The sequence below is a fragment of the Pseudophryne corroboree genome, chromosome 5 (genome assembly GCF_028390025.1).
Source record: "Pseudophryne corroboree isolate aPseCor3 chromosome 5, aPseCor3.hap2, whole genome shotgun sequence".
Classification (NCBI taxonomy): domain Eukaryota; kingdom Metazoa; phylum Chordata; class Amphibia; order Anura; family Myobatrachidae; genus Pseudophryne; species Pseudophryne corroboree.
Genome location: NC_086448.1, coordinates 769,036,525 through 769,180,703, shown reverse-complemented (window position 1 = coordinate 769,180,703; position 144,179 = coordinate 769,036,525). Strand labels below are relative to the sequence as shown.

The 144,179-nt window shown below is 48.7% G+C and overlaps 2 protein-coding genes across 3 annotated transcripts; one reads left to right on the top strand and one right to left on the bottom strand.

The window, feature by feature from the left end:
- Positions 1–32,738: 32,738 nt before the first annotated feature.
- DCAF13 (DDB1 and CUL4 associated factor 13) lies at positions 32,739–111,116 on the bottom strand. Of its 2 annotated transcripts, none has more exons than XM_063924245.1 (11): positions 110,857–111,116; positions 109,423–109,622; positions 96,429–96,536; positions 95,779–95,868; positions 62,263–62,418; positions 61,843–61,920; positions 58,675–58,757; positions 44,183–44,347; positions 43,718–43,853; positions 35,086–35,249; positions 32,739–33,081 (listed from the first exon to the last, which is right to left on the bottom strand). In XM_063924245.1, the coding sequence occupies exons 1-11, from the start codon at positions 110,924–110,926 to the stop codon at positions 32,994–32,996; spliced, it is 1,338 nt and encodes a 445-aa protein (XP_063780315.1). In that variant the 5' UTR covers positions 110,927–111,116; the 3' UTR covers positions 32,739–32,993. The 2 variants fall into 2 exon arrangements, with proteins under 2 accessions (XP_063780315.1, XP_063780317.1); XM_063924247.1 differs by having other exon boundaries at positions 110,975–111,115.
- Positions 111,117–111,155: 39 nt separating this feature from the next.
- On the top strand, positions 111,156–125,258 carry SLC25A32 (solute carrier family 25 member 32). Its single transcript, XM_063924248.1, has 7 exons — positions 111,156–111,531; positions 112,580–112,730; positions 113,538–113,623; positions 114,823–114,983; positions 115,281–115,394; positions 117,667–117,812; positions 124,780–125,258. The coding sequence occupies exons 1-7, from the start codon at positions 111,363–111,365 to the stop codon at positions 124,916–124,918; spliced, it is 966 nt and encodes a 321-aa protein (XP_063780318.1). The 5' UTR covers positions 111,156–111,362; the 3' UTR covers positions 124,919–125,258.
- The last annotated feature ends 18,921 nt before the right edge of the window (positions 125,259–144,179 follow it).

Here is a 144,179-nt window from a genome sequence, read left to right as displayed (position 1 = left end):
TGACTTGCCAGTCTCTTTTTGGGGGATACCTTTTTGTTTCCCCTGCGTGTGGCTCATAACTCCATCTCTGCGGTCCTTGATCCCAATTTCGTGTGTCATGTCGTTGTCTAGGGAGTTGATATGATTTTTGTGCATTTTTCGATCTACAGTCTCGTGCAAAATGTCCCTCTTTATGACAGTAATAACAAGTTACCACATTTGACTTACCCACAGGGGTCGGAGATTTATACTGAGGTGGCCTTGTGGTCAGGGCCTGTATACTTACGGCCATTAACTTATCACTTTGTGACTCCCTGTGTCTGGTGATATTCCGATCATGATCAATAGTGGACTCTCTCAAAGTAGCCACCGACAGACCTCGCCAACATGGTTGATTGGTCTGTACCCTCGTCCTCAATACTTCCTTTAAACCATCCATTAACACAGATACTGCTACTTCTCTATGATTCACATTTGTCTTAATGTCTTCTATGCCTGTATACTTAGCCATATCCTGTAGTGCCCGATGAAAATAATCAGCAGCTGTTTCTCCCTCTTTTTGTTTGATGGAGAAAATTTTGTTCCATTTGGCAACAGCTGGAAAATACTCTTTTAACTGTAAATTTATTCTCTTTACATTATCTTGGTTGTACACATCCGTAAGGGGTACCTCTTCATCTAATTTACAGTCAGCTATAAATCTCGCTGAGTCGACATTGGAGGGTAAACATGCCCTCAGCAGTATCTGCCAGTCTTTGTTATTGGGCTCCACAGTATTTCCTAGCTCTCTAATGTATTCCTGGCTTGCAACTAGATCTTTCCTAGGATCAGGGAATTCAGACACCATTGATCTTAATTCCATTCGGGAAAAGGGGCAGTGCATGGCGATGTGTCTGACAGGAGTGAGTCCTGAAGTGTCAGTTTTCCCATTTGGCACTGCAATTACCCTAACGGGATTAAGTTCAATAACATCATTCTGAGTAGATTCTACAACATGTGGTGAAATGGTTTCAGCATAGTGTATGGTGCCGTACTTACCAGTTGATACGACCTCACCTGTCCCTCCACTAGGGGCCTTTGATACTGCTCTTACTGGTTGGGACGTGCCCACTGTTGTTTCTGCTATGGTGGCTGCTAGAGAGAGTGCCGATATTGTTGTTGGCTCATCCTCTTGGTCACAATCCTGGGGAAAGTTTAAAACAGGGTACAGCTTGCACGGGTTAATATTAGCATCAACAATCTTGGTTACATTATTCTTAACATTTATACAGTTACTAAGTGCACGTTTATCATTCACCAGTGTGCCATTCTCTGTAACCACCTTCTCTCCCGTTATGTATGGTGGTGGTGGCGCGGTGGCTATCAGTTTTCTGATAGGGTTAGATCCAGCCGCTTGAGCCAATCCTCTTTGTATTTCACCTTCCTGTTGCCATAACTGTAAATAATCATAATGTTTGATCCGTCTCTTTGCAGATTTAATGAGACATATCCTTCTCCTTAGATTTTGTAACACCTCGGGACTAAAACTGCCTACCCGTGGGAACTTTTCCCCATCATGCACAGTCATTCTTTCCCATTCATCGCACAATACCTCTGTGTGTGAACCGTATTTCTCACACATGACATACCTTGCCGACCCGATTGGTCGGTTTACTAAGTCAACCCGAACCGAGGTTGATCGCCCCCTACCTGAACAACTGGCCCCCATTGTTAGGCGCCGGGGTCCGCTCGTCGGTGCGGCCCGGCGCCTAGCAACCAGGGACGCCGTGTGCGTACAGCCGCCGGCTCCCTGGCAACGCTAGACGCCGGGCGCACGGAGCCGCACGGACCCTAGCAACGGGGACGCCACTGGCGGACCGCGTTCCCCGTTGCTGGGTCCATTTAAATTAGTAAGGGCACCTGTTTCCTGGCCGTGCAGCAAGGCAGCTGCACGGCATTCATGCAATCAGCACTGGCAGCAGTTGATTGGAGGGCTTCGGTTTTTATGCTCTTGCAGTGCCTCACACAGACGCCGGTAATAGCTTCCTGCAGCTGTATCTGTTTGCTGAGAGTGTTTCCAGTCCTGCGGTATCCGGTCGTTCCTGTCCTCAGTTGTCCTGCACTCGGAAGTCGTCATCTGTTCCTAGAGTCCTGACTGAGCACCGTTAAACATCCAGTGGTGATCGTGAGTCGCGGCGTAGCCGTGTGTTGCGGCTTGGCCGCTTTATTACTTATTATTTATTATTTGTGTTTCGGAGCTTTTGCGGAGGATTCCGCTCCCACAGATCCACTCTGGTATCCAGCGGTGCTGGGTAGGAGTAATGGACTAGTGGATTTTGGTTGTCCTTTTATCTGGCGGTTTTTCCGCGCATACTTCAAGTTTGGTTAGTTAGCTTGTTGCCCTTGGCCTGTTGTAGTCAGAGGTCCTCTTGTCATCATCCTGCCTCGGATTTCCCTTTGTCTCTCACTAAGACCGGGGGGCACCGGAGTTGGGCAGACATAATCCGCCTTTCAAACGTGGCTGCCAGGGGCTCAAGAAACCATAGTCTCGCAAGGGATTTCCGATAGCACGGGTGAGACAATAGAGTTAGGGCGCCAGGGGCAACTAGTCTTTCCTGCTCCCGTAACCAGCATTCCCTTCCAGTACTCTGGCCATTGTCATAAGATCTCCTCCGGTCAGGAGTACTGGAATCATAACATTATTACCGGCCAAACCAAAACTTAAAATTAAACAGGGTTTGATTTTTTCCTTATTCAGTCTTGTAAGAGTTATCGGCCTCATGAATCCCACAGGTTTAGGGCCAAATCCTGGTCAGCTCCTAGTCAGCCAGATTCAAGAACTTACTCAGATGGTTCAGGATCTTTCCCTGCGGGTGAAGTCGCAGGAAGATCTTTTACGAACTTCCCCGAGGGTAGTCCATGAACCAAAAATGCACTTGCCTGACCGTTTTTCTGGTGATAGGAAGGAGTTTTTTAATTTTAAAGAATCCTGTAAACTTTATTTTCGTTTAAGACCGATCTCCTCAGGTACTGAATCTCAGCGGGTTGGAATCATTATTTCTTTGCTCCAGGGGGATCCTCAGACCTGGGCATTTGGTTTAAAAGCAGAGGATCCAGCATTGTTGTCAGTCGACGCTTTTTTGGGGTCTTTAGGGCTTTTGTATGATGACCCTGATAGAGAGGCATCCGCTGAGAGTCAGTTACGCGCTCTCAGACAGGGTAGAAATCCTGCAGAGGTTTATTGTACAGAGTTTCGCCGTTGGTCGAACGACTGTGGCTGGAATGACCCAGCCCTGCGCAGTCAGTTTCGCCTCGGCTTATCTGAGTCTATAAAAGACAGTCTCCTTCAGTATCCCGCTCCTGAGACTCTCGATAAACTCATGGAGCTTTCTATTAAGATTGATCGACGTCTCAGAGAGCGGAGGGCTGAAAAAGGAGCACCAGTCAGGACTACTCCATGTGTATTTTCCATTCCTGAGGACGTAGAGGAGCCCATGCAGATGGGTCTCTCCCGTCTGTCTCCAGAAGAAAGAGCCAGAAGGCAAAACTCTGGTCTTTGTTTGTACTGTGGGGGTAAGGGACATTTTGCCCGTAATTGTCCGAACAAGTCGGGAAACGCCTCGACCAAGTGAATTGTGAGGGGGTTCACTTTGGTCTGCAGCTTATCTCCTCGAATAACTCCCTTTTAGTCCCAGCTAAAGTTTCCTTTGGCAGCCTCAGTTCTTCGGTGTCGGCTTTTGTCGATTGTGGAGCTGCAGGGAACTTTATGGACTTAACTTGGGCCAAGGCCTTAGGTATTCCTCAGTTAGCCTTGGGTAGGTGTATCACCATGCATGGTTTAGATGGGAGTCCCTTGTCCAATGGGGTTATTTCCCTCTGTACACCTCCTGTACTACTTACGGTAGGAGCTCTTCATTCCGAAAAGATCGAGTTCTTCCTTACCCATTGCCCAGCAGTTCCAGTGGTTCTGGGTCACCCTTGGCTGGCCTTTCATAATCCCACCATTGATTGGCAGTCGGGGGCGATTTCACAATGGGGTACCATCTGTAATAAGGAATGTATTACGTTTCCCGTTAGAATAGCTGCTGCCATTCCCGAACTCATTCCCGTGGAATACCAGGACTTTGTTGATGTGTTTTCCAAGGGCAATGCGGACATTCTGCCTCCCCATCGGCCTTATGATTGTGCTATTGAGCTAATTCCCGGTGCCACATTGCCAAAGGGAAGGTTATATGCTTTATCCGGGCCAGAAACTGCGGCCATGAATGAGTATGTTAAGGAGAGTCTAGGGAAAGGATTTATCAGGCCATCTAAATCCCCTTTAAGTGCAGGCTTCTTCTTTGTAGAGAAAAAAGATGGATCACTCAGACCTTGCATTGACTTTAGAGCCCTGAATAAGATCTCAGTTAAAAATACTTATCCTCTGCCGCTGATTTCTGTCCTCTTTGATCAGCTGCGTTCGGCTGTGATTTTTTCTAAAATTGACCTGAGGGGAGCATATAACCTCATCCGAATCAAGTCTGGAGATGAGTGGAAGACGGCTTTCAGTACTCAGTCGGGTCACTACGAGTATCTGGTGATGCCGTTCGGCTTGTCTAACGCTCCGGCAGTTTTCCAGGATCTCATTAACGATGTGCTCCGTGACTTTCTAGGAAGATTCGTGGTCGTTTACTTAGACATCCTGATCTATTCTGACTCAATTGAACAACATGTTACCCAGGTGCGTCAGGTTCTTCAAAAATTACGTGAAAATTATCTATATGCCAAGCTGGAGAAGTGTGAGTTTCATGTCGTGGAGGTATCCTTTTTAGGGTACATTATTTCCCCTCGGGGATTCTGCCTGGAACCTAAGAAGCTCCAAGCCATCCTTAGTTGGGCGCAACCCATCAACTTAAAAGCAATTCAGCGCTTTTTAGGGTTTGCGAATTATTATAGAACATTTATTCATTCTTTTTCCGACCTGGTTGCTCCCATGGTGGCACTGACTAAGAAGGGAGCGGATCCTACCAACTGGTCACGTGAAGCTGAGTTATCCTTTCAGGCCTTGAAACAAGCTTTTGTCTCAGCTCCAGTCCTCAGACATCCCAACCCAGAATTGCCCTTCATTGTTGAGGTTGATGCCTCGGAGGTTGGAGTGGGGGCTATCCTATCTCAAAAGGATCCGGAGTCTCTGGAACTACATCCTTGTGCCTTCATGTCCAGGAAATTCTCATCCGCTGAATCCAACTACGATGTTGGTAACCGGGAGTTACTGGCTATTAAATGGGCTTTCGAGGAGTGGAGACATTGGCTTGAGGGAGCAACACATACCATTTCAGTATTGACTGACCACAAAAATCTTCAGTACATCGAATCAGCTAAGCGGCTGAATGCCCGGCAAGCTCGTTGGGCTTTATTTATTACTCGTTTCAAGTTTATTATCACCTTTAGGCCAGGTTCCAAGAATACAAAGGCGGATGCCCTGTCACGCAGTTTTCTTCCAGTTCATAATAACAGTCTTGTTACTCCCATACTTCCGTCTTCAGTCATTTGGGCAGGCCTCACACAAGATTTATTTACCCAGTTAAAGCAGCTTCAACATCAAGCTCCTGGAAATACTCCTGCTGGTCGTCTTTACGTCCCTGAGTTTTTGAGAGCTACTGTTTTGACTGAATTTCATGATAGCAAAGTTGCCGGGCATCCGGGGATCTCTAAGACTTTGGAATTAGTCTTCCGCTCAGTATGGTGGCCTGGTCTTTCTAAAGACATTAAGGAGTTTGTTTTTTCTTGTCAGGTCTGTGCACAGCATAAGGTTCCCCGTTCCTTGCCTATCGGGCAACTTATGCCCTTAAATGTTCCTCTCAGGCCATGGTCTCATATTTCCATGGATTTTGTGGTAGACCTCCCTCTGTCAGCCGGATTCCGAGTCATATGGGTGGTAGTGGACCGTTTTAGCAAGATGGCTCATTTCATTGCTCTTCCCCGACTGCCATCTGCCCAGGGATTGGTTGTTTTGTTTCTCCGCCATGTTTTCAGACTTCATGGGTTGCCCACTGATATTGTTTCTGATCGGGGTCCACAATTCATTGCACAATTCTGGAAGTCCTTTTGTGCCTCATTAAAGATGAAATTGTCTTTAACATCCGGTTACCATCCCCAATCCAACGGGCAGACCGAGCGAGTTAATCAATCATTAAAACAGTATTTGCGTTTGTACTCAGCCAAACTCCAGAATGATTGGTCCGAGTTTCTTCCTTTGGCGGAGTTTGCTTACAATAATTCTTGTCATTCCTCCACTAATGTGTCTCCATTCTTTTCAGTTTTTGGTTTTCACCCCAGAGCTAATTCTTTTTTTCAACATTCTTCTGTTTCCTCGCTAACCTTAACCTCTCATCTCAGAGTCATTTGGAAAAAAGTGCACCTTGCCCTCAGAAAAGCGGCATTTCGAGAGAAAATTTTTTCGGACAGGCTCCGACGTCCTTGCACTTTTAAGGTGGGAGACAGGGTATGGTTGTCGACTCGTAACATTAGACTTCGACAAACCTCAGCTAGATTGGGCCCCAAATTTATTGGACCATTTCATATTATTAAAAAAATCAACCCAGTTGCTTTCCGGTTACGTTTACCAAGAGCTCTACGGATCGGAAATACGTTCCATTGCTCCCTGTTGAAACCATACGTTTCTTCCAGTAGATTTCCTCGGAAGATCTCTCAGGGGAAATCACCAGTAGATGTACAGGGACAACAGGAGTTCTTGGTGGAGAAGGTTCTCGATTCCAAATTGTCCCGGGGTCGGCTTTATTTTCTGGTGCACTGGAGAGGCTATGGTCCAGAGGAAAGGTCTTGGGTCCTGGATAAGGATCTCCATGCCCCGAGGCTCAAGAGGGCATTTTTTCGGGAATTTCCTCGGAAACCTGGCTTTAGGGGTTCCTTGACCCCTCCTCAAGGGGGGGGTACTGTTAGGCGCCGGGGTCCGCTCGTCGGTGCGGCCCGGCGCCTAGCAACCAGGGACGCCGTGCGCGTACAGCCGCCGGCTCCCTGGCAACGCTAGACGCCGGGCGCACGGAGCCGCACGGACCCTAGCAACGGGGACGCCACTGGCGGACCGCGTTCCCCGTTGCTGGGTCCATTTAAATTAGTAAGGGCACCTGTTTCCTGGCCGTGCAGCAAGGCAGCTGCACGGCATTCATGCAATCAGCACTGGCAGCAGTTGATTGGAGGGCTTCGGTTTTTATGCTCTTGCAGTGCCTCACACAGACGCCGGTAATAGCTTCCTGCATGCTGTATCTGTTTGCTGAGAGTGTTTCCAGTCCTGCGGTATCCGGTCGTTCCTGTCCTCAGTTGTCCTGCACTCGGAAGTCGTCATCTGTTCCTAGAGTCCTGACTGAGCACCGTTAAACATCCAGTGGTGTTCGTGAGTCGCGGCGTAGCCGTGTGTTGCGGCTTGGCCGCTTTATTACTTATTATTTATTATTTGTGTTTCGGAGCATTTGCGGAGGATTCCGCTCCCATAGATCCACTCTGGTATCCAGCGGTGCTGGGTAGGAGTAATGGACTAGTGGATTTTGGTTGTCCTTTTATCTGGCGGTTTTTCCGCGCATACTTCAAGTTTGGTTAGTTAGCTTGTTGCCCTTGGCCTGTTGTAGTCAGAGGTCCTCTTGTCATCATCCTGCCTCGGATTTCCCTTTGTCTCTCACTAAGACCGGGGGGCACCGGAGTTGGGCAGACATAATCCGCCTTTCAAACGTGGCTGCCAGGGGCTCAAGAAACCATAGTCTCGCAAGGGATTTCCGATAGCACGGGTGAGACAATAGAGTTAGGGCGCCAGGGGCAACTAGTCTTTCCTGCTCCCGTAACCAGCATTCCCTTCCAGTACTCTGGCCATTGTCATAAGATCTCCTCCGGTCAGGAGTACTGGAATCATAACACCCATCTTTGCAGGTGTTGCTTTCACTACCTTTGACCTTCAAATCAGGGTCTTCAGCGAACCCTTACAAAAACCAAGATGTCCGGGGTAGGCCGGCGGCGGAAGTTTACCGAGTACCTCCACTCACTCGCCCACGTCGACCAATACGCCCACACACTGCCTTAGCGCTGGCGTACTCAACCTAGGGCCCCTGCGACCTGAACCTCTATTTACTGGAACATGTGGGAGTGATCCGAAGAGCACTTAACCCTTCCCAGTAACTATTGGTTGTTAGAGAATTCCCGAGTGACCAGCAAACCTCCCTTAAAATAAAAAAAATTACACAAATCACGTTAGAATGTACAAATAGCGTTTATGACCCCTCTAGCATACGCAAATGGTACTGGGTCAAGTTACTAACTAATGCACACAATTACGTGCGGTACAATCGTTCTGCACATAAGCAACTAATCTTATGTGCGGAGCGACTAGTGGAATCGAAAATTATTGCTATGAATTCCTTCAGCCAGAGCTTAATGGCCTATATGGGTACCGCACCGACCCTTCCTGGTGTTGTGCTCCTTTACTCTTTATCTATAGCGGACGACTTAGTCTGCTGTACCTAGACCTCCTGGTCTGTCTGGACCTCCTGGTCTGTGCTACAGTAGACCTCCTGGTCTGCTATACTCTAATGCTCTTATTAATATGTTTAACAAGGGATGCCTCCCAAGCCACCGTGCCGTCACTTACACGTATGTACCTCACGAGAACTCGATGATTTCCTGTGGTTCAACCCCAAAATTTTAGAAACTTATATATATATACACACTCTTTCACCTCATATACTCTTTACTTTCGTTTCTGCGCAGAAATCCCTTTCATTCAGTATCGCAGGCTAATCCCGAGGAGTTGCAACTAGAGAAGGATCTATTAGCTTAAAATTTTGGACACTGAGATTGATTTGCGCTATTATCGCGTTGCCTCCTTATCGCCTAACTAAAACAATACTATCGTGTTATTTGTATTATGTGGGCGTACCCAGACGCTCCGTTGCGTATTATACGCTCCGTGTGTCGGCCCTTGCGTCGCATACGCTAGTCCCGCCCTTTGTTAGAGACACATGTACGCAAGCCAGGTATATCCACAGAAATACAATTAACACGTTTATATTAATGTAGATGATCTTTAACTGTAATCATTTACTGAACACCACACCGAACTTCCTTGTATCTTAGGCAAGCCGTGCGCGTATTTTACAAATTACTCCTTAACGTATTAATATTACTTTTAACTACCAATAGCAACAAATCTTTCTCAGCACGTTATCAATTGTGAAATGGCAAACAGGAAAGTGAGGTGTGAAAATACACAAATGAAAAGAGATACAGGTGTGTGCGTGCGTGCGTGTGTGCGTACGCAAAACAGAAATAAACAGTTTTAAAAGACAATAGCGTACTGTTCTTACCTTCCGGTTCCGGATTCCACCAGCACTCCTACAACGTAGCGAAACAGACGCTTATCTAGCCAGCACTACTGTATCCCGATACGAAGGGATACGGCCTTCCCGCCCTTGCTGACAGATAAAGTCTGTGTTCGCTGGTGCTGATATGTGGAGGACGGACGAGCCGCCAATTGATAAAGCTAACTATTTATCTTATTACATTCACTATAAAATGGGTAAGAGACTCAGTACGCAATTGGCGTATGGGGTACCGTAAGGGTACGCACTTAGCGTAGCAGACGCTTAGCCGTGGTCGAGACGCACATGCGACACGCTCGCTCACAACTTAACGCGTGGTGTCGAGCACGCTATAGGCGGCCGACTACCGTAATGCTACGCTGCTAGCGTAGCGTACGCTCATGACCACGAGGAGAACACGAGCGGCGCAGACGCTCACGGGATGACACTCAGTAAACCTTGTATGCAACACAGTGAAAGATTGAGTTTGTACTGTAAACCTTGGTTTTGTAATGTGAGCACAATGCAATGCTAATTAACCTCTATTGTATAAAAGCCTCTTGAGCGATTAAGACACTCTGAATACTCTCAGCAATGTAATAAACACACAATACCTTGCTAAGGTTCCAACACCTTTACTAACAATATCTAGCTATGTAAAAAAAGAAATAAACAGTTAACAGTTCATACACTACAGGCTAACATCAATATCTAAGCAGAATAACTACACATAAATATACAATATCGTCACAATCTTATACAATAACAGAGAGAGAGAATATGGCAAATACAGTCAGAGATTTAGAATGGTCACAGAGAATAACTTACACACACTGGGGAATGATCGCTGCGCAGTCCTGGTACCAGCTCCGAGTTAGTCAAGATGAAAACCGTTTGTGGAGAGAAGACTGAGCTGGCCAGGCTGGCTGTCCTTATATACACTGCGTACAGTATACTACAAAGGGACCTACAATCTCATTGTTCATTGGACACAGGAATGTCTCCTCGCATCATAACAAAAGGTCATAGGTTAGTTTGAACAGGTGGGCTGTGACTATATCAAACTGCTCAGGTGGGAGGGAATCTGAGAATTCCCGCCGCATGGATAATGAACCGCAAATATAGTAAATGTCCAGAAACTACTAATAGACATAACTATACGCAGGAGCGATTAATCTTTACCTAACCAGCACCGGATTGTTTCTAATAAAATGTTCTTTAGTTAGGTACCAAACACCACTGCTCAAACTCTGTCTGACCCTTCGTACCATGCAAAGAGGAATTCCTCTGTCCAGCGACCAGTTACATTAAACAAACTTACAGTCATCATTAAGGGGAACATTATCTATAAAACATACTATTTGGTTTTATTATTTAACGTTTGAGTCGCCCGCTAGACGCACACAAACTCTACCGTAAATGCACATACCACGCGCTCGAGCGCATGGCCGAGGAGGCGCCATCACGCAGCTGTGAGTATCCGCACGCACGGGAGAGAATGTGCACGTGCAGCGGGCAAGCGCATGAGGTGAATATATGGCAATGTGTAGCATGATATTTTTCCGACTTTGACACCTAGATTCAACAACTTAAGGATGGGCCCTAGGCGCTAAGGGACAGATTCTGAGTCACACATGTTTGAATGCAACTCCAACTGGTTTTAGCAAACTGCACAGCAAACATAAGCACTTTAGTGTATCTCCACGAGATTCTGAATGGACAAATCTTCTCTCCATCTGTGAAATGGGCGTTACTGGGCGTCAGCTGGATGGCAACTTTGCATATACTCTTAAGAGAACTGGCTCATGTTGGCATGTTGCCAGAGTCACACCATGTCCTGAGTTGTGTGTATACCGGGGCGCGCCTATTGCAGTTGTATCTCTTGCACCTAGAATAGGGTAGGTGTAAGCTAGTGGACAGGGGGCTGTGCAGTCACAGGTATCTGTGCCATTCATAATACGGGCAGATACTTGCATTAGGCTCCCAATTGTAACTGTTATACGGAACTTGCATGTGACTTAGAATCATGTGGGCAGTATGAACGGTGTAATGGTTAGCATTACTGCCTCACAGCACTCATGTCATGGGTTCGATTCCCACCATGGCCCTAACTGTGTGGAGTTTGTATATTTTCCCAGTACTTGCGTGGTTTTCCTCTGGGTACTCCGGTTTCCTCCCACAATCCAAAAATATACTGGTAGGTTAATTGGCTCCCAACAAAATTAACCCTAGCGTGAATGTGTGTGTACATGTGGTAGGGAATATAGATTGTAAGCTCCACTGGGGCAGGGACTGATGTGAATGGGCAAATATTCTCTGTAAAGCGCTGCAGAATGTGTGCGCGCTACATAAATAACTGGTAATAAATAAATACCGTATATACTCGAGTATAAGTCGACCCGAATATAAGCCGAGCCACCTAATTTTACCACAAAAACCTGGGAAAACTTATTGACTCGAGTATAAGCCTAGGGTGGGAAATGCAGCTCTACCCGTACACAGACCTCATAGTGCCAGATGTGCCCCACAGTGCCAGATGTGCCAGGTGTGCCCCACAGTGCCAGGTGTGCCAGATATGCCCCACAGTGCCAGATACTTACCCTCCGTCGCTCCCGCACTGTCTGAAGGAGGGACACGGAGAGCGCAGCGCGCGGCTCTCCTGTGTCCCTCTTGCGTCTCCGGCGGCAGCAGCGTGTGTTAAAGGAAGTGCCGGTTCGTGTACTTCCTTTACCACACAGACGCTGCTGCCGCCGAAGATGCAGGAGGAATACAGGAGAGCCGCGCGCTGCGCTCTCCGTGTCCCTCCTTCAGACGACAGCGCGGGAGCGACGGAGGGTAAGTATCTAGCACTGTGGGGCATATCTGGCACATCTGGCACTGTGGGGCATATCTGGCACACATGGTACTGTGGGGCATATAACGCTGACTCGAGTATAAGCCGAGGTGGCTTTTTCAGCACAAAAAAAAGTGCTGAAAAAGTCGGCTTATACTCGAGTATATACGGTAAATAAATAATGCTATAAGCCTGTGTTTCACTATCCATTTCTTTCTAGCAGGTCGCGTCTTGAACTAATCAAACGCATACTTACCGACATTCTGGCTGCTCTCTGCGGGAGAGAGCAGCTAGATCGGCTCAGCAGGGGGGCAGGAGAGGGCTGTGACGTGAGAAGGTGGTGGACCGGAGACGGGATGGGGGTGGAACAGGGTGGGATGGAGGCGGGGTTACGGCGGCACCTCCTTTAAGCCACGCCCCCACTCTATAATGCCGCGATCACCGGCATTACACTGCAGGTGGCATGGCTATGATGACTCGATTCAGCAAGAATCGCGTCATCGACTGCCCGGACTGCCCACTTTACACACTAAGTGGGTGCACGGGCAGGGGGGACCCCTATAATCGGGAGACTTGCCTGCTCTTCTGGGGGGCCGGGAGGGTCTCCCGATTTTCGGGAGCCTCCCGGCCATTTCGGGAGAGTAGGCAAGTATGATCAAATGCAATACACTGCACAGGTAAAGGACTTTTTCAATACCTGTTTATATTTCCGGGCTAGTGCAAATCCCAGGTAACCAGGGGCAGACTGAGTATCTGGCACTTGTGACAAATGCCAGAAGGGCAGATGACCTGAAAGCCTGGCCAGGCTGTGCCATCTACAGGAGCTCTGCTGTACCTCTTTCATTTATGATACCCCTTAACCCCTTGTGGGACACCAGTGCCCACTCCCTACTACTAGTCCTGTACCATGGCCCGTCTTTTTTGTCTCTTTTTCTATAATCAGTTTAACCCATACTCACCTCAAACCTAAATTCCTTCTCATTAAAAATGTGGTCATATATATTTTTACTTTGGACCTCTATGAATGTTCTCATTATACATTATTATATCTGTCTGTGTTATACGTTCCTCTATTTTGTTCAATTGTACTAATAGATAAAATCATCTTGACAAACCAAAATAAAAGAATTATAAAATATTGTGGTCATCCTAGAGAGCCTTCCTAAAGTAAGCCGATCCACGGTTCCTCAGTAAGCCGATCCATGGTTTATAGGTTGTGCTCAGAGATTTAACTGAAGGAATTGGAGGGAATTTTAAAGCTACAGAAATCTGGCAAAGCCCCTGGGCGTCTCATTAGCTAACTACAAAAAGTTAATATCCTTATTATTGCCTCATCTCTATAGACTTTTTATTAGTCACCTCCTACCTTAGAGAAGCCCTGATAAATTTGATCCATAAGCAGGGGAAGGACACTAATGTCTGTTCCAGGGCTGGATTAACAATGGGGAGTTTGGAGCTGCAGCTCCAGGACCCCCATTGAAAATAGGCCCACAGGATCCGCTGCAGTAAAGACAGTGTTGACAGGGGAAAAAAACATTCTCCTGTCAACACCAACAGCATTCCACTCATTTGTCTCCTGGTCGGCCAATGGTCTGCATGTCCCCTCTTGGCCTCCGGCAGCTGTGCAGCCTCCCTCCCCCGTCTCTAGTGTTGCCAGAAACTCAGCACCAGGCTGTGCTAAGGTTCACCTCCAGGCCGTGATAAGCTTCGCCCATATGCAACCAAAGTTTCTCTTACGTCCTAGAGGATACTGGGGTCCACATTAGTACCATGGGGGTATAGACGGGTCCACTAGGAGCCATGGGCACTTTAAGAAATTGATAGTGTGGGCTGGCTCCTCCCTCTATGCCCCTCCTACCAGACTCAGTTTAAAAAAATGTGCCCGGAGCAGCTAGTAACGCTTGGGAAGCTCCTGAAGAGTTTTCTGCATTTATTTTCCTTTTTATTGTTTTCAGGCAGGAATGGCTGGCACCAGACTGCCTGCTTCGTGGGACTTAGGGGAAGAAATGGCCCAACCTCCCTAGGGTTAATGGTCCCGTTCCTTGCTGACAGGACACTGAGCTCCTGAGGGTCCTATTCGCAAGCCCCACCACATCGAGCGTACAGACCCACAGCACACCGGCTCCCCTAACAAAGCCAGAAGTAAGAAGAGTGGTAAGTGGCCGGCGTCCCAGTTAACGGGTCGCCGGCTGTAATGGTGGCACAAGGGGTTGGAGCGCGGTGCTGACAAGCAGGCTGCGGCTCCAGGCTGCAGAGGCATACAGGGTGCTGTGTGTTCCGCTGTGAGGGGCGAACTGAAGCCACAACACACAATACCCACACTGGCAGCAATTCTACAGGGATCTTACCCACTGTAGAACAGAAATGACCTCACCCAGTATAAAAAAAACGGGAAGACCGTGCGCCATTAAGGGGACGGGGCTTCACTATGAGCGGATCCAGCAGCTCACCAGCGCCATTTCCCCTCTGCAGCTACAGTATACACAGACAGACTGGCAGGGAAGTGCAGTTCCTCCGCAAGGACTCCAGAGCACCTCAGTGGTACCAGGGAGTCATAGCAAGGTGGGGGTGGGAGCAATATTTGGTATACTAAACCCAATTTAGGGTACTTAGTTTGTGACACAGCTAAACTTGTACTTTAGCTATAGGGGCGCAGTGTGGCTGGCTCCATTATACTCTGTGTCTCCCTAGAGGGCTCTGTGTGGGTTAACTGTGTTTTACCCTATTTTCTTGTGTGTGTGTATTCTTTCACATTTACTATGTCAAAGGAGTGTGTATCATGCACAGCAGTGTTTTTCTCAATCTGGGGGCTCTCTGCCGTGTACTCAGGATAGTACATATTCTCAGGCTAGTGGATCTGAACCAGAATGGTTAGATTCATTAAAAGGGATGATTTCGAATATTTTGAATAAATTATCCCAAAATTAAACAGAGACGCAATACTTAAGGCAATCTGTTGATGACCTGTTGAATAGAGATTCAGTGGTTATTCTAGCATCTCAGACCCCTACCATTTGTCCACAGAAGTGTACTCTGGCCTAAATCATGCAGGCTGATACTGATGATGATGATGTATGAGACCCGGAGGAGGGTGAGGTGGACTCGGGAAGGGGGTATGCAGCTTTGTCACAGGGTATACAGGCCCTGATAGAAGCTATTAGAGATGTCCTGCACATCCCTGATAAGGTATCAGAGGACGAGGAGGAATCTTATTTTAATGTGAAAAGAAAATCCTCAACTACTTTCCCTGCATCTAAGGAATTAAATTCCCTATTTGAAGCATCTTGGGTAAATCCTGACATGAAGTTTCAGGTCCCAAAACGGTTACTCACATCCTTCCCGTCTCCTCAGGATGACAGAAAAAAATGGGAAAACCCACCGATAATTGACGCATCGGTTTCTAGGCTGTCACGTAAGATAATTTTACCTGTCCCTGGGGCAGCTTCCTTGAAGGATGCTGCAGACCGCAAGATTGAGAGCACTCTCAAATCTCTGTACGCAGCTGCGGGGGTGGCCCAGAGACCCACTATAGCTTGTGCATGGATCTCTAGGGCCATTGCTAAATGGTCAGGTAATCTAATTGACAGGTTAGATTCCTTAACCAGGGGGAAGATCATTTTACTCCTACAGCATATACAGGATTCTGCTAACTTTATGGTGGAGGCCTTAAAGGAAATTGGTGTACTCAATGCACGCACCACTGCCATGGCAGTGTCAGCACGCAGGGGCTTGTGGCTACACCAGGTAAGGCGTAGAAAGCCTACCTTTCAGAGGTAACAAGGATTCTCCTCTGGGCAGAAAGACACGCGTGGCGTTGTCTGCGATCTACATTCCAGGAGTAGACAACTGGGAAGCAGACTTCCTCAGCCAACACGACCTCCACCCAGGAGAGTGGGGCCTTCATCCGGAGGTGTTCGGGTGCTTGGCATGTCAGTGGGGAATGCCACAAATCGACATGATGGCCTCTCGTCTCAACAAGAAGCTCAAGTGGTATTGTTCCAGGTCGAGGGACCCGCAAGCAGTGGCGGTGGACGCTCTTGTGACTCCATGGGTCTACCAGATAGTGTACGTGTTTCCACCACTCCCATTGATCCCAAAGTTTCTCAAAAGAATAAAAAGGGAAAAGGTTCAAGCAATTCTCATTGCTCCGGACTGGCCAAGAAGCCTGGTATGCGGATCTACTGGAGATGCTCCTAGAGGATCCGTGGCCTCTACCTCTTCGCAAGGACCTTCTTCAACAGGGGCCGTTTGTCTATCAAGACTTACCATGGCTACGTTTGACGGCATGAAGGTTGAGCGTCAAATTCTAGCCCGGAAAGGGATCCCGGATAGGGTTATTCCAACCCTGATCCAATCCAGAAAGGGGGTAACGTCTACACATTACCACCGTATTTGAAAAAAAAATGTCTCTTGGTGTTAGTACAGGAAATTTCCGGCGGTGGAATTTCAGCTTGGACGTTTTCTCCTTTTTCTGCAGTCAGGTGTGGATGTAGGCCTACATTTGGGCACATAAAAGTTCAGATTTCGGCCTTATCCATTTTCTTCCAGAAACAATTGGCTTCTCTCCCTGAGGTTCAGACATTTTTGAAGGGGGTTCTGCACATCCAACCGCCCTTTGTGCCTCCTACGGCACCTTGGGATCTCAACTTGGTGTTGCAGTTCCTGCAGTAGGAATGGTTTGAGCCTTTACTGGTCGTTGACATCAAGTTTCTTACGTGGAAGGCCGTCACGCTGTTGGCCTTGGCTCTTGCGAGGCGTGTGAGAGCTGGGGGCGTTGTCTCACAAAAGTCCCTATTTGATTTTTCATGAAAATAGGGCTGAACTCAGAACTCGTCAGCAATTTCTTCCAAAGGTGGTGTCTGCGTTTCATATCAACCAACCTATTATGGTTCCTTCTGGTGGTTACCGACACCTCTGCTACGTCAAAGTCCTTGGATGTTGTGAGGGCTTTGAAGATCTATGTGAAGCGGACATCTCGTCTCAGAAAATCTGACTCGCTGTTTGTTCTCTATAATCCCAATAAAATTGTGATGTCCTGCTTCAAAGCAGACAATTGCACGCTGGATCAGGCTTACTATCCAGCATGCTTAATCCACGGCAGGTGTCCAAAATCTGTACAGGCCCACTCTACTAGATTGGTGGGTTCTTCCTGGGCGGCTGCCCGGAGTGTCTCGGCTTTACAGCTCTGCCGAGCAGCTACTTGGTCAGGTTCGTACACGTTTGCTAAGTTCTACAAGTTCGATACTTTGGCCTCTGAGGACCTTCAGTTTGGTCAATCAGTTCTGCAGGAACCTCAGCACTCTCCCACCCGGTTTGGGAGCTTTGGTACATCCCAGTGGTACTAATGTGGACCCCAGTATCCTCTAGGACATAAGAGAAAATAGGATTTTAATTACCTATTGATAAATCCTTTTCTCGTAGTCCATAGAGGATACTTTGCGCCCGCCCAGTGCTTCGTTTCTTCCTACACTGTTATTTGGTTAAATATTGTTGGTTTAGCGGTTGCTGTTCCTAGTTTAAAGTTTGGTTAGCTTGGCTTTCCTCTAGTTTGTGTGTGCTGGTTCGGACTCTCACCGCTATCCTTATCTCTCCTTCTCTCAAAGTATGTCCGTCTCATCGGCACAGTTTTCTAGACTGAGTCTGGTAGGAGGGGCATAGAGGGAGGAGCCATTCCACACTATCAATTTCTTGCCCATGGCTCCTAGTGGACCCGTCTATACCCCCATGGTACTAATGTGGACCCCAGTATCCTCTACGGACTACGAGAAAAGGATTTACCGGTAGGTAATTAAAATCCTATTTTTTGGTGTTTTATAAATTACCCTAGCAAGTAATATAGAGAGAGCTCTTTATGTCAGAGAGAACACTGCTCATTTGTATCCCTATGCATTTACATTATAAATCTGCCAGAAGCATTTTGTTGGTTTATCACATTCCAGGTGCTAAACATAAGTGTGTGGCTGTGATGTTCTGTGTATTTTGTAGTAGATGTTGAGGTCCTCTGTATTGCAATGCTCTCTGTATTATATGACAGTCACTCTGTATTGCAATGCTCTCTGTATTATATGACAGTCACTGTAATGCTCTCTGTATTATATGACAGTCACTGCGATGCTCTCTGTATTATTTGTATTACACTTTACATTTAATCGAAGGTTAAAAAATTAAGAACATTTTCAGAGCTTGATTTCAAGGTACAAGGGGTTGATTTTTCAAAGGCATAGTTTTGCTTTGCCATAAACATAAAAGGTAATAGACAAACATGTTTTAGCTATCTCCAGTAATAGTAATAAAATAAATAATATACCCAAAAATCCCCTAAAATTGTGGCTACTAGGTCAGGGTCCTCCCTCAGTTTGTTCATAAGGGTCAGCTGGGCTCCATCCCAGGCCGACAAGCTAGAGATAATACTAGAAGTACAATAGATCTCATTCATATAATCAACAAACATACAGGTGAAACTCAGAAAATTACAATATTGTGCAAAAGCTCATTTATTTCAATAATTCAACTTTAAAGGTGAAACTAATATATTATATAGACTCATTACATGTCTTACAGCTTAAGATAACCCCAAATCCAAAATCTCAGAAAATTAGAATAAAACTAGGTGGTTCATCGTCGTAAGGGGCTACACCCCCTTAACCCTTGCGGCGTGCAATATTTGTATTATATGGAGTATTACCTCCAATCATAATTGTGTGAGTGGTTAAATATTGCATGGACAAAGGGCGTGCGATGGTTAAGGGGTCGTAGCCCCTTGCAACGGCATGGACAGCGCATGCAGGGCCTGATGAATCGCCTAGTAGGTGCTGTGGTGGATGCGGTGGCTACGCGGATGGGGGAGGGTGTCCGGGGATGCCACGGGTGGGGGAGGGGCTGGTGTGGTGGTGTCATGGGTGTGGGAGGGGCTGGTGTGGTGGTGTCACGGGTGGGGGGTCTGGAGCCACTGTAGGTGGTGGAGGAGCGGTTGCGAGGGTGCCGCAGGTGGGGAAGGGGCGGGTGCGGTGGTGCCGCGAGTTGGGGAGGGGTGGGTCCGGGTGTGCTGTGGGTGGGGGAGGGGGTCCGGAGCCACAGCGGGTGGTGGAGGGGTGTGTGGCGGTGCCGCGGATGGGGCCGGCAGTACTGCAAGTGGTGGAGGGGCAGGTAATGCTTCTCCTCCTGGAAGCAGCTAAGCTGCTGTCCTCCCTTTGGCAGTGCCTCTCCCGGAGACTCGCACAGCAGCCAAGGAGCCAGTCACTATTGTTAGCGCCGATGTCCCAACGCGGCGCATTACAGGGAAGAAGATGCACTCAAAAAACTACAGCTCCCAGCAGGCCTTAGCGCCGGAATGCTTCGGCACTAAGTGCTGCTGGGAGCTGTAGTTTATTTACTGCATATACTTCCCTGTAATGCGGCACGTTGGGACACCGGCGCTAACAATTGTGACTGGCTGGCAGAACTGACTGACTTGCTGAATCAATGTAAAAGGTGAGAGTGCTGTGCAGTGTTAGGGACACTGCACACCCACTGCATTGCACAGCACTTTACATTGATTCAGCGTCCAGACATTACCCTCCGCGATATCACCCGCTCTATCCATTAGCCATCTCGAGGCTTCCAGGCAGGCAGCCCAGGTGCTGTATTGAGGAGTCAGGGCCTCTGGGGATCTAGGCGCAGCTGTGGCAGGGAGGCACTTCTGTGACATCACATGCAGAGAAGGCTCCAGGGCTTAGAGAGTATGCAGCGCAGGGAGGGTTATGAAAGCCTTCCGCTGCGCCGCTTTCATACATATCTATGCCGGTGGCCGCAGCAGCTTTTGTTCCACCTAGGGAGTGGGGATTGTTGATGCCGGAGGGGGCAGGCGGACTGGTAGCAAGACATAGGAAGAAAAAAAAAATCCTTTTACTGTAGCGTCCTATCTACAGCGCAGATGCAGTGGCATACCCTCCAACTGTACTCTTTTGGCAGGTACGGTACCTTTTTTTATGGTCTGTACCGATTTTTGGCTCTCCAAACTTCCATTGAAACTATAGGAAAAGGGGCGTGACCACACCACTTTGTCCACTCCCCCTTTTCGAATTTGTACCGATTTTTGTGTGTAAATTGTTGGAGGGTATGTTGCTGCAGATGCAGTGGGCCTATTTTGTGGTGTGGACCTGGAGCTGCAGCTCCATCAGCCCCATTGTTAATCCTGTTCTAGGAACACACAGCAACCAAAGGGGCAGAGAATCCCATAGGCTGTAACTTGTGTGGGAGGGTGTTTCTCGCCCAATCAGCTGTGGACTGGGTGTGATAGACCTGCCGCTAACCCAATGAGAGCTTCCAGCCACGCACAGCGTTATACACACAGTCACTCTGGGCTATTATATAGGAGATCAATAAAAAAAGGATTTTAAATACAGAAATGTCAGCCCCCTGAAAAGTATAATCTGGCACAGGTATTCAGTACTTGGTTTGTGCCCCTTTTGAATGAATTACTACCTCAATGCGGCAAGGCATGGATTCTATCAGCCTATGGCACTGCTGAGGTGTTATGGAAGACCAGGATGCTTCAATAGCAGCCTTCAGCTTTTCTGCATTGTTCGTTCTCATATCTCATCTTTCTATTGGCAATGCCCAATAGATTCTCTATGGCAGAGGTTCTCAAACTCGGTCCTCGGGGGCCCACACAGTGCATGTTTTGCAGGTCTCCTCACAGAATCGCAAGTGAAATAATTAGCTCCACCTGTGGACCTTTTAAAATGTGTCAGTGAGTAATTAGTACACCTGTGCACCTGCTGGGTAACCTGCAAAACATGCACTGTGTGGGCCCCCGAGGACCGAGTTTGAGAACCTCTGCTCTATGGGGTTCAGGTCAGGCGAGTTTGCTGGCCAATCCAGCACAGTAATCCCACGGTCATTGAACCAGGTTTTGGTACTTTTGGCAGTGTGGGCAGGTGCCAAGTCCTGCTGGAAAATGAAGTCAGCATCTCCATAAAGCTCGTCTGCTGAAGGAAGCATGAAGTGCTCTAAAATGTCCTGGTAGACAGCTGCATTGACTCTGGACTTAATAAAGCACAGTGGACCAACACCAGCAGATGACATGGCTCCCCAAATCAACACAGACTGTGGAAACTTCACACTGGACTTTAAGCATCTTGGATTGTGTGTCTCTCCATTCTTCATCCATACTCTGGGACCTCGGTTTCCAAATGAGGTGCAAAATTTGCTCTCATCAGAAAAGAGGACTTTTAACCACTAAACAACAGACCAGTTCTTTTTCTCTTTAGCCCAGGTCCAGGATCCATCTGTGTGTGGTGGCTCTTGATGCACTAACTCTAGCCTCAGTCCACTCCTTGTGAAGCTCCCCCACACTTTTGAATGGCCTTTTCCTGACAGTCCTCTCCAGGTTGCGGTCATCCCTGCTGCTTGTGCACCTTTTTCTTCCACTCTTTTCACTTCCACTTAACTTTCTATTAATGTGCTTTGATACAGCACTTTGAGAACATCCAACTTCTTTTGCAATTTCCTTTTGAGGCTTTTCCTCCTTGTGGAGGGTGTCAATGATGGTTTTCTGCACAACTGTCCGGTCAGCAGTCTTCCCCATGATTGTGAATTGTACTGAAACAGACTGAGAGACCATTTAAAGCAGGGGTGGGGAACCTTTTTCTACCAAGGGCCATTTGGATATTTATAAAATCCTTCGAGGGCCATACAAAAATTATCAACTTAAAAATTACCCTGCCCCCCAGTAGTTATGTCCCTTAGAGGTGCTGAGTGCACTTCAGAAAATGGGAGTAACACGCCCCCATTTTACCCAAAGCTGGCTCCCTCTGCACCTCACCACGAACGCTTCTGCATGTCACTTTTTTTTTTTTTGCGTGCCTTCAATAACTCTGCTTAGGATCTGGCATGAGCAGCCAGAGTGGTAAGAAGTATGCCACAATAAGTGGACAGTCATCGCTGAAGTTGCTTATGCCGGTCTTAACACTTCTGCAGTTTAAGGGGTATCTGTTGTTAAAATAGACTGCTATCATTACAAGTGGTGCTATTAACTCCCTTTAATAATGTGACAGAGTTGCCATAACCCATCATTACATGTGCAGTTTTACAAAGAAAAAACAAACAAAACAAAACGTACGAGACACGTATACAGACACAAATAGAAAATTATACAATGTACAAATATTTTCTTAAATGAGTAAACAGTGAAGGGGAGACAAGACAGGGAGGGAACATTGTCGATTGGTATTGTATATTTTACTGCACGTTATGCTTCAATTTAAAAAAGCAAAACAAAAAAAACAAACCCCATTGAGCTTAGACTTTTGTAAAAAGATTTGCTCTGTTATGGAGGCAGGGCTGTTTCCAGCCAATTTGGCTGCCAGTGCGAGATTTAAAAATGCGCCCCCCCATGACATAAAAAAAATGTGCCCCCCCACCTAGATAAAAAAAAAACTTGTGCCCCCCACCTCATAATCCAGTTTTTGACCCTGCTCCAACAGATCACGACCACCACAGGAACATTTTTTTATACCATATTAAGCCCCACACAGTAATGCCCCCTGCACCATATTATACCACACACTGCAATGCCCTTGATACATTAAATCCCCACACTACGGCAGGCAAGAGTCCCCATTTCACACATTACGGCAGGTGTCCCCATTTTACACATTGAGAGAGAGAATACCTACAGAGGCGATTACCGCTCTTCGGCCCGCCTCACAAGTCGCTCCTAACTTGGATCCCCCTCTGTACTCCGCTCGGGTATGGGGGGAGTTTCGCGGAGTGACGGGGTTGCGTCGTGACGTAACGACGCAACCGCGTCATTCCGTGAAACTCCGCCCCCCGAGCGGGTTACTCGTGGAGAAATAGGAGGGGGAAGCAGGGAGCCACAGTTAATGCTGCGGCGGGCGCCCAGTGCGGTTGCACTGCTCGCCTGCCAAAGAAACGGCCCTGTATGGAGGTACAGCATAAGTAAATTAATAGCGCTGGAAGAGGTCAGTGCTAGAAACAGGTGTTATAAGGTGCAGACGTAGTGGGAAAACAATGCTTATCGAAACACAGACGCACTGCTCTTACACACTTAATTCAGGTGTAAGCTTTTGGGTATAGCAATAGGAGACTGCCATACTTCCCATAGGGTGTAGTCGATGAAATGCAGTTTTGAAAGGGAGCGCCGTTACTGGAGACAACTCAAAACTTTGTGTCTGAAATAAGGATTGTATAACAGTCAGCGAGTGGATGAGTACACCTTCACAGTGAGTCATATGACACCAGCGACACCACTACCCTCCATATATAAGCAAAGATCTGACAAGATACTGGATGACTGAGCAGTTGTATAAGTATAAGATGACTGTGCAATTGTTACCGCTATGACAGTAAAGGTTTATTTAACTCTCTACACTAGCGATGTATTTAATCAGCTGCTTGCCACTCTAGGTGGTAAATGTACTAACCTGCGGTTTGATAAAGTCGCTGGTTCTTAGCAGCTTTAAACGATGAATTGAAGGATGCAAGAAAAATAAATTCTAAACCAAGCTTTATTCCTGCTGCACTGTAAATCTATCAGAAAAGAGAAGTAGACACGACATGGCGCCCTGGGACTCCCTGAAGCTTAATAACCTTGTCAGTTATAAATGACAGCCAAAATCAACAATTTACAGATGTGTCCTCATACGAGGGGTGTGCAGTTAGTTTCTGGATGCGCAGAAAGTATATTTACAAACAACGGGAACATTTACATTTTTTCAAAGTATTTGCCAGAAAAGTCTATGCAAAGTTGCATGTGGTCAAACCACTTGGTGAAGCAGCTGGACCAGTCCGAAGCAGGTACGTCTTCTACATAGTGGATGAAAGTCTCCACTTCAACTTCTGGTGACTCAAAACGAAACCCACGCATCTTATGCTAGATTTGTGGGAACACGAAGAAGTCGCTGGGGACCAGGTCTTGCCTGTACAAGGAATGACCCAGCTCCTGGATGTGTTCATGGGCCATAAAATCCACCACTTTCCTGGACTTGTGGGCAGGTGCATTGTGATGGAGAAGGACACCACGAGTTGGAGTTCTTGGAAATTGCTTCCAGCACTTGTGGAAGGCATTGGTTCCCGTACCAGCACCCAGTGATGGTGCACTGCTACATGAGTGGTATGGTAGCTACATGACTAGTCTTGGTTACAAAAACTTCCACCATCTGCTTGGCAATGATGTGCGTATGTTGGAACTTCTGTGGAGGTGCACCTCCAGCTGGGGTCCACTAGGCTGTTTGGTTTCAGGGTCAAAACTGTAGATCCAGGATTCATCACCACTGATAATCTCCCAGAAAGTGTTTGAGCAACAGCCAGCAAATCTGGCCAGCATGTTGTTGAACCAAGTCACCCGAGCCTTCTTCTGCTCTCGAGTCAGCTGATGAGGCACCCAGCTTGCAGAAACCGTGCTCAGGCCAAGCTTTTCGTGGAGTATCAAGCGGATGGATCCTGATGAGATGCCTATCTCCTTCTCTAACTGAGCCACCGTCACCCTGGTGTCCACCTCAACTATGGCCCGCATGGCAGCAACGTTGTACTCTGTGATGGTGGACATAGGATGGCCGCATCGCTCGTCTTCCAGGGACTGTCTCCCGCATCAAAATCCTGCAAACCACTCAAACAAACACAGTGGTTCGTGGTAGTGCTTCCTCCCAAAAAGCAGCTTGCAGACGCTCAAAATCCTCCTGCTGTCACAGACCACTCTTGTAGTCGTAGAAGATTATGGGGTATATGCAATTGCGGTCGAATTGCCGCAAATGTCAAAAAACGGGACACAAAAAAAAAATTCGACAATGCAATACAGTACTTTTCGACAAAAAAACGGACGTTTCAGATTCGACTTTTTGAAATTCGACATGTCTGCAATAGTAAAAATGCGGCTTTTCGACAAAAGAATATTCAATTGAAGAATGTCGATTCGACAACAGTGCTTTTCGACAGTAATTTCGTCAATTTCATTCGCCTCACTTTGCTGGCGGAATCTAATAACAAATTTTAAAAACATGTTTTTTTGTGTGTTTTTTTTTATTGCTAATAACATATCTATTTATATTAGAAGGGATTATGTACTTGGTTTGTCTATTAGGAGACAAGTATTATTTATATATTTTGTAAAAGAATATTTTTTTTTTTAACTGACTAAAATAGAGCATGGTTTTCAGTGGGAAGGGGTGGGAATGGGTTAAAATCAAGAAAAAAAAATGCGTGGGGTCCACCCTCCTAAGCATAACCAGCCTCGGGCTCTTTGAGCCGGTCCTGGTTGTAAAAATACGGGGGGGGGGAAATGACAGGGGATCCCCCCGTATTTTCACAACCAGCACCGGGCTCTGCGTCCGGTCCTGGTGCCAAAAATACGGGGGACAAAAAGCGTAGGGGTCCCCCGTATTTTTCACACCAGCACCGGGCTCCACTAGTCAGAGAGATAATGCCACAGCCAGGGGACACTTTTTTGCACCAGGACCGGACGCAGAGCCCGGTGCTGGTTGTAAAAATACGGGGGATCCCCTGTCAATTTTCCCCCCGTATTTTTACAACCAGGACCGGCTCAAAGAGCCCGAGGCTGGCTATGCTTAGGAGGGGGGACCCCACGCAATTTTTTTCTGGGTTTTTTAAACATTTTTGTGCCGTCCAAAAAGTCGAATCCAGGACGCACACTATCCGTCAATTGGTCCGTTTTTCGACAGCGGGACTGTCGAATCCGTTTTTTATTGAATATGTCGAATTCCGGTCCCGGTGGCCGGGATTCGACTGTCGAATTGTGTCGAATTTAAAAACGGTCGAATTCCAATTGCATATACCCCTATGGCTTTCTAGGGCAGTGATTCCCAACCTCGGTCCTCAAGGCACACTAACAGTCCTGGTATTAGTGATATCCAGGCTTGAACACAGGTGACTTAATTAGTACCTCCGTTATTTTGATTTAACCATCTGTGCTGAAGCCTGGATATCACTAAAAATAAGATTTTAAACCTACCGGTAAATCTTTTTCTCGTAGTCCGTAGAGCAGGCATGTCCAAACTGCGGCCCTCCAGCTGTTGTGAAACTACATATCCCAGCATGCCCTGACACAGTTTTGCTGTCAGAGAATGCTAAAGCTGTGTCAGGGCATGCTGGGATGTGTAGTTTCTCAACAGCTGGAGGGCCGCAGTTTGGACATGCCTGCCGTAGAGGATGCTGGGGACTCCGTAAGGACCATGGGGATAGACGGGCTCCGCAGGAGACATGGGCACTTTAAGAAAGACTTTAGGATTTGGGTGTGCACTGGCTCCTCCCTATATGCCCCTCCTCCAGACCTTAGTTAGAGAAACTGTGCCCAGAGGAGACGGGTAGTACAAGGAAAGGATTTTTGTTAAACCAAGGGCAAGATTCATACCAGCCCACACCAATCACACCGTATAACTTGTGATAAACTAACCAGTTAACAGTATGAAATTCAACATAGCATCAGTCGGAAACTGAAAGCAACCATAACATAACCCTTATGTAAGCAAAACTATATCCAAGTCTTGCAGAAGTAGTCCGCACTTGGGATGGGCGCCCAGCATCCTCTACGGAGTACGAGAAAAAGATTTACCGGTAGGTTTAAAATCTTATTTTCTCTTACGTCCTAGAGGATGCTGGGGACTCCGTAAGGACCATGGGGATTATACCAAAGCTCCCAAACGGGCGGGAGAGTGCGGATGACTCTGCAGCACCGATTGAGCAAACAGGAGGTCCTCCTCAGCCAGGGTATCAAATTTGTAGGATTTCGCAAACGTGTTTTCCCCTGACCAAGTAGCCGCTCGGCACAGCTGTAGTGTCGAGACCCCTCGGGCAGCCGCCCAAGAAGAGCCCACTTTCCTAGTGGAATGGGCCTTGACTGATTTAGGTAACGGCAATCCAGCCGTCGTATGCGCCTGCTGAATCGTGGTACAGATCCAGCGAGCAATAGTCTGCTTTGAAGCAGGAGCGCCAACCTTGTTGGCTGCATACAGGATAAACAGCGCTTCAGTTTTTCTGACTTTGGCCGTCCTGGCCACGTAAATTTTCAAAGCCCTGACTATATCCAGATACTCGGAATCCTCCAAGTCTCGTGTAGCCACCGGCACCACAACAGGTTGGTTCATATGAAAGGATGACACCACCTTAGGCAAGAATTGAGGACGGGTCCGCAATTCCGCCCTATCCATATGGAAAACTAGATAGGGGCTTTTGTGAGACAAAGCCGCCAATTCTGACACCCGCCTAGCCGAAGCTAAGGCCAACAACATGACCACCTTCCAAGTGAGATATTTTAACTCTACTGTCTGAAGTGGTTCAAACCAGTGCGACTTAAGGAAACTCAAAACCACGTTAAGGTCCCAAGGTGCCACCGGAGGTACAAAAGGAGGCTGAATATGAAGCACTCCCTTTACAAAAGTTTGTATTTCTGGAAGCGAAGCCAATTTTTTTTGAAAGAAAATGGATAATGCCGAAATCTGAACCTTAATGTAGCCTAATTTTAGGCCCAAATTCACTCCAGTTTGTAGAAAGTGAAGGAAACGGCCCCGATGGAATTCTTCCGTAGGAGCATTCCTGGCCTCACACCAAGCAACATATTTACGCCATATACGGTGATAATGTTTAGCTGTCACATCCTTCCTAGCCTTTATCAGAGTAGGAATGACCTCCTCCGGAATGCCCTTTTCCGCTAGGATCCGGCGTTCAGCCGTCAAACGCAGCCGCGGTAAGTCTTGGAACAGACAGGGCCCCTGTTGCAACAGGTCCTGTCTTAGAGGAAGAGGCCACGGATCTTCTGTGAGCATCTCCTGCAATTCCGGGTACCAGGCCCTTTGTGGCCAATCTGGAACAATGAGAATTGTCCGAACTCCTCCTTTTCTTATTATTCTCAACACCTTTGGGATGAGAGGAAGAGGAGGAAACACATATACTGAGTGGAACACCCACGGTGTCACTAGTGCGTCCACCGCTACTGCCTGAGGGTCTCTTGACCTGGCGCAATACCTTTGCAGTTTTTTGTTTAGGCGGGACGTCATCATGTCTATCTGGGGCAGGCCCCACTGGCTTGTAATCTGTGTGAAGACTTCCTGATGAAGTCCCCACTCTCCCGGATGCAGGTCGTACCTGCTGATGAAGTCTGCTTCCCAGTTATCCACTCCCGGAATGAACACTGCTGATAGTGCGCTTACATGGTTTTCCGCCCAGCGCAGAATCCTTGTGGCTTCCGCCATTGCCACTCTGCTCCTTGTGCCGCCCTGGCGGTTAACATGAGCTACTGCGGTGATGTTGTCTGACTGGATCAGAACTGGTAAGTCGCGAAGCAAAGTCTCCGCTTGACGAAGGGCGTTGAATATGGCCCTTAGCTCCAGGACGTTGATGTGAAGACAAGTCTCCTGACTTGACCAAAGACCCTGGAAGTTCCCTCCTTGTGTGACTGCACCCCAACCTCGGAGGCTCGCGTCCGTGGTCACCAGGACCCAGTCCTGAATGCCGAATCTGCGGCCCTCTAGAAGGTGAGCACTCTGCAGCCACCACAGGAGAGATACCCTGGCCCTGGGGGACAGGATGATCAACCGATGCAATTGTAGATGCGACCCGGACCATTTGTCCAGTAGGTCCCATTGGAAGGTCCGTGCATGGAACCTGCCGAATGGAATGGCCTCGTAAGATGCCACCATCTTTCCCAGGACTCGCGTGCAGTGATGCACTGACACCTGTTTTGGTTTCAATAGGTTCCTGACCAAAGTCACGAGTTCTTGAGCCTTTTCTATCGGCAGATACACCCTTTTCTGGTCCGTATCCAGAATCATGCCCAAGAAGGGTAGATGAGTCATAGGAACCAGCTGCGACTTCGGGATATTGAGAATCCAGCCGTGTTGCTGTAACACCTTCAGTGAAAGTGACACGCTGTTCAGTAATTGTTCTCTTGATCTCGCTTTTATGAGGAGATCGTCCAAGTACGGGATAATTGTGACACCTTGCTTGCGCAGGAGCACCATCATTTCCGCCATTACCTTGGTGAAAATTCTCGGGGCCGTGGAAAGCCCAAACGGCAACGTCTGAAATTGGTAATGACAATCCTGTACCGCAAATCTCAGGTACGCCTGATGAGGTGGATATATGGGAACATGAAGGTATACATCCTTTATGTCCAGAGATACCATAAAATCTCCCCCTTCCAGGCTGGCGATGACCGCCCTGAGCGATTCCATTTTGAATTTGAACCTTTTCAAGTATAAGTTCAGGGATTTAAAATTTAAAATGGGTCTGACCGAACCGTCCGGTTTCGGGACCACAAACAGGGTTGAGTAATATCCCCTGCCCTGTTGAAGCGGGGGAACCTTGACCACCACCTGTTGAAGATACAATTTGTCGATTGCATTTAACACTATCTCCCGTTCTTGGGGAGACGTTGGCAGAGCAGATTTGAAAAACCGGCGAGGAGGCACCTCTTCGAATTCCAGTTTGTTACCTAGGGAAACAATTTCTATTGCCCAGGGATCCACCTGTGAGTGGGCCCAGATGTGGCTGAAAATTCGAAGACGTGCCCCCACTGGGGCGGACTCCCTTAGTGGAGCCCCAGCGTCATGCGGTGGATTTTGCAGAGGCCGGGGAGGACTTCTGTTCCTGGGAACTAGCTGTGTTGTGCAGCTTTTTCCCTCTGCCCTTACCTCTGGCAAGAAAGGACGATCCACGGCCTTTCTTGTTTCTATTTGATCGAAAGGACTGCATTTGATAATGCGGTGCTTTTTTAGGTTGTGAGGGAATATAAGGTAAAAAATTAGATTTGCCTGCCGTAGCAGTGGAGACCAGGTCCGAGAGACCTTCCCCAAACAATTCCTCACCCCTGTAAGGTAAAACCTCCATATGCCTTTTTGAGTCGGCATCACCTGTCCATTGTCGGGTCCAAAGGACTCTTCTAGCCGAGATCGACATAGCGTTGATTCTCGAACCCAAAAGACCAATGTATCTTTGTGCATCTCTCATATATAAGACAGCATCTTTTATATGTCCTAGGGTCAATAGGATGGTATCCTTATCCAGGGTATCAATTTCCGCTGACAAGGTATCTGTCCATGCTGCTACAGCACTACACACCCATGCCGACGCAATAGCCGGTCTGAGTAAGGTACCCGAATGTGTATAAATGGACTTCAGGGTAACCTCCTGCTTGCGATCAGCAGGATCCCTGAGGGTAGCCGTATCTTGGGAAGGCAGCGCTACCTTTTTGGATAAACGTGTCAAAGCTTTGTCCACCCTAGGGGATGATTCCCACTGTATCCTGTCCGTTGGCGGGAAAGGATACGCCATAAGAATCCTTTTGGGAATCTGCAGTTTCTTGTCTGGAGATTCACAAGCTTTCTCACATAACTCGTTCAGCTCATGTGAGGGGGGAAAATTTATCTCAGTCTTCTTTCCCTTATACATGTGTACCCGCGTGTCAGGGACAGGGGGTTCCTCTGTGATATGCAAAACATCTTTGATTGCAATAATCATATATCGAATACATTTAGCCACCTTTGGCTGTAATTTTGCATCATCATATTCAACACTGGAGTCAGAATCCGTGTCGGTATCCGTGTCAACTATTTGGGATAGTGGGCGCTTTTGGGACCCCGAAGGTCCCTGCGACATAGGTACAGGCATGGGTTGACTCCCTGACTGTTCCCTAGCTTCAGCTTTAGCCAATCTTTTGTGCAATAAATTTACATTGGCACTTAAAACATTCCACATATCCATCCAGTCAGGTGTCGGCGCCGTCGACACCACATTAATTTGCTCCTCCTCCTCCCTCGAAAAGCCTTCTACCTCAGACATGTCGACACACGTACCGACACACCACACACTCAGGGAATCCTTCGTATCTGAGGACAGTTCCCCCACACGTCCCTTAGGAGAGACAGAGAGAGAGTATGCCAGCACACACCCAGCGCTATAATAACCCAGGACAAAAACACAATATTTATGTTTACCCAGATAGCGCTTTTATACTCAATGCGCCAATTATGTGCCCCCCTCTACTTTAAAACCCTCTTGTCACTGTGATCTAAGCAGGGGAGACTCCGGGGAGCTTCCTCTCAGCGGTGCTGTGGAGAAAAAATGGCGCTGATGAGTGCTGAGGGAGAAGCCCCGCCCCCTCGGCGGCGGGCTTCTGTCCCGCTCTAAAATACAAAACTTTGGCGGGGGCTCGTAGGTATATACAGTGGCCAGCTGTATATACCCATCTTTTGCCAGGAGAGGTTTATTTGCTAACCCGCGCCCTGCAGCCCCCCCCCCCGCGCCCTTACAGTGACACAGTATGTGAGGTGAATGGGAGCAATGGCGCACAGCTGCAGTGCTGTGCGTTACCTCAGTGAAGAACAGTGAAGTCTTCTGCCGCCTCTGATGTCTTCTAACTTCTCAAACTCACGTGGCTTCTACCTTCAGGCTCTGTGAGGAGGACGGCGGCGCGGCTCCGGGACGGACGGCGAGGATGAGACCTGCGTACCGATCCCTCTGGAGCTAATGGTGTCCAGTAGCCTAAGAAGCAGAGCCTTTTAACTCACAGAAGTAGGTCTGCTTCTCTCCCCTCAGTCCCACGATGCAGGGAGTCTGTTGCCAGCAGGCTCCCTGAAAATAAAAAAAACAAAATACTTTCTGTCAGAAACTCAGGAGAGCTCTCTGAAAAGCACCCAGTCTCCTCTGGGCACAGTAATCAACTGAGGTCTGGAGGAGGGTCATAGAGGGAGGAGCCAGTGCACACCCAAATCCTAAAGTCTTTCTTAAAGTGCCCATGTCTCCTGCGGAGCCAGTCTATCCCCATGGTCCTTACGGAGTCCCCAGCATCCTCTAGGACGTAAGAGAAACCTGCACTGTTGGTGTGCCTTGAGGACCGCGGTTGGGAATGCCTGCTCTAGGGCATCTGATGCGCTCCACGAGACGTTGCTTACTCTACCCATGTACTGCATACCCATCGTACATCATTGCTGTAGTTGCGCCAAATAGCCCCTCTCAGCGTGCCAGCTCCCGTGAGACTCTGCTAGTGTCGGGCGACACTAGTATGTGTGTGTGTGACTGATTCTCTGAGTCTATGGGGTAAATTTACTAAGATGGGAGTTCTATTTAAGATGGTATCACATATCAAATTAAATCAGCAGTCTCCTGGTGCGTCCTCGTCAACCTGTGCTGTGACTAAGACATTTAGGGGGAAAAAAAAAAAAAAAGACATCCAATGCTAGCGAAGTTGCCCAGAACCTGGCGGCTCACTCGCGTCAGGATCTCCCGCTGAGTGGTGTACTGAGGCTAGATATGAGGACACATCTGTAGTATAATAAGTTTTGTAAAAGCCAGAATTCCATGAGAAGGTTTGGATGAGCTTAAGTTTATAAAAGGGCTCTGTTCATTGGGAACACGCTTGGATCAATGTAAAAGATCTGTTTTTGGCTTATACTGTATAATGTTAACTTGCGAAAACAACTTTACAAAAAAATTCTTTATGCAATCTTATTTTTATTGAGCTGCAGCAAAGATCGTCCTTAGTGGTGTCTACTCATTGCACAGGTCTCTCTGAATGAGTCCGTACACCAGAACCTACAACTGTAGACACCCGAGTCCATTGTAAAGTAACACACAGATCACAGTACACAACATACTTAAATAGTTCATTTTTATTTCCTGGAAGTGTTCTTAATAACCATAAAAACATATACACTTTACATAATATTGCGTATAACCGAAGGGGTCATCGCCACAGTAAACTCCTCTAGTCTCTCATGGATACAACAAATAGATATCTTTGTATCCCACTAGAGATCTCACGATTAGAGAAGGAAAAAAAATAAAAAAATGAGGGACACTGTACAACCTATCAACATAATGACGCACTTGTGCGCCTGCACACAACTTTACTCCACCACAGCAATAACAGATTTCTTCTTCTCCGGCACGACTGGCACTGCGCCCTTTTTGCTGTGTTTGCGTCGATTCAACTCCCTGGAAAGGAGATTGTAAGTTAGAATGAGAGAAGACTCATGGGAAGTTACATGCATCTATCTCTTGGTGTTAGATCTCTGCATAATGGATTCTGAAAAATGATGTATGAAAGCCACCACTAGGGCTCAATTACAGAAGCGTGCTTTTATATTGCATTCTGGATGTAAGGACACTAAAGCTGGGTACACACCTAGCGATGTGTAGCCAGCCTGATATCGCTGCCGACGGGACCCGGCGTGCGCCAACTGCACACACACTTGCCGATGCAGAGTCCGACAGGGAAGGGGCTACGACATCCCCCAGTCGGCCCTACAGCACGGCTTGCGGGGGATATTGCTAGCTACCCATGGGAGAGCGCATATCATTGGTACACACCAGATGATGTACCCGATCTGTCGCCCCGATCCTTAGGATCAGGCGACATATTGTCTAGTTCACAGGTGCTCAAACTCGGTCCTCAGGACCCCACACGGTTCATGTTTTGCAGGTCACCTGCAGATTTTTAAAATGTGACAGTTGGTGACACACAGTGCAGTTGCTGGGTGACATGGAAAACGTGAACCGTGTGGGGTCCTAAGGACAGAGTTTGAGAACCACTGGTCTAGTGTGTACCAAGCTTCAGACTAAAGGGGGGAAAAAAAGAAAAGGAAAAAAAAAAACAACAACCCAGATCAGAAGGCAGAAGAATATTCGGCATGGCAGGTTTCCTTTGAGTATTGTAACTAGTCAGTGTATTCTAGCTTAGGGCATAGGGGGTCATTCCGAGTTGATCGCACCAAGCAACTTTTTGCTGCTGGTGCGATCAACTAATCTCCGCCTAGGGGGGAGTGTATTTTAGCATAGCAGGGCTGTGTTTTCTTGTGCAGCCCTGCTATGCTAAAAAAGTTTCACTCAAAACAAGACCAGCCCTGGACATACTTACCCTGTGCGGGATCCAGCGATGATGGGGCCGGCTTTGACGTCACACCTTCGCCCACCGTTCGCCTGGACACGCGTGCGTTTTACTTACCACTCCCCGAAAACTGCAGCAAACGGTAAGTTGACGCCCCGGAACGCCCTCTTGCTGTCCATATTCTTGTGGTCGCCGCTGCGACCGCTTTCTTCTCTGTCAGCGTCGCCGGGCAACGATGCGCGTGCGCACCGCGCTTTCCAGACCCGTTCGAACCGCAGCGAAGAACCGCTGCGTGCGAACGGGTCAGAATGACCCCCATAGCCCAAATTCAAACAATCAGCTTTGCAAGACCTCAGATACAAGATGTTAATCAGCATTCATGCAATATAAATGCAAACACTACTTAAAAATATTACAAATAGATCCAAACTTGCAGTAAAACTGTAGTATCTATCACGTTTGCTTTCACTGTAGTACTTGATGTAGACAAACATTAATTGCTGATTGGTTGCCACAGTTTAAATGCAAATAGGAGAAAGGTTGTAACAAAAATAGTGAATTATTATCTTAAACAGCACATAATGAAGGTGATAATTATATTGAGAACACAATCAATGCTTTCACTGAAAGTGTTCCTTGACTACTAGTGCAGTGAACAGCTGTGCTCTTATGAATACTGGCTCCGCCCACAAAATGGCAGCCACCACTAAGTGTAGATGACCGTGACACTGTAATGGGGTCTACACATCAAGGCCTTCATTAAATTACGTTAGTGGTTTCTATGGTTATTCTTCAAAGGGGAAAGAGGTCTACAAAAACTGCTTTAATACCAATCTGACTGCAAAATCTCAAATTTCAGGACTAAAAAAAGGAGAATCACACAGAGTAAGAGCAAGCATATAGACATTTCCCTGGGAAAGCAATATCTGGAACAAAACAATTGCACTGGACTTTAATAGTCTCAGAAGCAGTACTGTTTCTGAGGAAACGGATCCCGTTAATTCAAACACAAAACCGTGCCACAACTGGCCAAAGTGAATGAACGTCTCCGCAAGCCCCGTAAAATCACTGTGTATCCAAGGTTTGGAATGTGCGTGAAGAGATGTACTTACTTCTTACGGCGAGAATCCCTCATTTCGCGCTGTTCCTTTATCTGGCTGTATATGGCTTTGGGGAGGTGTCTGTGTTGTGCAATTCTCTTGACCTGTGGATGATGCTGGAATTTCTCCTTTAGCTTCTGGTTGTAGTTCTGTGCGGCCCTCTCTCGTGGAGATAACTAAAAGAAATAAGCAAACATTTTAGCTTAACGATTTCCCTTGAAGCTCCCAGAGTCCAGAACCAACGATATGGACTATTCACACGCTGAACGATTTTGGCTATGGGAGATTTTGACTATACAGGAGGCTGGAATGTCTGGGGGAGGGGGTGAGTGGGACTTTTGGAGGAGATAATCATTATTGTAGGCTTATATAGTTAGTACCGTAGACACACACAAACGATATGCACTAAGCCAAAATAGACTGTGCATCGTTCATCGTTGTTCTATACACACAGTACGATATGCGCTAGTTTTATAATGATATAGACTATTAGCTAGAATCATACCACGCGTATGCGGCTTTAGGGTTCTCGATATTGGGCCTGTACCAGAGTCTCACAGGAACCTGCCATTACTTCTACTTTCAAGTTCCACCTAACATTAATATATCAACTTCTGAAAGTTCAACAAATCATTAGCACAAAGAATATATTTGTCCTGGTGATAGGAAGCTCTTTGTCTGGTGTCGTCCCTTGGCCGGACAGTGCAACCCGTCTCATTTACAACAGAGTGAATGAGAACCTGATAAATGGGTTATCCTTTGTGTAATAATGAGAAGATCACAATACCTTGTATCAGGGGTAGACATAATTACACAAATAGCTGCCTACAATGCCATTTGTTTTCTTTCTGCTGTGCAAGACAACTGAAAAATGTGCATTTTCCCAAAAGGTTTAACGATAGCTCTTCTTTATTACTCGGTACATACATTAAAGTGAACTTGCCTCTGTAAATCAAAATGTTTTGAGCCAACGCAACATATATATCACGTCATGTTAGCTACTTGCTATGCTTATTTTATGATTTCCCCTTTTATCTTCCTACTCCCCAGGGCTGTACTTTACATACAGAGCTGGAAGAAGACTCTGGTCTCTGGCAGGAGAGAGATGACTTTATTTTAATCATATAGAGAAACAGATCAGAAGAGAGATTGTTCATCCAATGTTAGGTTAGCTAAACGGTTTTCCTCTGTGAAGTCGCAATGATGTCATGTCGTCTCCGGCTACATTTTTGTTTAGTGCAATCTAGCGTTTGGGAACCAATTCAAGAAGTTTACACTCTTAGGGGGTAGATTTACTAAGGTATTTGCATTGATCATTTTAAAACGGCAATAGGATTAAATGCTAAACCAGGCTTGTGAAGCATCGACTGACATTTTGAATCCAAACCACACTTTAGTAAATCTACCCCTGAAAGTGTAGAAGTATACCACTGCTATTGTATAGTTAGATGAATGACAAAAACTATATTAACAGATATTTTTGTTTTCAGATTTGGAGACACTACAAAACGCAGGACCCCCTCCCACAAATAGCAAAAGATACTGACACAGTTGTCTGGACAGGTTTTTTTTTTTTTTTAAAAAGGACGGACTAAATAATTCAAATCATTAACACTTCTGGTACACAAAGATCTGCATCAATTCACATAATAGAAATGACTTGCAAAAATGTAAAAAATCTTCAGTAAAAAACATTTTTTAAAAATTGTTTTTTTAAATCCTGCTGGTTCAACTCGTTTGATCAAGCGACTGCATAAGCTTCTTGCCTTGGGCAATATCACAACAGAACCCCTCAAGAATACTGTGGGACTGTCGGATAAATGAATGAGACTCTAAAATAAAGCCAAAGTGTGTTTTGATTGGGTAGCGAACAAACTGGCCAATGGCCACATGGTAACTTGCCAACATCACACCTACTGGCCAGGAGTCCCGTCATTCTGCAAGTGGTCAGGTTTATCGGTGTATGCTTGGCCAGGTGACTCAGCTGCTTACCGGTCGCCATTCAGATGAGACGACCACTGACATTTATTCCTATTTCATTACCGAACCAGACAAACGTCACTACAGTTATTGGTCCAATTATTTATAGGACTCCAGAATAAAAAAAACCCTCACTGAAAACAGCAAAACACTCGTCTATTTTTAAATTAGCCTCCGATCTCGGTAAACAACATCGCAGCCCCCATCATGTAAGCGCTGCGGAATAGGTGTGCCCTATATAAATAGCTGATAATAAATAATGTCATTTTGCCCGTTTTCCTGAGCCAGCCTAAACAGAACGCACAATATTTTTTTCCCCATTGTGCAGCAAATTGTCAACAGCCTCCAAGTGAGAGGGCTTTTATTCTAATTAAAAGCAATGATTTTCTTTAATTTAATTGAGAAAGAGCAAAGTGCTGCTGCTGATTTAGTACAAACTAAACAGTTTTGTAGAGCAAAAGCTCTGTGCGGAGAGACAACACAATTAACCATTTCATCACCCCAAGCTTTACCTGGGAAAGGATCATTTCTCTGGGGTTCTGTTGTATCAAGAGACTGTATTTCTATACAACTCATCTTACACTTTATTCCATGAGCAGTTATATTATTTACTGTCCCTCTTTTTCTTCCAGACCCATTAACTCACAATACGTCAGGTCACTGGGTTTTATTACGGGTCTAATCATACATCAAAATGAGCTTGGTAAAAGTTTCATAGTGATGCAGAGAACAAAGCAGGTGTTCACCACACACATACTACATACTAGGGCATGCCTCTTCAACCTGTGGCCCTCCAGCTGCTGTGGAACTACACATCCCAGCATGCCCGGTCTCCGTTTTAGCATGCCTTAATGGCAAAAGTGTGGCAGGGCATGCTGGGATGTGTAGTTCCACAGCAACTGGAGGGCCGCAGGTTGAAGACCCATGAATTAGGGCAGGCTTGGCCAACTTGTGGCTCTCCAGATGTTGTGAAACTACACATCCCAGCATGCCCTGCCACAGTTTTAGCATTCCCTAATAGCAAAACTGTGGCAAAGCATGATAGGACTTGTAGTTTTACAACCGCTAGAGAGCCACATGTTGGCCAGGCCTGTATTAGGGGATGTAGTCAGAACGTTGAATTGTTCACAATGACGAGGCCTCTGCAGGGACCGGAGGGTTAGGGACTAGATATACACTCACTGCTACGATGCTGCAGGAGCCACAGAAGCTAATAGGACATCACATCGCTGGAGTCACTATACCATCTAAGTCACCACTAGTCCCCTAGGAACGTTTGGTAGATATTCTAGTCATGTCAACATTTCATCAGTGTTGGCCTGATGAATGCCAAAGTGGCTAATGTTAATAAAATATACAACTGCGTGGGGATTCCTTATTTAACACCCACGTATTAGCCTTAGCTGTCTTATCCAATCCTTACATCCTTCACAAATGAAGAGTCTTGGCGCGCCAATAACAGACCAGTTTTGACATCTATGGAGTAAATTTGTAGTAACCACACTAACTTAATATATAAATCTTTACACTCTAAAGACTAATAGGTTTTATTGATTACATTTTGTATATTACACGTGTAAATTACCAGCATTTTATGCCGTTTTCATCTTTATTTACTAACTTCGCTTTGTTGGGACTGCTCTTGCCTAAAACTGCTGCCCCAGTGAAGACTTTTGTGGCATGCGCTCTCTATTTAAATTTACTATTTTTTAAAGTAAAACCACCTATCACTTCAATCTTAAAGAATCAGAACAGGTCATGTTTTCAGGATTTCTTTAATCATGCACTGGTGTTTTCATCTAGGCGTTTGTATGTAGCACTTTGTTCCTGCCACATTTAGTGGGCCACTCACACAGAGCCATTGTCTATCTACAGCCGGCCACCTATGCCTACAGCCAATCGTCACTGGGTTCCGCTGAGCGGTGCAGATTACATTTCCTGCTGTTTAAATCCAATGGTGCACTGGAGGAGGCCATACAAGGACTCAGTGTGGCCAGGCCACTGATGAAGGCAGCAGATTCCCCCACATTCCCCGTATTATACAGAAGAGCATTACAGATAGCTGGCGTTCCCCTTTATAAGTAAAGGATGTGAGGTGTATTCTCTTTACCAATGTGACTGGTAATATGAATAGAGAACATGAATCATGCACAAAGGGACAATGCACTAAAGCAAGGGTTGTGTTCAGTGTCCCAGCTGTCGGGATGCCTGTAGTCATGTGACACACGTTGGAATTCGGACACCGCCGGATCACAGATAGCTGACATCCCGAAGGTGAGTATTGGGGTTCAGACTTAGGGCCTGATGGTAGGGGGAGAGTTAGGGTTATGCAATAGGGGGGGTTAGGTACTGGGGTAGGGGGGGTTTAGTCCTAGCCGCCACCTCCGAGGGTTAGGGTAGGGGACGAGGGGAGGTAGCACTTACCCCGTCCGATATCGGCATCTTCGGTGTTGGGATGCCACAGTCGGTCACATGACAGACGGCATCCCCACCAAAGGAAAAATGATGAAAAGGTCACTACCAAGTAATAATGTATAAAGAAAACAAAGTGAAAAAAAAATAAGCTGAACATACAAATATTACTGTGTTGCCCCTTTAAACAGGGCACCCTGGCAAAAGCTTAAATGCTTTATTCAGTAAACAAAGCCCCGTACGGGAAAGCGATTGCATTATGCAAGACGTGGCATGCAAATGTGAAAACTGTTAGACGACTGTTAATATTTGCAATAACATCCTGTTAAGAAGGTAAATGCCCTGACTGATGGAGCCTGCGATGTAAAGAGGTCACCGTCAACATTAAAGTTCTACTCTCCCCTGAACTGTAAGCGAAGACAATAAACCCCCATCCTGGACCCCTGCAGATGGCCTCAGTCATTAAATGGCTACAAAGTAGCACCTTCTCGGGGATTTGCATTGGACTCATGCTAGGAGGAAAACAAATTAGGATTCAATTAATTCTGTTTCCTGGTAAAGCGTTGAGCAATGACCTGAACAGTGCAAATTACGGGAGTCCTACTGTCACCTGGTGGAAAGCTGGATAGCGCCACCATCTGGTCAGAAAACAGATGCATTACCTTATAACGATCAAGAACTGGGTACAGAACATTCTGAACACTGTATTCTCTATTCATTGCTTTGATGTACAGTGCTCTTGCTTGCTTTCGTGGATTGTCAAGCTTGGAGCAAACCTCTGTATACGGATTTACATCGGGTTTATGGCTGCCATAATGTGCTACAGAAAGTCAACAAATAAAGGAATTGTACTCAGTTTGTCTACAAAAGAACACGGACAACGAGGAAAGAGACACTGAAAACAAGGCCAACTGGGGGCTTACGCTCCAGCAAATTATTTATAGCTTTATGGTTTTCTTTCCATTTAAACCCAATAAAAGGCAGTGGAGCCACAATACCCCGCCAGTCATTTCAGCTGAAATGCGTGTAAAGAGACCCGTTTGGGCGCCCAAACGGGTCTTTTTACGATCGTGCCCATTAGTTTAGTCGGGTTTAGGTGCTTCGCGTGCCTAAACCCGACTTTCCTGGACGCGATAGGGGGACGATAATTAAATGTCCCCCGTTTTCGCCCCTATCTCCCGTCACTTTAGGCGGGAGACGGGGGGCGCTTTAACATTTCAATCTGGCCTTCTATGTCAATTAAGTCACAATGCAGATTCATCACTATAGGAACAATGCAAGGACGTGCTGTAATGACAGGAATGAGGGACCCAACCCCCATTTTTAAATGACAAAATGTCGAGTCTCATGAAATACGGTAACCTATAGGGAGGAAGTAGACTCTCAATGATCAGTGATAGGGTTCAACCTCAATAAATAAATGGGAATCGAGGGGAGGCATAGTTGTGACTGAAACAGGTATTTTCAGAACTTAGGGCCTAATTCAGACCTGATCACTAGCAGGTGATTTTTGCACTGCTGCGATCCAATAGTCGCCGCCTACAGTGTGTGAACGCATGTGTGGCAGAGCTGTACAAACAGATTTTGTGCAGTGTCAGCAGAGCCCAGGACTTACTCAGCTGCTGCGATTGCTTCAGCCTGTTCATGACCAGAAATGACGTCAGGCACCCGCCCTGCAAACGCTTGGACACGCCTGCGTTTTTCCAAACACTCCCAGATAACGGTCAGTTGCCACCTACAAACACCCTCTTCCTGTGGATCCTTCGCACAAACCCATCGCTGAGCGGCGATCCGCTTTCAGTGATCGCGCTGAGCCCAAAGAAAAGTGGGTCCCAGCGACCCCTCACTTTTAAAAATTGGGGTCCTACCGGTCTTTTTCTGGGTCCCATCGCAATGAAGGTTCGTATTAATCTTAATATTGTTTGGACAGTACAAAAGTGTTGCAAGGTGGGGGGATGGGTGACAGTGCTGCTGGGCTGTGTAGCATGCAGGACACCCTGCACTAGACATTCTGGTGCCCTTAGGCAGAAAGTGAATTGGTGTTCCACTTCCCAGACTGGAAAGCATAGACGGTGCGCGCCGCAGGCGCGTTGCAAAATTTTAGGGGCGTGGCTTCATGGGGACCGGGTGTGACCACTTAATAGTGCCAATTCACATTACACCACACAGTAGTGCCACTTATACACATTGCACCAGGTAGAACCTCCTATACACACTGCGCCAGGTACAGCACGTTATACACTTTGCTCCAGGTACAGCACGTTATACACTTTGCTCCAGGTAGAGGACTTTATACACATTGCGCCAGTTAGAGCACGTTATACACTTTGTGCCAGGCAGAGCACGTTATACACATTGCGCCAGGTAGAGCACGTTATACACAATGCACCAGGCAGAGCACGTTATACACATTGCACCAGGCAGAGCACGTTATACACATTGCACCAGGTAGAGCACGTTATACACATTGCGCCAGGCAGAGCACGTTCTACACATTGCGCCAGGCAGAGCACGTTCTACACATTGCGTCAGGCAGAGCACGTTATACACATTGCGCCAGGCAGAACACGTTATACACATTGCGCCAGGCAGAGCACATTATACACATTGCATCAGGCAGAGCACGTTATACACATTGCACCAGGCAGAGCACGTTATACACATTGCACCAGGCAGAGCACGTTATACACATTGCACCAGGCAGAGCACGTTATACACATTGCATCAGGCAGAGCACATTATATACTTTGCTCCAGGTAGAGGACTTTATACACATTGCGCCAGTGAGAGCACGTTATACACTTTGTGCCAGGCAGAGCACGTTATACACATTGCGCCAGGTAGAGCACGTTAATTGCGCCAGGTAGAGCACGTTAATTGCACCAGGCAGAGCACGTTATACACATTGCGCCAGGTAGAGCACGTTAATTGCACCAGGCAGAGCACGTTATACACATTGCACCAGATAGAGCACGTTATACACATTGTGCCAGGTAGAGCACGTTATACACATTGCGCCAGGCAGAGCACATTATACACATTGCACCAGGCAGAGCGCGTTATACACATTGCGTCAGGCAGAGCACGTTATACACACTGCGCCAGGTAGAGCACATTATACACATTGCGCTAGGCAGCGCACGTTATACACATTGCGCCAGATAGAGCACGAGTGTGGTACTACCCTGCCAGCCCAAGTGTCATTATGCCATTGTGCACATACAGACACACACTTATTATAAGTACACAGACATCGACACACGTATATATACACAAGCTGCCCATCCCTGTTACCGGGTTGCTGGGTGCTGAGAATAGCCGGTAACAGAGCTCTCTCCACTCCGCGTCTCCTGCTGCCCGCCCCCAGGCCCGAGCTCCATAGACACTGTGCCTGACAAGCTGTCTCCTCTCTCTCCCCCCCCCCCCCGGTCATCACTGTCCCCATTATAGCCGCAGCCCTCTCTGCTGTGTTGGGCCGGCTGTGAGTGAGGGGAAGCGGCAGCAATGTCTATCAGTGTCCGGGGGGGGGGGAGCTCACGGCAGCGCAGCACCAATTGTAAGGGGACGGGGAGGCGGCACCAACCATGCTCCGCCCTCCCTGTCTATCAGTGACCGGGGGTGGGCGGCGGCTCACGGCAGCACAGCATCAATTGGAAGGGGACCGGGTGGCAGCATGAGAATTCACTTCTCGCAGTGTGCAGCCATCATCACAGCGCGTCCTGTGTGACGCGCTGATTTTTGAAAACCGGGTCCCTTAATGCTTATAGCGCGTAAAATACGCGCTATAGCGAGTATTTGCGATCACTGGCTTTGTACCCATGCGACGCGCCTGCGCTTTGCGGTGCATGCGCAGTTTAGACCAGATCGCCCACTGTATGAAAACGCAGCCTAGCGATCAGGTCTGAATTACCCCCTTATTGCAGATACATTTACCCTGATGAATAGGAACATAATAGCACACCCCTTTCCCTTACACGTCCTCAGCTTACGGCTTCCCCTATCCTGCAGTAGTCCTATGGATTTCCAGGCACTTTATAATCACAAACGTAACAAGTCACCTTGCATCAAAGCTTCAGATAGACGATGACGAGCAGTCTAGGGGCTGCGGTATGACTTGAGGATTTAGTGCTGTACGGTATGAGTCACAGAGCAGATCTATAATGGAGCACTAGGATCTGGCTATAGGTGCACTGCAGTCACTCTGCAGCTGCAATTAACGTATTGCTTTGTTGGACACTACAAGCACTCTTACCAGGCCAAGTTTCTCAGAAGCGTTGGCTTTCCATATACGGATGTTCATTTCGTCCGACCCGCACAGGATGTACTTGTTGTCGGCCGACCACCTGACACAGGTGACGTGCTGCATCCTCTTTGTGTGATAAACTTCCCTGTTTGAAAATCAGGAGCTTAGAGTCAGGTTACTTTGTTCCTTTAGAAGACGACTATTCCCCAGTGTGGAGCATTCACACAGTACCTGCTGTGTGCAAGGCTTGTTCCTACGCATGAAAGCATCTAAACAGCATTAGACACAGATTCCTCCTGAACTCGCACTTTGCCAAGTAGATTTAATAGAAATCAACTTTGTAATTGACTTACAAATGCGCTAATCATTACACGCAGTGAAGGTAGCAGCCATCTTGCTGACTGAACCGAGATTCACGTTTACGCTGGCAATTAGCTAGGACGCGTTGATCTTATGCTCTATCATTAGTCTCACCTGCTGTGCCCACTTTCCACTGGGTAGATACGAACGGATTTATCAAAGCTGGCAGTCACAAATTCCTTCCCGGTGGGGGAGTAATCCACGTCCAGGACAGCGGATACATGGTCCATGTGCACCTTAATAGGAGTGTCCATGTGCCGCATGTCATAGGTGTACAATCTGCAGGGAAATACATTTAGACTTTATTTTGTACGGTACAGTGATGACATCAAAACAAGAAGAAAAAGTGGACGATTTATCAAACAGTCTACAGAGAACAAGTGGAGATGTAGCCTATAGCAACCAGATTCTAGCCATTTATCTAGTACTAGGTGATTCATCGCGCCCTACGGGCGCTCTTTACACTGTCGTAAGGGGCTACGCCCCCTTAACCCTTGCGGCGTGCAATATTTTTATTATATGGGAGTATTACCTCCAATCATAATTGTGTGAGTGGTTAAATATTGCACGGACAAAGGGCGTGCAATGGTTAAAGGGTCAAAGCTCCTTGCAATGGCGTGAACAGCGCACGCAGGGCCTGATGTATCTCTTAGTAGGTGCTTTGGTTGGGGGAGTGGCGGGTGCGGGGGAGACGCGGATGGGATCCAGGGGTGAGGCAGGAGGTGGAGGGGCGGTTGCGGTGGTGCCGCAGGTTGGGGAGGGGCTGGTGCGGTGGTGCCACAGGTGGGGGTCCGGAGCCACCGCGGGTGGGGGAGGAGCAGTTGCGGGGGTGCCATGGGTGGGGGAGGGGCGAATGCGGTGGTGCAGCGGGAGCGGGGTTGCTGCGGGTGGGGGTCCAGAGCTACCGCCGGTATTGGAAGGGGTGTGGGGGTGCTGCGGATGGGGCCTGGAGGTACTGTGAGTGGGGGAGGGGCGGGTAATGCTTATCCTGCTTCTCCTGTCAGCAGCTAAGCTGCTGTCCTCCCTTTGGCAGTGGCTCTCCCGGAGACTCGCACAGCAGCCAGTCACTATTGTTAGCGCCAGTGTCTCAACGCGCTGTATTACAGGGAAGAAGATGCACTCAATAAACTACAGCTCCCAGCAGCCCTACGGGCCAGAATGCTTCGACGCTAAGGGCTGCTGGGAGCTGTAGTTTATTTAGTGCATCTACTTCCCTGTAATGCGGCGCATTGGGAAAATAAGATTTTACTTACCGATAAATCTATTTCTCGTAGTCCGTAGTGGATGCTGGGACTCCGTAAGGACCATGGGGAATAGCGGCTCCGCAGGAGACAGGGCACAAAATAAAAGCTTGAGATATCAGGTGGTGTGCACTGGCTCCTCCCCCTATGACCCTCCTCCAAGCCAGTTAGGATACTGTGCCCGGACGAGCGTACATAATAAGGAAGGATATTGAATCCCGGGTAAGACTCATACCAGCCACACCAATCACACCGTACAACTCGTGATCTGAACCCAGTTAACAGTATGATAAATTTAAAGGAGCCTCTGAAAAGATGGCTCAACAATAATAACCCGAATTTTTTGTAACAATAACTATATACAAGTATTGCAGACAATCCGCACTAGGGATGGGCGCCCAGCATCCACTACGGACTACGAGAAATAGATTTATCGGTAAGTAAAATCTTATTTTCTCTAACGTCCTAAGTGGATGCTGGGACTCCGTAAGGACCATGGGGATTATACCAAAGCTCCCAAACGGGCGGGAGAGTGCGGATGACTCTGCAGCACCGAATGAGAGAACTCCAGGTCCTCCTCAGCCAGGGTATCAAATTTGTAGAATTTAGCAAACGTGTTTGCCCCTGACCAAGTAGCTGCTCGGCAAAGTTGTAAAGCCGAGACCCCTCGGGCAGCCGCCCAAGATGAGCCCACTTTCCTTGTGGAATGGGCTTTTACTGATTTTGGCTGTGGCAATCCTGCCACGGAATGTGCAAGCTGAATTGTACTACAAATCCAACGAGCAATCGTCTGCTTTGAAGCAGGAGCACCCAGCTTGTTGGGTGCATACAGGATAAACAGCGAGTCAGTTTTCCTGACTCCAGCCGTCCTGGAAACATATATTTTCAAGGCCCTGACAACGTCCAGCAACTTAGAGTCCTCTAAGTCCCTAGTAGCCGCAGGTACCACAATAGGTTGGTTCATGTGAAATGCAGAAACCACCTTAGGTAGAAATTGAGGACGAGTCCTCAATTCCGCCCTGTCAGAATGAAAATTTAGGTAAGGGCTTTTACATGATAAAGCCGCCAATTCTGACACACGCCTAGCTGAAGCCAAGGCCAACAGCATCGACACCTTCCACGTGAGATATTTTAAATCTACCGTAGACAATGGTTCAAACCAGTGTGATTTTAGAAATCTCAACACAACATTGAGATCCCAAGGTGCCACTGGAGGCACAAAAGGAGGCTGTATGTGCAGCACCCCTTTCACAAATGTCTGAACTTCAGGTACTGAAGCCAGTTCTTTCTGGAAGAATATCGACAAGGCCGAAATTTGAACCTTAATGGACCCCAATTTTAGGCCCATAGACAGTCCTGTTTGCAGGAAATGCAAGAAACGACCCAGTTGAAATTCCTGTGTAGGGGCCTTCTTGGCCTCACACCACGCAACATATTTACGCCAAATGCGGTGATAATGTTTTGCGGTTACTTCCTTTCTGGCTTTTACCAGAGTAGGGACGACTTCTTCTGGAATGCCCTTGTCCTTCAGGATCCGGCGTTCAACCGCCATGCCGTCAAACGCAGCCGCGGTAAGTCTTGGAACAGACAGGGTCCTTGCTGGAGCAGGTCCCTTCTTAGAGGTAGAGGCCACGGTTCGTCCGTGAGCATCTCTTGAAGTTCCGGGTACCAAGACCTTCTTGGCCAATCCGGAACCACGAGTATAGTTCTTACTCCTCTCCTTCTTATGATTCTCAATACTTTCGGTATGAGGGGCAGAGGAGGGAATACATACACTGACTGGTACACCCACGGCGTTACCAGAGCGTCCACTGCTATTGCCTGAGGGTCCCTTGACCTGGCGCAATATCTGTCCAGTTTTTTGTTTAGACGTGACGCCATCATGTCCACCTTTGGTCTTTCCCAACGGTTTACAATTTGGTGGAAGACTTCTGGGTGAAGTCCCCACTCTCCCGGGTGAAGGTCGTGTCTGCTGAGGAAGTCTGCTTCCCAGTTGTCCACTCCCGGAATGAACACTGCTGACAGTGCTATCACATGATTTTCCGCCCAGCGAAGAATCCTTGCAGTTTCTGCCATTGCCCTCCTGCTTCTCGTGCCGCCCTGTCTGTTTATGTGGGCGACTGACGTGATGTTGTCCGACTGGATCAACACCGCCTGACCCTGAAGCAGAGGTTTTGCTTGAATTAAGGCATTGTAAATGGCCCTTAGTTCTAGAATGTTTATATGAAGAGATGTTTCCATGCTTGACCACAAGCCCTGGAAATTCCTTCCCTGTGTGACTGCTCCCCAGCCTCTCAGGCTGGCATCCGTGGTTACCAGGATCCAATCCTGAATGCCAAATCTGCGGCCCTCTAGTAGATGAGCCTTCTGAAGCCACCACAGGAGAGACACCCTTGTCCTTGGCGACAGGGTTATCCGTTGATGCATCTGAAGATGCGATCCGGACCATTTTCCCAGTAGATCCCACTGAAAAGTTCTTGCATGGAATCTTCCGAATGGAATCGCTTCGTAAGAAGCCACCATTTTTCCCAGGACCCTTGTGCACTGATGCACTGAGACCTGTCCTGGTTTTAGGAGGTTCCTGACTAGCTCGGATAACTCCCTGGCCTTCTCCTCCGGGAGAAACACCTTCTTCTGGACTGTGTCCAGAATCATTCCTAAGAACAGTAGACGTGTCGTTGGAATCAGCTACGATTTTGGAATATTTAGAATCCATCCGTGCTGACTTAGCACTACCTGAGATAGTGCCACTCCGACTTCTAACTGTTCCTTGGTTCTTGCCCTTATCAGGAGATCGTCCAAGTAAGGGATAATTAAGATGCCTTTTCTTCGTAGAAGAATCATCATTTCGGCCATTACCTTGGTAAAGACCCGAGGCGCCGTGGACAATCCAAACGGCAGCGTCTGAAACTGATGACAGTTTTGTACTACAAACCTGAGGTACCCTTGGTGAGAAGGATACATTGGGACGTGGAGATAAGCATCCTTGATGTCCAGCGACACCATATAGTCCCCCTCTTCCAGGTTCGCTATCACCGCTCTGAGTGACTCCATCTTGAATTTGAACCTTTTTATGTAAGTGTTCAAAGATTTTAGATTTAATATTGGTCTCACCGAGCCGTCCGGCTTCGGTACCACAAATAGTGTGGAATAATACCCCTTCCCCTGTTGTAAGAGGGGTACCTTGATTATCACCTGCTGGGAGTACAGCTTGTGAATGGCTTCCAGAACTGCCTCCCTGTCGGAGGGAGACTTTGGTAAAGCAGACTTCAGGAACCGATGAGGAGGAAACGCCTCGAATTCCAGTTTGTACCCCTGTGATACTACCTGTAGAATCCAGGGATCCACTTGCGAGTGAGCCCACTGCGCGTTGAAATTCTTGAGACGGGCCCCCACCGTGTCTGAGTCTGCTTGTAAAGCCCCAGCGTCATGCTGAAGACTTGGCAGAAGCAGGGGAGGGCTTCTGCTCCTGGGAAGCGGCTGCATGGTGCTGCCTTTTTCCTCTTCCTCTGCCCTTGGGCAGAAAAGAGTGACCTTTTGCTCGCTTGTACTTATGGGAACGAAAGGACTGAGTTTGAAAAGACTGTGTCTTTTTCTGTTGATGTGAAGTAACCTGGGGTAAAAAGGTGGATTTTCCAGCCGTTGCCGTGGCCACCAGGTCTGTTAGACCAGCCCCAAATAACTCCTCCCCCTTATACGGCAATACTTCCATGTGCCGTTTGGAATCTGCGTCTCCTGACCACTGTCTGGTCCATAATGCTCTTCTGGCAGAGATGGACATTGCGCTTACTCTTGATGCCAGGGTACAAATATCCCTCTGCGCATCACGCATATATAGCAATGCATCCTTTAAATGTTCTATAGTTAACAGAATATTGTCCCTATCCAGGGTATCAATATTCTCAGTCAGGGAATCCGCCCATGCGACTCCAGCACTGCACATCCAGGCTGATGCGATTGCTGGTCGCAGTATAACACCAGTATGTGTGTATATACTTTTTAGGATATTTTCCAGCCTCCTATCAGCTGGTTCTTTGAGGGTGGCCGTATCAGGGGACGGTAACGCTACTTGTTTAGATAAACGTGTGAGCGCCTTATCTACCCTAGGGGGTGTTTCCCACCGTGCCCTAACCTCTGGCGGGAAAGGGTATAGTGCTAATAACTTATTAGAAATTAGCTGTTTTTTATCGGGGGAAACCCACGCTTTATCACACACCTCATTTATTTCCTCAGACTCAGGAAAAACTATTGGCAGTTTTTTCACACCCCACATAATACCCGCCTTTGAGGTATTTGTAGTGTCAGAAAGGTTCAATGCCTCTTTCATTGCCGTGATCATGTAACGTGTGGCCCTACTGGACATTACGTTTGTCTCGTCACCGTCGACACTAGATTCAGTATCTGTATCTGGATCCGTGTCGACCCACTGAGGTAGCGGCCGTTTTAGGGCCCCTGAGGGTGTCTGAGACGCCTGAACAGGCACTAATTGATTTGCCGGCTTTCTCATGTCGTCAACAGTTTTTTGTAAATTGCTGACATTATCACTTAATTGCTTAAACACAATCATCCAGTCAGGTGTCGACTCCCTAGGGGGTGACATCACTAACACAGGCAACTGCTCCGCCTCCACCTCATTTTCCTCCTCATACATGTCGACACACGCGTACCGACACACAGCACACACACCGGGAATGCTCTGATAGAGGACAGGACCCTACTTAGCCCTTTGGAGAGACAGAGGGAGAGTCTGCCAGCACACACCCAGCGCTATATATATATACAGGGATAACCTTATATAAGTGTTAATCCCTTATAGCTGCTGTTAATCTAGTTATTTGCTGCCAAAATGCCCCCCCTTCTCTTTTTTACCCTGAATCAGATGCAGTACTGCAGGGGAGAATCAGGGAGCCGTCCTTCCAGCGGAGCTGTGAGGGAATAATGGCGCCAGTGTGCTGAGGAGATAGGCCCCGCCCCTTCACGACGTCCTTAACTCCCGCTTTTTTGTGTAAAATGGCAGGGGAAAAAATACATCCATATAGCCCTGGAGCTATATGTGATGTATTCCTTTTGCCAGCTAAGGTATATGTGTGTTATATTGCGTCTCAGGGCGCTCCCCCCCAGCGCCCTGCACCCTCAGTGACCGGAGTGTGAAGTGTGCTGAGAGCAATGGCGCACAGCTGCGGTGCTGTGCGCTACCTTAGTCTTGAAGACAGGATGTCTTCTGCCGCCGCTTTCACCGGACCTTCGTCTCTTCTGGCTCTGTAAGGGGGACGGCGGCGCGGCTCCGGTGACCCATCCAGGCTGAACCTGTGATCGTCCCTCTGGAGCTAACGTCCAGTAGCCTAAGAAGCCCAATCCACTCTGCACTCAGGTGAGTTCGCTTCTTCTCCCCTTAGTCCCACGATGCAGTGAGCCTGTTGCCAGCAGGACTCACTGAAAATAAAAAAAACCTAACTAAACTTTTATTCTAAGCAGCTCTGGAGAGCTACCTAGTTTGCACCCTTCTCGGCCGGGCACAAAAATCTAACTGGCTTGGAGGAGGGTCATAGGGGGAGGAGCCAGTGCACACCACCTGATATCTCAAGCTTTTATTTTGTGCCCTGTCTCCTGCGGAGCCGCTATTCCCCATGGTCCTTACGGAGTCCCAGCATCCACTTAGGACGTTAGAGAAACTGGTGATAACAATAGTGACTGGCTGGCAGAACTGAGTGACTGGCTGAATCAATGTAAAAGGTGAGAGTGCTGTGCAGTGTCAGCGACACTGCACACAGGCCAGTTGCTAGCCGCTCAGGAAAGGGATGCAGTGCAGGGAGGCACCAGGAAGGAGAGGCGCTCTCCTTGCTCTGCATCGCTGTGCTGAGCTGCTATCCCTGCTGCCGGCTGCTGTCACACATGCAGCGGCGCCAGCAGCACAAAACCTCCTCTCCCCTCGGCCCCGGCAGCACAAAACCTCCTCTCCCCTCGGCGCCGGCAGCACAAAGCCACCTCTCCCCCCCCCCCCGCTCCCTTGTGTGACATTCAGTGGCCGGGGAGCCAAAGGGGCGAAGCTAGATGGGAATAAGGGGTGGAGCTAGACTGGACCGTGTTGCAGTAGGAGGATGAGCTGCTACAGCTTCAGCTAGCCAGACTTCATTAGGTAAGTGTCTGGAAAGAGAGTGAGTGTGTGTCTGTATATAGTGTCTGTATATATGTGTGACTGTGTATGTGTGTAATGTATGTACAGTATGTATGTGTTTGTATATATATATATAATAAGAATTTACTTACCGATAATTCTATTTCTCGGAGTCCGTAGTGGATGCTGGGGTTCCTGAAAGGACCATGGGGAATAGCGGCTCCGCAGGAGACAGGGCACAAAAAGTAAAGCTTTATGATCAGGTGGTGTGTACTGGCTCCTCCCCCTATGACCCTCCTCCAAGCCTCAGTTAGGATACTGTGCCCGGACGAGCGTACACAATAAGGAAGGATTTTGAATCCCGGGTAAGACTCATACCAGCCACACCAATCATACTGTACAACCTGTGATCTGAACCCAGTTAACAGTATGAGAACAGAGGAGCCTCTGAAAGATGGCTCACTACAACAATAACCCGATTTAGTTAACAATAACTATGTACAAGTATTGCAGATAATCCGCACTTGGGATGGGCGCCCAGCATCCACTACGGACTCCGAGAAATAGAATTATCGGTAAGTAAATTCTTATTTTCTCTATCGTCCTAGTGGATGCTGGGGTTCCTGAAAGGACCATGGGGATTATACCAAAGCTCCCAAACGGGCGGGAGAGTGCGGATGACTCTGCAGCACCGAATGAGAGAACTCCAGGTCCTCCTTAGCCAGGGTATCAAATTTGTAGGATTTTACAAACGTGTTCTCCCCCGACCACGTAGCCGCTCGGCAAAGTTGTAAAGCCGAGACCCCTCGGGCAGCCGCCCAAGATGAGCCCACCTTCCTTGTGGAATGGGCATTTACATATTTTTGGCTGTGGCAAGCCTGCCACAGAATGTGCAAGCTGAATTGTACTACAAATCCAACGAGCAATAGTCTGCTTAGAAGCAGGGGCACCCAGCTTGTTGGGTGCATACAGGATAAAACAGCAAGTCAGATTTCCTGACTCCAGCCGACCTGGAAAACTATATTTTCAGGGCCCTGACAACATCCAGCAACTTGGAGTCCTCCAAGTCCCTAGTAGCCGCAGGTACCACAATAAGCTGGTTCAGGTGAAACGCTGACACCACCTTAGAGATAAACTGGGGACGAGTCCGCAGCTTTGCTCTGTCCGAATGGACAATCAGATATGGCTTTGTGAGACAAAGCCGCCAATTTTGACACTCGCCTGGCCGAGGCCAGGACCAACCGCATGTTCACTTTTCATGTGAGATATATCAAATCCACAGATTTGAGTGGTTTAAACCAATGTGATTTTTGGAATCCCCAAAACTACGTTGAGATCCCCCAGTGCCACTGGAGACATCAAAAGGGGTTGTATATGCAGTACTCCCTTGACAAACTTCTGGACTTCAGGAACTGAAGCCAATTCTTTCTGGAAGAAAATCGACAGGCCGAAATTTGAACCTTAATGGACCCCAATTTGAGGCCCATAGACACTCCTGTTTGCAGGAAATATAGGAATTAACCTAGTTGAAATTCTTCCGTGGAGCCTTCCTGGCCTCACACCATGGAACATATTTTCACCTAAACTGTGATAATGTTGTGCGGTCACCTCCTTCCTGGCTCTGACCAGGGTAGGGATGACCTCTTCCGGAATGCCTTTTTCCCTTAGGATCCGGCGTTCACCCGCCCCTGCGTCAACGCAGCTGCGGTAAGTCTTGGAACAGACATGATTCTTGCTGAATCAAGACCCTTCTTATCTCTTGAAGTTCCGGTTACCAAGTCTTTCTTGGCCAAACCGGAGCCACGAGTATAATTCTTACTCCTCTCCTTCCTATAATTCTCAATACCCTGGGTATGAGAGGCAGAGGAGGGAACACATACCCGACTGGTACACCCACGGTGTTACCAGAGCGACCCAGCTATTGCCTGAGGGTCTCTTGACCTGGCGCTTCAGGTGGGACGCCATCTTATGACCACCTTTGGTCTTTCCCAACGGTTTACAATTATGTGGAAACTTCCAGATGAAGTTCCCACTTTTCCGAGTGGAATTCATTCCTGCTGAGGAAATTCAGTTTTCCACTCCCGGAATGAACACTGCTGACAGTGTTATCACATGATTTTTCGCTCAACGAAAAGTTCTTGCTGTCATTGCCCTCCTGCTTCTTGTGCCGCCCCGTCTGTTTACGTGGGCGACTGCCATGATGATGTCCGACCAGATCAGCACCGACTGACTTTGAAGCAGAGGTCTTCCTAGGCTCAGAGCATTGTAAATTGCTCTTAGCTCCAGTATATTCATGTGGAGAAAAATCTCCAGACTTGACCACACTCCTTGGAAATTTCTTCCCTGTGTGACTGCTTCCCAGCCTCTCAGGCTGGCATCCGTGGTCACCAGAACACAGTCCTGAATGCTGAATGTGCTGTCCTCTAGAAGATGAGCACTCTGCAGCCCCCACATAAGAGACACCCTTGTCCTTGGAGACAGGATTATCTGCTGATGCATCTGAAGATGCGATCCGGACCATTCGTTTGCGTGAGATCTGCCGAATGGAATTGCTTCGTAAGAAGCCACCATTTTTCCCAAGACTCCTGTGCATTGATGCACTGATACTTGGCCTGGTTTTAGGAGGTTTCAGACTAGTTCGGATAGCTCCTTGGCTTTCTCCTCCAGGAGAAACACCTTTTTCTGGACTATGCCCAGAATCATTCCTAGGAACAGCAGACGTATCGTCGGAAAAACGCTGCGATTTTTGGAATATTAGAATCCACTCGTGCTGTCGTAGAACTACTTTAGATAGTGCTATTCCGACCTCCAACTGTTCTCTGGACCTTTCCCTTTTCAGGATATCGTCCAAGTAAGGGATAATTAAGATGCCCTTTTCTTTGAAGAGAATCATCCTTTCGGCCATTACCTTGGTAAAGGCCCGGGGTGCCGTGGATAATTCAACGGCAGCGTCAGAAACTGATATTGACAGTTCTGTACCACGAACCATAGGTACCCTTGTTGAGAAGGGCAAATTTGGACATGGAGGTAATCCTTGATGTCCAGGGACACCATATAGTCCCCTTTTTTCCGGTTCGCTATCACTGTTCTGAGTGACTCCATCTTGATTTGAACCTTTGTATGTAAGTGTTCAAAGATTTCAGATTTAGAATATGTCTCACCAAGCCGTCTGGCTTCAGTAACACAATATAGTGTGGAAGACTAATACCCTTTTCCTTGATTGTAGAAGGGGTACTTTGATTATCACCTGCTGGAAATACAGCTTGTGAATTTTTTCCAATACTGCCTCCCTGTCGGAGGGAGCCTTTGGTAAAGCAGACTTCAGGAACCTGCGAGGAAAAGATGTCTCGAATCTCCAAACTGTACCCCTGGGATAATACTTTGTACGATCTAGGGGTCAACTTGCGAGTGATCCCACTGCACGCTGAGACTCTTGAGACGACCCCCCACCTCACCTGAGTCAGCTTGCACGGCCCCAGCGTCCTGCTGAGGACTTGGCAGACTCGGTGGAGGGCTTCTGTTCCTGGAAAGGGGCTGCCTTCTGCAGTCTACTTCCCTTTCCTCTATGTCTGGGCAGATATGACTGGCCTTTTGCCCGCATGCCCTTATGGGAACGGAAGGATTGAGGCTGAAAAGACAGTGTCTCTTTCTGCTGAGATGTGACTTGGGGTAAGAAGGTTGGATTTCCCAGCTGTTGCCGTGGCCCCCAGGTCCGATGGACCGACCCCAAGTACCTCCTCTCCTTTATGCGACCATACTTTCATGTGCCGTATGGGATCTGCATCACCTGACCACTGTCGTGTCCATAACATCTTCTGGCAGATATGGACAACGCACTTATCTTGATGCCAGAGTGCAAATATCCCTCTGTGCATCTCGCATATATATATATATATATATATATATATATATATATATATATATATATATATATATATATATATATATATATAGACTGCATCCTATTAAATGCTCTATATCACTAAAATATTTTCAGTCAGGGAATCCGACCAAGCCAACCCAGCACTGCATTTCCAGGCTGATGCGATCGCTGGTCGCAGTATAACCACCGTATGTGTGTATATACTTTTTAGGATATTACTCCAGCTTCATATCAGCTGGCTCCTTGAGGGCGGCCGTATCTGAAGACGGTAACGCCACATGATAAGCGTGTGAGCGCCTTATCCACCCTAAGAGGTGTTTCCCAACTCGCCCTAACTTGTGGCGGGAAAAGGTATAACGCCAATATTTGCTATCGGGGTAAACCCACGCCTCTTCACACACTTCATTTTATTTTATCTGATTTAGGAAAAACTACGGTAGTTTTTTCACTCCCACATAATACCCATCTTTGTGGTACTTGTAGTATCAGAAATATGTAACACCTCCTTCATTGCCCTTAACGTGTGGCCCTAATGAGGAATACGTTTGTTTATTCACCGTCGACACTGGATTCAGTGTCCGTGTCAGTGTCTGTGTCGACCGACTAAGGTAAACGGGCGTTTTAAACCCCTGACGGTGTTCTTGAGACGTCTGGACCGGTACTAATTGTTTGTCGGCCGTCTCATGTCGTCAACCGACCTTGCAGCGTGTTGACATTATCACGTAATTCCCTAAATAAGCCATCCATTCCGGTGTCGACTCCCTAGAGAGTGACATCACCATTACAGGCAATTTGCTCCGCCTCCTCACCAACATCGTCCTCATACATGTCGACACACACGTACCGACACACCAGCACACACACAGGGAATGCTCTGATAGAGGACAGGACCCACTAGCCCTTTGGAGAGACAGAGGGAGAGTTTGCCAGCACACACCAAAAACGCTATAATTATATAGGGACAACCTTATATAAGTGTTTTCCCTTATAGCATCTTTATATATATTTCTAACGCCAAATTAGTGCCCCCCCTCTCTGTTTTAACCCTGTTTCTGTAGTGCAGTGCAGGGGAGAGCCCGGGAGCCTTCCCTCCAGCCTTTCTGTGAGGGAAAATGGCGCTGTGTGCTGAGGAGATAGGCCCCGCCCCTTTTTCGGCGGGCTCGTCTCCCGCTCTTCAACGGATTCTGGCAGGGGTTAAATATCTCCATATAGCCCCCGGAGGCTATATGTGAGGTATTTTTTGCCAAATAACAGGTTTCTATTGCTGCCCAGGGCGCCCCCCCCCAGCGCCCTGCACCCTCAGTGACTGCCGTGTGAAGTGTGCTGAGAGCAATGGCGCACAGCTGCAGTGCTGTGCGCTACCTTAAGAAGACTGAGGAGTCTTCTGCCGCCGATTCTGGACCTTCTTCTCTTTTCAGCATCTGCAAGGGGGCCGGCGGCGAGGCTCCGGTGACCCATCCAGGCTGTACCTGTGATCGTCCCTCTGGAGCTAATGTCCAGTAGCCAAAGAAGCCAATCCATCCTGCACGCAGGTGAGTTCACTTCTTCTCCCCTAAGTCCCTCGATGCAGTGATCCTGTTGCCAGCAGGACTCACTGTAAAATAAAAAACCTAAGCTAAACTTTTCTAAGCAGCTCTTTAGGAGAGCCACCTAGATTGCACCCTTCTCGGCCGGGCACAAAAACCTAACTGAGGCTTGGAGGAGGGTCATAGGGGGAGGAGCCAGTACACACCACCTGATCATAAAGCTTTACTTTTTGTGCCCTGTCTCCTGCGGAGCCGCTATTCCCCATGGTCCTTTCAGGAACCCCAGCATCCACTAGGACGATAGAGAAATATATATATATATATATATATATATATATATATATATATATATATATATATATATATGTCTGTTGTGTGTGTGTGTATGTGTGACTGCGGCATAATGTGTGTAAGCGTCACTGGTACAGTAGGCGTTACGTGTGTAAGCGGCACTGGTACAGGGGGCATTACAAGTGTAAGCGGCACTGGTACAGGGGGCATTACGTGTGTAAGCGGCACTGGTACAGGGGGCATTACGTGTGTAAGCGGCACTGGTACAGGGGGCATTACGTGTGTAAGCGGCACTGGTACAGGGGGCATTACGTGTGTAAGCGGCACTGGTACAGGGGGCGTTACGTGTGTAAGCAGCACTGGTACAGGGGGCATTACGTGTGTAAGCGGCACTGGTACAGGGGGCATTACGTGTGTAAGCAGCACTGGTACAGGGGGCATTACGTGTGTAAGCGGCATTGCTACAGGGGGCATTCCGTGTGTAAGCGGCACTGCTACAGGGGGCATTCCGTGTGTAAGCGGCACTGGTACAGGGGGCATTCCGTGTGTAAGCGGCACTGGTACAGGGGGCGTTACGTGTGTAAGCATCACTGGTACAGGGGCATTACGTGTCTAAGCGGCACAGATACAGGGGCGTTACGTGTCTAAGCGTCACTGGTACAGAGGGCATTACGTGTCTAAGCGGCACTGGTACAGAGGGCGTTACGTGTGTAAGCGTCACTGCTACGGGGGATGTTACGTGTGTAAGCGTCACTGCTACAGGGGGCGTTACGTGTGTAAGCGTCACTGCTACAGGGGGCGTTACGTGTGTAAGCGTCACTGCTACAGGGGGCGTTACGTGTGTAAGCGTCACTGGTACAGGGGGCGTTACGTGTGTACGCGTCACTGGTACAGGGGGCGTTACGTGTGTAAGCGTCACTGGTACAGGGGGCGTTACGTGTGTAAGCGTCACTGGTACAGGGGGCGTTACGTGTGTAAGCGTCACTGGTACAGGGGGCGTTACGTGTGTAAGCGTCACTGGTACAGGGGGCGTTACGTGTGTAAGCGTCACTGGTACAGGGGGCGTTACGTGTGTAAGCGTCACTGGTACAGGGGGCGTTACGTGTGTAAGCGTCACTGGTACAGGGGGCGTTACGTGTGTAAGTGTCTCTACTACAGGGGGTATTATGTGCGCTGTGTCTTTGTAAAGTATGCGAGGGTGCAAATTTATAGTTTGCAGGGGGGCGCCGAACACCCTAGGACCGGCCCAGACTGCACCCCCACTGCACTGCACAGCACTGTCACCTTTTACATTGATTCAGCGTCCAGACATTACCCTCCACAATATCACCCACTCTATCCGTTACATTAGCCATCTCGGGGCTTCCAGGCTGGCAAAGGGCAGAGCCTCCCATTGGATATAACCTGTGTGGGAGGGCGTTTCTTGCCCAATCAGCTGTGGACTGGGTGTGATAGACCTGCCACTAACCCAATGAGAGATGCGTTATACACACAGGCACAAAGTCACAGATCTGGGCTATTATATATGAGATACTTTATAGAATACTTACTTGTAGTTCTCATTAGCGGCTGTAAATATGAAAGCTTCCATAGGGTTCCAGCAAATCGCATTTGTTCTCATTTCTAGAATAATCTGGAACAAAAAGAAAAGAAGTGCGATGATGGCACAGAATTAGCCAATCACTGCACTAGAACGTCCGTTTTGCTTTAAAAAGCGCTAAATTGTATGTTATGAAAAATGATGATAGGTTCTGTACCGCCGGCAACTGGCGACATGCATTTATCGCCCAGTTACGGTACGGGGATATTATTTACATCTGTCTGCGAGCAGAATCAGCCTTCCATCACATAGTACCATTCCACAGATAATTGAATTTGACCCAAAGCTGCCAATTCATTTCAGAATCCTTCACCATTATCAAATGAAATAGAGAAAGTTCAATTACCTGGGTTCCTCCCATCCTTCAGGTGCCATGAGGCCATCCCTCCTGCTCAGGAAGACCTTTCTTCGAACTGCTGCCTCTGAGGCAAAGGAGCCCCAGTTTGGGAATGCAGAAGAGAGAGGACCTCCTGCTGGGACTGTTAGGGTGATCATGAGACCCCACAGATCGGAGGAACGCAGGTAAGAAGGTTTTTGATATTTAAATATACTTTCCTGTTTAGGGCAGAGTCATCCAATTGAGAAGGAACCCTACTAGATACAAAATTCCCCATAAAAACACAGATCATCTAATATTATATAAAGACATACAGAGTATAGAACATGGCTAATAAGAACATGTTCAACTGTAGTCTAAGGCACAATATGTTCTGGTTGGCTGTGTAGCACGGCCAACCAAAAGATGTGGCATGTGACCCGCGGGAGTGCGCAATCGGACGTACACACTGTACGACCCGGCCAGAAACAACATATTGTACTGACATCATTCAGGTGTGTATCCACCCTAAGGATTGGGAAAGATATACACAGGGGATGTAGTTATGTGACAGATGGTCACAATAACTCCACCTGCATTCCGGCCACTCATGCCGACTTCAAGGGACTATTCCCACTCGTGGGTGTCAACGACAGTCATAGAGTGGGAATAGAACCAGAGCCTGCAAGGGGCTTCGTTCTACTCGCCCCCCGCCGGCATTCTGCGTCGGTATGCTGGCTGCTGGGATCCCGCCCACCGGTAACGTGGCCCCAACCCATACACAGTGATATTTTTGACACACAGATGTTGTTTCTCACCTTTCTATACATGACTAAAATACATATATAGCCCAGTCATTAACCCAATACATAGTCAGTATTATCTTTATTAATTATTTTTTAAAGGACCACTCAACTATTTATTTTATTTTTTATTAAAATCAACAGGATTTTCTCTTATGACAAAATTAATCCAGCTGGGTTGCCTTCTGCCAAACTTCAACCAGCCACGCACGCTGCGATATTGGCGTAACCACACAATACTTATGAGTATAACCCCAAAATGATCTTGATGTCAGATAGTTTTCTTATGGAGACTGATAGGACCATTATTGGGTCAGTCAGAAAATAAGGCTTTAACAGTCAATAATTTTGCATGCTAGTTGCTTGACTTGAGAAGAACAGCTGGACCTTATATAATCTGGCCACCATGGCGTCACCAAACAGCAGTACCAGGCCACCTCCAGAAATCAAAAAGTTGAACATGAAATGGCTGAAGTGTTTTATACTTGTGAGGACCAATCAGGACACAGATGTGGGAGGAGCTTCCCCTGTCTATTAGTGGAATGTCAGATTAAAAAAACGTAACAACGCATTTTACCATCATGGCCCATATACAGAAGATTCTATTTTGGGGTCTAAAGACCCTCTAATCTTAGTGAATACAGAAAACGGATGTCAAATCAGCTTCTTGCAATATACAAAAATAAATTAAAAAAATCAGCACTGACACAGCAAACGAGATACAAAAATAAATTAAATATGAGTACTCTTGACATTTAATACAATTACAAACTGGAAAAGATTTAACTCCCCCTTTTGGGCGCCAAAAAAACCTTATAACTACCTGGTGCTAGGTATCAAAAGATGATGAAATAAGTATATAAAAAATATTTTTAATAAAAGTAACACTGGTTAAAATATATTAACATGAAATGCAAATTATGCAACAATGCAGACAGGAAAAAGTCATGCCAGTAGGGGTGTGTGGAGCCACAGGTGTTAAGGTGAAACAGAGTATCCCGGGAAAATACCCTGTTTTTGGCTCCAAGGATTTTTCCCACCGACCGTGATGAAGGGTTTAAACGTCCGTGGATGATGAAGGCACAGCAGGGCAACGCCGACGCGTTTCGGGACTATCCTGTCCCTTTTTTGGATCTGCCTTGAAAAAGGGACAGGATAGTCCCGAAATGCGTCGGCGTTGCCCTGCTGTGCCTTCATCATCCACAGACGTTTAAACCCTTCATCACGGTCGGTGGGAAAAATCCTTGGAGCCAAAAACAGGGTATTTTCCCGGGATACTCTGTTTCACCTTAACACCTGTGGCTCCACACACCCCTACCGGTATGACTTTTTCCTGTCTGCATTGTTGCATAATTTGCATTTCATGTTAATATATTTTAACCAGTGTTACTTTTATTAAAAATATTTTTTATATACTTATTTCATCATCTTTTGACACCTAGCACTAGGTAGTTATAAGGTTTTTTTGGCACCCAAAAGGGGGAGTTAAATCTTTTCCAGTTTGCATTTTCATTTGGAGTCAAATAGGGGACTCAAACCCCCCCCCCAGGCCAGCCTACCAAAAACCTATACAGCGCCCCACTACTCCCACCCTTCTCCTTTATTTAATACAATTAAAATATGTCAAATGTAGACCTATTGCCTACACCAGGGGTATTCAACAGGTGGTCCTCCAACTGTTGTGAAACTACACATCCCAGCATGCCCTGCACAGATTTAGCATGCAATAATAGCAAAAATGTGTCAGGGCATGCTGGAATGTGTAGTCCCACAACAGCTTTAAGACCGCATTCTAAATACCCTTGGGAATCAATATTCATGAGAAAGCAGCCTGTCCGTTCATTGCAACGTTGTCTGACTCCACGGTGTGTAATCCTACAACTAGTGTCTCCTGCCTCAGCGTCTCCAATGAAGAGATCAGTACCTTCCTGCACACGCCACCCTGGGAGACGAGAGTGTGGCACAGATACTAGACGTACACAGGGAAAGCGCTACTTACCTTTTTCAATGGTGTAGGTTTCCGCATATCATACAGGACAATGCTTCTGTCAGCAGCACAGCTTCCTAGAATGTGTGTCTAAAAAACCCCAAAACAAATATATGGAATTTCTGGTAATGCAGCAGGACAGACATACAGCCAATACACTAATCTTATCTGGTCAATGCTTGGTTGTATAGAACTTCCCTTACAGATGGGAAATCTTTCTTATTTCTAGTAATAATATATATTATTCTAATCTAAACCAGCGTCTTATCTATCATTACAGGCTTGATTCTGTTGGTCTCAGTCCTTAAAGCCAATCTGGAAACGGAAATGAATACAGCTGGGAAATCCTACTAATCGGCTGTTATCTACTATAGAGGCTGCAAGGCCCTGTGGCCATCATTGAATGCGAAGACTAAAGCACAGCGGTGTTACCTCAATGGGGTTAAACCGGATGCTGGAAATGCTGTCTACTCCCCAGGAATAGGATCTGATGGGACTGGTCCGCTGTTCATCCCAGATGTCCACCTGCTGCCCACATGTGGCAAAGACAGGGTCCCTCCAGTGATGATCCACGCATGTGTACACAGTCTGCAGATAAAATAAAGACAGGTGAGAACCTGGCAGAATACAGACAACAAAGCAGTCATCCTAAACTCACTACTGTCGCACCAATCTGGGAAGCCGTGTGTCATTTTGAGAGTTTTCTAGTAGTTTATAATGCAAAATACGTTTTACCAAAAGAGTTCATGAACGAGTACCTGTTAAAATAGATATAACTAGCTGAATACCCGTGATTCGCTACGGGATGAGGTTGGTAAATGAGAATGATGGTTGTTCATTAATTTACATTGGTTGGAGATCTAGTATATAGGCATATCTTGCTTCCCTGACCCACTTTGTGTAGTGGCCGGACCCCTTTTTGGTCCTACAAGTGACCCTGCTCTTCCCACTATACAACTCTCAGTCTGTGGCTTCCTGCTGCCTCCATTCCCCTCCTCACATCATGTCAGTGCCCCTATGAAATGATGAATTTATTTACAGTTCCTTATATAGCGCAACACATTATGCATCTCCTGATATACTCTGTGCTGCTGGGGGACCCTGCTACTTCCACTACATAACTGTGTGTGTGGGTTTGTGCTACCTCCATTCCCCCTCCTGACATGTCACTGCCCCTGTCACATGCAGCCCTGTCCTGCCTGACATATCATGCATCTCCTAATATACTCTGTGCTGCTGGGGAACCTGCTCCTCCCACTATATGACTCTCAGCGTGTGGCTTCCTGCTACCTCCATTCCCCTCATCACATCAGGTCACTGCCACATGAGCCCTGTTCTCACTGACATATCATGCATGTCCTGATATAGTCTGTGCTGCTGGCCCAACACTAGGGGTGCTATGGGTGTGTTACCCCCACAGTGTTTGTTCCCAGATTGTAAGTCATGTGTGTACCAAGTTTGGTGCAAATTGCTTCAGGCATTCCGGAGTTATGCTGGAACATACATATACACATACATACATTTTTGGCGATTTCCGTGGATGGACAGTGACATTTGTAAAACTGGTTCCTAGCAAGCACCTGGGACCTAAGGAGAAGCTACCTGCCAAGTTTCAAGACTGTAGGCCGTGTGGTTTAAGAGATTTTGTGATGAGTTTTATATATAGATTAAATATTACCACTGGATGGGGGCGTGGCCACGGCAGCAAGAGACTAGGCAGCAGGATCGAGGAGCTCCCTGGAAAAAGATCCTGAAACAATCCTGGGGCTCTATACTGCGGTCTTCCCTGGTCCCCCCTCCTGCCTATCAGTACTGGGGAGGCAGCGGGCACAGTTACTGACCGAAACGAGCACTCCCGGCCCGCGCCAGCGGCCGCCCGGACTTCGGGCCTAGGCCGCAACTCAATCCCCGGCCTCAGTTTTGGAGCTCTGACGGGCGCGTGTGCGCGCGCGATCCCGCGCCGGAGGCGGACACAGCGGCTGGCGGCTCCTGAGGACAGCGACACCTCACTCCTGCACCCCCAGGGCTCCACACAGGCATAAGTCAGCTCCCCTGAAGGATGGTGCAGGGTGAGAGGAGGGAATGATCAATGTGCTGGGCGGCCATCTTGCTTGCAGCTTCCTCCCTCCCTCCTTACAGCAGGGTGCAGCGAGTGTGAGATCGTGCTGGGCTGGAGGAGCTTGGACTGGCCCCAGCTGCCCTGCCCCTGCCTTTATCCTTGGAACATCACATATTGGATTTACATTTATATTTATATACCACTGAATTCACCTGGTTCCCCCCTTCTCCCACTGGCCTGGCAGCTGGCTCTCCCAGTGCCTGGCAGCTGCTGATACTGCATTTACCACCCTACTGCTATACCTCTTGACACTGAATATCGAGACTCTGAGCTGTGCTGGGCATTGATACGATGGTGAGGGGTGGCCAGAGCGCTGCCGCTGCTAAATTGGAGAAGTTTGCACGACAGCCTGCAACCCAGTCGACGCAGCCATCACCTAAGACCTCCCCCCCTGCCAGAATGGATCCCTCGGCCGGGGCCGACTCGGGGGCGAATACACAGCCAACCGCTCCCTCCATCCAGCAGGTCCTGGAGGCTATAGCGGCCAGCGAACAACGTCTGTCGGACAAAATGGAGAAGGTACAGTGTGATCTATCATTGATGCGGCAGGACGTCCAGCGAATACGGGAGAGAGTGGGCGAAACCGAGACAAGGGTCTCCAACTTGGAGGACCTCAGTGGCCCTCTACAGAGATCGGTGTCTGCAGTCACACAGCAAGTCGCGACAATGCAAACTAAACTCCTGGACATGGAGGGCAGACTCCGCAGAAACAATGTGAGATTCGTGGGCCTCCCCGAAAAGGAGGAGGGGGCAAACCCTGAAGATTTCCTGGAGTCCTGGCTAAAAGAGGCATATGGCGCGGAATCCTTCACCTCCCAGTTCGCAGTGGAGCGGGCTCACCGTGTGCCCTTCCGGCCTCTACCCCCAGGCGCCCCGCCACGAACTTTTATTGCAAAGTTCCTGCACTACAAGGATCGGGACTCTGTCCTGCGCCTGGGCCGTGTGAAGGGCCCCCTACTCCGGAATGGAATCAGGGTGTCGGCATTTCCGGACTTTGCAGCGGACGTTCAAAAAGACCGGGCCCAGTTTCTTCCCATCAAAAGACGTCTTCGAGACTTGAATCTGCCCTACTCGATGCTGTTCCCCTCCAGGCTCCGCGTGGTGGCGGACGGGGAGACAAAGTTCTTCGGCTCGCCGAGGGAGGCAGCGTCCTGGCTGGACAGGTATGCTCCGGGGGACCGCCAGCTGGCTCCAGACTGACACCGGGTCGCCCTCCTATATGGGCCAACACTCCGCAAGTATAAGTCCAGGGAGCTTCCTCTAGCTTAATGGTTCTGGACTTTGCTGAGAAGTGACATTAACGTACAAAAGGGTTTTTGTATTGGGGTTGATTTGATCTGTACACCTGGTACAGTGTTGCCGTAGGCTTTGGGATCTCCAAGGTTAGAGTTTAGTTAGGGATATGGGTATACCACAGTTCGGGGAGGTATACGGGGTGGGGGGAAGTTTTGGGGCCGCCGTTGGCCTCTCAGCAGTTATTATGTTGCTCGTTTTGAATTTAAGAAGCCTATATGCTTGTCACTTGGAGGGTGTGGTGGGCTTGCACTGTTTTATGGGGTCCGGCTCGGGGCCTGCGGGCGACATGATTATAGGTGCAAAACACCGGTTGGACGGGTGGTTGCTAAAAGAGCTGCGTCCCTGTTGATACTTAGACTGACATGCCTCCCTTGAAATTTCTGGCGTGGAATGTCCGGGGCATCAACAACAAAGTTAAACGTTCCCTAGTATTTAAAATGATCAAGAAATATGGCCCGGATATCATTTGCTTGAGTGAAACTCACTTGGAGGGGAATAGGCTGTTATCGCTCCGCAGGCCTTGGGTGGGGTGGGCGTATCATTCCTCACACTCCTCTTATTCCCGAGGGGTGTCGGTGATGATAAGGAGGACTGTACAGTTCGAGATGATCAGGGTAAACACAGATCCTTATGGTAGATACGTATTTCTAGAGTGCAAATTGTTTTCACGAAATTTTTTCCTATTGTCTGTGTATGTTCCCCCCCCATTCTCCTACGATGTCCTGCAAAAGGCTGCCTCATTCGTTGCCTCCTCCCCCCATACTCCTGTCATCTGCCTGGGAGACTTCAACGCTGTGTTGGATGCCTCTTTGGACAGATGGAGGACTCCTTCGAGACAGGGAGCGGGGGGCGACTTGATTCCTCCCAAATCTAAATTTGCAGAGTTTCTAGACAGTATGCAGTGGGTAGATGTCTGGAGGGTTCGAAATCCTACCCTTCGGCAATACTCCTGTTATTCGAGTACACATGGCTCCTTTTCCAGAATCGACCTGGCCCTGGTCTCACCTGAGCTTGTGCCTGGCGTGATGGACGCTCATTACGAGGCACGGGGGGTATCTGATCATTCACCCCTGGTGCTGTCACTGGTAGGGGACTGTCAGAAGGGACAATCATATTGGAGGTTGCATCCATCCTGGCTTGCCCAGCTGGGCGAATGCCCAGAATTAGCGCCCACATGGGAGGGATTTTTCGCGGATAACGCAGACACGGCCCCGGCTCAGGTAGTTTGGGATGCATTCAAGGCGTATATGCGAGGTACCTTAATTGGCAAAATTGCTGCCTGCAAGGTGGCTCGCAGGGCGACAGAAAGACAGCTTGAGACCGAGTGCAGGGACCTGGAGACACGCTACCTGACTGAGGGCACCCCTGCGCTGAAGGCCCGCTGGCAGACGGCTCAGGGGGCCTGGCTGGCTCACCTCTCAGACAAAAATGCACGCTCCCTCTTGTTCAGGGCCAATAATATATACATGCAGGCGGACAGACCAGGTGGCTTGTTGGCCCACCTGGTGCACTACGACAGGCCTGGGACCACGATAGCGCAGCTGCTCGGCGCCGACGGCTCCATTACAGATAACACCCCCGACATTGCACAGCTACTCCTCTGTTATTTTAGGGAGGTATATAACAGTCGACTGACATGCTCCGGCGAGGAGCTAGACCTCTACCTGACAAATATCCCCCTTTCTAAACTTTCCCCTGAGGCTAGGGACGCCCTGGATGCGCCTCTGACCTTGGAGGAGGTGATGTCGGCGGTCGAGGCGGCTCCTAGTGGTAAATCCCCGGGTAGTGACGGTATTCCCACGGAACTATATAAACAGTACATTAAGTTCTTTGGACCTCAACTACTAGACATGTATGTTAACATATATGCCGCTGACTGCCTTCCTCCCTCAATGTCCGAGGCTATTCTAATAATGCTTCCAAAACCTGGTAAGGACCCTAAACTCTTGGAGTCATACAGGCCGATCTCCCTTATTCCCACTGACGCTAAGATCCTAGCGAAAATTCTTGCGGTCCGTATAAACACGGTGATTGAATCCATAATCCATCCCGATCAAACCGGCTTCATGCCCGGGAAATCCACGTCCATTAATTTGCGCAGGCTGTACACTATTTTGCAGGCTCCTCATGATTTCCCTTCAGACGAGGTCGTGGTCTCATTGGACGCGGCCAAGGATTTTGATAGTGTTGAGTGGCCATACCTGTGGGGAGTTATGAGGAGCATGGGCTTCGGCCCTAACTTTATACAATGGGTCAAACTGTTATACCAGAATCCACGCGCCAGGGTCCTGGTGAATGGATACATTTCCTCCTCATTCCCTTTGACACGGGGCACCAGACAGGGATGTCCCCTCTCTCCCGCCCTGTTTGCCATAGCCATGGAGCCCCTGGCCTGTTTGATTAGGTCACACCCGGACATTGAGGGAATCAGTACGGGCCCCTGCACTGACAAATTGGCCCTTTATGCTATTCCTTCGAGACTACGCGGTGGATATGCCCATTGTGTTGCGGGTCATAGAGACCTTCGGTAGGTACTCGGGTCTCCGCATAAACTGGACCAAATCGTTTATCATGCCCGTTATAGGCTCCCCCCCCCGGACTCCGAAAATATCCTTACCGCTGTGTTGGACAGCCCAGTTTAAGTACCTAGGGATCCTGGTCACTAACGACCCATCGGACTTTGTGCCCTTAAACCTTGACCCTGTGGTACAGATGGTTGTGCGCAAATCGAGAGCTTGGTGCAAGCTGCCACTGACAATGACGGGTAGAGTCGGCCTCATTAAAATGGTAGTGTTGCCTAAACTTTTGTATGTTCTATTGCAGTCCCCTGTTTACATATTTCCAGCGTTCTTCAGAAAATTAAATAGTGTCCTGACGTCCTTGATATGGGCCAATAGAAGATCCAGAATAAAATTATCCACTCTTACCAGACAAAAAAGGGACGGCGGCTTGGCATTACCCCACTTCCAACTGTATTATTATGCTGCTCAGTTATCACACATTGGTATGTGGCTCCGAGGAGGGGAGGAAGATGGACTAGGCCGGGCGTTCCTTAGATGCTATTACCCAAGTCTTTCCCCGGCACAGGTTTTGGCGGGGGGTAACCCTTCCAGACTCTCACCTCCTATTGTCTTCCAGGCTATGAAGATATGGTTGGCATTGAAGGCCCTACTTGGGTATGAGGGAATGGACACGGACACTTCTCTGTGGCACTCCAGATTGCTCAGTGAACTGGGATCCCTGGGGGGTGAGGAGGTATGGGCTCCGTACTTGATAATTTCGGTGTCCCAGCTATATAGCAATGGCACGTTAAAATCATTTCAGCAATTGAAAGAGGAGTTTGGACTCCCGAACTCTCACTTCTATAGATTCTTACAACTGAGACATGCCCTGCAGGCGCAATTCGCAGATTCTTCCCCAACGCTTTTCCCCTTCCCCATGAAAGCACTTCTACATTCACTGGGCCGAGTTAAGGTGATCTCCTTCACCTACTCGTATCTCCTTCAAACGACACATGCAGACCCGCTCTCAAGTCTTAGGGAGAGATGGGAGAGTGACGTAGGTCCCATGGACGGGGAAGACTGGGAGGGCGCTCTGGGTAACCCGAGCCAGGTCACCAAATCGCTGCGGTTTCAACAGATACAGTTTTTTATTCTACATAGATCATACATGACACCGAGCAGGCTGGCCAGATTTAGGACAGATAGCGCTGGTGCTTGCCCCAAGTGCGGGGTTGCCGGAGGCACATTCTGGCACCTCACATGGGAATGCCCGCTGCTGCAGGTGTTCTGGGCCGGGGTCGGGTCGATTCTGGAACATACGGGGATACAGAGAAGCTTGCCGACTCCGAAATTCTGCATTCTGGGGGTGGGAGACCCCGATTCTGGGTCCCGCTGGGAAGACTTGTACGCCCGCAACATGTACGCCCTTGCAAAGGTGTGCATCGCGCGGTCGTGGATGGCCCCGCGACCTCCCACGATACATGCTTTTAAAGGTTTGGTAAATGATACTCTAACAAAAGAACGATATGTATACATGAAATATAATGCCCTTACCAAATACGAGAAGATATGGTCTCCTTGGATCAATTCCACATACTCATCCCTTGCCCTTCGGACTTAGAGGCACCGACCTTCGCCGCGGTGTGATATTTGGGCCCTGGGGCGCTGAGCCGGACCTTCACCTCTCCTCTATTATAGCTGTTTACATATCTGGTCGCCACACCACACCACGCATATGTTAGGTAACTAGGCTTAAGTTAGTTAAAGGGTTTGTTTGGGGGTAGAGGGGTTGGGGGCTATTTAGGGCCTGATAGACGGGGTAATTTTTAATACAGGTCCTGGGTGGGGGGGTGGGAGGAAATACAAAATGTTAAGTATGTGAAACACGACCTGGTTACAGACTTCAGAAAATATGTATATGGTGGGAAGAATGCACGGGAACTGTAAAATGGGAAATGTCATTCGTATCAGTATAAGTATACGTATATCCTTGGTGACAATAATGCTTTGAACAACGTGTAATCCCAATGTGCTTCCCAGTGTACACTGAAATGTCTGTATATATAAAAACGCTGTTGAATAAAAATTACTCTATTAAAAAAAATATTACCACTGGATGAATGAAATTATTCTTTTCGATTTAGAATGTAGTCTTATACAGGTTGAGTATCCCATATCCAAATATTCCGAAATACGGACTTTTTTGAGTGAGAGTGAGATAGTGAAACCTTTGTTTTTTGATGGCTCAATGTACGCAAACTTTGTTTAATACACAAAGTTATTAAAAATATTGTATTAAATGACCTTCAGGCTGTGTGTATAAGGTGTATATGAAACATAAATGAATTGTGTGAATGTAGACACACTTTGTTTAATGCACAAAGTTATAAAAAATATTGGCTAAAATGACCTTCAGGCTGTGTGTATAAGGTGTATATGTAAAATAAATGCATTCTGTGCTTAGATTTAGGTCCCATCACCATGATATCTCATTATAGTATGCAATTATTCCAAAATACGGAAAAATCCCATATCCAAAATACCTCTGGTCCCAAGCATTTTGGATAAGGGAGACTCAACCTGTATTTAGCTAAGCGTGGTCTGGATTAATTTAAAGGGTCCCCTCTTCTACCAGCACTAATACATTCAGAGCTGCTCCAATAGAATCTGGACTTAACTGTACTGGTATGCGAGTAGGGAGGCAGAATCCTGGGATTTTGTTGTTGTTGCTACAAACACTAGGGATTTGAATCTCAGGGTTGGCGTCTCCAATCCCAGGCTTTTTCAGGATTAAGGTTCGCAAGTACACATCTATTTTCAGCCCGGGCAGCACTTAACCTGTTGCCCGACACTGGAGAAGTCAGTACAGAATTAGTTGGCGCCCATCTATAGCCAGGCATTACTATTACCCCACTTCAGGATCTGTACATGGCAGCCGCAGGAGGTGAAGTGCTGGACCCTGCTGCAGAATCTTACTCCATAACCCTAATGCAACCACAGAAGCAAACACAGATATCAGATGCCCTATGTCCCTAGCACAGTATTGCAATCACCTCACAGTAGGGACCTTCATATGGCAGTGGCAGGAGGCACCTTTATACAGGTACTATTTGCTGTTTATATATATACCCACGGAAGATATGAGTATAGCAGCTACCACTTCCCTCCTCCAGACACGGACTCTCCAAACAGGGACATGGACGGGCTGACACATCATAGGTTGTGTGTACAATTCAATCCCAGGGGTTCAAGGAATCCCGGGATTGAAAAAAATAAGAATTTACTTACCGATAATTCTATTTCTCGTAGTCCGTAGTGGATGCTGGGAACTCCGTAAGGACCATGGGGAATAGCGGCTCCGCAGGAGACTGGGCACAAAAAGTAAAAGCTTTAGACTAGCTGGTGTGCACTGGCTCCTCCCCCTATGACCCTCCTCCAAGCCTCAGTTAAGATACTGTGCCCGGACGAGCGTACATAATAAGGAAGGATCTTGAATCCCGGGTAAGACTCATACCAGCCACACCAATCACACCGTACAACTCGTGATGTGAACCCAGTTAACAGTATGATAACCGTAGGAGCCTCTGAAAAGATGGCTCACAACAATAAACATCCCGATTTTTTTGTAACAATAACTATATACAAGTATTGCAGACAATCCGCACTTGGGATGGGCGCCCAGCATCCACTACGGACTACGAGAAATAGAATTATCGGTAAGTAAATTCTTATTTTCTCTGACGTCCTAGTGGATGCTGGGAACTCCGTAAGGACCATGGGGATTATACCAAAGCCCCAAACGGGCGGGAGAGTGCGGATGACTCTGCAGCACCGAATGAGAGAACTCCAGGTCCTCCTCAGCCAGGGTATCAAATTTGTAGAATTTAGCAAACGTGTTTGCCCCTGACCAAGTAGCTGCTCGGCAAAGTTGTAAAGCCGAGACCCCTCGGGCAGCCGCCCAAGATGAGCCCACCTTCCTTGTGGAATGGGCTTTTACAGATTTTGGCTGTGGCAGGCCTGCCACAGAATGTGCAAGTTGAATTGTACTACAAATTCAACGAGCAATCGTCTGCTTAGAAGCAGGAGCACCCAGCTTGTTGGGTGCACACAGTATAAACAGCGAGTCAGATTTTCTGACTCCAGCCGTCCTGGAAACATATTTTCAGGGCCCTGACTACGTCCAGCAACTTGGAGTCCTCCAAGTCCCTAGTAGCCACAGGTACCACAATAGGTTGATTCATGTGAAACGCTGAAACCACCTTAGGGAGAAATTGAGGACGAGTCCTCAATTCCGCCCTATCCGAATGAAATATCAGGTAAGGGCTTTTATAGGATAAAGCCGCCAATTCTGATACGCGCCTGGCTGAAGCCAGGGCCAACAGCATTACCACTTTCCATGTGAGATATTTCAAATCCACTGTGGCAAGTGGTTCAAACCAATGTGATTTTAGGAACCCTAAAACTACATTGAGATCCCAAGGTGCCACTGGAGGCACAAAAGGAGGCTGTATATGCAGTACCCCTTTGACAAACGTCTGAACTTCAGGCACTGAAGCCACTTCTTTCTGGAAGAAGATCGACAGGGCCGAAATTTGAACCTTAATGGATCCTAATTTTAGGCCCATAGACAATCCTGCTTGCAGGAAATGTAGGAAACGACCCAGTTGAAATTCCTCCGTAGGGGCCTTCTTGGCCTCACACCACGCAACATATTTTCGCCAAATGCGATGATAATGTTTTGCAGTTACATCCTTCCTGGCCTTGATCAGGGTAGGGATGACTTTATCTGGAATGCCTTTTTCCTTCAGGATACGGCGTTCAACCGCCATGCCGTCAAACGCAGCCGCGGTAAGTCTTGGAACAGACAAGGTCCCTGCTGGAGCAGGTCCTTCCTTAGAGGTAGAGGCCACGGGTCCTCCGTGAGCATCTCTTGCAGCTCCGGGTACCAAGTTCTTCTTGGCCAATCCGGAGCCACGAGTATCGTTCTTACTCCTCTCCTTCTTATGATTCTCAGTACTTTTGGTATGAGAGGAAGAGGAGGGAACACATATACCGACTGGAACACCCACGGAGTTACCAGAGCGTCCACCGCTATTGCCTGAGGGTCCCTTGACCTGGCGCAATATCTGTCCAGTTTCTTGTTGAGACGGGACGCCATCATGTCCACCTTTGGTTTTTCCCAACGTTTTACAATCACTTGGAAGACTTCTGTCCGACTGGATCAATACCGGTCGACCCTGAAGCAGAGGCCTTGCTTGACTTAGGGCATTGTAAATGGCCCTTAGCTCTAGGATATTTATGTGAAGAGACGTTTCCATGCTTGTCCACAAGCCCTGGAAATTTCTTCCCTGTGTGACTGCTCCCCAGCCTCTCAGGCTGGCATCCGTGGTTACCAGCATCCAATCCTGAATGCCGAATCTGCGGCCCTCTAGAAGATGAGCCTTCTGTAACCACCACAGGAGAGATACCCGTGTCCTTGGAGATAGGGTTATCTGCTGATGCATCTGAAGATGCGATCCGGACCATTTGTCCAGCAGATCCCACTGAAAAGTTCTTGCATGGAATCTTCCGAATGGAATCGCTTCGTAAGAAGCCACCATTTTTCCCAGGACTCTCGTGCACTGATGCACTGACACTTGTCCTGGTTTTAGGAGGTTCCTGACTAGCTCGGATAACTCCCTGGCCTTCTCCTCCGGGAGAAACACCTTTTTCTGGACTGTGTCCAGAATCATCCCTAGGAACAGTAGACGTGTTGTCGGAATCAGCTGTGATTTTGGGATATTTAGAATCCACCCGTGCTGACGTAGCACTACCTGAGATAGTGCTACTCCGACCTCTAACTGTTCCCTGGACCTTGCCCTTATCAGGAGATCGTCCAAGTAAGGGATAATTAATACGCCTTTTCTTCGAAGAAGAATCATCATTTCGGCCATTACCTTGGTAAAGACCCGTGGTGCCGTGGACAATCCAAACGGCAGCGTCTGAAACTGATAATGACAGTTTTGTATCACAAACCTGAGGTACCCTTGGTGAGAAGGGTAGATTGGGACATGGAGATAAGCATCCTTGATGTCTAGAGATACCATATAGTCCCCTTCTTCCAGGTTCGCTATCACTGCTCTGAGTGACTCCATCTTGAATTTGAACCTTTTTATGTAAGTGTTCAAAGATTTTAGATTTAAAATTGGTCTCACCGAGCCGTCCGGCTTCGGTACCACAAACAGCGTGGAATAATACCCCTTTCCCTGTTGTAGGAGGGGTACCTTGATTATCACCTGCTGGGAATACAGCTTGTGAATAGCTTCCAATACTGCCTCCCTGTCGGAGGGAGACGTTGGTAGAGCAGACTTCAGGAACCGGCGAGGGGGAGACGTCTCGAATTCCAATTTGTACCCCTGTGATACTACCTGCAGGATCCAGGGGTCCACTTGCGAGTGAGCCCACTGCGCGCTGAAATTCTTGAGACGGCCCCCCACCGTGCCCGAGTCTGCTTGCAGAGCCCCAGCGTCATGCTGAGGACTTGGCAGAAGCGGGGGAGGGCTTCTGCTCCTGGGAAGAGGCTGCATGGTGCAGTCTTTTTCCCCTTCCTCTGCCCCGGGGCAGGAACGAGCGGCCTTTTTCCCTCTTGCCCTTATAGGGACGAAAGGACTGGGTTTGAAAAGACGGTGTCTTTTTCTGATGAGAGGTGACCTGGGGTAAAAAGGTGGATTTTCCAGCCGTTGCTGTGGCCACCAGGTCCGATAGACCGACCCCAAATAACTCCTCCCCTTTATACGGCAATACTTCCATATGTCGTTTGGAATCCGCATCACCTGACCACTGTCGCGTCCATAACGTTCTTCTGGCAGAGATGGACATCGCACTTACTCTAGATGCCAGGGTGCAAATATCCCTCTGTGCATCTCGCATATATAGTAATGCATCCTTTAAATGCTCTATAGTTAATAATATACTGTCCCTATCCAGGGTATCAATATTTTCAGTCAGGGAATCCGACCAAGCCACTCCAGCGCTGCACATCCAGGCTGAGGCGATCGCTGGTCGCAGTATAACACCGGTATGTGTGTATATACCTTTTAAGATATTTTCCAGCCTTCTATCAGCTGGTTCCTTGAGAGCGGCCGTATCAGGAGACGGTAACGCCACTTGTTTTGATAAGCGTGTGAGCGCCTTATCTACCCTAGGGGGTGTTTCCCAACGTGCCCTAACCTCTGGCGGGAAAGGGTATAGTGCCAATAATTTATTAGAAATCAGCAGTTTTTTATCGGGGGAAACCCACGCTTTATCACACACCTCATTTAATTCATCGGACTCAGGAAAAACCACTGGTAGTTTTTTCACACCCCACATAATACCCTTTTTTGTGGTACTTGTAGTGTCAGAAATGTTCAATGCCTCCTTCATTGCCGTGATCATGTAACGTGTGGCCCTACTGGACATTACGTTTGTCTCGTCACCGTCGACACTGGATTCAGTATCCGTGTCAGGGTCTGTGTCGACCATCTGAGGTAACGGGCGTTTTAGCGCCCCTGACGGTGTCTGAGACGCCTGAACAGGCACTAATTGATTTGTCGGCTGTCTCATGTCGTCAACAGTTTTTTGCAAAGTGCTGACATTGTCACGTAATTCTTTAATTACTACCATCCAGTCAGGTGTCGACTCCCTAGGGGGTGACATCACTAACACAGGCAATTGCTCTGCTTCCACATCATTTTCCTCCTCATACATGTCGACACAATCGTACCGACACCCAGCACACACACAGGGAATGCTCTGATAGAGGACAGGACCCCACTAGCCCTTTGGGGAGACAGAGGGAGAGTTTGCCAGCACACACCAGAGCGCTATATATATACAGGGATAACCTTATATAAGTGTTACTCCCTGTTATAGCTGCTGTATTTATATATTAGCTGCCAATAGTGCCCCCCTCTCTGTTTTACCCTGTTTCTGTAGTGCAGGACTGCAGGGGAGAGTCAGGGAGCCGTCCTTCCAGCGGAGCTGTGAAAGAAAATGGCGCTTGTGTGCTGAGGAGAAAGGCTCCGCCCCCTTCACGGCGGCCTTTTCTCCCGCTTTTTTCAGGAAACTGGCAGGGGATAAATGCATCCATATAGCCCAGGAGCTATATGTGATGCATTTTTTTTAGCCATATAAGGTTTTTATATCGTTTTTATTGCGTCTCAGGGCGCTCCCCCCCCAGCGCCCTGCACCCTCAGTGACCGGAGTGTGAAGTGTGCTGAGAGCAATGGCGCACAGCTGCAGTGCTGTGCGCTACCTTATTTGAAGACAGGAACGTCTTCTGCCGCCGCTTTCTCCGGACCTCTTCGCTCTTCTGGCTCTGTAAGGGGGCCGGCGGCGTGGCTCCGGGACCCATCCAGGCTGAACCTGTGATCGTCCCTCTGGAGCTAATGTCCAGTAGCCAAGAAGCCCAATCCACTCTGCAGTCAGGTGAGTTCGCTTCTTCTCCCCTTAGTCCCACGATGCAGTGAGCCTGTTGCCAGCAGGACTCACTGAAAATAAAAAACCTATTTAAACTTTTACTTCTAAGCAGCTCAGGAGAGCCACCTAGCTTGCACCCTTCTCGTTCGGGCACAAAAATCTAACTGAGGCTTGGAGGAGGGTCATAGGGGGAGGAGCCAGTGCACACCAGCTAGTCTAAAGCTTTTACTTTTTGTGCCCAGTCTCATGCGGAGCCGCTATTCCCCATGGTCCTTACGGAGTTCCCAGCATCCACTAGGACGTCAGAGAAATACAGTAATGTCACAGGCTTTACAAACAAATGAAGAACGACTAATTACAATATCATTCAGCACTTTACAGAGAATATTTCACCAATCCTCAATGGAACTAACAGTCTAAGGGTGTGTACACACGGTGAGATATTTTCTTTCGATTTTGACTATATAGTCAAAATCGCAAGAAAAGTTAGTGCAGATCACAAGGTGAAAGTCACCTTGCGATCCAGATTCAATCCCGATGCGCGGTCCCGCCAGGTCGGCATTGCAAGAAAAGATAGACTGTGCAGGCAAGTCAATCTTTGCTAGATCGGTGTACTATTTAGTTCATCTCACATGTCAATGATATCTCACAGAAGCCAAAATCGTAAGCACACATAGTCCATATCTCAAGAAAAGTTAGTCAAAATCGGTGGTGCTGGGCTCCAGGGAGTTCAAGGGAAATTGCAAGTGAAAATCGGGCATAGCAAGGATCTCACCGTGTGTACACACCCTTAGTGTCCGATTTAGAGGGAAATAACTGTGTTTACGTGTTCGAGTGGCACTGCGCACCCATTCCGATGGTTCCGCTCGGACAGGCATAACTGATCTGGACACAGAGTGATTTCAGTGGGCGATCCTGGGAGGTAATTAGGTGTCACATTCCTGTTGGTTGTAAGATTAAGGCAGTCATCTTGTAGGTAAGACGTTTACTGCTCCAATAGTCTTAAATAAAGACTCCTCCCCTTTCACAAGGGGCATACAGATGTTAGAGCAGTTTAATGCTTCTTGATGTTACAGAAAGTATACACATTGAGAGAAATGCCTCAACCAATACACAATACCACAGGGGGTAGTTTGCCCTGTTAGCCAATTAAGTTAAGTGCATGTGTCTTGCAAGCCAAAGGAATGAACACTTTTAACATTGTTCCCATGGACAGTGGAGAGTGACCACTCCCATATGCCTTGTCCCACCTGCCGTGTTAAGCCATAGCCCAGGTGCCTGCTTGTCAGGGGTGCGGTGAGGAGGGTTCCCTCCAAACCAAACTTCTAGGAATCTGCTAAGGTACCAAGCCTGCCACTTCCAGCCTGAAGCCAAGCTCCAGAGATGGGCAACCAGGGTCCCCAGGCAGAGTCTCCTGCCCACAGAGTGGGAGTCCTTTGAGACTCCCTGAAACCATTTAGTTGGCTGGGTTGGCCAGCTTCTCTTCTGTCTTCCCATGCTATTTTCATTGAGAAGGCTATAACAGATGGCATTCTGTTGCTTGAGAGGGGGCTGGGGGATCCCAGCAGCCCACAAAGCACCGGAATCCCCCTAGACCACCAGCGATGGCAAGTAAACACGTTACTTTAAAATATAATCACATTTAAAATAAGATTTTACTCACCGGTAAATCTATTTCTCGTAGTCCGTAGTGGATGCTGGGAACTCCGTAAGGACCATGGGGAATAGCGGCTCCGCAGGAGACTGGGCACAACTAAAGAAAGCTTTAAGTCACCTGGTGTGCACTGGCTCCTCCCACTATGACCCTCCTCCAAGCCTCAGTTAGGACACTGTGCCCGGACGAGCTGACATAATAAGGAAGGATTTTGAATCCCGGGTAAGACTCATACCAGCCACACCAATCACACCGTATAACTCGTGATACTATACCCAGTTAACAGTATGAATATAACTGAGCCTCTCAACAGATGGCTCAACAATAACCCTTTAGTTAGGCAATAACTATATACAAGTATTGCAGACAATCCGCACTTGGGATGGGCGCCCAGCATCCACTACGGACTACGAGAAATAGATTTACCGGTGAGTAAAATCTTATTTTCTCTGACGTCCTAGTGGATGCTGGGAACTCCGTAAGGACCATGGGGGATTATACCAAAGCTCCCAAACGGGCAGGAGAGTGCGGATGACTCTGCAGCACCGAATGAGAGAACTCCAGGTCCTCCTCAGCCAGGGTATCAATTTTGGAGAATTTAGCAAACGTGTTTGCCCCTGACCAAGTTGCAGCTCGGCAAAGTTGGAAAGCCGAGACCCCTCGGGCAGCTGCCCAAGATGAGCCCACCTTCCTTGTGGAATGGGCTTTTACAGATTTTAGCTGCGGTAATCCAGCCGCAGAATGCGCCAGCTGAATTGTGCTACAAATCCAGCAAGCAATAGTCTGCTTAGAAGCAGGAGCACCCAGTTTGTTGGGTGCATACAGGATAAACAGAGAGTCAGTTCTCCTGACTCTAGCCGTCCTGGAAACATAATTTTTCAAGGCCCTGACTACGTCCAGTAACTTGGAATCCTCCAAGTCCCTAGTAGCCGCAGGCACTACAATAGGTTGGTTCAAGTGAAAAGCTGATACCACCTTAGGGAGAAACTGGGGACGAGTCCTCAATTCTGCCCTATCCATATGGAAAATCAGATAAGGACTTTTATATGACAAAGCCGCCAATTCTGATACACGCCTGGCCGAAGCCAAGGCCAATAACATGACCACTTTCCGCGTGAGATATTTTAGATCCACGGTTTTTAGTGGCTCACACCAAATGTGGTTTTAAGAAACTCAACACCACGTTGAGAACCCAAGGTGCCACTGGAGGCACAACCGGGGGCTGAACATGCAGCACTCCTTTTACAATGTCTGAACTTCAGGTACTGAAGCTAGTTCTTTCTGGAAGAAAATCGACAGAGCCGAGATCTGTATCTTAATGGAGCCTAATTTTAGGCCCATAGACACTCCTGCTTGTAGGAAATGCAGAAATCGACCTAGTTGAAATTCCTCTGTTGGGGCCTTTTTTGGCCTCACACCAAGCAACATATTTCCGCCATATGCGGTGATAATGTTTTGCAGTTACATCTTTCCCGGCTTGAATCAGCGTAGGAATGACTTCCTCCGGAATGCCCTTTTCCTTTAGGATCCGGCGTTCAACCGCCATGCCGTCAAAACGTAGCCGCGGTAAGTCTTGGAACAGACAGGGCCCCTGCTGCCGCAGGTCCTGTCTGAGCGGCAGAGGCCATGGGTCCTCTGATATAATTTCTTGAAGTTCTGGGTACCAAGCTCTTCTTGGCCAATCCGGAACCACGAGTATCGTTCTTACTCCTCGCCTTCCTATTATTCTCAGTACCTTTTGTAGGAGAGGCAGAGGGGGGAACACATAAACCGACTGGTACACCCACGGTGTTACCAGAGCGTCCACAGCTATCGCCTGAGGGTCCCTTGACCTGGCGCAATATCTTTTATAGCTTTTTGTTGAGGCGGGACGCCATCATGTCCACCTGTGGCCTTTCCCAATGGTGTACAATCCTTTGGAAGACTTCTGGATGAAATCCCCACTCTCCCGGGTGGAGGTCGTGTCTGCTGAGAAGATCTGCTTCCCAGTCGTCCACATCGGGAATGAACACTGCTGACAGTGCTAACACATGATTTTCCGCCCATCGGAGGATCCTTGTGGCTTCTGCCATCGCCATCCTGCTTCTTGTGCCGCCCCGTTGGTTTACATGGGCGACTGCCGTGATGTTGTCTGATTGGATCAGTACCGGCTGATTTTGAAGCAGAGGCCTTGCCTGACTCAGGGCATTGTAAATGGCCCTCAGTTCCAGAATATTTATGTGTAGGGAAGTCACCTGACTTGACCAAAGTCCCTGGAAGTTTCTTCCCTGTGTGACTGCCCCCCAGCCTCAAAGGCTGGCATCCATGTTCACTAGGACCTAGTCCTGTATGCCGAACCTGCGGCCCTCTTGAAGATGGGCACTCTGCAGCCACCACAGTAGAGATACCCTGGTCCTTGAAGACAGGGTTATCAGCCGATGCATCTGAAGATGTGATCCGGACCACTTGTCCAACAGGTCCCACTGAAAAGTTCTTGCATGGAACCTGCCGAATGGGATTGCTTCGTAGGAAGCTACCATTTTTCCCAGGACTCGCGTGCAATGATGCACCGATACCTGTTTTGGCTTCAGGAGGTCTATGACTAGAGATGACAGCTCCTTGGCTTTCTCCTCCGGGAGAAACACTTATTTCTGTTCTGTGTCCAGAACCATCCCCAGGAACAGTAGACGTGTCGTAGGAACCAGCTGTGACTTTGGACTGTTTAGAATCCAACCGTGCTGTTGTAGCACTTTCCAAAATAGTGCTACCCCGACAAGCAACTGCTCCTTGGACCTTGCCCTTATAAGGAGATTGTCCAAGTACGGGATAATTAAAACTCCCTTTTTTCGAAGGAGTATCATCATTTCGGCCATTACCTTGGTAAACACCCTCGGTGCCATGTACAGTCCAAACGGCAGTGTCTGGACTTGGTAATGGTAATCCTGTACCACAAATCTGAGGTACTCCTGGCGAGGATGGTAAATGGGGACATGCAGGTAAGCATCCTTGATGTCCCGGGATCCCATGTAATCCCCCTCGTCCAGGCTTGCAATAACCGCCCTGAGCGATTCCATCTTGAACTTGAATTTTTTTATGTATGTGTTCAAGGATTTTAAAATAAGAATTTACTTACCGATAATTCTATTTCTCGTAGTCCGTAGTGGATGCTGGGGACTCCGTCAGGACCATGGGGTTTAGCGGCTCCGCAGGAGACAGGGCACAATAATAAAAGCTTTAGGATCAGGTGGTGTGCACTGGCTCCTCCCCCTATGACCCTCCTCCAAGCCTCAGTTAGGATACTGTGCCCGGACGAGCGTGCATAATAAGGAAGGATATTGAATCCCGGGTAAGACTCATACCAGCCACACCAATCACACCGTACAACCTGTGATCTGAACCCAGTTAACAGTATGATAACAACGAAGGAGCCTCTGAAAAGATGGCTCACAACAAGAATAACCCGATTTTTGTAACAATAACTATGTACAAGTATTGCAGACAATCCGCACTTGGGATGGGCGCCCAGCATCCACTACGGACTACGAGAAATAGAATTATCGGTAAGTAAATTCTTATTTTCTCTAACGTCCTAAGTGGATGCTGGGGACTCCGTCAGGACCATGGGGATTATACCAAAGCTCCCAAACGGGCGGGAGAGTGCGGATGACTCTGCAGCACCGAATGAGAGAACTCCAGGTCCTCCTCAGTCAGGGTGTGCCCCTGACCAAGTAGCAGCTCGGCAAAGTTGTAAAGCCGAGACCCCTCGGGCAGCCGCCCAAGATGAGCCCACTTCCTTGTGGAATGGGCTTTTACTGATTTTGGCTGTGGCAAGCCTGCCACAGAATGTGCAAGCCGAATTGCACTACAAATCCAGCGAGCAATCGTCTGCTTAGAAGCAGGAACACCCATCTTGTTGGGTGCATACAGGCTAAACAGCGAGTCAGATTTTCTGACTCCAGTCGTCCTGGAAACATATATTTTCAGGGCCCCGACAACGTCAAGTAACTTGGAGTCCTCCAAGTCCCTAGTAGCCGCAGGTACCACAATAGGTTGGTTCATGTGAAAAACAGAAAACACCTTAAGGAGAAAATTGAGGACGAGTCCTCAATTCTGCCCTGTCAGAATGAAAAATTAAGTAAGGGCTTTTATATGATAAAGCCGCCCATTCTAACACACGCCTGGCTGAAGCCAGGGCTAATAGAATCTTCACCTTCCATGTGAAATATTTTAATTCCACAGTGGTGAGTGGATCAAACCAATGTGACTTTAGGAAACTCAAAACAACATTGAGATCCCAAGGTGCCACTGGGGGCACAAAAGGAGGCTGTATATGCAGTACCCCTTTTACAAACGTCTGAACTTCAGGCACTGAAGCCAGTTCTTTCTGGTAGAAATTTGACAGGGTCGAAATTTGAACCTTAATGGACCCTAATTTTAGGCCCATAGACAGTCCTGTTTTCAGGAAATGTAGGAAACGACCCAGTTGGAATTCCTCTGTAGGGACCTTCTTGGCCTCACACCACGCAACATATTTTCGCCAAATGCGGTGAAAATGTTTTGCGGTTACATCCTTCCTGGCTTCGACCAGGGTAGGGATGACTTCATCTAGAATGCCCTTTCAGGATCCGGCGTTCAACTGCCATGCCGTCAAACGCAGCCGCGGTAAGTCTTGGAACAGACAAGGCCCCTGCTGGAGCAGGTCCTTTCTTAAAGGTAGAGGCCATGGTTCTTCTGTGAGCATCTCTTGAAGTTCCGGGTACCAAGTCCTTCTTGACCCATCCGGAACCACGAGTATCGTTCTTACTCATCTCCTTCCTATGATTCTCAGTACTTTTGGTATGAGATGCATAGGAGGGAACACATACCCTGACTGGTACACCCACAGTGTTACCAGAGCGTCCACCGCTATTGCCTGAGGGTCCCTTGACCTGGCGCAATATTTGTCTAGTTTTTTGTTCAGGCGGGACGCCATCATGTCCACCTTTGGTTTTTCCCAACGGTTTACAATCATGTGGAAGACTTCCCGCTGAAGTCCCCACTCTCCCGGGTGGAGGTTATGCCTGCTGAGGAAGTTTGCTTCCCAGTTTTCCACTCCCGGAATTAACACTGCTGAGAGTGTTATCACATGATTTTTCGCCCAGCGAAGAATCCTTGCAGTTTCTGCCATTTCCCTCCTGCTTCATGTGCCGCCCTGTCTGTTTACGTGGGCGACTGCCGTGATGTTGTCCCACTGGATCAATACCGGCTGACCTTGAAGCAGAGGTCTTGCTAAGCTTAGAGCCTTGTAAATTGCCCTTAGCTCCAGTATATTTATGTGGAGAGAAGTCTCCAGACTTGATCACACTCCCTGGAAATTTTTTCCTTGTGTGACTGCTCCCCAGCCACTCAGGCTGGCATCCGTGGTCACCAGGACCCAGTCCTGAATGTCGAATCTGCGGCCCTTTCATAGATGAGCACTCTGCAGCCACCGCAGAAGAAAACACCCTTGTCCTTGGAGACAGGGTTATCCGCTGATGCATCTGAAGATGCGATCCGGACCATATTCCCAGCAGATTCCACTGAAAGGTTCTTGCGTGAAATCTACCGAATGGGATCGCTTTGTAAGAAACCACCATTTTTCACAGGACCCTTGTGCAATGATGCACTGATACTTTTCCTGGTTTTAGGAGGTTCCTGACTAGCTCGGATAACTCCCTGGTCTTTTTCTCCGGGAGAAAACATCCTTTTCTGGACTGTGTCCAGAATCATTCCTAGGAACATTAGACGTGTCGTCGGAAAAAGCTGCGATTTTGGAATATTTAGAATCCACTCGTGCTGTCGTAGAACTACTTGAGATAGTGCTACTCCGACCGCCAACTGTTCTCTGGACCTTGCCCTTATCAGGAAAGCGTCCATATTTCTTTTAGGAAGAATCATCATTTCGGCCATTACCATGGTAAAGACCCGGGGTGCCGTGGACAATCCAAACGGCAGCGTCTGAACTGATAGTGACAGTTCTGTACCACGAACCTGAGATACCCTTGGTGAGAAGGGCAAAATTTGGACATGTAGGTAAGCGTCCCTGATATCCAGTGACACCATATCGTCCTGGTTCGCTATCACTGCTCTGAGTGACTCCATCTTGATTTGAACCCTTGTATGTAATTGTTCAAATCTTTTAGATCTCACCGAGCCGTTTGGCTTCAGTACCACAATATAGTGTGGAATAATACCCCTTCCCTTGTTGTAGGAGGGGTACTTTGATTATCACCTGCTGGGAATACAGCCTGTGAATTTTTTTCCAATACTGCCTCCCTGTCGGAGGGAGACGTTGGTAAAGCAGACTTCAGGAACTTGTGAGGGGAAGACGTCTCGAATTTCCAATGTACACCTGGGATACTACGTGTAGGATCCAGGAGTCCACTTGTGAGTGAGCCCACTGCGTGCTGAAACTCTTGAGATGACCCCCCACCGCACCTGAGTCCGCTTGTATGGCCCCAGCGTCATGCTGCGGACTTGGCAGAAGCTGTGGAGGACTTCTGTTCCTGGGAATGGGCTGCCTGCTGCAGTCTTCTTCCCTTTCCTCTAACCCTGGGCAGATATGACTGGCCTTTTGCCCTCCTGCCTTTATGGGTACGAAAGGACTGAGACTGAAAAGACTGTGTCCTTTTTTGCTGAGATGTGACTTGGGGTAACAAAAGTGGATTTTCCAGCTGTTGCCATGGCCACCAGGTCCGATGGACCGCCCCTTTATACGGCAATACTTCCATGTGCCGTCTGGAATCTGCATCACCTGACCACTGTCGTGTCTATAAACATCGTCTGGCAGATATGGACATCACATCTATTCTTGATGCCAGAATGCAAATATCCCTCTGCGCATCTCGCATATATAGAAATGCATCCTTAAAATGCTCTATAGTCAATAAAATATTGTTCCTGTCAAGGGTATCAATATTTTCAGTCAGGAAATCCGACCAAGCCCCCCCAGCGCTGCACATCCAGGCTGAGGCGATTGCTGGTCGTAGTATAACACCAGTATGTGTGTATATACTTTTTAGGATATTTTTCAGCTTCCTATCAGCTGGCTCTTTGAGGGCGGCCGTATCTGGAGACGGTAACGCCACTTGTTTTTATAAGCGTGTGAGCGCCTTATCCACCCTAAGGTGTGTTTCCCAACTCGCCCTCACTTCTGGCGGGAAAGGGTATACCTCCAATAATTTTCTATCGGAGGAAACCCACGTATCATCACACACTTTAATTTATCTGATTCAGGAAAAACTACAAGTAGATTATTCCCACCCTACATAATACCCTTATTTGTGGTACTTGTAGTATCAGAAATATGTAACACCTCCTTCATTGCCCTTAACATGTAACGTGTGGCCCTAAAGGAAAATACGTTTGTTTCTTCACCGTCGACACTGAAGTCAGTGTCCGTGTCTGTGTCGACCAACTGAGGTAAATGGGCGTTTTTACAAGCCCCTGACGGTGTCTGAGACGCCTGGACAGGTACTAATTTGTTTGCCGGCCGTCTCATGTCGTCAACCGACCTTGTTGACATTATCACGTAATTCCTAAATAAGCCATCCATTCCGGTGTCGACTCCCTAGAGAGTGACATCACCAATACAGGCAATTTGCTCCGCCTCCTCACCAACATCGTCCTCCTACATGTCGACACACACGTACCGACACACAGCACACACACAGGGAATGCTCTGATAGAGGACAGGACCCCACTAGCCCTTTGGGGAGACAGAGGGAGAGTTTGCCAGCACACACCAAAAATGCTATAATTATACAGGGACAACCCCTTATACAAGTGTTTTCCCTTATAGCATTTTCACATATGTAATCATATCGCCAAATAAGTGCCCCCCCTCTCTGTTTTAACCCTGTTTCTGTAGTGCAGTGCAGGGGAGAGCCTGGGAGCCTTCCTCACAGCAGAGCTGAGCAGGAAAATGGCGCCGTGTGCTGAGGAGAATAGGCCCCGCCCCCTAAAACGGCGGGCTCTTCTCCCGGAGTTTGTGAGATCTGGCAGGGGTTAAATACATCCATATAGCCTCAAGGGCTATATGTGATGTATTTTAGCCATAAAAAAGGTATAATACATTGCTGCCCAGGGCGCCCCCCCCAGCGCCCTGCACCCTCAGTGACCGCTGGTATGAAGTGTGCTGACAACAATGGCGCACAGCTGCAGTGCTGTGCGCTACCTTATGAAGACTGAAAGTCTTCTGCCGCCTGTTTCTGGACCTCTTCAACTTCGGCATCTGCAAGGGGGGTCGGCGGCACGGCTCCGGGACGAACCCCAGGGTGAGACCTGTGTTCCGACTTCCTCTGGAGCTAATGGTGTCCAGTAGCCTAAGAAGCAAATCCATCCTGCACGCAGGTGAGTTTACTTCTCTCCCCTAAGTCCCTCGTAGCAGTGAGCCTGTTGCCAGCAGGACTCACTGAAAATAAAAAACCTAACTTAAACTTTTATTCTAAGCAGCTCAGGAGAGCCACCTAGATTGCACCCTTCTCGGCCGGGCACAAAGATCTAACTGAGGCTTGGAGGAGGGTCATAGGGGGAGGAGCCAGTGCACACCACCTGATCCTAAAGCTTTTATTATTGTGCCCTGTCTCCTGCGGAGCCGCTAAACCCCATGGTCCTGACGGAGTCCCCAGCATCCACTTAGGACGTTAGAGAAATATAAAATGGGTCACACCGAACCATGCGGTTTCGGTACCCCAAACCGTGTGGAATAGTAACCCCGTCCTTGTTGAAGTAGGGGCACCTTGAGTATTACCTGCTGGGAATACAGCTTATTAATTGCCTCTAGCGCAGCCTCCCTGCCTGAGGGAGTTGTCGGCAAAGTATATTTGAGGAAACGGCGGGGGGGAGACATCTCGAATTCCAGCTTGTACCCCTGAAATACTACTTGAATGAAACAGGGATCCACCTGTGAGCGAGCCCACTGATCGCTGAAATTTTTGAGACGGCCCCCCACCGTACCTGGCTACACCTGTGGAGCCCCCGCGTCATGCTGTGGACTCAGAGGAAGCGAGAGAAGAATTTTGATTCTGGGAACAGGCTGACTGGTGCAGCTTTTTCCCTCTTCCCATGTCTCTGTACAGAAAGGAAGCGCCTTTGACCCGCTTGCTTTTCTGAAGCCGAAAGGACTGTACCTGATAATACAGTGCTTTCTTAGTCTGTGAGGAAACCTGAGGTAAAAATATTTCTTCCCAGCTGTTGCTGTGGATACGAGGTCCCAGAGACCATCCCCAAATAATTCCTCACCCTTATAAGGCAGAATCTCTATGCGCCTTTTAAAGTCAGCATCACCTGTCCAGTGACAGGTCTCTAATACCCTCCTGACAGAATGGACATTACATTCATTTTGGATGCCAGCCGGCAAAATATCCCTCTGTGCATCCCTCATATATAAGACGACGTCTTTAATATGTTCTCATGTTTGACAGGGTCACCGACCACGCTGCAGCAGCACGATCTGCAGGTCTCAGTCTAGTACCTGAGTGTGTAAATACAGACTTCAGGATAGCCTCCTGCTTTTTATCAACAGGTACCTTCAAAGTGGCCGTTCCTAAAACAGCAGTGCCACCTTTTTTGACAACCGTGTGAGCGCCTTATCCACCCTAGGGGATATCTCCCAGCGTAACTTATCCTCTGGCGGGAAAGGGTAACTTTTTAGAAATTACCAGTTTCTTATCGGGGGGAACCCACGCTTTTAACACACTTCATTCATTCATCTGATGGGGGAACAAAACACTGCCTGCTTTTTCTCCCCAACATAAAAACCCATTTTTAGAGGGTTAATGTCAGAAATGTGTAACACATTTTTTTTTATTGCCGGGATCAAGTCACGGATGTTCCTAGTGGATTGTGTATATGTCTCAACCTTGTCGACACTGGAGTCAGACTCCGTGTTGACATCTGTGTCTGCCATCTGAGTGAGCGGGCGTTTTTGAGCCCCTGATGGCCTTTGAGACGCCTGGGCAGGCGCGGACTGAGAAGCCGGCTGTCCCACAGCTGTTACGTCATCCACCCTTTTATGTAAGGAGTTGACACTGTCGGTTAATACCTTTCACCTAACCATCCACTCTGGTGTCGGCCCCACAGGGGGCGACATCACATTTATCGGCATCTGCTCCGTCACCATATAAGCCTCCTCATTAAACATGTCGACACAGCCGTACCGACACACCGCACACACACAGGGAATGCTCTGACTGAGGACAGGACCCCACAAAGCCCTTTGGGGAGACAGAGAGAGAGTATGCCAGCACACACCAGAGCGCTATATAATGTGGGGATTAACACTATAACTGAGTGAAATTTCCCCAATAGCTGCTTGTATATATAATATTGCGCCTAAATTTAGTGCCCCCCTCTCTTTTTAACCCTTTGAGCCTGAAAACTACAGGGGAGAGCCTGGGGAGCTTTCTTCCAGCTGCACTGTGAAGAGAAATGGCGCCAGTGTGTCTGAGGGAGATAGCTCCGCCCCTTTTTCGCGGACTTTTCTCCCGCTTTTTTCTGGATTCTGGCAGGGGTATTTACCACATATATAGCCTCTGGGGCTATATATTGTGGTATTTTTGCCAGCCAAGGTGTTTTTATTGCTGCTCAGGGCGCCCCCCCCAAGCGCCCTGCACCCTCAGTGACCGGAGTGTGAAGTGTGTATGAGGAGCAATGGCGCACAGCTGCAGTGCTGTGCGCTACCTTGGTGAAGACTGATGTCTTCAGCCGCCGATTTTCCGGACCTCTTCTTGCTTCTGGCTCTGTAAGGGGGACGGCGGCGCGGCTCCGGGACCGAACACCAAGGACTGGGCCTGCGGTCGATCCCTCTGGAGCTAATGGTGTCCAGTAGCCTAAGAAGCCCAAGCTGGCTGCAAGCAGGCGAGTTCGCTTCTTCTCCCCTTAGTCCCTCGCTGCAGTGAGCCTGTTGCCAGCAGGTCTCACTGAAAATAAAAAACCTAATTCTATACTTTCTTTCTAGAAGCTCAGGAGAGCCCCTAGTGTGCATCCAACCTCGGCCGGGCACAAAATCTAACTGAGGCTTGGAGGAGGGTCATAGTGGGAGGAGCCAGTGCACACCAGGTGACCTAAAGCTTTCTTTAGTTGTGCCCAGTCTCCTGCGGAGCCGCTATTCCCCATGGTCCTTACGGAGTTCCCAGCATCCACTAGGACGTCAGAGAAAATAAGAATTTACTTACCGATAATTCTATTTCTCGGAGTCCGAAGTGGATGCTGGGGTTCCTGAAAGGACCATGGGGAATAGCGGCTCCGCAGGAGACAGGGCACAAAAAGTAAAGCTTTAGGATCAGGTGGTGTGCACTGGCTCCTCCCCCTATGACCCTCCTCCAAGCCTCAGTTAGGATACTGTGCCCGGACGAGCGTACACAATAAGGAAGGATTTTGAATCCCGGGTAAGACTCATACCAGCCACACCAATCACACTGTACAACCTGTGATCTGAACCCAGTTAACAGTATGATAACAGCGGAGCCTCTGAAAAGATGGCTCACAACAATAATAACCCGATTTTTGTAACTATGTACAAGTATTGCAGATAATCCGCACTAGGGATGGGCGCCCAGCATCCACTACGGACTCCGAGAAATAGAATTATCGGTAAGTAAATTCTTATTTTCTCTATCGTCCTAGTGGATGCTGGGGTTCCTGAAAGGACCATGGGGATAATACCAAAGCTCCCAAACGGGCGGGAGAGTGCGGATGACTCTGCAGCACCGAATGAGAGAACTCCAGGTCCTCCTTAGCCAGGGTATCAAATTTGTAGGATTTTACCAACGTGTTTGCCCCTGACTAAATAGCCGCTCGGCAAAGTTGTAAAGCCGAGACCCCTCGGGCAGCCGCCCAAGATAAGCCCACCTTCCTTGTGGAATGGGCATTTACATATTTTGGCTGTGGCAGGCCTGCCACAGAATGTGCAAGCTGAATTGTATTACACATCCAACTAGCAATAGTCTGCTTAGAAGCAAGAGCACCCAGTTTGTTGGGTGCATACAGGATAACAGCAAGTCAGTTTTCCTGACTCCAGCCGTCCTGGAACCTATATTTACAGGGCCCTGACAACATCTAGCAACCTGGAGTCCTCCAAGTCCCTAGTAGGCGCAAGGCACCAAAATAAGCTGGTTCAGGTGAAACACTGACACCACCTTAGGGAGAGAACTGGGGACGAGTCCGCAGCTCTGCCCTGTCCAAATGGACAACCAGATATGGGCTTTTTTGAGAAAAAAACCACCAATTTGACACTCGCCTGGTCCAGGCCAGGGCCAAGAGCATGGTCACTTTTCATGTGAGATGCTTCAAATCCACAGATTTGACTGGTTTTAAACCAATGTGATTTGAGGAATCCCAGAACTACGTTGAGATCCCACAGTGCCACTGGAGGCACAAAAGGGGGTTGTATATGCAATACTCCCTTGACAAACTTCTGGACTTCAGGAACTGAAGCCACTTCTTTCTGGAAGAAAATCGACAGGGCCGAAATTTGAACCTTAATGGACCCCAATTTGAGGCCCATAGACACTCCTGTTTGCAGGAAATGCAGGAATCGACCGAGTTGAAATTTCTTCGTGGGGCCTTTCTGGCCTCACACCACGCAACATATTTTTGCCACATGTGGTGATAATGTTGTGCGGTCACCTCCTTTCTGGCTTTGACCAGGGTAGGAATGACCTCTTCCGGAATGCCTTTTTCCCTTAGGATCCGGCGTTCCACCGCCATGCCGTCAAACGCAGCTGCGGTAAGTCTTGGAACAGACATGGTACTTGCTGAAACAAGTCCCTTCTTAGCGGCAGAGGCCATAAGTCCTCTGTGAGCATCTCTTGAAGTTCCGGGTACCAAGTCCTTCTTGGCCAATCCGGAGCCATGAGTATAGTTCTTACTCCTCTACGTCTTATAAGTCTCAGTACCTTAGGTATGAGAAGCAGAGGATGGAACACATCCATGGTGTTACCAGAACGTCCACAGCTATTGCCTGAGGGTCTCTTAACCTGGCGCAATACCTGTCCCGTTTTTTGTTCAGACGGGACGCCATCATGTCCACCTTTGGTATTTCCCAACGGTTTACAATCATGTGGAAAACTTCCCGATGAAGTTTCCATTCTGCCGGGTGGAGGTCGTGCCTGCTGAGGAAGTCTGCTTCCCAGTTTCCATTCCCGGAATGAAACACTGCTGACAGTGCTATCACATGATTTTCCGCCCAGCGAAAAGTCCTTGCAGTTTTTGCCATTGCCCTCCTGCTTCTTGTGCCGCCCTGTCTATTTACGTGGGCGACTGCCGTGATGTTTTTCCCACTGGATCAATACCGGCTGACCTTGAAGCAGAGGTCTTGCTAAGCTTAGAGTATTATAAATTTACCCTTAGCTCCAGTATATTTATGTGGAGAAAAGTCTCCAGACTTGATCACACTCCCTGGAAATTTTTTCCTTGTGTGACTGCTCCCCAGCCTCTCGGGCTGGCCTCCGTGGTCACCAGCATCCAATCCTGAATGCCGAATCTGCGGCCCTCTAGAAGATGAGCACTCTGTAACCACCACAGGAGAGACACCCTTGTCCTTGGATATAGGGTTATCCGCTGATGCATCTGAAGATGCGATCCGGACCATTTGTCCAGCAGATCCCACTGAAAAATTCTTGCGTGAAATCTGCCGAATGGAATTGCTTCGTAGGAAGTCACCATCTTTACCAGGACCCTTGTGCAATGATGCACTGATTTTAGGAGGTTCCTGACTAGCTCGGATAACTCCCTGGCTTTCTCTTCCGGGAGAAACACCTTTTTCTGGACTGTGTCCAGAATCATCCCTAGGCACAGCAGACTTGTCGTCGGGATCAGCTGCGATTTTGGAATATTTAGAATCCACCCGTGCTGTTGTAGCAGTATCCGAGATAGTGCTACTCCGACCTCCAACTGTTCCCTGGACTTTGCCCTTATCAGGAGATCGTCCAAGTAAGGGATAATTAAAACGCCTTTTCTTCGAAGAAGAATCATCATTTCGGCCATTACCTTGGTAAAGACCCGGGGTGCCGTGGACAATCCAAACGGCAGCGTCTGAAACTGATAGTGACAGTTCTGTACCACGAACCTGAGGTACCCTTGGTGAGAAGGGCAAATTTTGGACATGGAGGTAAGTATCCCTGATGTCTCGGGACACTATATAGTCCCCTTCTTCCTGGTTCGTTATCACTGCTCTGAGTGACTCCATCTTGATTTGAACCTTTGTAAGTGTTCAAATTTTTTTTTTTTTTTTTTTAGATTTAGAATAGGTCTCACCTAGCCTTCTGGCTTCAGTACCACAATATAATGTGGAATAATACCCCTTTTCTTGTTGTAGGAGGGGTAATTTGATTATCACCTGCTGGGAATACAGCTTGTGAATTGTTTCCCATACTGCCTCCTTGTCGGAGGGAGACCTTGATAAACCAGACTTCAGGAGCCTGCGAAGGGGAAACGTCTCGACATTCCAATCTGTACCCCTGGGATACTACATGTAGGATCCAGGGGTCCTGTACGGTCCCAGCGTCATGCTGAGAGCTTGGCAGAAGCGGTGGAACGCTTCTGTTCCTGGGAATGGGCTGCCTGCTGCAGTCTTCTTCCCTTTCCTCTATCCCTGGGCAGATATGACTCTTATAGGGACGAAAGGACTGAGGCTGAAAAGACGGTGTCTTTTTCTGCAGAGATGTGACTTAGGGTAAAAACGGTGGATTTTCCAGCAGTTGCCGTGGCCACCAGGTCCGATGGACCGACCCCAAATAACTCCTCTTCCTTTATACGGCAATACACCTTTGTGCCGTTTGGAATCTGCATCACCCGACCACTGTCGTGTCCATAAACATCTTCTGGCAGATATGGACATCGCACTTACTCTTGATGCCAGAGTGCAAATATCCCTCTGTGCATCTCGCATATATAGAAAATGCATCCTTTAAATGCTCTATTGTCAATAAAATACTGTCCCTGTCAAGGGTATCAATATTTTTAGTCAGGGAATCCGACCAAGCCACCCCAGCTCTGCACATCCAGGCTGAGGCGATCGCTGGTCGCAGTATAACACCAGTATGTGTGTATATACTTTTTATGATATTTTCCAGCCTCCTGTCAGCTGGCTCCTTGAGGACGGCCCTATCTATAGACGGTACCGCCACTTGTTTTGATAAGCGTGTGAGCGCCTTATCCACCCTAAGGGGTGTTTCCCAACGCGCCCTAACTTCTGGCGGGAAAGGGTATACCGCCCATAATTTTCTATCGGGGGGAACCCACGCATCATCACACACTTCATTTAATTTATCTGATTCAGGAAAAACTACGGTAGTTTTTTTACATCCCACATAATACCCTCTTTTGTGGTACTTGTAGTATCAGAAATATGTAACACCTCCTTCATTGCCCTTAACGTGTGGCCCTAATAAGGAATACGTTTGTTTATTCACCGTCGACACTGGATTCAGTGTCCGTGTCTGTGTCGACCGACTAAAGTAAACGGGCGTTTTAAAACCCCTGACGGTGTTTCTGAGACGTCTGGACCGGTACTAATTGTTTGTCGGCCGTCTCATGTCGTCAACCGACCTTGCAGCGTGTTGACATTATCACGTAATTCCCTAAATAAGCCATCCATTCCGGTGTCGACTCCCTAGAGAGTGACATCACCATTACAGGCAATTGCTCCGCCTCCTCATCAACATCGTCCTCATACATGTCGACACACACGTACCGACACACAGCACACACACAGAGAGGACAGGACCCACTAGCCCTTTGGAGAGACAGAGGGAGAGTTTGCCAGCACACACCAAAAACGCTATAATTATATAGGGACAACCTTATATAAGTGTTTTCCCTTATAGCATCTTTTATATATTTCTAACGCCAAATTAGTGCCCCCCCTCTCTGTTTTAACCCTGTTTCTGTAGTGCAGTGCAGGGGAGAGCCTGGGAGCCTTCCCTCCAGTCTTTCTGTGAGGGAAAATGGCGCTGTGTGCTGAGGAGATAGGCCCCGCCCCTTTTTCGGCGGGCTCGTCTCCCGCTCTTTAATGGATTCTGGCAGGGGTTAAATATCTCCATATAGCCCCCGGAGGCTATATGTGAGGTATTTTTAGCCAAAAAAGGTTTTCATTTGCCTCCCAGGGCGCCCCCCTCCCAGCGCCCTGCACCCTCAGTGACTGCCGTGTGAAGTGTGCTGAGAGGAAATGGCGCACAGCTGCAGTGCTGTGCGCTACCTTAAGAAGACTGAGGAGTCTTCTGCCGCCGATTCTGGACCTCTTCTCGTTTCAGCATCTGCAAGGGGGCCGGCGGCGAGGCTCCGGTGACCATCCAGGCTGTACCTGTGATCGTCCCTCTGGAGCTAATGTCCAGTAGCCAAAGAAGCCAATCCATCCTGCACGCAGGTGAGTTCACTTCTTCTCCCCTAAGTCCCTCGTTGCAGTGATCCTGTTGCCAGCAGGACTCACTGTAAAATAAAAAACCTAAGCTAAACTTTTCTAAGCAGCTCTTTAGGAGAGCCACCTAGATTGCACCCTTCTCGGCCGGGCACAAAAATCTAACTGAGGCTTGGAGGAGGGTCATAGGGGGAGGAGCCAGTGCACACCACCTGATCCTAAAGCTTTACTTTTTGTGCCCTGTCTCCTGCGGAGCCGCTATTCCCCATGGTCCTTTCAGGAACCCCAGCATCCACTAGGACGATAGAGAAAATACATTGCATACCCTGTATCTGGTGCCCTGCACCAGGCTTTTACACATACCCAGGTGCTTAGAACACAATATGTTTTGCGGGTTAATTTGAAACGTTTATTCATTTATGCTTGTATTCTGTGCCCTGCCATAACCCTGCAGCCTGTCTGCAGGGGCTCTCCACTTGGTGCAGTACAACCATGGGTTAACAGGAGCAGTCTTTCCCGCTCCACCCAGCGGGCAGCTATGTGAACTCTCCCCTGGTGCAGCACAGCGCACCGGGGGCTAATCTAATGCTTAGCCACCCTCAGGACTGGGGGTACAGGTTCTCCCTGTTCCCAAACATGAAGTCACTCCACCTCCTGAGTACCGAAGCAACTGAACTCAGTTCAGGCTGCGGGCGCTCCTTACTATGCTCTCTCTCTACAAGTGCTGAGGGCCACAGGGAGCTGGTTCTCCTCATCCCCTATCTTGTAGCCACATAACTCGGCAGCTCAGGACAATAGTTTGGGCTGCTGTGGCTCCCTGCTGCCCTGTAATGCTGAGATGCCAGGAGAAAAGCTCCCAGACCTCCGTGGTTGGCACACAGCCATGCAAGCCCAGGACCATATTCCGGCTGTAGCTGCTCCTTCTGCCCCAGCAGCCCAGGGGTTAACATTCATCACTGCCGCGCCCGCTGACAGAGGTCCGGGCTGCAGCACAACAAACAATGTTAAAAGACATTTTTAAACCTCCGGTGCCTAGTGCCGGTAATACATTTTAAAAATGGTGCCTAGCGACGATCACATTTAAAATTGGTGCCTAGCGCCCATTTGTCCCTTTAAAGATGGCGCACCAGCATGGGGGTTAACACCGTCAATGCCAGCCACCATAAGCCACGTGGGGGGGAGCTGATCCAGGACTAGAACTCGGCTACATACACCAAGGCGAGAGCATCAGCCAGTGAGAGTCTCAGTAGGAAGGAAATCAGTTGCTGCATTGCCATAAAGAATCGGCTGTGGCAAAAGATTTAGAAATCAGGCCCTAACTTCCCTTACTTATACACACACAAATTAAGATCCATTTGTCGGGAGCCAGTTAACTTATCAGTATGTTTTTGGTCTGTGGGAGGAAGCGGGAGCACCTGGGGGAAACCCATGCAAATAGGACATACAAACTCCACACAGAGAGGGCCCTGAATGAAATAGAGCCCATGACTCCTGTGGTATGAGGCAGAAGTGTTAACCTTCTGTGTATAAAAGAAAACACACGAACAAGAATGAAAAGTTCAATAATAGTTTACCAACCCACCTTGCCCAGTATTGTATGTATAGGCTCCTCCTTCTCTCCGTAACCCGGGCTTTCCATCTTCCACTGTTTCACTGTCTTGTCATCGCCAACCTAGCACCAAAGTACAAACAAATAAAGCAATCTATGTTTACTTGATAAATATATAAGAAAGTGATTTGCACGCATACCCAGAATTTGGGGAGCAGGAACATGTAAGAGATAAATTCCTGCTCTTATGCGTACCATGCAACTCGGCTCCAAATTAATTTTTCTAATTAAAGTTCTACTGTGTACCAAACATTGAGGGAGTAACTCATAACTCTAAAATTGTTCTTCTACACAATATGGCCAATTAGGAGACTCACACAGGCCATGAATATTGGACACTTCATTTGTAAACCATATTTACAGTCCAGATCAGGTTTTTTTTTAAACAAAGCAGTAAACCGATCACGTGACTGCTATATAAAACAGAAGCAATCTCCCAGAGCTTCCGTGCTTTCTGATGGGTGTAAAGGAAATGGCCCCAGAACAGCTGTAAAAGTATAAGCTGGAAATTTGACAAATAACTTGCACAATTTCCAGGTTGTCAGAGGAGTCTGCAAACTGCACATTAAATATGAAAAACCTGTAATAGTTTGGGGTATAGTGAAACCTTAACTGGTACATACTGTAAAAAAGGAGGTACCGCAGAAACGAACACAAAGCCCTCGGACAAAGCCTTCATGTGCCTGGATTGTTCGGGTGCACTTACGTGTGGCCAGATTCCACAGCTTCACCTGAGAAATGGGAAAAAAAATATATATTCGTGTGCAGACAAGTGTATGCAAAATGTAAAGAAAGCCATATTGTCTTTAATGCTTGAGTGTAAAGAAGGCTACACACTAGAAGATGTGCTCGGTGAGTGGTATCGCCTAGTGTTTCTCCTCCCTGGCCGCCTGACGGCAGGCATGCACGCAGTCCGATATCACACAGTGACTTTATGCCGTGGCCGGCCGGAACATGCACCTTTGGACGATGATTGAGCTGCATGCACGCCCGAGACCAAGGGTCGCGCATCACGCAGCCGCATACACACTGGGCGATATAGTAAACTATATCGCTCAGGAGGGGAAAAGTTAGCGATATAGGTCAGTATAGTGCTAAGTGTGTATGCACCTTTAGACTGAATAAGTGACATCTTCAGAAGATATGTCTTTTTAGACTTGAACATCAATAAACAGATATCTAAATTGTTTTTTTCTACAAAGAGCTACAAAAAAAAAAAAAGAGGATTTTGGTACTTACCGATAAATCCATTTCTCTGAATCCTCTAGGGGACACTGGAGCGTTCTTAGACATTAGGGGTGTGAAGCTTGCAACCGGAGGTGTGGCACAATCTAAAAATTAGCATTGTCTGCACAGCCGGCTCCTCCCCCTTCACATCCCTCCTCCCCCAGTTTGGAAAATTTGACTGAGAGAAAAGGACATGACACTATAGCACCTGGCGAGGAACCGAACTGTACAATATATCAAACAGCAGCCAAGAAACTCTTAACCGAAAAACTAACGCTGTTTGTACGAACTCTTTGAACAAGAACCTTTGAACACAGCAGGTTGACAGCACCGAGGCGGGCGTCCAGTGTCCCCTAGAGGATTCAGAGAAATGGATTTATCGGTAAGTACCAAAATCCTCTTTTCTCTTTCATCCACTAGGGGACACTGGAGCATTCTTAGACATTAGGGGACATACCAAAGTTACCCCCCAGGGAGGGAGTGCTGTCGATGGCCTGTTAAACTAAACGTCCAAACTTAGAGTCTCCGGACGCAAAGGTATCAAACTTGTAAAAGTTCGCGAACATGCGGTCTAAAGACCACGTTGCCGCTCTGTAAAGTTGGAGTAGTGGAAGCACCTCTGACAGCCGCCCATGAGGCACCCACTGATCGGGTGGTATGAGCACCCGTCCGAACCGGAACCTGTTTACCACAGGAAATGTAAGCTTGCCGAATGGCAATTCTAATCCATCTAGACAAAGACTGTTGAGATGCTGGCCAACTTTTCTTTGTCCCATCATAAAGACAAACAAAAGGTCCGACTCTCTGAAGGACGACATAACTTGTACGCATACCCGTAAAGCTGGGACAACATCCAAGGACACGTCCCCATCTGCGAGACCCGGAAAGATGGGACCACAATTGGCTGGTTTACGGGAAACCCCGAAACAACCTTAGGAAGGAAAACTGCTCTTGTACGGAGTTTTGCCCTACCCTCATGAAATTTTTTTTTAAAAAGGGACTCTTACACGTTGAGGCTCCCAACTCGAAAACCCGCCTGGCCGAAGCCAAGGCAAGCAATAATGTGACCATCCAAGGGAGATACTTCAGGTCTGATCTTGCTAACGGCTCAAAAATTGGTGATCACCAAATTTCCCACATCCAATTTAAGTCCCAATGCGCAGCGGGAGGATGAAAAGGGGGTTGGATCCTCAGAACCCCCTGTAAAAAGGTTTGAACCGCTGGCAAGGATGCTAACCGCTGTTGAAATAGGATGCAGAGAGCCGAAGCTTGAACCTTCAGAGAGCCCAGCCTCAGTCCTATATCTAGACCGGCCTGAAGGAAAAGTAGAAGTCTGGATAAGTGGAAGTTCATCGAATTCCACCCACGTTCTTGACGCCAGTTCATGTGTCTCTACCAAATCCTGTGCATGGCTGTGACCGGCTCCCTAGCGGCAATCCTCGTATGAATGGCCTTTCCTGGTATCACTCTATTTCTTAAGATCCGGGTTTCAATAGCCACGCCGGTAAACGCAGCCTGTCTGCGCGGTGGAACGGTCCCGGAGATAGCAGGTCCTCTCTCTCTGCGGTAACCGCCAAGGATCTTCCGCTAGTAACCCTCGCAGGTCGGAGTACCAACTCCTGCAGGGCCAATCTGTGCGATGAGAATTGCCCACACTCATCCTCTGTTCAACCTTGTCAGAACTCTGGGTATGAGTGGGAAAGGTGGGAAGATGTAAACCTTCTTGTAACACCAAGGTTAAGGCGTCCACTCTGCAGCTTGATCTCTTGTCCTGGACACATATCTGGGCAACTGATGGTTTTGCCGAGACGCCATTAGGTCCACTTGAGGTAGACCCTCAAAAATCCGTGGATGTAGGCACCACTCTCCCAGATGCATGTCTTGTCGACTAAGATAATCTGCTTCCCAGTGTTCCACACCTGGAATGAACACTGCCGAGAGAAAGATGTTTCGCCTTTCTGCCCACAACAAGATCCTTGTGGCTGCCTTTAACGCCATCCTGCTGTTTGTTCCTCCTTGACGGTTCATGTAAGCCGTCGTCGTGACATTGTCCGACTGTACCTTGACGTGTTGACCCGTGACAAGGTCTTCGGCTAAGAGAAGCGCATTGTGAACTGCTCTCCATTCGAGTATGTTTATTGGTAGGATAATGTCCATCTGTCCTGAAACTGATGGTCCTCGAAGACGGCACCCCAACCTCTGAGACTGGCATCCGTTGTCAGGATCCTCCAAACCCAAATGCCGAATCTCCTGCCTGCTGCGAGACTTTTGTGCAACGACCATCAAATTAAGGAGGTTCGTATGCGTGGTGGAAGCTGGATTCTCCAATGGAGCAGCTAGTGTGAACCTGCTCCCTGAGTAATGAGGTTCAACTGGAATGGTCGGGAATGAAGTCTGCCGTTGGAGAGCTTTGAACGATACCACCATCTTCCAGAGAAGTTGTACACAGGGATATAGAGAAACCGTTTGTGTCCTCAGTACCTGAGCCACTAATCTTTGTAAGTCCTGGACCTCAGTCTCCGGTAAGAATACTCTCAATCGTACCGTGTCCAAGATGAGACCGAGGAATTGAATCCGCTGAGTTGGTATAAGGTTGGATTTCTGAAAATTCACAATCCATCCATGTTGAACGAGAAAGTGATGAGATATCTGAACATCTCTGATCAGCTGTTCTTGAGACGATGCCTTGATCAGTAGATCGTCTAGATAAGGTATAATCATGACCCCCTACAGTCTCAATCATGCAACCATGATTGCCATAATCTTCGTAAAGATTCTTAGGACTGATGATAGACCGAACGGCAAGACCCTGAATCGGTAGTGATCCGTCACCAGTGCGAACCCTAAGTAAGCCTGGCGAGGAGTCCAGATTGGGATATGCCGATATGCATCCTTTATGTCCATGGATACCATGAACTCGCCCCGTTTCAAACCTGCAATGACCGATTGGATTGATTCCATCTTGAATTTGTAGACCACTTTTTAAATTTAGTATTGGTCTGACCGTCCCGTCTGGCTTTGGCACGACAAAAAGATTGTATTAGAAACCCGTTCCTCTCAGAGAGGCTGGAACCGGGGTAATGACTTCCGACCATAGCAATTTTTTAATTGCTGTCAGTAATGTTTTTGCTTTGTGAGGACACTAAGGCAATACCATCATAAAAAGACTGACTGTGAGGCCTCTGTTGAAAATCCAGTTTGTACCCCTGGGGGATTAGGTCGTTTATCCAAAGTTCTGGTGAGGTTTCGGCTCAGACGTCCCAAAAACTTTCCAGACGCGCGCCCACCAAGGAAGACCCCAGGTGATCTGTTAGGCCGTCATGCCACGGTTTTGTCAGGATGTTTACCCTGCTTTCTGGTCGTTGTCTGTGAACGGCCTCTACCTCTGGCTCTATGTGCTTGTGTACCGAAACCCCCTCCTCGGGCTTGAAGGGACTACGATCTAAATGAATTAAACATTGGTCCCGAATAACCTCTCCTAACCTGTGGAGTGGTTCTCGTATTAACGAGTAGGAAGGAAGGTGGACTTCCCTGCCGTAGCTCGTGAAATCCACTTGTCCAACTCTGGCCCGAAAAGCACTTCACCCCTAAAGGGGATGGATTCCACTGCCTTCTTGGTGTCAGAGCCTCCCTGCCAATCTTCTGAGCAATAAAAACCGTTCAGCCGATATGGCCTATGCAGAGAAGCACGATGCTATCCCACTAATATCCTTTGAGGCTTGACACAAGTCTGAAGCTGATTCTCAAAGGCATTCCGGCAGTTGGGTAATTTCTTCCAAGCTATTTTCCTCCTCAATAGCCTGTACAATACGTCCAGACCATGCTCTCACGGCCTTGTTAACTCAAGCACAGACGCTCGTAGGTCTCTGTGCTGCACCTGCTGCTACAAAAAATTTACCTGAAAGCCGTGTCAATCTTACGGTCTGAAGCACTTTAAGGTCGTTACATTAGGTATTGGTAAGATTGTCTCCTGTGACAACCTTCCTAGAGATTTAAACTCTTGCAGTTTAGTATCTTAAGCGCTTCTATAAGGAAATCTAGACCCGTAACCTCTGGGTCCTCCTCCTGAGTATTGACATCAAAGTCTCAATTAAGTCGCCTTAATGTATGACCAGACCCCTCTCCGACTAGTAGAACTGTGAGGTGTCTCTGACCGCCTTGCGCCATTATTTATTGTACGCTGGCGGTGTTAAGTTAATCAGAAATTCCCCTAGTTTTGAAAATCCCTCAGCCCAGTCGGACTGATGTCTGCGGGATTCTTCTCTTGGGATTATTTGCCAGGGCTTGTTCCCATGCCCCTGTTGGAATACCGCTCCCGGGTTTAGCGTCCTTATGAATCGCATATCCCGGAGCTGCCCCCGTAGTGTTCTTATTACACTTGTTTGTGGTGCTTTAACCACTGAGCGCACCGTAATGCTTTTCCTCCTTTTATAATAGGAATGGAAACACCATAACGGATGGTGGGCAATAGGTACACTGGATACACCTGGTTGAATTTTTTTTTTAAATAAAAAAAATCATACTAAAAAAATTATTTTAACATCAGCTTTGTTGCAACCCCCGCACACCCAACTGTTTTTTTCAGCTGTGAGGCCGGGTTTGTGATCCAGTCGCTTCTTTTATTCTCTCAGGATCTGTGTATCAGAAGTACTTTGAAAATACAGATTACTAGGTGATTCATCGCATCCTACGGGCGCTCTTCACACCGTCGTTAGGGGCTACGCCCCGTTAACCTCTGCACGCCTTTGAACATACGCAGGGCGGTAGATAACAGAATCAGAAACGCAGGGCAGTATAGAGGGCATACAGAAATGGGTTCCGGTTGAGATAAGATAGAGAGGCGTAGGGGGAGAGAAAGGGAATGTACAGAAACGCTGTGCGATCGGTAAAGGATAGGGAGAGGCAGGGTGGTAGGGAGAGGATAAAGAGAGGGAAGGTGTTAGACAGAAAATACCGTTGCAAGGGGCTACGATCCATTATCCCCTGCACGGGCTTCAGCTGTGCTATAATTGTTATTATATGGAGTATTACCTGTTTTTTTTTTAATGGCAGTAGGTAAATATTGTAAGGGGGGAGGGCGTGCGATTGTCAAGGGGGCGTAGGCCTTTGTGAGGGCGTGCAGAGTGGCCGCAGGGCACAATGAATAACATAGTGTAGAGTGTAGTATATATTGCTAGGGTCTGCATTATGAAGTACCAGATGAGTAACAGCAATGCACTGTAGATAAGATACGAAGGTGCTGTGGCCACAGGTAGCAGAGGCGCTTATACACACAATGGCCACAGGTAGCAGAGCCGCTTATACACACAGTGGCCACAGGTAGCAGAGCCGCTTATACACACAATACCCACAGGGGGCAGAGGCGCTTATACACAGTGCCCACAGATAGCAGAGCTGCTTATACATACAATACCCACAGGTAGCAGAACCGCTTATACACACACAATACCCACAGGGGGCAGAGGCGCTTATACACACAGTGCCCACAGATAGCAGAGCCGCTTATACACACACACAATACCCACAGGTAGCAGAACCGCTTATACACACACACACACACACACACACACACACACACACACACACACACACACACACACAATACCCACAGGTAGCAGAACCGCTTATACACACAATACCCACAGGGGGCAGAGGCGCTTATACACACAGTGGCCACAGGTAGCAGAGCCGCTTATACACACAATACCCACAGGGGGCAGAGGCGCTTATACACAGTGCCCACAGATAGCAGAGCTGCTTATACATACAATACCCACAGGTAGCAGAACCGCTTATACACACAATACCCACAGGGGGCAGAGGCGCTTATACACACAGTGCCCACAGATAGCAGAGCCGCTTATACACACACACACACAATACCCACAGGTAGCAGAACCGCTTATACACACACACACACACACACACACACACACACACACACACAATACCCACAGGTAGCAGAACCGCTTATACACACAATACCCACAGGGGGCAGAGGCGCTTATACACACAGTGCCCACAGGTAGCAGAGCCGCTTATACACACAATACCCACAGGGGGCAGAGGCGCTTATACACACAGTGCCCACAGGTAGCAGAGGGGCTTATACACACACAATACCCACAGGTAGCAGAGCCGCTTATACACACAATGGCCACAGGTAGCAGAGCCGCTTATACACACAATACCCACAGGTAGCAGAGGCGCTTATACACACAGTGGCCACAGGTAGCAGAGCCGCTTATACACACAATGCCCACAGGTAGCAGAACCGCTTATACACACACAATACCCACAGGTAGCAGAGCCTCTTGTACACACATTACCCACAGGTAGCAGAACCGCTTATACACACAATACCCACAGGGGCAGAGGCGCTTATACACACAGTGCCCACAGGTAGCAGAGGGGCTTATACACACAATGGGCACAGGTAGCAGAGCCACATGTACACACATTACCCACAGGTAGCAGAACCGCTTATACACACAGTGCCCACAGCTAGCTGAGCCGCTTATACACACAATACCCCCAGGTAGCAGAGGCGCTTATACACAGTGCCCACAGGTAGCAGAGGTGCTTATACACACAATGGGCACAGGTAGCAGAGCCACGTGTACACACAATACCCACAGGTAGCAGAGCGGCGTATACACACACACACACACAATACCCACAGGTAGCAAAGCCGCTTATACACACAGTGACCACAGGTAGCAGAGCCGCTTATACACACAGTGTGCACAGGTAGCAGCGCCACTTATTCAATGGCCACAGGTAGCCGTGTTGCTTATACACATAATGGCCACAGTATTAGTGTTTCTAATTAATCCAATGTCCATTGGTAGCAACTATACTCACAAAAGTTTGGGGGGTTTGGAAATGGGGTGGGGTCTGTAGATGCTGGTGGTGGAGGGGCAGGTGCAGGAGGCTGTGGATGAAGGAGGGGGTCTGGAGGTGCTGTGTGTGGGGGAGGGGCGATGTAGGGGGAGGTGGGGTTGCAGAGGGGGAGGTTGGGTGATGGTTTGTAGAAGTGCTGGGGGTGAGGGAGGTGTCTGTAGATGATGGGGGTGGGGGAGGTGCTGTGGGTGGGGGAGTGGTGGCTGTGGGGGTGTGGTGGTGGTCCGGATGTGCCACGGGCAGGGGAGAGGCGGGTGCGGGGATGGGGGAGGGGATCAGAGGGCGCTGTGGGTGGGAGAGGGGCTGGTGCGGGGTTAACGCAGTTGGGGAGGGCCGGCTGTGGTGGTGTTGCGGGTGGTGGAGGGGCAGGTGCGTGGGTGTTGGGGAGGGGCGGGTGCTGTGGGTGGGGGCCATTTGGCGGGGTGGTGCGGTTGGGTGGGAGGTGGGTGTGAGGGTGCCACGGTTGCGGGGGCGGGTGGTGCTGCAGGAAGGGGAGGGGTGTGGGAGCAGGGGTCCTGTACGTAGGGGAGGGGCGGGGTGCCATGGGTGGAGGGTTGGGAGCAGGGGTGATATGGGAGTGGGAGGGGTTGTGGGAGAAGCTGGTGTGGAAGTGCCGTGGGTGGGGGAGGGGGGGCTGCGGGTGGGAGTGTGGTGCCATGGGTGTGGGAACAGGTGCGGGGGGCAGGGACGGGTGCAGTAGTGCTGCGTTTGGGGTGTGGGAAGCGGCTGCGGGGGTTTCCAAGGGTTGGCGCGGGTGGGGGAGGGGGTGCGGGAGCAGGGGTGTTGCGGATGGGGGAGCGGCGGATGCAGGAGGGGCAGATGCGGTGGTGGTGCGGGTGGGGTGGAGGGGTGTAGCGGGGGAGAGGTGGGTATAGGGGTGGAGTGGCGGGGGTGCCGCGGGTGGGGGAGGGGGCAGTTTGCCGGGGTGGTGCGGTTGGGGGTGGGTGGGTGTGAGGGTGCTATGGTTGCAGGGGCGGGTGGGGGGGTGCTGCAGGTAGGGGAGGGGTGGGGGCGCGGGAGCAGGGGTGCTGTGCGTAGTGAAGGGTCGGGGTGCCATGAGTGGGGAGTTGGGAGCAGGGGTGATGTGGGTTTGGGAGGGTTGGGGGGGCTGTGGGAGAAGCTGGTGTGGGAGTGCCGTGGGTAGGGGAGGGGGGGGGGGTTCTGGGCGTGGGGGCGTTATGCCATGGGTGGTGGTCAGGTGTGGGGGGGCAGTGGCGAGTGCAGTGGTGGTGCGGATGGGGGGTGGAAGGCGGCTGCGGGGGTTCCGAGGGTTGGGGGTGTGGCGTGGGTGGGGGAGGGGGTGCAGGGGTGGGTGCAGGAGGGGCAGATGCCGTGGTGGTGCGGGTGGAGTGGAGGATGCAGGGGTGTAGCGGGGGGAGAGGTGGGTATGGGGGTGGAGTGGGGGGGTATCACGGGTGGGGGAGGGGGTGGTTTGCCGGTGTGGTGCATTTGGGGGGGTGGTGGGTTTGAGGGTGCCATGGTTGCAGGGTTAGGTGCTACAGGTAGGGGAGGGGTGGGGGTGCGGGAGCAGGGGTGCTGTGCGTAGGAGAGGGGCGGGGGTGCCATGGGTGGGGGGTTGGGAGCAGGGGTGATGTGGGTGTGGGAGGGCTGTGGGAGAAGCTGGTGTGGGAGTGCCGTGGATGGGGGAGGGGGGGTGCTGGGGGTGGAGGGACAGGTGCGGAGGGGGGGCAGGGGCTGGAGCAGTGGTGGTGCAGTTGGGTGGTGGGAGGCAGCTGCTGGGGTTCCGAGGGTTGGGGCGGTGGTGCGGGTGGGGGAGGGGTGGGTGCAGGATGGGGCAGTTGCGGTGGTGGTGCGGGTTGGGTGAAAGGTGCAGCAGGGGGGAGAGGTGGGTATGGGGGAGGGGCAGGGTTGCAGCGGGTGGGGGAGGGGCGGGGGGTGCTGCAGGTGTGGGAGCTACGGGTGGGAGCGGATGTGGGGGATGCGTTGGGTGCCGCAGGGGGGGCCAGCGGGTGTTGGTGCTGTGGGTGGGGGAGGGGGCCGAGTGCCACGGGTGGTGCAGGTGTTGGTGCTGCGGGTGGGGGAGGGGGTGGATTGCCACGGGTGGTGGGTGGATGCGGTGGGTGTGGCGGGTAGGTGGCGCGGGTGTTGGTGCTGCGGGTGGGAGTGCCGCGGGTGGGGGGCGAATGCGGTTGGTTGCTTCGGGTGTTGGTGCTACGGGTGGGGGAGGGGGCGGGAGTTCCGCGGGTGGGTGGCGCGGGTGTTTGTGCTCTGGGTGGGGGAGAGGACGGGAGTGCCGCGGGTGGTGGGTGGATGCGGCGGGTGTTTGTGCTACGGGTGGGGGCGGGAGCAGTTGCGCCACAACGTGGGTGCGGGCCGCACCCGGGTGTTACCCTCTGAGGGGTGACACCAAAGTGCAGACTCCTGTCACAGTCCAGAAGCCAGCACTGCAGATTCAGCAGTGTCCGGGTGAAGGCCGTATGCCCCGACCCACAATGTGCCGAAAACGGGGGTCAAGACGCGGTGCCACGCCCCCTTCCACGAAGCCACGCCCCCTTCCACGAAGCCACGCCCCCTTCTACCCGCGACCGCGGGAAAGTGACGGGTGGATGCCGCGGGTGGGGGGCAGATGCGGGTGGTTGCCGCGGGTGGAAGGGGGCGCGAGTTGTGCCGAAAACGGGGGTCGGGAAGCGAAGCCACGCCCCCTACCGCGAAGCCACGCCCCCTTTTCACCCGCGACCGCGGGTAAGTGACGGGTGGATGCCGCGGGTGGGGGGCAGATGCGGTGGTTGCCGCGGGTGGGAGGGGGGGCGAGTTGTGCAGAAAACGGGGTTCGGGATGTAAAGCCACGCCCCTTCCGCGAAGCCACGCCCCCCTTTTCACCCGCGACTGCGGGTAAGTGACGGGTGGATGCCGCGGGTGGGAGGGGGAGCGAGAGCAGCTGCCAGTGCTCAGCATGTCCCCCTGAACTCTGCAGCAGCCGCTAGTCTGTGAGGCGGGTAGTGTGAGTTCCGCTCACAGTCAGCGGCTGCGGTGTCACCAGGGAGTGTGTACGGGGAGAAGGGAGACAGGGGACTGGGCGGAGATGGGGAGGGGACTGGGCGGAGAGAGGGAGGGGACTGTTCCTGGCCAGATCTGTGCCTGTGACTCCGCCCAGCGTTACGGGCACAGAGTCACAGACTTGGGCAAATATATAGGAGATCCTCATTAAAAACACATTGAAAATCCATTGCAGCAGAGCCTAAATTCCCAGTAGAGGGAGCAACATCTCTCTATTATAAAGAATCCCTCCCTCCATCCGGATTTGCTGTCCCTAGTGGGGCGTCAGCTAACCTGTTGGCGCCTCTTCTGTATATGAAAGATGGCTGCCACTGAAAATTTTTGATCACTTCATTAAAACAACCTTAGCGCCCCTTCAGCATGTTTAAGCTTCTGATTGGGGCTTAACGTGTTGGTGCCTCCTGATGAGCCACTGAGGCTTTGGCCGCTGTCATAGTCCCCCCCCCCCCCCCCCCGCTTAGCCCACCGTGCCCTTTGTGCTAGTGCATGCGACAGTGGGAGGTTTGCAGGGGCACAGTACACTGGCGAGCATTGGGGAGCCACAGCTTCCAGCCGCTACATCACTGCCAGCGGAGGGAGATGGGGCGGCTGTGGAAGAGACCGGCAAGGCTGCGGCTTCCAGCCGCGAGATGTCCCGGCATCAGCTGAAGGGGGGCGGAGGCGGCAGACGCGTTACGTTCTCCTCCGAGACCGAAGGTAGCGGATTGCAGAGACCGGTGGGACTGCAGAGCCAGAAGACAGCAGCGTGAAGAGCGTGAGGCGCGGGTCTTGGTGGCGGGGGTAAGTGCCGGTGGGATTGCTGCCTGGTGAGATTAACTAGGGCCCTTAACAACCAGTACTCACTGCCCGTGATCCTGTGCTGCTCTGTGCTCAGGATTTTCTGTGGAGAGATGCAGGTCCCCTTTATTAGGGATCATTGTCTCTCAAGATTAAAGACATTTGTCCCCCTTTTCATTAGGTTGACTCTGAATTCATTGTAGAAATAAAAATAAAATCTTTTTCTGTGGAGCATAGCTCCTATGTGCTTCACCTCCAAGCACAATTTTTCAAACTGGGGGAGGAGGGATGTGAAGGGGGAGGAGCCGGCTGTGCAGACAATGCTAATTTTTAGATTGTGCCAAACCTCCGGTTGCAAGCTTCACACCTTCACACCCCTAATGTCTAAGAATGCTCCAGTGTCCCCTAGTGGATGAAAGAGAAAAGCTAATAACAGGATAAGAGTGCAGGTTGAATAAACATGCATTTTCAATGACCATCACCTCTCATCTAACCTGGTTATTGCATCTAACCAAAACTTCACCATTTTGTCAGTGCGGACTTCCTTTACTGGAAGGAGCTCCTTCACTCCATCAGGCTCTCCCCGTCCCTGCATAGCTTCAAACATGCGCTAAAAACTCACCTGTTCATCAAAGCGGACCCTTCCGCCAACATAACCCTGTCACCAGGTCACTCACCCCACCCTCCTACCTTCAGGTGACCATCCACACGCTCACCCCTCATGTCATCTGTCGGTCTCCCCACTCCCCTAGATTGTAAGGTCCTAGGAGCAGGGTTCTCCGCTATATCCTGTTCTCACAGCCCTCTTCTCTAGCACTTCATTGTCAGCCTTTACCTACTCAGTGACTATTTAGCCCAGAATTCCTCTCGCTCATAGGGGGTCATTCAGACCTGATCGCACGCTAGGATTTTTCGCTGCGATCAGGTCAGAACTGCACATGCACCGCAATGCGCAGACACGTCGTATGGCTACAAAGCGGATCGTTGCTGGGCGATGGATTGTACGAAGAATCCATTCGCACAGGCGATCGCAAGGAGATTGATAGTAAGAAGGCGTTTCTGGGTGTCAACTGACCGTTTTCTGGTTGGAAAAACGCAGGCGTGTCCAAGCGTTTGCAGGGAGGGTTCCTGACGTCAATTCCAGCCTCAGATAGCCGCTGCGATCACTTCAGCCTGAGTAAGTCCCGGGCTACTCAGAAAGTGCACAAAACTTTTTTGTACTGCGCAGCTGCACACGCGTTCGCACACTTGCAAAGCAAAAATACACTACCCTATGGGCGGCGACTATCTGCTGGCAGCAGTGAAAAAAAAACCCTAGCGAGCGATCAGGTCTGAATTAGCCCAAAGCCGTTTGTGTCGTCCAGCAGCTCTGCTCCTGCTAGTGCCATCACGGCTGGAGACAGGTTCCACTCTTCCCTGATTACTCCCTCACTCACCTTACTTCCCAGATGTATTGTGTACTGAGAACTGTGCTGCTAATTGTTACCTGTGCTCTGTTTAAGTCTTGATTAATGTAATGTTATGCAATGTTCTACGTACCCTGAATTGTCCTACTGTTGCCATATATGTACAGTGCTTGTGACACCTTAAAAATAAAATGTAATAAATGTTCTCAATCCTCGCCATCCAAAAAAATAAATAAAAAATACAAAAAGGAAGCCCTTCAGAATAAATCCCCTTTAAGACCCTTACCTCTCCATCACAGGCTCCTGACAGCACTGTGGATAGGCTCTTGGGATGTTTAGCCATACAGTTGATTCCATCTCTGTGTCCCTCCAAAGCGGCAACAAATGGCTTGGCAAACACTCGCTCCAGTTTGGTGCTATTTAGTGCCCTGACATACTCACGAGGTACTTCAAATGGGTGGAGTGAGGGGTCATAGTTTCGAGGAACTAAAATGGTAAAACGTTTACAGTATAATCAGATGAGGAGACGCTATGTGGGCAATGAAATAGAAGCTTTAACATCACATAAATCAGTTTTTGCTGCTTATAGAATTCAGAGTAACTGCTAAAGCAATACACAATAACTTAAGCGGGGTACACACTAGCCGATGTGTGTAACCGGCGATATTGGCTGCAGCAGGGACCCAGCTGGGTGCCGGCATCAGCAAGTGTGTGCCGGTGTGAAGGGAACGACGGCCATGCTGCAGCATGGCCATCGTTAATGAGGACCACCCTCGGCTGGACTGTTCAGACGAGGGACGGGGTCATTAACAATGCGCGGGAGCATTATATTGAGTGTATTGCGCTCTGCCCCCTAGGGAAACCCACGCGTCCCGCGCTCTGCCCCCAAGGGAAACCCACGCGTCCCGCGCTTTCCTGCCCCTTAGGGAAACCCACGGGTCCCGCGCTCTGCCCCCAAGGGAAACCCACGCGTCCCGCGCTCTGCCCCCAAGGGAAACCCACGCGTCCGGCGCTCTGCCCCCTAGGGAAACCCACGCGTCCCGCGCTCTGCCCCCTAGGGAAACCCACGCGTCCCGCGCTCTGCCCCCTAGGGAAACCCACGCGTCCCGCGCTCTGCCCCCAAGGGAAACCCACGCGTCCCGCGCTCTGCCCCCAAGGGAAACCCACGCGTCCCGCGCTCTGCCCCCAAGGGAAACCCACGCGTCCCGCGCTCTGCCCCCAAGGGAAACCCACGCGTCCCGCGCTCTGCCCCCAAGGGAAACCCACGCGTCCCGCGCTCTGCCCCCAAGGGAAACCCACGCGTCCCGCGCTCAGCCCCCAAGGGAAACCCACGCGTCCCGCGCTCAGCCCCCAAGGGAAACCCACGCGTCCCGGGCTCTGCCCCCAAGGGAAACCCAAGCGTCCCGCGCTCTGCCTCCAAGGGAAACCCACGCGTCCTGCGCTCTGCCCCCTAGGGAAACCCACATGTCCTGCGCTATCCTGCCCCTTAAGGCAACCCACGCGCACCCGCACCCTGCCCCTTAGGGAAACCCACGCGTCACGACCCTTAGGAAAACCCACGTGTCCCGCACTCTGCCCCTTTGGGATCCCCACGTGTCCCGTCCTCTGCCCCTCCTTAGGGCACCTTGCCAACTCTTAGGGCACCTTGCCAACTCTCTGTAACTTGGACACCCCACACGTCTGTTGTCTGTCCTCAGGACACCCCAGTTCATGTACTCACCCCTTTGGAGATCCTTTTTGGTTTCCCGCACATAATCGTCGGGATTTCTACACAAAACCTTTACTTTCATAGCGATAAACACCACAAGTGACAAGCTCCGCTCTCTCCCAACTCTCACCACATGGGCCGGAACTGAGGGAAAACCAGGGTCATCAGAACTGCGCCGGAGACTTCACGCAGCAGCCGCCGCCATCTTTACTCCGGTCTGCCCATACCTACACGCCGGCGGTCCTCCAACGTACAGCCGACGGTGCGCCTCAGACGATTGATAAGAACGTGCCAGCAGCGTAAGCTTCGTACAATGCCATCTTCCAGCAAGGCGGGGACAGCAGCACGTGACGCAGGGATCGGCGGCCGCCATCTTTAGTAAGGGCAAAGCGTGTGATGGGAATAGTGGGGGTGGGGGTGACATTGGAGGTGGTTTCCTCCTCCATCCCCAGCCTGATGCAACGTGTGTGCGGTGCGGCAGGTGTCAGACGTCCGCCCGGCCGGTGCGCCCTCCCCGCATGGCTGCCCCATCCAGCCCGGAGGCCGCACTCCCATCCTCTCCGGCCCATCCCTGGTCCCAGCTTCTCAGGCACGTCCAGTACGAGAACCTGGTGGCCGGCCTGAGCGGGGGCGTCATCTCCACCCTGGTGCTGCACCCGCTGGACCTAGTCAAGATCCGCTTTGCAGGTACCAGCCCAACCCTATAGTTCTCTATATAATATGTATTTATGTATGTGATGTCACTTCTATACAGCAGATGCAGCACTCTGCAGACTAAAACATAGATCAGTGAAGACTGGTGGGTTCCTGCAGTCCAGTTTCGTGTCTTGATTGACCTGTCCTCAAGAAATACAGGGGCAGATGTATTAAGCCTGGAGAAGTGATAAAGCAGTGATGAGTGGAAGGTGATAATGCACCAGCCAATCAGCTTCTAACTGTCATTTTTAAAATCTGTAATGATTGGCTGGTGCATTATCACCTTGCGCTTATCACTGGTTTATCACTTCTCCAGGTTAATACATCTGCCCCACAGTGTGCAAATCCTTACTTTAAATATCACCCATATTCCATCCAATATGTTGGATTATGGGTGCTGGACTTTGCACTTTGTTCTCTGAGGATCAGTCATTAAAGACCCATAATGTTGGGCTACGGTAGCCTCGGGTCTTCGTTGGTCTGTGTTTTATGGGGACATGTACTAAGCAGTGATAAAAGTAGAGAAGTGAGCCAGTGGAGAAGTTGCCCATGGCAACCAATCAGCTGCTTTGTATACTTTTACAGTTAGGCAAGTTATAAATGTTACATCAATGCTGATTGTTTGCGATGGGCAACTTCTCCACTGGACAGGCGGCGGGGGAAACAACGGCCATTGTGCAGCTGTCGTTAACGAGGACCTCCCTCGTCTGTACATGTTCGGACGAGGGAGGGGGTCGTTAATGGAGCGTGCATCGTTAACGATAGTGAGTGTACACACTAGGTGACATTGTAAACAATATCGTCTAGTGTGTATGGGGCTTTAGGCACGGGTGGTGGTGATGATGATGACTGATTGACGTCCTTGTCATGTTTGTTAAAAAGTTCATGCACATTTTCCTGTCTAGCCAAAGTTTTTATTTTTTAACTGAAGCCGCTTTCATTTTTACTCGTTCGCTATGCAATCAATTCCTGGTGTCCAGGCTGTAATATGTAAGGCTGCATGCTTTGTTATATCTGTGTATTCATTATGTCTTTGCAGTGAGCGATGGCTTGGAGCTCCGACCTAAGTACAATGGTATATTGCACTGCATGTCCACCGTGTGGAGACAGGAAGGACTACGCGGCCTCTATCAGGGGGTTACTCCTAATATATGGGGAGCTGGGGCGTCCTGGGGACTTTACTTCTTCTTGTAAGTGTTTACCGTGTACCTGTATAGGATGTCGGTGTTTTTACCATGTACCTCTCGTGCAGGGGTGGGGAACCTTTGGCCCTCCAGCTGTTGTTGAACTACACATACCAGCATGCCTTGCTACAGTTCTGCTATTTGTCCATGCTAAAACTGTTGCAGGGCATGCTGGGATGTAAAGTTCAATAACAGCTGGAAGACCGAAGGTTCCCCATCCCTGTTCTATTGGATGTTGGTGTTTTTACAGTGTGCTTGTAGTGGCATAACACTGTATATAGTGATAGCAATTACATTTGTAGAATGTATAATATAGTCTGGTTTTGGGTTTTTTATAAATCATGCATCAGATTATCCGGGCATGGGTGAGTGCTTCTTTACAATAATGACTTTACACCTTGGATTTCAGTATACAGTAGCTCCCTTACATGTCTGATATAATGTGGTCTATGTACTAAGCCTTGAAAATAAATAAAGTGTACAGAGAGAAACTACCAACCAATCAGCGCCTGTCATTTTCCCCCCTCAAACTCCGCCTGAAACATGGCAGTCAGGAGCTGATTGGCTGGTACTTTATCTCTCTACACCCTATCACTCTCTCAGGCTTTTTACAACTCCCCCAGTGTCAGAAGTCCTAGTAGATGCAATTGAGATAAGTTAAATTCTGGTGTCCTGTAGTTAAAACATTTCTCTTATCTAAGGTGTATACGTTATTGCCTGCGGATTCATTCTTTATGTACCTGTCTTGTTCTGTGCTTTTATTACATTGTTACCCGTGTGTTCATTGGGCCTTTTTTTTTTTTCTCCTTCCAGTTACAGTGCTATCAAAGCGTACAAGAAGGAAGGTAGGGCAGAGAACCTCACAGCGACTGAGCACCTCCTGTCGGCTGCTGGTGCCGGTAAGTGGCTGCGTATAAGATGTGGGTCAGGCTGCCGGGCCATGGGGGACAAGTGACTTAGAGGAGTGTGGGATGGACGCTGTAATATCATGTCTGCCCTGCTAATCACGTTTCCGCTTAAGGGGGTCTATATACTAAGCCTTGGAGAGAGATAAAGTGGACGGAGATAAAGTACCAGCCAATCAGCTCCTAACTGTCCTTTTTTCACACACAGCCTGTAACATAACGGTTAGTAGCTGATTGGCTGGTACGTCATCTCCGTCCATGTTTTCGGTCTCCAAGGCTTAGTACATAGACCCCTAATTGTGCTATTTGCAGCCCTGGACTTATGTTAAAGAATGTCTTACATGGAAGTGCGATACATTTACTGACTGAACATGCGATAACATCCATATCAAATGTAAACCTATGTTCCGATAGCGTGACTCATACTCAATGGGGGTCATTCTGACCCGTTTGCTCGCTGCGTTTTAACACAGCAGAGCGAACGGGTCCCTACTGCGCATGCCAGACAGCCGAAGGCCGTAGCAGGGATATGATCGCCTCTGCCTGATCGACGGGAGGGGGCGGAACGGCCGCGTTTGGCCACCGTTTCGTGGGTTTGGTCCGGCCAACGCATGTGTGGCCGGACCGAACGGGGGGCGGGCCACAGCGGCTGCGTGACGTCACATGCAGCGGCTGCGGGCCGGGGAGCGATGAGTAGCTCCCGTCCAGCACGCTAAAGCTGCGCTGGTCGGGAGCTACTCTTAAAGTGCAAAGGCATCGCCGCTGTGCGATGCCTTTGCACTTCTGCGAGGGGGGCCGAACTGACTAGCGGGGCGGGCACAGCTACGTTCAACTCGGAATGACCCCCAATGTCACAACTGTTGCCGCAGTGCCACAATTATGTGGGGGACTGATTGAGGGACCGTTGCATTGTTGGTATTTAGCGCACCATCAGTCTGAAATGTGCCCCAACAAACCCATGCTGCCTGCGGTTTATCAGTTACTATATTCACTGTGCAATGTTCTAAAACATAAGTGTTTGGTGTAGGATTACGTGTGTTCCTGTCCCCAGGCTCGCATACACACAGAGCAACTCATGTCAGATAAATGCTGGGTAACCGTGCAGAACTGGTGTCTACGTGATGTTCCTAGGGAGTGTGTTCTGTTGATGATGGTTGTTATGTACTATTCATTTTCTTTCTTTCCTGACACAGGTGCCCTAACGTTGTGTTTTACAAACCCAATATGGGTTACAAAGACTCGTCTTGTTCTTCAGTATGACGCTGGCGTTGACCCTTCCAAGCGTCAGTACCGGGGAATGTTCCATGCTCTGGCTAAGATCTATAGACAAGAAGGGATCCCCGGGCTATACAAGGTAATGTCCCCTTATGTGATATCTGGCAATGTACAGTGTGCACAGATTGTGACTATGGGGCAGATGTATTAACCTGGAGAAGGAATAAGGAAGTGATAAACCAATGATATGTGCAAGGTGATACACGCACCAGCCAATCAGCTCCAATATGTAAATTAACAGTTAGGATCTGATTGGCTGGTGTGTTTATCACCTTGCACATATCACTGGTTTATCGCTTCCTTATGCCGTCTCCAGGTTAATACATCTGCCGCTTTGTTTTTTATGATCTACAGCCGCCATATTTTGTGTTTGCAGGGTTTCGTGCCCGGCCTATTGGGAACATCACACGGTGCCCTTCAGTTCATGGCATACGAGGAGTTAAAGATGGAATACAATAAGCACCTTAATAAGCCCAGTGATGCTAAACTGGTAAAACAGAACTCTCTCTTTAGAGACCTCTACGTTTACAGTTACATTTTGGGTTAAGTTTACTATATATTATGATTACCCCAAGAGTCAGATTTACTATTTATTATTACCATAGACCACATTATATCAGACATGTAAGGGAGCTACTGTATACTATTATTTGCTCATTCACATCAGTCCCTGCCCCAGTGGAGCTTACACTCTATATTCTCTACCACATGTACAGACACATTCACGCTAGGGTTAATTTTGTTGGGAGCCAATTAACCTACCAGTACATTTTTGGATTGTGGGAGGAAACCGGAGCACCCGGAGGAAACCCACGCAAGTACGGGGAGAATATACAAACTCCACACAGTTAGGGACATGGTGGGAATGGAACCCATGACCTCAGTGCTGTGAGGCAGTAATGCTAACCATTACACCAGGCATGTCCAAACTGCGGCCCTCCAGCTGTTGAGAAACTACACATCCCAGCATGCCCTGACACAGTTTTGCTGTCAGAGAATGCTAAAGCTGTGTCGGGGCATGCTGGGATGTGTAGTTTCTCAACAGCTGGAGGGCCGCAGTTTGGACATGCCTGCATTTCACCATCCGTACTGCCCTGTACTAAAACTGCTAAAATAGAAAAATGTTTCCCATGGCAACCAGTCAGATTGTAGCAATCATTTATGTAGTACGTGCAGTTAAATGATAGCTACAATATGACTGGTTGGGGAGGACAACACATACACATTTGCCTTTTAGAAACCTTAGTAAATCAAATGCTTTAAGCTGGGTACACACTGATGCGATGTCGCACCAAAATGCCGTTATGGTGCGACACATATCTTACATTGCGCAGTGTGTACCCAGGATTGCCTGCTCCCACGGTCGCATGCGACAGACATTTTGTTTGATGAGCTGCACATTTAACAAAGCGTCCGTCACTGGCTTCCTGTGTTATGTTAATGAAGGACGGAACATGGTCCTTCCGTCCTTCATTCAAATCACCCCAGTGTGTACGGGCAATTTGGGCAGACAGGGATTCGTTCCTATGTCGGAATGAATACTAGTCGCTCCAGTGTGTACTCGGCTTCAGTCCTTTAAATACTCCTATTAGACTTTTCTTGTCTGTAAACATATTGAAGAAAATATAAATTTGCCATAGCAGGGCGAAAAAACGATTGGACAGAAGGAAGTAACGGTCAGGGGATACTCCAGGTGGCTCTAAAGGCAACATGATGTTGTCCCAGGCGCCCTGCGAGACAAACGAAACAGTGCCGCCCCCTGGGCGGTGGCATAGCTTGCCCACCCCCTAGTTATGGCCCTGCTTAATATAAACACTCAGTAGAGATCCATGACGTGGTTTCCTTACATTTTTTTTTATTTTTTCCTGTATTTTAAAAAAAGAACACCGGCTGGATGTAACGCAGTGCGGGACGGCTGGAGGTCCAAGATTCCACCCGAACACAACGTGTTTTTTTTTATTTTATTTTTAAAGCAGCAATTAACCAGGTTGATTTTGCCTTGTAAATGATTGCCGCTTTAAAAAAAAAAAAAATAGTATTAGTTTGTCCGGAATCTCGGTGCTCTGGCTGTCTCGCACTTTTATCAAGTATTCGTCTGTTTTTTGATTTGTGTAATTTGAGTTGGGAAATTCAGTTTCTAAAAATGTGAGCACATCCCTATGGAGAGTGATTTTCTGGTCATTTACATTAACAGTATTTTATACAGTTTGAAGAAGTTATTTAGTGCAATGGGCCCAACACACTGGCAGATAACTCTGAACGTTCTCGTTCATTTCGTTCAGTGTGTAGGCACCAACAATGAACGATGCGCGGCCCCGCAAAACTTTGCCCCCCGCCTCCACGTCAGGTACCTCGGCGGAACATCGTCGTGTGTGTGTGTAGGGGGCATAAGACTTTGTGGTTAAACCGGTCTGTCATAATTTCTATTATAGAAAACCTTTAAATTTATGTTTATGATTATGCAGATTAACACATTAAGCTCTAGAATCCCCATTACCATATAGTTATACTTGCAAGGGTTAATGAGCTATTGATGGCAGCGTATCACCATCTGTCTGTCTAGTAAAGAGAGAATTACCTCTGACAGCCACGATGAACCATTCTGTAATACATGATGGGCTTAATTACACCTTTCTCACGTTTGTGAAGCAGAGTGCACGTCTATGAAATGTCAGCTGTAGCTAGGCATCATAAGAACATTGCTGAAGTACAATTTGCCAAAGGCTGTATGCAGAGTCTCTGTAATTATATTCTTTATTCAGAACACTCTGGAATACATCACGGTGGCAGCGCTGTCAAAGATATTTGCAGTGATGACTACTTATCCTTATCAAGTAGTACGCGCTCGTCTACAGGATCAGCACAACCGCTATGCGGGGGTTATCGATGTTATCAGCAGGACTTGGCGGTAAGTAGACCTGTCCTATTTCTAATAAAGTCTGCTGATTGTGTCCCTGTGTTTTGCTCTCTATAGACAGGACGAGTTAGGAACTTGATAGTGCGGTAGTCCTCCCTATGCCGGATTCCCAGAGAATGAGTGGTGGTTTGGTTGTAGTGAATACCTTATCCATAGTTCTAAGTACAGAGTCCATGAACCAGTGTTATTTGAGGCTGCAATGCAGGCGGTAGGTTTCAGTATATATTCATTAGTGAAATATTACCCCAGTCCTTCAGTCAAAATAACCAAGGTATGATATCTACTGACCCGAATTGCATCTATGCAAATTGGAGTTAATTGCTAACTGTATAACAGTGCTAACTGAAGGTAAATAATCAGACACTTTTTAATGATTACACTGATAAAAGCTAATCGTTAATTTATTGTATTTTCTCTTACGTCCTAGAGGATGCTGGGGACTCCGTAAGGACCATGGGGAATAGACGGGCTCCGCAGGAGACATGGGCACTAGAAATAACTTTAGATATGGGTGTGCACTGGCTCCTCCCTCTATGCCCCTCCTCCAGATTTCAGTTTGATACTTTGCCCAGAGGAGACTTGGTGCATTATAGGGAGCTCTCCTGAGTTTCTCTGAAAGAAAGAATTTTGTTAGGTTTTTTATTTTCAGGGAGCCCTGCTGGCAACAGACTCCCTGCATCGTGGGACTGAGGAGAGAGAAGCAGACCTACTTAAATGCTAGGCTCTGCTTCTTAGGCTACTGGACACCATTAGCTCCAGAGGGAGTCGGAATGCAGGTCTCCCCTCGCTGTTCGTCCCGGAGCCGCGCCGCCGTCCTCCTCACAGCCGGAAGATCGAAGCCGGGTGAGTATAAGAAGATAGAAGACTTCAGAGGCGGCAGAAGACTTCAGATCTTCTCAGAGGTAACGCGCAGCGGTAACGCTGCACGCCATTGCTCCCACACACAACACACAGCGGCAGGCACTGATGGTTGCAGGGCGCAGGGGGGGGGCGCCCTGGGCAGCAATACTAAACCTCTAGGACTGGCCAGTATAGATATATAGGCTCTGCGGACTGTATATTTAAACCCCCCCGCCAGTTTTGAAGAAATCGAGCAGGACCGAAGCCCGCCGCTGAGGAGGCGGAGCTTGATCCCTCAGCACTAACCAGCGCCATTTTCTCCACAGCACACCGCTGGGAAGCTGGCTCCCCGGACTCTCCCCTGCTAAACACGGTGACAGAGGGTTTTAAAGAAGGGGGGGGGGGGCACATAATTTGGCGCAGTTATTATATAAAGTAAAGCGCTAGATATTTCTGGGATTTTTCCAGGGTCATCGGCGCTGGGTGTGTGCTGGCATTCTCTCTCTCTCTCTCTCTCTCTCTCTCTCTCTCTCTCTCTCTCTCTCTCTCTCTCTCTCTCTCTCTCTCTCTCTCTCTCTCTCTCTCTCTCTCTCTCTCTCTCTCTCTCTCTCTCTCTCTCCCCCCCCCCCCCCCAAAGGGCCTTGTTGGGGAACTGTCTCCAGATTAGAGATTTCCCTGAGTGTGTGGGGTGTCGGTACGCGTGTGTCGACATGTCTGAAGCGGAAGGCTCTTCTAAGGAGGAGGTGGAGCAAATGAGTGTGGTGTCTCCGTCGGCAACGCCGACACCTGACTGGTTGGATATGTGGAATGTTTTAAATGCAAATGTGAATTTATTACACAAAAGGTTGGACAAAGCGGAGTCCAGGGAAGGTACAGGGAGTCGAGGCCTGCCTTTCACTATGACGCAGGGACTTTCTGGGTCTCAGAAGCGCCCACTATCCCAAGTAGTTGACACGGATACCGACACGGATACTGACTCCAGTGTCAAGTATAATGATGCGAAGTTGCAGCCTAAATTGGCTAAAAGTATTCATTTATATGATTATTGCAATAAAGGATGTGTTGCATATAACAGATGACCCCTCGGTACCTTACACGAGGGTACACATGTTTAAAGAAAAGAAGCCTGAGGTTACTTTCCCCCTTCTCATGAGTTAAATGAGTTGTTTGAAATTGCTTGGGAAACTCCAGACAAGATACTGCAGATTCCCAAGAGGATTCTTATGGCGTATCCTTTCCCGACTAAGGACAGGATACGGTGGGAATCCTCCCCAAGAGTCGACAAAGCGTTGACACGCTTATCCAAAAAGGTAGCGCTGCCATCTCAAGATACAGCAGCCCTCAAGGATCCTGCTGATCGCAGACAGGAAACTACCTTGAAGGTCTATTTACACACATACTGGTACAATACTCAGACCGGCGATTGCGTCGGCTTGGGTTTGTAGCGCTGTAGCAGCGTGGACAGATACCTTATCTGCTGATATTGATACGCTGGATAAGGAAACCATTTTATTGACCTTGGGTCATATTAAGGATGCTGTCCTATATATGAGAAGACGTTGGCCTACTGGGTTCCAGAGCCAACGCGATGGCGATTTCTGCTAGGCGGGCCCTATGGACCAGACAATGGACGGGTGATGCCGACTCGAAGAGGCATATGGAGGTTTTGCCTTACAAGGGTGAGTACTTATTTGGGGAAGGTCTCACGGACCTGGTTTCCACAGCTACTGCAGGTAAATCAACTTTTTAGCTTTATGTTTCCTCACAGCCTAAGAAAACGCCACATTATCAGATGCAGTCCTTTCGGTCGCATAAAGCCAAGAGAGTACGAGGATCTTCCTTTCTTGCCAGAGGTAAGGGCAAGGGGAAAAAAGCTGCCAACTACAGCTAGTTCCCAGGAGCAGAAGTCCTCCCCGGTTTCTACAAAATCCACCGCATGACGCTGGGGCTCCGCTGAGGGAGTCCGCTCCAGTGGGGGCACGTCTTCGAATCTTCAGCCACGTCTGGGTTCAATCACAGGTGGATCCCTGGGCAATAGACATTGTTTCCCAGGGTTACAAGCTGGAATTCAAAGAGGTGCCTCCTCGCCGGTTTTTCAAATCGGCCCTACCGGCTTCTTCCCCAGAGAGGGAGGTAGTTTTAGCAGCAATTCAAAAATTGTGTCTTCAACAAGTTGTGGTCAAGGTTCCCCTGCTTCAGCAGGGGATGGGGTATTACTCAACCCTGTTTGTGGTCCCGAAACCGGACAGTTCGGTCAGACCCATTCTGAATTTAAAATCCTTAAACCTATACTTAAAAAGGTTCAAGTTCAAGATGGAATCACTCAGAGCGGTCATCGCCAGCCTGGAAGGGGGGGATTATATGGTGTCCCTGGACATAAAGGATGCATACCTTCATGTCCCCATATATCCGCCTCATCAGGCGTTCCTGAGATTTGCTGTACAGGATTGTCATTACCAATGTCAGACGTTGCCGTTTGGGCTTTCCACGGCCCCGAGGATTTTCACCTAGATAATGGCGGAAATGATGGTGCTCCTGCGCAAGCAGGGAGTCACCAATTATCCCGTACTTGGACGATCTCCTAATAAAAGCGAGATCAAGAGAGCAGTTGCTGAACAGCGTAGCACTCTCCCTGAGGGTGTTGCACCAGCACGGCTGGATTCTCAATCTCCCGAAGTCACAGTTGGTTCCAACGACCCGTTTGCCTTTCTTAGGCATGATTCTGGATACAGACCAGAAAAGGGTTTTTCTCCCGATGGAAAAGGCCCAGGAACTCATGAACTTGGTCAGGGACCTCTTGAAGCCAAAAAGGGTGTCGGTGCATTACTGCACTCGAGTTCTGGGAAAGATGATGGCGTCTTACGAGGCCATTCCATTCGGCAGGTTCCATGCAAGGACTTTTCAGTGGGACCTTCTGGACAAGTGGTCCGGGTCGCATCTACAGATTCATCAGATGATCAGCCTGTCCCCCAGTGCCCTGGGGATCTCTCCTGTGGTGGCTGCAGAGTGCTCACCTTCTAGAGGGTCGCAGGTTCGGCATTCAGGACTAGGTTCTGGTAACCACGTACGCGAGCCTCCGAAGATGGGGAGCAGTCACACAGGGAAGAAACTTCCAAGGTCTATGGTCAAGCCAGGAGGCTTGTCTACACATCAACGTACTGGAATTAAGGACCATATACAACGGCCTTCGTCAAGCGGAGAATTTGCTTCGCGACCTACCGGTTCTGATTCAGTCAGACAACATTACTGCAGTGGCTCATGTAAACCGTCAAGGCGGAACAAAGAGCAGAGTGGCTATGGCAGAAGCCACCAGGTTTCTTCGCTGGGCGGAAAATCATGTAAACGCTCTGACGGCAGTCTTTATTCCGGGAGTGGACAACTGGGAAGCGGACTTCCTCAGCAGACACGATCTACATCCAGGAGAGTGGGGACTTCATCAGGAAGTCTTTGCAGCGATTGCAAGTCAGTGGGGACTGCCTCAAATAGACATGATGGCGTCACACCTCAACAAGAGATATTGCGCCAGGTCAAGGGACCCTCAGGCGGTAGCAGTGGACGCCCTGGTGACACCGTGGGTGTTCCAGTCGGTCTATGTGTTCCCTCCTCTTCCTCTCATCTCCAGGATATTGAGAATCATAAGACGAAGAGAAGTACAGACAATTCTCATTGTTCCAGATTGGCCTCGAAGGGCCCGGTATCTGGATCTGCAGGAAATGCTCACAGAAGATCCGTGGCCTCTTCCTCTCAGAGAGGACCTGTTGCATCAGGGGCCCTGTGTGTTCCAGGACTTACCGCGGCTGCGTTTGACGGCATGGCGGTTGAACGTCGGATCCTAGCGGAAAAGGGCATTCCGGATGAGGTCATTCCTACTCTGATAAAGGCTAGGAAGGAAGTGACGGCAAAACATTATCACCGTATATGGAGGAAGTATGTGTCTTGGTGTGAGTCCAGGAATGCTCCTCCGGAAGAATTCCATCTGGGCTGTTTCCTTCACTTCCTACAGACTGGAGTGAATTTGGGTAATATTAGGCTCCATTAAGGTTCAGATTTCGGCCCTATCCATTTTCTTTCAGAAGGAATTGGCTTCTCTCCCAGAAGTCCAGACTTTTGTGAAGGGAGTGCTGCATATACAGCCTCTTTTTGTGCCTCTTGTGGCACCAAGGGACCTTAACGTGGTGTTACGGTTCCTTAAGTCTCACTGGTTTGAGCCTCTTCAAACGGTGGAATTAAAGTATCTCGCTAGGAAAGTGGTCATGTTGTTGGCATGGGCATCGGCAAGGCGAGTGTCTGAGTTGGCGGCTTTATCTCATAAAAGCCCCTATCTGATTTTCCATGTGGATAGAGCGGAGTTGCGGACTCGTCCTCAATTTTTGCCTAAGGTGGTTTCCTCTTTTCATATGAACCAACCTATTGTGGTGCCTGTGGCTACGCGGGACTTGGAGGATTCTGAGTCCCTTGATGTGGTCAGGGCATTGAAATTTATGTAGCCAGAACGGCTCGGGTTAGGAAAACAGAGGCACTGTTTGTCCTGTATTCAGCCAACAAGGTTGGCGCTCCTGCTTCTAAGCAGACTATTGCTCGCTGGATTTGTAACACGATTCAGCAGGCTCATTCTACGGCTGAATTGCCGTTACCAAAGTCCGTAAAGGCCCATTCCACTAGGAAGGTGGGCTCTTCTTGGGCGGCTGCCCGAGGTGTCTCGGCATTACACCTTTGCAAAGTTCTACAAGTTTGATACCCTGGCTGATGAGGACCTCATGTTTGCTCAATCGGTGCTGCAGAGTCATCCGCACTCTCCCGCCCGTTTTGGAGCTTTGGTATAATCCCCATGGTCCTTACGGAGTCCCCAGCATCCTCTAGGATGTAAGAGAAAATAAGATTTTAAAACTACCGGTAAATCTTTTTCTCCTAGTCCGTAGAGGATGCTGGGCGCCCGTCCCAGTGCGGACTAAATTCTGCAAGACTTGTATATAGTTTTGGCTCACATAAGGGTTATGTTACAGTTTTGATCAGTCTCGGGCTGATGCTGTTTTGTTTCATACTGTTAACTGGTTCGTATATTCCATGTTATATGGTGTGGGCTGGTATGAATCTTGCCCTTGGATTAACAAAAATCCTTTCCTCGTACTGTCCGTCTCCTCTGGGCACAGTTTTCTAACTGAGGTCTGGAGGAGGGGCATAGAGGGAGGAGCCAGTGCACACCCATATCTAAAGTTCTTTTTAGTGCCCATGTTTCCTGCGGAGCCAGTCTATTCCCCATGGTCCTTATGGAGTCCCCAGCATCCTCTACGGACTAGGAGAAAAAGATTTACCGGTAGGTTTAAAATCTTATTTTTCATGGAACATTTAACACTTTGCCTAGTAAGCCCCTATATGTAACCCTGTGGCAGCGAATGTATCATTGGCTAAGAGTGACTTTATTTTCTTAACAGAAATGTCCAGTTTTGAGCAAATTCTGCCCATCTTACACATCTGGGTGCGATTGCCTATTGATGGGCCACCCATGTACCTGAAAGCTAAACTGTACCTGCCTTTCCCCGCACCGGTGGCAGACAAGTGCAGCTGGCTTTCAGCTCCACTGGGCTTTGTGAGGGGTATAGGCAACATGAGCAGAACCTATCTTGTAAACCAGATTCTAAACTGTAGCTACGGACAGCGGAAGCTCTGCATCGAGTGGATGCTGGGTTTTTTTTACATCAAATCATGTGATGGCTAACTGCCGTTGCATCAAAACCATTTGATGGTATAACAATCGATGGTCAGACAATGTGACGAAGAAACCGGAGTTTCGCACATAAGCTTTGCCATAGACACAGCTTGTAGGTGCCTGCAGCAAGTATTCAGCCATGGGATGGGCATTAGAAAGCTGCTATTACATGGAAAAGCACTTTCATCAGATTGGGACATTTAATGGTTGCAAAAACATTGGTGTCCATCCTAACAAAGCTGCTAAACTACCCATCCGGTGACCTTTCCTTGCAGCTGCATGCAGATTGACAGCATTACAAAGAAGTTTTCTCTTGACTCGCTGCTTTCCAACTCTGATCACTGATGCCAGGTATAATGGAGAATCTGATGTTGATTGTAACAAGAACTTTTATCTTTTCTGCTCTTAAAGGAAAGAAGGTGTCCATGGATTCTACAAAGGAATTGTTCCCAATGTTCTCCGAGTCACTCCCGCCTGCTGTATCACCTTTGTAGTATATGAAAATGTCTCTCACTTCCTATTGGGTCTGCGGAATCCGGGGAATAAGTAACATATACCGCCTGTCCTTGGGACTCTTGGTGTCTGCGGAGACGGTGGACACGTCAGAGAGAGAACCGTGTCCTGTACGGATCTTATTCAGGGTTATGTCTCTATACAGTACCTGTGTGAGAGCAGGTTGTGGTTTTATTTATTACATGTTTATGTATATTGCTTCTACAGTTGTATGTGCAAGCAAGTAATACTTTCTTTTTATTTTTTTGTCACGACCTGGAATTTGACATTTACATTTTTATGTAACGCGTTTCTAGTTGTATTTACTTTACAGCGTCTACATTTCAAAGTGTAAAAAAAATATGACAAAGAAAAGTGAAAGTTATTTTTTTTAAAAACCCTTGCTTCTCATGTCTTTGTGTCTCTGATTTGGTGTTACTAGCACGTCATCATGCAGAATGTATTACTGTAAGTGCTTTGGCATACCAGTCATCTTCTTGTCTATAAATACGGATGTTTTCATTTAAAATAAGTGTTACCAGCGCATATAGGTTAGCCCATAGTGGCAAAGTTAGGGAAGGGGACAAACTTTATTTATTTATTTTGTCACATTTTTATTCACGTTTGATCCATTAACCACGGAAAAGGGAAAGATGTACAAAAGTGAAAAGGTGGGTGTGTGTGGGGGGATCCATGACCTCAAATTCAGTAATACATAGAAATGATGAATAAGGAAAGAACATGACACATATGCAGCGAATAACAAGGCGGTTGATGCATACATTGCAACGCCCTCTGAGATTACTCTGTTTCAAGAAGCAACATTGCACCTTCCCCAGCTGTAGTGAACTCATGTCAACTAAACCATTTAGTCAGGGGGGAGGAATTTTAAAAGGAGTTAGGGTACTCCTAAGGTCTCTGGGGCAGATATATTAACCTGGAGAAGGCATAAGGAAGTGATAAAGCAGTGTTAAGTGCAAGGTGATAATGTACCAGCCAATCAGCTCCTAACTTAATTTACATATGGGAGCTGATTGGCTGGTGTGTTTATCACCTTGCATTTATCACTGGTTTATCACTTCCTTATGCCTTCTCCAGGTTAATACATCTTCCCCTATGTTTGAAAAGCATAGTGGATTTTATGAATGGTTTTTTGGAGGGTTGGGGGTGAAGGACATTTCCAAGATTGCAGAATGGCCGCCCTAGTTGTGATTAAAAATGTCCTGATTCATAGCGATCCGAGATACAGTACATAAATCTGTTGGATATATATGGAATAATGCTAATGGGGTCAATCCAGGTGCATTGACGAGCCCTAGTTGCTTCACCCCTTTTTTTTTTTTGTGTGTGTGTGTGTGTGTGTGTGTGTGTGTGATGACCTCTGAAAGTTATTAGTCATCTTGCACACAAAATACAAAAAAATGTAAAATGGTCAAGCAACCAGTAAATTGAATTTCGGACCATTTGATATGGACTGACCCAATGTGAAGAACGGTGCGGGCTAGATCAAACACTTCTCCCCTTTGATTTTTAAATGTGAATTGCAGGTCCTGACAAAGTTAGGATGCTTGGGCAAGCTGTCTCTTGGGTCTTTTTTCCACATGGGTGTGGGGTGAGTTCTTGTGTTTTCGGCCTGTGCTGACCAGGCTATAGAGCAGTGTTTCCCAACTGTCCTTAAGGCACACTAACAATTCAGGTTTTAATGCTATTCATGCTTGAGCACAGATGGTTAAATCAAAATCACAGGGATACTAATTAAGTCACCTGTGTCCAAGTATGGCTATCCTTAACCACATAACTGGCTGATATTTTCCCCAAAAATGTCCTCCAAAATTGTTTAAAAAAAAAAGAAAAAAAAAAGATCAAGACCTACCAACGGTTCACATTTTCCAGCCCACCTAGCTAGAGCACAGGTGTAGTCATTACTAATTAAGATGTTCTGCATTCATTCCTAACTGACAATTCTACAGATCTCCAGGAGGCCTGGAAAACATGAACTGTTGGTAGATCTCGAGGACCGGTTTGGCCAGCACTGCAATAGAAGGTTTTTCACAAAAATGCAAAGTTAAGTTTAAATAGCTATTTACACAATGTGATCATTTTGGATGTTTTTGAAAAAAAAAAAAGTATGGTTTAAAGCAGTGGTTCTCAACCTCGGTCCTCAAGTACCCCCAACAGTTCATGTTTTCCAGGACACCTAGCAGTTGAACATGTGTATTCATTACTCACGGACATATTATAAAAGACCCACAGGTGGTGCAAATTATTTCATTTGCAATGTGGAGGGAGGGGGGGGGGGAGGGGGGGGGGGGCGGTTGGGGTATCCGCTTGTCATCCATAGTCCATGTACACACGGCTCTGGTCTCCTGGGGCGGTGTTATTTAAAATGATTTATAGCAAATAAAAGCCATTCTAAACTTCCCTGATAGATCAGATCAGCTTGGTTTTCTCTGGCTGGGTTCACAGGATAACATTGGGATATGCCGGAGCGACAGCGGAAATGGCACCAACACGGTCACGAGCTTTCTGGCCTCCCAGGATGCATCGGGGCTTCACCATATAGTCCCGCCCACTGACTCAGTCAAATCCGTTTTTTGTTTGGTGCGGCAGGAGCCGGACCAGGGTCACAGGGCTGCTGTTGATAAAGCAGCCTCAAGCTTTTATTATGTTATTTTTATAGTCTTACTTTGGTTTTTTGAGCGCCTTTTCTTAACAGCGTCTTAAACGCATACGGGAAAGAGTCGCTCTAACAAAACCCCACCGGGTCGCAACAACGCTTACCTTCGCGGTACAGTGCTGTCTCGACGGGCGTCTGTGTCGGATGTTCTAGCAGGTCCAGCAGACGTAACCAGACTGTGGCCGGAGCATGGGGGAAGGCAAGTCAATGGATTTCCTCTTACTAGGGGGGTCCGGACACAGCTACACTGTATTGGTGGAGACTACAAACAGTGTGTTGATGCGCCGAACATCTCGAGTGCGACAGCGCTACGTTCTAGGGATCATAGGCGCCAGGACTAGGTAGAGGCCGCGATCCTTAGAGTTTAAGTCAACGGGGATTTAGACGCTCTCCTGGCCGCGAGTTAATGACCAGTTTCCGCGCGTCTCCCATCCATGAACTGAATTACCTCACTTCCGTCTTAGACGCTACCACGAGGGTACTCTGTCGCAGCTTAGATGCTGCGGTTGTGTACACTAGAGATCCTGCCTAGACCGAGTCGCAGGCCTTAGCGTCTGCATACATGTGGAAGTCGTGTCAGTCAGTGAGCGACTGTGTCCTTTATCAGTTATCAGGAGCGGTAGTGTACATCAGTAGCGTCTGAATTCACTCAGCGTCTTGCGAGCGCATTTGCTTGGATATGGAAGTGTGATGAGTCTCCCTGTATCCCGCTCTATGGAGGAAGGGTATACAGTACTAAAAATTCTCTCTACTTATTAGTTTTAATTGTTAATTTCTCTGACGTCCTAGTGGATGCTGGGAACTCCGTAAGGACCATGGGGAATAGCGGCTCCGCAGGAGACTGGGCACAAAAGTAAAAGCTTTAGGACTACCTGGTGTGCACTGGCTCCTCCCCCTATGACCCTCCTCCAAGCCTCAGTTAGATTTTTGTGCCCGGCCGAGAAGGGTGCACACTAGGGGCTCTCCTGAGCTTCTTAGTGAAAGTTTAAGTTTAGGTTTTTTATTTTCAGTGAGACCTGCTGGCAACAGGCTCACTGCATCGAGGGACTAAGGGGAGAAGAAGCGAACTCACCTGAGTGCAGAGTGGATTGGGCTTCTTAGGCTACTGGACACCATTAGCTCCAGAGGGACCGAACACAGGCCCAGCCTCGGAGCTCGGTCCCAGAGCCGCGCCGCCGGCCCCCTTACAGAGCCAGAAGCAAGAAGAGGTCCGGAAAAATCGGCGGCAGAAGACATCAGTCTTCAACAAGGTAGCGCACAGCACTGCAGCTGTGCGCCATTGTTACTCAGGCACACTTCACACTCCGGTCACTGAGGGTGCAGGGGGGGGGGGCGCCCCCTGAGCAGCAATGTAAAACACCTTGGCTGGCATAAATACACCACATATAACCCCCAGGGCTATATGGATGTATTTTAACCCCTGCCAGAACTCACCAAAAAGCGGGAGAAAAGGCCGCCGAGAAGGGGGCGGAGCCTATCTCCTCAGCACACGGGCGCCATTTTCCATCACAGCTCCGCTGGAAGGACGTCTCCCTGACTCTCCCCTGCAGTCCTGCACTACAGAAAAGGGTAAAAAAGAGAGGGGGGGCACTAATTTGGCGCAGTTTTGATACTAACAGCAGCTATAAAGGGAAAAGCACATTTTATAGTGGTATTCCTGTATATATATAGCGCTCTGGTGTGTGCTGGCATACTCTCCCTCTGTCTCCCCAAAGGGCTAGTGGGGTCCTGTCCTCTATCAGAGCATTCCCTGTGTGTGTGCGGTGTGTCGGTACGATTGTGTCGACATGTTTGAGGAGGAAAATGAGATGGAGGCGGAGCAATTGCCTATTATACAGTTGTCACCCCCTAGGGAGTCGACACCTGAGTGGATGAGCTTATGGAAGGAATTGCGTGACAGTGTCAGCTCTTTACGACAGACAGTTGACGACATGAGACAGCCGGCTACTCAGCTTGTGCCTGTCCAGGGGTCTCAAACGCCATCAGGGGCTTTAAAACGCCCGTTACCTCAAATGGCAGACACAGACACGGATATTGACTCCAGTGTCGATGATGAGGAGACATAAGTGACTTCCACTAGGGCCACACGTTACATGATTAAAGCAATGAAAAATGTATTGCATATCTCTGATAATACAAGTACCACTAAAAAGGGTATTATGTTTGGTGAGAAAAAACTGCCTGTAGTTTTTCCTGTATCCGAGGAATTAAATGAAGTGTGTGATGAGGCGTGGGTTTCCCCCGATAAAAAACTGATAATTCCTAAAAGGTTATTGGCATCGTACCCTTTCCCGCCAGAGGATAGGGCACATTAGGAAACACCCCCTAGGGTGGATAAAGCGCTCACATGCTTGTCTAAACAGGTAGCACTACCCTCTCCTGATACGGCCGCCCTAAAGGAACCTGCCGATAGAAAGCTGGAGAATATCCTAAAATGTATATACTCTCACACGGGTGTTATACTGCGACCAGCAATCGCCTCAGCCTGGATGTGCAGTGCGGGCCTGGCGTGGTCGGATTCCCTGACTGAAAATATTGATACCCTAGATAGGGACAGTATATTACTGACTATAGAGCATTTGAAGGATGCATTTCTATATATGCGTGATGCACAGAGGGATATTTGCCGACTGGCATCAAGAGTTAGCGCGCTGTCCATTTCTGCAAGAAGAGGTTTATGGACGCGGCAGTGGTCCGGCAATGCGGATTCTAAAAGGCACATGGAAGTATTGCCTTATAAGGGGGAGGAGTTATTTGGGGTAGGTCTATCAGACCTGGTAGCCACGGCAACTGCTGGAAAATCCACATTTTTACCCCAGGTAGCTTCTCAACCTAAGAAGACGCCGTATTATCAGGCGCAGTCCTTTCGGCCCCATAAGGGCAAGCGGGCAAAAGGCGCCTCATTTCTGCCCCGTGGCAGAGGGAGAGGAAAAAGGCTGCAGCAAACAGCCAGTTCCCAGGAACAAAAGCCCTCTCCTGCCTCCGCAAAGTCCTCAGCATGACGCTGGGGCTTTACAAGCGGACTCAGGCACGGTGGGGGCCCGTCTCAAGAAGTTCAGTGCGCAGTGGGCCCACTCGCAAGTGGACCCCTGGATCCTTCAAGTGGTATCTCAGGGGTACAAATTGGAATTCGAGACGTCTCCCCCTCGCCGTTTTCTAAAGTCTGCTTTACCGACGTCTCCCTCAGACAGGGAGGCAGTATTGGAAGCCATTCACAAGCTGTATTCCCAGCAGGTGATAATCAAGGTACCCCTCCTACAACAGGGAAAGGGGTACTATTCCACACTATTTGTGGTACCGAAGCCGGACGGCTCGGTGAGACCAATTTTAAACCTAAAATCCTTGAACACTTACATACAAAGGTTCAAATTCAAGATGGAGTCACTCAGAGCAGTGATTGCAAACCTGGAAGAAGGGGACTATATGGTGTCTCTGGACATCAAAGATGCTTACCTACATGTCCCAATTTACCCTTCTCACCAAGGGTACCTCAGGTTTGTGGTACAGAACTGTCACTATCCGTTTCAGACGCTGCCGTTTGGATTGTCCACGGCACCCAGGGTCTTTACCAAGGTAATGGCCGAAATGATGATACTCCTTCGAAGGAAGGGAGTTTTAGTTATCCCTTACTTGGACGATCTCCTGATAAGGGCAAGATCCAGGGAACAGTTGGAAGTCGGGGTAGCACTATCTCAGATAGTGCTGCGCCAGCACGGTTGGATTCTCAATATTCCAAAATCACAGCTGATCCCGACGACACGACTTCTATTCCTAGGGATGATCCTGGACACAGTCCAGAAAAAGGTGTTTCTCCCGGAGGAGAAAGCCAGGGAGTTATCTGAACTAGTCAGAAATCTCCTAAAACCAGGCCAAGTCTCAGTGCATCAATGCACAAGGGTCCTGGGAAAGATGGTGGCTTCTTACGAAGCAATCCCATTTGGCAGATTCCACGCAAGAACCTTCCAGTGGGATCTGCTAGACAAATGGTCCGGGTCGCATCTTCAGATGCATCAGCGGATAATCTTGTCACCAAGGACAAGGGTGTCTCTCCTGTGGTGGTTGCAGAGTGCTCATCTTCTAGAGGGCCGCAGATTCGGCGTTCAGGACTGGGTCCTGGTGACCACGGATGCCAGCCTGAGAGGCTGGGGAGCAGTCACACAGGGAAGAAATTTCCAGGGCTTGTGGTCAAGCCTGGAGACATTACTTCACATAAATATCCTGGAGCTAAGGGCCATCTACAATGCTCTAAGCCTAGCAAGACCTCTGCTTCAAGGTCAGCCGGTGCTGATCCAGTCAGACAACATCACGGCAGTCGCCCACGTAAACAGACAGGGCGGCACGAGAAGCATGAGGGCAATGACAGAAGTTGCAAGGATTCTCCGCTGGGCGGAAAATCATGTGATAGCACTGTCAGCAGTGTTCATTCCGGGAGTGGACAACTGGGAAGCAGACTTCCTCAGCAGACACGACCTCCACCCGGGGGAGTGGGGACTTCACCCAGAAGTCTTCCACATGATTGTGAACCGTTGGGAAAAACCAAAAGGTGGACATGATGGCGTCCCGCCTCAACAAAAAACTAGACAGGTATTGCGCCAGGTCAAGGGACCCTCAGGCAATAGCTGTGGACGCTCTGGTAACACCGTGGGTGTACCAGTCAGTGTATGTGTTCCCTCCTCTGCCTCTCATACCCAAGGTACTGAGAATCATAAGAAGGAGAGGAGTAAGGACTATACTCGTGGCTCCGGATTGGCCAAGAAGGACTTGGTACCCGGAACTTCAAGAGATGCTCACAGAGGACCCGTGGCCTCTACCTCTTAAGAAAGGACCTGCTCCAGCAGGGACCCTGTCTGTTCCAAGACTTACCGCGGCTGCGTTTGACGGCATGGCGGTTGAACGCCGGATCCTGAAGGAAAAAGGCATTCCGGATGAAGTCATCCCTACCCTGATCAAAGCCAGGAAGGATGTAACCGTACAGCATTATCACCGTATTTGGCGTAAATATGTTGCGTGGTGCGAGGCCAGGAAGGCCCCTACAGAGGAATTTCAACTGGGTCGTTTCCTGCATTTCCTGCAAACAGGACTGTCTATGGGCCTAAAATTAGGGTCCATTAAGGTTCAAATTTCGGCCCTGTCGATTTTCTTCCAAAAAGAACTGGCTTCAGTTCCTGAAGTTCAGACGTTTGTCAAGGGAGTACTGCATATACAGCCTCCTTTTGTGCCTCCAGTGGCACCTTGGGATCTCAATGTAGTTTTGGGGTTCCTAAAATCACATTGGTTTGAACCACTCCCCACTGTGGACTTAAAATATCTCACTTGGAAAGTGGTAATGCTGTTAGCCCTGGCTTCAGCCAGGCGTGTCTCAGAATTGGCGGCTTTATCCTATAAAAGCCCTTACCTAATTTTTCATACGGACAGGGCAGAATTGAGGACTCGTCCTCAATTTCTCCCTAAGGTGGTTTCAGCGTTTCACTTGAACCAGCCTATTGTGGTACCTGCGGCTACTAGGGACTTGGAGGACTCCAAGTTGCTGGACGTAGTCAGGGCCCTGAAAATATATGTTTCCAGGACGGCTGGAGTCAGGAAATCTGACTCGCTGTTTATCCTGTATGCACCCAACAAGCTGGGTGCTCCTGCTTCTAAGCAAACTATTGCTCGTTGGATTTGTGGTACAATTCAGCTTGCACATTCTGTGGCAGGCCTGCCACAGCCAAAATCTGTAAAAGCCCATTCCACAAGGAAGGTGGGCTCATCTTGGGCGGCTGCCCGAGGGGTCTCGGCTTTACAACTTTGCCGAGCAGCTACTTGGTCAGGGGCAAACACGTTTGCTAAATTCTACAAATTTGATACCCTGGCTGAGGAGGACCTTGAGTTCTCTCATTCGGTGCTGCAGAGTCATCCGCACTCTCCCGCCCGTTTGGGAGCTTTGGTATAATCCCCATGGTCCTTACGGAGTTCCCAGCATCCACTAGGACGTCAGAGAAAATAAGAATTTACTTACCGATAATTCTATTTCTCATAGTCCGTAGTGGATGCTGGGCGCCCATCCCAAGTGCGGATTGTCTGCAATACTTGTACATAGTTATTGTTACAAAAATCGGGTTATTATTGTTGTGAGCCATCTTTTCAGAGGCTCCTCTGTTATCATGCTGTTAACTGGGTTCAGATCACAGGTTGTACGGTGTGATTGGTGTGGCTGGTATGAGTCTTACCCGGGATTCAAAATCCTTCCTTATTGTGTACGCTCGTCCGGGCACAGTATCCTAACTGAGGCTTGGAGGAGGGTCATAGGGGGAGGAGCCAGTGCACACCAGGTAGTCCTAAAGCTTTTACTTTTGTGCCCAGTCTCCTGCGGAGCCGCTATTCCCCATGGTCCTTACGGAGTTCCCAGCATCCACTACGGACTATGAGAAATAGAATTATCGGTAAGTAAATTCTTATTTTTTAGTACATATTGCATATGAGATCTGTATAATTACTGTTGTTTCTGCATGTGATGTTTGAAAAAAACAGAAGTACAATTTTCCTACTTACTTGTAAGTTGTTATGGGGGTTGTAATGGGGGTTGTATTCTCATATGACAATGTTTAATGCCTTAACATGTGACTGACTGCTAGTATGTGTGCTGACTTTTCTATGTCGTCAGTCCTGTTCTGACCCTCAATTCAGGTACACGGTTGTGGTCAGATTGATCTCACTTCTACATATCCATATATAGGTGATTTTTAGTCACAAATTGTGTAGTCATTAACAGAATAATACCATGTCTGTGAGCGGCAAAAGTGACGAGAATTTATCAGGCACTCCTACATCCCTAACATGCTTATCTTGTAAGACAGGGTTAATTGGTATGGACCAATTGGTCACTTATGAGGGGTTGTGTGTGAACTGTTTTGCTTTTCAGCAAAGTAAAACACAGGAGTTGGTTCAACCACCAACAGAGCCACCATGGAGTATGTTCGCAAAGACTTTGTCTTCAATAGCGGACAGGTTAACTCCGGCAGCACCACCCCAGGGGTTAGGTTACACTATAAACCCATACATGCAGCTCCTTTCCTATGGCTTGGTTCCAGTAGCCTCTACAAGTAACCAAGGGACAGGTAAGACTAAGACAGATGCGTCTATGTGGTAGACTACACGAGATGATACAACAGATGATGATACAGTATATTCAAATACTCTGTATGATGATCAGTCGCAGAGTTTTAGTTCAGAGGATGTAGCTGAACTTATTGATGCTGTGAAGGCCGTTCTCTCTTTGGAAGAGCCAGCCAAGACAGTGTCAAAGTCTAAAGCACCTGTGTTTAAACAAGCAAGAGCAGTTAAAGCTGAATTCCCAGCGTCAGATGAGCTGACAGAAATGATGAAAGAATCTTGGGCGACACCCAGTAAAAAGTATAAGATTCCGAAAAGATGGAATTCTTATTATCCATTTCCAGCTGCGGATTGTTCGAAAAGAGAAGTTCCTCCAAAAGTAGATGCACATGTGCTGCGACTTGTGCATAAATCGGCTTTACCACTGTCATCTACCTCGCTAAATGATGTCACAGACAGAAGGGTAGATAGCTTCTTGAAAAATATATTTTCTCTCGCAGGAGCAGTGGTAAGGCCTGCTATGGCTTCGGCCTGGATAGCAAAGGTAATGGGCGAATGGATAGAGGAACTAGAGGATGACCTCTCTTCTAATAGGGAGCAAGAGTATCATTTAAGCCGTTTAAGACAATCTGCCCAATACTTGGAAGAAGCGGCAATTGACATGGGTACAATCGCTTCTAGAGCATCAGCCTTGACGGTAGCCGCTCGTAGAGCAGTTTGGCTGCGTACTTGGAAAGCAGATGCAGAATCCAAGAAGGAATTGGAAGCATTACCTTTTATTGGTAATATATTGTTTGGGAAACGATTGTCAGACATTCTAGAATCGGAAGCTGAGTCGAAGAAGGTCAGATTTCCGACTAGTTATAACCCTAAGTCTAGGGGTTCAAAGTTTCGGCCATTTTGATGGCAAGGCAAAGCATAGGCTAAAGAGGAGTCTAAGCAACCACAGTTCAAGGCCAGGGGTAGGAAGCAGTGGGCTAGCAAAAAGCCAGCTTCCAAGCCTGAACAGAAACCATCAGCCTGAAGAGACGGGCCTCCGCCTGGAGGATTCCAGGATTGGGGGCCGACTCCTTCATTTTGCACACGTATGGCAACAGTCGACAACAGATGCTTGGGTGCAGAAGGTGGTATCTCAGGGGTATGGGTTCCCATTCAGGAGGCAGCCTCCTCAAAGATTTTTTGCACCAGCCCATTTCGTATAGAGTCGAAGGCCAATGCCCTGCAAGAAGCAGTCCAAAAATTACTGCAGTCAGGTGTGATTGTCCCAGTACCGCCATCACAAAGGGGACAGGGGTTTTACTCCAATCTATTTCTGATCCATAAGCCGAATGGGTCATTTCGACCAATTCTCAATCTGAAAATGTTAAACAAATACATTTGGATCCCAAGGTTCCACATGGAGACATTACGCTCCATAAGGTTGGCTATGGAATCGTGAGATTACATGGTATCTCTGGATGTACAGTATGCTTACCTACATGTGCCTATAGCACTCTCATCAGTGTTACCTCAGGTTCGCCATCCTCCAGGAACATTTTCAGTTCCAAGCCTTGCCCTTCGGGCTAGCAACAGCACCCAGGGTGTTTACCAAGATTATGGTGGTTATGGCATCTTATCTCCGCAGGCAAGGGATAAGAATATTTCCATACCTCGACGACCTGTTAATCCTAGCACATTCACAGGAATTACTTTTTAGCCTTCTTCAACATACAATAGTTTGTTTACAGAGACACAGGTGGCTCATAAATTGGGAAAAGTCGTCTCTAAATCCATCACAGCGTATGGTTCATTTGGGGGCCATATTGGATTCAGACCTACAGAAAGTTTTTTTACCAGAGAAAAAGATGGTCATGGCTCAGGAAGCGTTGCACGCCCAGACAATGTCAGTCCATGCAGCAATGCGACTGTTGGGTCTGATGGTATCAACCTTCGACATGGTGGAATATGCACAATTCCACTCCAGACCATTGCAGCACCTAATTCTGACCAAATGGAACGGAAATCATCAGACGATAAAAAAGCAGATGATAAAGCTTCCAGTAAACGTAAAAAGGTCTCTAGCTTGGTGGCTACAGACAGACCATTTAAACAAGGGGAGACCCTTTTGGATAAAAGAATGGCAAGTCCTGACAACAGATGCCAGTCTGCAAGGCTGGGGTGCGGTACTCGGAAGCCTTTGGTTCCAGGGAAAATGGACCGTAAGGGAAAGTTGCCTGCCAATAAATCTGTTGGAGATAAGGGCCATTTATATGGCTCTAGTTCAGGCAAAGAACAGTCTGCAAGGAAGACCGGTCCAGATTCGCTCAGACAATGCGACAGCAATAGCGTACCTCAATCATCAAGGAGGAACTCACAGCAAAAGATGGAGGAAGTAACTCCCATTCTAAGATGGGCAGAACTCCATCTCCCAGCATTGTCAGCAGTGTTTGTCCCAGGTGTACTGAACTGGGAAGCGGATTTTCTCAGTCGACACACCATTCAGGAAACTGAATGGGCATTACACCCAGAAGTGTTTCAGACAATAGTGAACAGATGGAATCTACCAGAGATAGACCCCATGGCGTCTCGTCTAAACAACAAAGTTCCGAAGTATGGATCGAGAACAAAGGATCCCGGAGCGGTCCTTGTAGACACACTGTCAGTAGAATGGAAATTTCATCTGGCGTATCTGTTCCCTCCAATATCTCTGTTACCCAGAGTAGTGAGAAAAATAAAGCAAGCAAAGGGAGAAATAATTCTAATAGCTCCAGCTTGGCCAAGAAGGTATTGGTACACAGATCTACTTAGAATGTCCATGGAAGCACCAATACTGCTCCCTCAACGTCCAGATCTACTAATGCAGGGTCCTTGTTGTCACAGCCATCTGGATCGTCTGTCTTTGACGGCGTGGCTGTTGAAACCTCTATCTTAGAAGCTAGAGGATTTTCAAAACAAGTAATCCAAACTATGCTTAGAGCAAGAAAGCCTTCTTCAGCTCGTGTGTATCATAGAATATTGCAAGCTTATATTCATTGGTGTTCTGAAAAAAGTTTGAATCCAAGATCTTTTAAAGTATCCAGGATTTTGGATTTCCTTCAAACAGGGTTGGATAAAGGTTTGAAAGTAGCTTCCTTGAGAGTTCAAGTATCAGCGTTAACTGTATGGTTTCAGCGAAAGATTGCTGATTTACAGGATGTACGTACTATCTTTCAGGTAGTTGTACATATTCAACCTCCATTTGTTCTCCTGCAGCTCCCTGGGATTTGAATCTAGTTTTTAGATTCCTTCAGGGGCCTCCATTCGAACCACTTAAGAGAGCAGATCTTAAATGGTTAACGGCTAAAGTACTTTTTCTACTGGCAATGGCGTCAGCCAGAAGAGTGTCAGATTTAGGAGCACTGTCGTGTAAGTCTCCTTTCCTAAGTTTTTTTTCCAGACAGAGCAGTTCTCAGAACTAGATCTGGTTATCTTCCGAAGGTGGTTTCAAAGTTTCACCTTAACGAAGAGATTGTAGTCCCAGCTTTTCAGGTATCAGGGCTATCTGCGGGAGAAGCGTCGCTGGACGTAGTCCGAGCTTTAAGAATCTACATAGATTGTACTAGTGCCATCAGGAAAACAGATTCTGTCTTCATCCTCTACGGATTTCATAGAAGAGGATGGCCGGCTAGTAAACAGAAGCTCGCAAGATGGCTCCGAATAGTAATATCAGAAGCTTATTCTCATGCAGATCTCCCTACTCCGGCTAATGTCTCTGCTCACTCTACACGTAAGGTAGGTCCTTCATGGGCAGCACAACAGGGTGCTTCAGCAGAACAGATTTGTAAGGCAGCCACATGGTCTTCCATAAACACATTCATTAGACATTATGTCTTGGATGCTTTTGCCTCTCATGACGCAGACTTCGGGCGAAAGGTCCTCCTGTGTAATCCCCACCACTAAAACTGGCTTTGGGGATCCCAGTTTTATCCTGTGGATAATCCTGTGGACCCAGCCAGAGAAATAGACGTTATGGTAAGAACTTACCGTTGATAACGTGGTTTCTCTTATGTCCACAGGGGTCCCACCCTGACGCACCTGATTTGAGGATCTTGACAATCACTAAACCTCTTCCCTCTTGTATAGAAGGGTGTGCATGTGTGTTCTTATCGCCTAAATAGGTTTCTACCTGATGCTCCTGAATGATGCTCGCTGTGGAAAGAACTGATTTGACTGAGTCAGTGGGCGGGACTATATGGTGAAGCCCCGATGCATCCTGGGAGGCCAGAAAGCTCGGGACCATGTTGGTGCCATTTCCGCTGTCACTCCGGCATATCCCAGTGTTATCCTGTGGATACCTGTGGACATAAGAGAAATCTCGTTATCAACGGTAAGTTCTTACCATAACGTCTATTTCTCTGACGTCCTAGTGGATGCTGGGAACTCCGAAAGGACCAAGGGGAATAGCGGCTCCGCAGGAGACTGGGCACAAAAGTAAAAGCTTTAGGACTACCTGGTGTGCACTGGCTCCTCCCCCTATGACCCTCCTCCAAGCCTCAGTTAGATTTTTGTGCCCGAACGAGAAGGGTGCACACTAGGTGGCTCTCCTGAGCTGCTTAGTGAAAAAGTTTAAGTATAGGTTTTTTATTTTCAGTGAATCCTGCTGGCAACAGGTTCACTGCACCGAGGGACTAAGGGGAGAAGAAGCGAACTCACCTGCGTGCAGAGTGGATTGGGCTTCTTAGGCTACTGGACATTAGCTCCAGAGGGACGATCACAGGCCCAGCCATGGATGGGTCCCAGAGCCGCGCCGCCGGCCCCCTTACAGAGCCAGAAGACAGAAGAGGTCCGGGAAATCGGCGGCAGAAGACGTCCTGTCTTCAATAAGGTAGCGCACAGCACCGCAGCTGTGCGCCATTGCTCTCAGCACACTTCACACTCCGGTCACTGAGGGTGCAGGGCGCTGGGGGGGGGGCGCCCTGAGACGCAATAAAAACACCTTAGATGGCAAAAAAAATACATCACATATAGCTCCTGGGCTATATGGATGCATTTAACCCCTGCCAGTTTTTCCTTAAAAAAGCGGGAGAAAGGCCGCCGAGAAGGGGGCGGAGCCTATCTCCTTAGCACACTGGCGCCATTTTCCCTCACAGCTCCATTGGAGGGAAGCTCCCTGACTCTCCCCTGCAGTCCTGCACTACAGAAACAGGGTAAAACAAGAGAGGGGGGGCACTAATTTGGCAGATAAATCTATACAGCAGCTATATAAGGGAAAAACACTTATATAAGGTTATCCCTGTATATATATAGCGCTCTGTTGTGTGCTGGCAAACTCTCCCTCTGTCTCCCCAAAGGGCTAGTGGGGTCCTGTCCTCTATCAGAGCATTCCCTGTGTGTGTGCTGTGTGTCGGTACGTTGTGTCGACATGTATGAGGAGGAAAATGGTATGGAGGCGGAGCAATTGCCTGTAATAGTGATGTCACCCCCTAGGGAGTCGACACCTGACTGGATGGTCTTATGGAAGGAATTACGTGATAGCGTCAGCACTTTACAAAAGACTGTTGACGACATGAGACAGCCGGCAAATCAGTTATTACCTGTACAGGCGTCTCAAACACCGTCAGGGGCTCTAAAGCGCCCGTTACCTCAGATGGTCGACACAGACACGGACACTGACTCCAGTGTCGACGGTGAGGAAACAAACGTATTTTCCAGTAGGGCCACACGTTACATTATCACGGCAATGAAGGAGGTTTTAAACATTTCTGATACTACAAGTACCACAAAAAAGGGTATTATGTGGGGTGTGAAAAAACTACCCGTAGTTTTTCCTGAATCAGATGAATTAAATGAGGTGTGTGATGAAGCGTGGGTTTCCCCCGATAAAAAACTGATAATTTCTAAAAAATTATTGGCATTATACCCTTTCCCGCCAGAGGTTAGGGTGCGTTGGGAAACACCCCCTAGGGTAGATAAGGCGCTCACACGCTTATCAAAACAAGTGGCGTTACCGTCTCCTGATATGGCCGCCCTCAAGGAACCAGCTGATAGGAAGCTGGAAAATATCCTAAAAAGTAAATACACACATACTGGTATTATACTGCGACCAGCAATCGCCTCAGCCTGGATGTGCAGTGCTGGGGTGGCTTGGTCGGATTCCCTGACTGAAAATATTGATACCCTGGACAGGGACAGTATATTATTGACTATAGAGCATTTAAAGGATGCATTTCTATATATGCGAGATGCACAGAGGGATATTTGCACTCTGGCATCAAGAGTAAGTGCGCTGTCCATTTCTGCCAGAAGAGGGTTATGGACGCGACAGTGGTCAGGTGATGCGGATTCCAAACGGCATATGGAAGTATTGCCGTATAAAGGGGAGGAGTTATTTGGGGTCGGTCTATCGGACCTGGTGGCCACGGCAACGGCTGGGAAATCCACCTTTTTACCCCAGGTCACCTCTCAGCAGAAAAAGACACCGTCTTTTCAGGCTCAGTCCTTTCGTCCCCATAAGGGCAAGCGGGCAAAAGGCCACTCATATCTGCCCCGGGGCAGAGGAAGGGGAAAAAGACTGCAGCAGGCAGCCTCTTCCCAGGAACAGAAGCCCTCCCCCGCTTCTGCCAAGTCCTCAGCATGACGCTGGGGCCTTACAAGCGGACTCAGGCACGGTGGGGGCCCGTCTCAAGAATTTCAGCGCGCAGTGGGCTCACTCGCAAGTGGACCCCTGGATCCTGCAGGTAGTATCTCAGGGGTACAAATTGGAATTCGAGACGTCTCCCCCTCGCCGGTTCCTGAAGTCTGCTTTACCAACGTCTCCCTCCGACAGGGAGGCGGTATTGGAAGCCATTCACAAGCTGTATTCCCAGCAGGTGATAATCAAGGTACCCCTCCTACAACAGGGAAAGGGGTATTATTCCACGCTGTTTGTGGTACCGAAGCCGGACGGCTCGGTGAGACCTATTTTAAATCTGAAATCCTTGAACACTTACATACAAAGGTTCAAATTCAAGATGGAGTCACTCAGAGCAGTGATAGCGAACCTGGAAGAAGGGGACTATATGGTGTCTCTGGACATCAAGGATGCTTACCTCCATGTCCCAATTTGCCCTTCTCACCAAGGGTACCTCAGGTTTGTGGTACAGAACTGTCACTATCCGTTTCAGACGCTGCCGTTTGGATTGTCCACGGCACCCCGGGTCTTTACCAAGGTAATGGCCGAAATGATGATTCTTCTTCGAAGAAAAGGCGTCTTAATTATCCCTTACTTGGACGATCTCCTGATAAGGGCAAGGTCCAGGGAACAGTTAGAGGTCAGAGTAGCACTATCTCAAGTAGTACTACGACAGCACGGGTGGATTCTAAATATTCCAAAATCGCAGCTGATTCCGACGACACGTCTGCTGTTCCTAGGGATGATTCTGGACACAGTCCAGAAAAAGGTGTTTCTCCCGGAGGAGAAAGCCAGGGAGTTATCCGAGCTAGTCAGGAACCTCCTAAAACCAGGCCAAGTGTCAGTGCATCAATGCACAAGGGTCCTGGGAAAAATGGTGGCTTCTTACGAAGCGATTCCATTCGGCAGATTCCACGCAAGAACTTTTCAGTGGGATCTGCTGGACAAATGGTCCGGATCGCATCTTCAAATGCATCAGCGGATAACCCTGTCTCCAAGGACAAGGGTGTCTCTCCTGTGGTGGTTGCAAAGTGCTCATCTTCTAGAGGGCCGCAGATTCGGCATTCAGGACTGGGTCCTGGTGACCACGGATGCCAGCCTGAGAGGCTGGGGAGCAGTCACACAGGGAAGAAATTTCCAGGGCTTGTGGTCAAGCATGGAAACGTCATTGCACATAAATATCCTGGAACTAAGGGCCATTTACAATGCCCTAAGTCAAGCAAGGCCTCTGCTTCAGGGTCAGCCGGTGTTGATCCAGTCAGACAACATCACGGCAGTCGCCCACGTAAACAGACAGGGCAGCACAAGAAGCAGGAGGGCAATGACGGAAGTTGCAAGGATTCTTCGCTGGGCGGAAAATCATGTGATAGCACTGTCAGCAGTGTTCATTCCGGGAGTGGACAACTGGGAAGCAGACTTCCTCAGCAGACACGACCTCCACCCGGGGGAGTGGGGACTTCACCCAGAAGTCTTCCACATGATTGTGAACCGTTGGAAAAAACCAAAGGTGGACATGATGGCGTCCCGCCTCAACAAAAAACTAGACAGATATTGCGCCAGGTCAAGGGACCCTCAGGCAATAGCTGTGGACGCTCTGGTAACACCGTGGGTGTACCAGTCAGTGTATGTGTTCCCTCCTCTGCCTCTCATACCCAAGGTACTGTGAATCATAAGAAGGAGAGGTGTAAGGACTATACTCGTGGCTCCGGATTGGCCAAGAAGGACTTGGTACCCGGAACTTCAAGAGATGCTCACGGAGGACCCGTGGCCTCTACCTCTAAGAAAGGACCTGCTCCAGCAGGGACCCTGTCTGTTCCAAGACTTACCGCGGCTGCGTTTGACGGCATGGCGGTTGAACGCCGGATCCTGAAGGAAAAAGGCATTCCGGATGAAGTCATCCCTACCATGATCAAAGCCAGGAAGGATGTAACTGTGCAACATTATCACCGTATTTGGCGTAAATATGTTGCGTGGTGTGAGGCCAGGAAGGCCCCTACAGAGGAATTTCAACTGGGTCGTTTCCTGCATTTCTTGCAAACAGGACTGTCTATGGGCCTAAAATTAGGGTCCATTAAGGTTCAAATTTCGGCCCTGACGATTTTCTTCCAGAAAGAACTAGCTTCAGTTCCTGAAGTTCAGACGTTTGTCAAGGGGGTACTGCATATACAGCCTCCTTTTGTGCCTCCAGTGGCACCTTGGGATCTCAATGTAGTTTTGGGGTTCCTAAAATCACATTGGTTTGAACCACTCACCACTGTGGACTTAAAATATCTCACATGGAAAGTGGTAATGCTGTTAGCCCTGGCTTCAGCCAGGCGTGTCTCAGAATTGGCGGCTTTATCCTATAAAAGCCCTTACCTAATTTTTCATACGGACAGGGCAGAATTGAGGACTCGTCCTCAATTTCTCCCTAAGGTGGTTTCAGCGTTTCACTTAAACCAGCCTATTGTGGTACCTGCGGCTACTAGGGACTTGGAGGATTCCAAGTTGCTGGACGTAGTCAGGGCCCTGAAAATATGTTTCCAGGACGGCTGGAGTCAGAAAATCTGACTCGCTGTTTATCCTGTATGCACCCAACAAGCTGGGTGCTCCTGCTTCTAAGCAGACTATTGCTCGTTGGATTTGTAGTACAATTCAGCTTGCACATTCTGTGGCAGGCCTGCCACAGCCAAAATCTGTAAAAGCCCATTCCACAAGGAAAGTGGGCTCATATTGGGCGGCTGCCCGAGGGGTCTCGGCTTTACAACTTTGCCGAGCAGCTACTTGGTCAGTGGCAAACACGTTTGCTAAATTCTACAAATTTGATACCCTGGCTGAGGAGGACCTGGAGTTCTCTCATTCGGTGCTGCAGAGTCATCCGCACTCTCCCGCCCGTTTGGGAGCTTTGGTATAATCCCCATGGTCCTTTCGGAGTTCCCAGCA

What these genes read in the sequence shown, in the direction of transcription:
- SLC25A32 (XM_063924248.1), top strand. Translation starts at nt 111,363, where the DNA reads ATGGCTGCCCCATCCAGCCCGGAGGCCGCACTCCCATCCTCTCCGGCC. An exon ending in CCTGTCGGCTGCTGGTGCCG is followed by an intron (nt 113,624 to 114,822) that starts GTAAGTGGCTGC and finishes TTCCTGACACAG; the next exon opens with GTGCCCTAACGTTGTGTTTT. An exon ending in GTTATCAGCAGGACTTGGCG is followed by an intron (nt 117,813 to 124,779) that starts GTAAGTAGACCT and finishes CTGCTCTTAAAG; the next exon opens with GAAAGAAGGTGTCCATGGAT.
- DCAF13 (XM_063924245.1), bottom strand. Translation starts at nt 110,926, where the DNA reads ATGAAAGTAAAGGTTTTGTGTAGAAATCCCGACGATTATGTGCGGGAA. An exon ending in AACCTACACCATTGAAAAAG is followed by an intron (nt 58,758 to 61,842) that starts GTAAGTAGCGCT and finishes TTTTTGTTCCAG; the next exon opens with ATTATTCTAGAAATGAGAAC. An exon ending in CTTCTGAGAAACTTGGCCTG is followed by an intron (nt 35,250 to 43,717) that starts GTAAGAGTGCTT and finishes TATTTCTTTTAG; the next exon opens with TTATCTCCACGAGAGAGGGC.